The following is a 144179-nucleotide window of genomic DNA, read 5'->3' on the forward strand; positions in this document are numbered from 1 at the left end:
TCTTCCCTGTTATATCTTAATTATGGAATCTCTCTATGGAGGTAAAGGTAGATCCATTTTCTTAGGAAGAGATTGTCTAATACCTTTTCATAAACACTTCTAGCAGGGGGTTCTATAACATGAATCTCTTGCGTCCCAACAATGCTTGGAGGGTATACTTAAAAAGCACTGCTCAACTGCAAGTACTCCTACACAACAAATGCTTTTCTTGTCTCTACCCATGCAACAAAGCACATCTAAAGAACTTAATTATTTGGTAGTTGTGAGAAAAATTGCACAGAAGGAAGCTTTTTGCTCTGGATGCTCATAAAATAGGATCAAAGGTAAATCATTTAATAGATTTTTAAAAGAGTTAGATTCTTTGAACTCATCTCAATATCCCCTTTGGTGAATGATATTAATTACAGTGCAAAAGCAGCCAAATATTGATTAGAAAAAGCTGTGAACTAAGTACCTGGAAATTCCCTTTCTGCTTATGGGTTCACAACATTTTTCTACTTGAAATTTTTTACAGAGAAACAGGAAATCATCTCTATTCCCCATCCTATTTTGGCGAACGGACAATGTTTTATTTTTAAGCAATTTATCAAAACAAAGTTCCACTATCAACAGTGCTTAAATGGGGGACACCTTGAAGATGGCGGAAGAGCAAAACGTGGAGATCACCTTCCTCCCCACAAATACATCTACATGTGGAACAGCTCCTACAGAACACCTACTGAAGGCTGGCAGAAGACCTCAGACCTCCCAAAAGTCAAGAAACTCCCCACGTACCTGGGTAGGGCAAAAGAAAAAAGGAAAAAACAGAGACAAAAGAATAGGGACGGGACCTGCACCACTGGGAGGGAGCCGTGAAGGAGGAAAGGTTTCCCACACACTAGGAAGCCCCTTCACGGGTGGAGACTGCGGGTGGCGGAGGGAGGAAGCTTCAGAGCCGGGGAGGAGAGCGCAGCAACAGGGGTGTGGAGGGCAAAGCGGAGAGATTCCCGCACAGAGGATCGGTGCCGACCAGCACTCACCAGCCTGAGAGGCTTGTCTGCTCACCCGCCAGGGCGGGCGGGGCTGGGAGCTGAGGCTCAGGCTTCGGTTGCATCCCAGGGAGAGGACTGGCGGCGTGAACACAGCCTGAAGGGGGCTAGTGCGCCACGGCTAGCCGGGAGGGAGTCCGGGAAAAAGTCTGGACCTGCCGAAGAGGCAAGAGACCACTGTTTTGGGGTGCGAGAGGAGAGCGGATTCACAGCACAGCCTAAACGAGCTCCACAGACGGGCGCGAGCCGCGGCTAACAGCACGGACCCCAGAGACGGGCATGAGACACTAAGGCTGCTGCTGCCGCCACCAAGAAGCCTATGTGCGAGCACAGGTCACTCTCCACACCTCCCCTCCCGGGAGCCTGTACAGCCCGCCACTGCCAGGGTCCCGGGATCCAGGGACAACTTCCCGGATAAACGCGCGGACGCGCCTCAGGCTGGCGCAACGTCACGCCGGCCTCTGCCGCCGCAGACTCGCCCCGCGCTCTGCGCCCCTCCCACCCCAGGCCTGAGTGAGCCAGAGCCCCCGAATCAGCTGCTCCTTTAACCCTGTCCTGTCTGAGCGAAGAACAGACGCCCTCCGGCGACCTACACGCAGAGGCGGGTCCAAATCCAAAGTTGAGCCCCGGGAGCTGTGCGAACAAAGAAGAGACAGGGAAATATCTCCCAGCAGCCTCAGGAGCAGCGGATTAAATCTCCTCAATCAACTTGATATACCCTGCATCTGTGGAATACCTAAATAGACAATGAATCATCCCAAATTGAGGCGGTGGACTTTGGGAGCAACAATATATATATATATATATATATTTTTTTTTTACCTTTTTCTCTTTTTGTGAGTGTGTATGTGTATGCTTCTGTGTGTGATTTTGTCTGTATAGCTTTGCTTTCACCTCTTGTCCTAGGGTTCTGTCCATCTCTTTTTATTTTTTACTTAAAAATTTTTTTTCTTAATAATTATTTTTTATTTTAATAACTTTATTTTATTTTATTTTGTCCTCTTTCTTTCTTTCATTTTTTCTTTCTTTCATTCATTTTTTCTTTCTTTCTTTCTATTTTTCTCCCTTTTATTCTGAGCCGTGTGGATGAAAGGCTCTTGGTGCTCCAGCCAGGAGTCAGTGCTGTGCCTCTGAGGTGGGAGAGCCAACTTCAGGACACTGGTCCAAAAGAGACCTCTCAGCTCCACATAGTATCAAACGGTCAAAATCTCCCAGAGATCTCCATCTCAATGCCAAGACCCAGCTTCACTAAACGACCAGCAAGCTACAGTGCTGGATACCCTATGCCAAACAACTAGCAAGACAGGAACACAGCCCCATCCATTAGCAAAGAGGCTGCCTAAAATCACAATAAGGCCACAGACACCCCAAAACACACCACCAGACGTGGACCTGCCCACCAGAAAGACAAGATCCAGCCTCATCCACCAGAACACAGGCACTAGTCCCCTCCATCAGGAAGCCTACACAACCCACTGAACCAACCTTAGCCACTGGGGACAGACACCAAAAACAACGGAAACTACAAACTTGCAGCCTGCGAAAAGGAGACCCCAAACACAGTAAGTTAAGCAAAATGAGAAGACAGAGAAACGCACAGCAGATGAAGGAGAGAGGTAAAAATCCACCAGACTAAACAAATGAAGAGGAAATAGGCAGTCTACCTGAAAAAGAATTCAGAGTAATGATAGTAAAGATGATCCAAAATCTTGGAAATAGAATGGAGAAAATACAAGAAACATTTAACAAGGACCTAGTAGAACTAAAGAGCAAACAAACAATGATGAACAACACAATAGATGAAATTAAAAAATTTTTAGAAGGAATCAATAGCAGAATAACTGTGGCAGAAGAACGGATAAGTGACCTGGAAGATAAAATAGTGGAAATAACTACTGCAAAGCAGAATAAAGAAAAAAGAATGTAAAGAACTGAGGACAGTCTCAGAGACCTCTGGGACAACATTAAATGTACCAACATTTGAATTATAGGGGTCCCAGAAGAGGAAGAGAAAAAGAAAGGGACTGAGAAAATATTTTAAGAGATTATGGTTGAAAACTTCCCAAATACGGGAGAGGAAATAGTTAATCAAGTCCAGGAACACAGAGAGTCCCATACAAGATAAATCCAAGGAGAAACATGCCACAACACATATTAATCAAACTATCAAAAATTAAATACAAAGAAAAAATATTAAAAGCAGCAAGGGAAAAACAACAAATAACATACAAGGGAATCCCCATAAGGTTAAGAACTGATCTTTCAGCAAAAACTCTGCAAGCCAGAAGGGAGTGGCAGGATATATTTAAAGTGACGAAAGGGAAAAACCTACAGCCAAGATTACTCTACCCAGCAAGGATCTCATTGAGATTCAATGGAGAAATTAAAACTTTACAGACAAGCAAAAGTTAAGAGAATTCACCACCACCAAACCAGCTTTGCAACAAATGCTAAAGGAACTTATCTAGGCAGGAAACACAAGAGAAGGAAAAGACCTACAATAACAAACCCAAAACAATTAAGAAAATGGTAATAGGAATATACATATCAATAATTACCTTAAATGTAAATGGATTAAATGCTCCAACCAAAAGACATAGACTCGCTGAACGGATACAAAAACAAGACCCGTATGTATGCTGTCTACAAGAGACCCACTTCACACCTAGGGACACATACAGACTGAAAGTGAGGGGATGGAAAAAGATATTCCATACAAATGGAAATCAAAAAAGCTAGAGTAGTAATTCTCATATTGGACAAAATAGACTTTAAAATAAAGACTTTTACAAGAGACAAAGAAGGACACTATATAATGATCAAGGGATCAATCCAAGAAGAAGATATAACAATTGTAAATATTTATGAAACCAACATAGAAGCATCTCAATACACAAGGCAAATGCTAACAGCCATAAAAGGGGAAATCGACAGTAGCACAATCATAGTAGGGGACTTTAACAGCTCATTTACAACAATGGACAGATCATCCAAAATGAAAACAAATAAGGAAACACAAGCTTTAAATGAAACATTAAACAAGATGGACTTAATTGATATTTATAGGACAGTCCATCCAAAAACAACTGAACACAATTTCTTCTCAAGTGCTCATGGAACACTCCCCAGGATAGATCATATCTTGGGTCACAAATCAAGTGTTGGTAAATTTAAGAAAATTGAAATCGTATCAAGTATCTTTTCCAACCACAATGCTATGAGACTAGATATCAATTACAGGAAAAATATGTAAAAAATACAAACACATGGAGGCTAAACAATACACTACTTAATAACCAAGAGATCACTGAGGAAATCAAAAAATACCTAGAAACAAATGACAATGAAAACACAATGACACAAAACCTATGGGATGCAGCAAAAGCAGTTCTAAGAAGGAAGTTTATAGCAATACAATCCTACCTCAAGAAACAAGAAACATCTCAAATAAACAACCTAACCTTACACCTAAAGCAATTAGAGAAAAAAGAACAAAAATAACCCCAAAGTTAGCAGAAGGAGAGAAATTATAAAGATCAGATCAGAAATAAATGAAAAAGAAATGAAGGAAGCAATAGCAAAGATCAGTAAAAGTAAAAGCTGGTTCTTTGAGAAGATAAACAAAATTGATAAACCATTAGGCAGACTCATCAAAAAAAAAAGGGAGAAGACTCAAATCAATAGAATTATAAATGAAAAAGGAGCAGTAACAACTGACACTGCAGAAACACAAAGGATCATGAGAGATTACTACAAGCAACTATATGCCAATAAAATGGACAACCTGGAAGAAATGGACAAACTCTTAGAAAAGCACAACCTTCTGAGACTGAACCTGGAAGAAATAGAAAATATAAACAGACCTATCACAAGCACTGAAATTGAGACTGTGATTAAAAATTTTCCAACAAGGCTTCCCTGGTGGCGCAGTGGTTGAGAGTCCGCCTGCTGATGCAGGGGACACAGGTTGGTGCCCCGGCCCGGGAGGATCCCACATGCCGTGGAGCGGCTGGGCCCGGGTGCCATGGCCGCTGAGCCTGTGCGTCCGGAGCCTGTGCTTCACAACGGGAGAGGCCACAACAGTGAGAGGCCCACGTAAATTAAAAAAAAATTTTTTTTTCCAACAAACAAAAGCCCAGGACCAGATGGCCTCACAGGCGAATTCTATCAAACATTTAAAGAAGAGCTAACACCTATCCTTCTCAAACCTTCCAAAACATAGCAGAGGGAGGAATACTCTGAAACTCATTCTATGAGGCCACCATCACCCTGATACCCAAACCAGACAAAAACATCACAAAGAAAGAAAACTACAGGCCAATATCACTGATGAACATAGATGCAAAAATCCTCAAAAAAAATACTAGCAAACAGAGTCCAACAGCACATTAAAAGAATCATACACCATGATCAAGTGGGGTTTATTCCAGGAATGCAAGGATTCTTCAATATATGCAAATCAATCAATGTGATACATCATATTAACAAATTGAAGGAGAAAAACCATATGATCATCTCAATAGATGCAGAAAAAGTTTTTGACAAAATTCAACACCCATTTATGATAACAACCCTCCAGAAAGTAGGTATAGAGGGAACTTACCTCAACATAATAAAGGCCATATATGACAAATCCACAGCCAACATCATTCTCAATGGTGAAAAACTGAAACCATTTCCACTAAGATCAGGAACAAGACAAGGTTGCCCACTCTCACTGCTATTATTCAACATAGTTCTGGAAGTTTTAGCCACAGCAATTAGAAAACAAAAATAAAAGGAATCCAAGTCGGAAAAGAAGAAGTAAAGGTGCCACTGTTTGCAGATGCCATGATACTATACATAGAGAATCCTAAAGACACTATCAGAAAACTACTAGAGCTAATCAATGAGTTTGGTAAAGTAGCAGGATACAAAATTAATGCACAGAAATCTCTTTCATTCCTATGCACTAATGATGAAAAGTATGAAAGGGAAATTAAGGATACATTCCCATTTACCACTGCAACAAAAAGAATAAAATACCTAGGAATAAACCTACCTAAGGAGATAAAAGACCTGTATGCAGAAAACTATAAGACACTGATGAAAGAAATTAAAAATGATACAAACAGATGGAGAGATATACCATGTTCTTGGAGTGAAAGAATCAACATTGTGAAAATGACTCTACTACCCAAAGCAATCTACAGATTCAATGCAATCCCTATCAAACTACCAATGGCATTTTTCACAGAACTAGAACAAAAAATTTCACAATTTGTATGGAAACACAAAAGACCCCGAATAGCCAAAGCAATCTTGAGAAAGAAAAATGGAGCTGGAGGAATCAGGCTCCTGGACTTCAGACTATACTACAAAGCTACAGTAATCAAGACAGTATGGTACTGGCACAAAAACAGAAATACAGATCAATGGAACAGGATAGAAAGCCCAGAGATAAACCCAGGCACATATGGTCACCTTATTTTTGATAAAGGAAGCCAGAATATACAATGGAGAAAAGACAGCCTCTTCAATAAGTGATGCTGGGGAAACTAGACAGCTACATGTAAAAGAATGAAATTAGAACATTCCCTAGCACCATACACAAAAATAAACTCAAAATGGATTTGAGACTTAAATATAAGGCCAGACACTATAAAACTCTTAGAGGAAAATGTAGGCAGAACACTCTATGACATAAATCACAGAAAGATCCTTTTTGACCCACCTCCTAGAGAAATGGGAATAAAAACAAAAATAAACAAATGGGACCTAATGAAATTTAAAAGCTTTTGCACAGCAAAGGAAACCATAAACAAGACGAAAAGACAACCCTCAGAATGGGAGAAAATATTTGCAAATGAAGCAACTGACAAAGGATTAACCTCCACAATATTCAAGCAGCTCATGCAGCTCAATATCAAAAAAACAAACAACCCAATCCACAAATGGGCAGAAGACCTAAATAGACATTTCCCCAAAGAAGATATACAGATTGCCGAAAAACACACAAAAGAATGCTCAACATCACTAATCATTAGAGAAATGAAAATCAAAACTACAATGAGGTATCACCTCACACCAGTCAGAATGGACATCATCAAAAATCTACAAACAATAAATGCTGGAGAGGATGTGGAGAAAAGGGAACCCTCTTGCACTCTTGGTGGGAATGTAAGTTGATACAGCCACTATGGACAACGGTATGGAGGTTCCTTAAAAAACTAAAAGTAGAGCTACCATAGACCCAGCGATCCCACTACTGGGCACATACCCAGCAAAAACCATAATTCAAAAAGAGTCATGTACCACAATGTTGTTTGCAGCTTATTTACAATAGTCAGGACATGGAAGCAACCTAAGTGTCCATCGACAGATGAGTGGATAAAGAAGATGTGGCACATAGATACAGTGGAATATTACTCAGCCATAAAAAGAAACAAAATTGAGTTATGTGTAGTGAGGTGGATGGACCTAGAGTCTGTCCTACAGAGTGAAGTAAGTCAGCAAGAGAAAAACAAATACCGTATGCTAACACATATATATGGAATCTAAAAAAAAAAAAAAAGAAGCTTATGAAGAACTTAGGGGCAGGACAGGAATAAAGATGCAGATGTAGAGAATGGACTTTAGGACACGGGGAGGGGAAGGGTAAGCTGGGATGAAGTGAGAGAGTGACATGGACTTATATCTACTACGAAATGTAAAATAGATAGCTACTGGGAAGCGCCCACATAGCACAGGGAGATCAGCTCAGTGCTTTGTGACCACCTAGAGGGGTGGGATAGGGAGGGTGGGAGGGAGACGTAAGACGGAGGAGATATGTGTATATGTGTATATGTGTATATGTATATCTGATTCACTTTGTTATAAAGCAGAAACTAACAAAACATTGTAAGGCAATTACACTCCAATAAAGATGTTTAAAAAAAAAGTGCTTAATGAATACATCATAGTGAGATTTCTTTTTCTTACACGATTCTTTATTCAGAGTGAAAAATTCAATAGAAAAAAGGTACTTTAAAAATTGTCTATTTTATTCCAGCTATCTAAATAACAGACTAATACTAGATGAAAAGTTTATTATTCAGTAGTAGTTGTTGCTTTTTTTATCATAATTAGATCAATGTGAGCAAAAAGGATCTCTTTCAATGCATGTTTTACTGACAGAAATGTCATCAGAGACAGAATTCACACAGGCTGTATTCCTGAGAAACCGCTGGTTTGCATGGGATGGGTAGGGGTGGAGGAGCAGTAGGGAGGAGAGAGGAAGAGGAGGTAGGAATCTTCCTGCCTCCCTTGAGAACTGGTTGTATGAGCCCTGGGCATGTAGGCCTCCCCTCCCTGGGGACCCAGGTTGGCCTACCTGTGCCCCCAACAAGCTAGTGTCTGAGCACCAGTAACGAATACTGGTATCTGATATAGAAATTACCCAATAAGTGTTTGTGGACTTAATGAATGGAGTGCTATGGGAGCCCAGACAAGGGGAACCTAAATCAAGGAGAAAGAAGTGAAGGAAAACTTCCTGGAGGAGGGGACAAAATCTGAGATTGAAAGGAGAAGTTGGCCAGGGTGTAAAGAACACATACGAAGGCACTTGGGCAGTTGTGTACAGAAAAGGGGGGCCTAAATGAAGATCTATGTGACTAACACACACACACACATACACGCACACACACACGTGTGAGCTCCTGTCATGCTCTCTTTGAAATAGTAATAACCATGCTATTCTCTTTCAAGGACATTGCAGTAATTAATGGGAGAGAGATGGGCTTTGTTAAACTTGATAATGTCAGGATTCTGCAGGGGAAAACTGACAATACTGTGATCTATTGTGATATTCTTCACACTCTATAATTTGAGCTTGTAACTGCTTAACCAATTAAAGATTAAGCAGGCGGGCCTTAAATGCTACTGCACAACTGAAAGAATGATTTATTACTCACAAGGTTATTGGAAGAGAGGGAAGCCAGATTGCATTCAGAGGAACACCACTGGAGGTGGCTGTTAATTGGGGTTCCAGATCTAGGCTTCCCTGTTCAACCTGGAGAGAAGCTGCACCTTCAGTCCGCCTTTTGGAGAGTTTCAATGCACAATAATAAACTGAAAGGTTTGGGAATTCACCATAGTTAAAAAAAAAAAGGTTTATTAATGGTTAACACTCTTCTCAGGAAAATTCTTTTTTTTCCTTCCCAATTATCCCTGAGTACCAGTTTTTGAATCATTGCACTAAGAGAAGATTGAGACACTGGAAGAAATTTCATCCCACTTTTGGGGTTATATTATAGCCAGATTTTTAAAAATCCAGTCTAATATAAATTCCTTTAAAGCACAATTTGTGCTAATGATGCTATGCTGATTTTAGGAATGCCTATTTGCTGTTTTTCAAGTGCCTACAACTCAAAGTAATCAACATCCCAAAGCAGCATATTTGGGGATGGCATGTCCTGAACTCCTACAGTTATATACTGCAGTGGCATATGCTGCTACCCTTCAGTATCTATTACACCAGTTCACAGGAATGATGAGAAGAAAGGGAGACAAGACTGAGGCAATGGGATTGAGGAAGATACACAAAGAAGTAACTGATAGCATTTGGAAACTGATTGGGTGTTGAGGGTGAAGAAAAGCAAGAGCCCAGGGTGACAGCTAGGCTTCTGGTAGAAGTAACACTGTGCATCCAACTAAGACAGAGAATGTAGGAGGAGGGGGAAAGGTGAGGAGTTCAATTCAGACATGTTCAGATTAAATTTACTAGGACATCCAAATATTGATGTACAGGTGTCTGGTAGGAAGCTGACTCTATGGTTAGAATCCAGGAGTGATATCAGGGCTCCAGGTAGAAATTTGGGTGTCATTAACATATAGGTGGGTGGTTGTAGAAACCATGGATATACTTAGTGGATTTTTTTGCCCAAACAGATTTATATAATTTTGGATAAGAGAACTGCAAAGTCAGTTTCAGTTTGAATTTCAAATTGAACCCTATTTTAATTACTAGAGGGTACAACAGTTGCAATAAATGTTATGTACTGACTGGATGAATATATGGATGAATGGATAATTGAATGAATGAAGGGTAGGTAGAGCTTCATGAAAATCAATAGATGTTTTCCTCTTCTACTTTATCTCATGATTTGTTTCAGTTTTAGCTCTGGAAAGAAGAAAAATATGACTATCTCAAAAGAAGCAAGAAGGCCACAGTGGATGGGTTGTTTGGATGCAATACATGGAAGACTGTATTCCTGCTCTTAAAAGCCAATGAGCCTTTCATTTTTATGCCAACTAATTTCAGACCATTGATGTATATTACTCCCATTAGGTATTGAAGCCCTAGCAGTGACTGATCGACTGCTGCCTTTGCAGCAAATCCAGATGGAGATGACCAGTCAAGCGACAGACTTGCTACTGTTCAGTAAGCAAACATGTTATTTTGCACATGACTTTCTTTGAGTAAATGTGAGTCTTCACTCTATATTCCTTGCCAGAGATCAACTGGTTTTAAAAGAAAGATATGTAGGATACCAGGCATTGGATTGTGATACCCATATCTTATATAAATGGCCATACTATGGTCCCAGGGGGCTGTAGAATAGTCCAAGACTCCTTAATAATCAATCACACTGCCGTCAAGACAATAGACAGGGCAGGTTGGAAACAAGTCTTCCATTACCACTGGTGGATGACTTTTACCTTTCCATGGAAAGGTAGTTCTTACTCTTCATGAATCATCGAGAAAATACTTAAAATGCATGGTTCTGGCCCCAAATGGTCAAAATGTTTTCACCCCTCACTACAGGCACCAAATGGTTTGGGCAATGCCAAGAAAATCCATTTTATAGTTCAGGAAGGTCATTAGGACTCAAATTCATTATCTGCTGAGACTTTTCTTTGTTTTCCATTCATTACTCTCCTTTGAGTGAAATGGAGCTATAGGAACAGAGCACAGACCTCAGTTCACTCATCCCTGACACATTATTCATGTCTACAATTTCGCCATAAATTTGGAGAGGGAGAGACAGAAATTGCAAATGCAGGGATTTAAATCCCCTTGTGCTACATTTGTCAAGATGAACAGATTGTAAACTGCCTCTTGCAAATATGATATGCATTTGGGCATCAAACTAATAATTGTGAACCACAGACTCATTCATTTGTGTGGTGTTTCCCTCCAGAAGTTTCTGAAATTGCTTTTTTTTTTTTTTTTTTGCGGTACGTGGGCCTCTCACTGTTGTGGCCTCTCCCGTTGCGGAGCACAGGCTCCGGACGCGCAGGCTCAGCGGACATGGCTCACGGGCCCAGCCGCTCCGCGGCATGTGGGATCCTCCCGCACCGGGGCACGAACCCGTGTCCCCTGCATCGGCAGGCGGACTCTCAACCACTGCGCCACCAGGGAAGCCCTGAAATTGCTTTTGTAGTCATTACATAGACGTAGAATTGTTCAGGTTTAGTAGGAAGATTAGAGAGACTATCCAGCTAAAGAAGTTGGCCTTTTCCAATGATGTAGAAATGACAAATTTTTCTGTTTACATCATCACAGTCTTTACAAACTATGCATTTGGAATACTTGGTTTTGGGCTTTTTTGAGGAAAGGAAGGAGAGATTTGTATAGTCCTCAAAATTGTCTTAGAACTTTATAGAAACATTGATGACAAAGAAATCCAAATCATTTAGATGCTCTCACTCACACTCCTGGCCCTTCTGTTGAAAAATAACCTGTGTATTTTACACTTTAAGTCTCTGGCAGGACCCTATCCTCTCGTCTCCCTCATCAGAAGCTATGCTCTTTTGCTTCTTGTTTTGATTTTAAAATTTTCATTATATAAGTCATCCATTAATATATTTTCATTATAAAAATATTTAAATATTATGAACAACACTGGAGTTTCCTTTGATTACTATGTCAAATTCTGATGTTCTCCCCACCCTATTGCAACCTTTTCCACCCCTGATCACAAGCATTGTTGATAGTTTTGTGTGTATCTTTCCAGATCTTCTTCTAGGAATGTGTGTGTGTGTGTGTGTATGTGTGTAGTATATTTTTGTGTGTGCACATGTTATTTGAGATAAAATATACTAGAAGTACCATACTGTAGCTTTCTTTTTTCACTCAGTGATACATTTTGGAGCTCCATTAGTACAGAGATCTCTTCCACCTTGTTATGGACTGAATGTCTGTATCCTCCCCAAATTCATGTGTTGAAGCCTAATCCCCAGTGTGATGGTATTTGGAGGCAGGGCCTTGAGGAAGTAATTAGGTCATAAGTGTGGAGCCCTCATGAATGAGATTAGTGCGCTTATAAGAAGAGACATAAGAGAGCTTGCTTCCTCTCTCTCTTCGCTCTCTGCTGTGTAAGAATGCAATGAGAAGACAGCCATCTGCAAACCAAGAAGTAGGCTCTCACCAGACACTGGATCTGCCAGCACCTAGATCTTAGACTTCCCAGCCTTCAGAACTGGAGAAATAAATGTTCATTGTTTAAGCCACCTAGTCTATGGTATATTTATTACAGCAGCCCAAACAGATCAGGACACATTCTTTCTATTCTTTTTAACTGTTGCATAATATTTCACAGTATTGGTATACCATAGTTACTTATTAAGGTGGTTCTAATTTCTCACTATAGTCTACCCTGGCCTGATAAAGAGTCTTGAAAAATCCCTTACAGAGTGAATTCTTCTAAGTAAAGAATGTAAATTCTTCACTTTAATGGAAAAAATGTTTATGTACTTCTAAGCCCCCAAATCATGCCCATTTACGTTACAACACCAAATACCATTAAAATGGACACAAGGACTTCTATAGTTAACATTAACTCGATCAGATATTCTCCATCATTAATTACTCCATAATATGGCTGTTTCCATTCTCTTATTCAGTGTTTACAGATTGCACCTTTAAGACTTTGATGTATTTGTTCATTCAACAAATCATTACTGAGCCCCTACTATGAGCCAAACACTGGTTTGCATGCAAGGAATATGTTAACAGACAAAAAAATCCCTGTCTTATGGAAATTACATCCCAATGCAAGAGATAAATAATAGACAAGAAATATGTAAAGATGGTAGATAGTGATATATCCTAAGGAGAGAAAAACAAAGCAGGGAAAGGGAATATTGGGAGGGTTGCAATTTGACCTGGAGGTACCTCACCAAGAAGGTGTGCTTTTGAATAAAGACCTAGAAGAAGTGAGGGAGGGATGTGTGAAGCTGTCTGGAAGAAAATTATCCTATGTATCCCTGACTAAGATGCCCTCTAGGACCAAATAATTCTTTCTGACAGAAATGACCAGTCTTTTTGCCCTGCAGTGCATCATTAGTTTCTCGTCCTTTATCACATTTCCTAGCAGCAGATTTTTTCGCAAAGATAGTAGACTAGAGCTTTCTTGCAGAAGTGTTAAGAGGCAATCACAGTTTTCAGTGAGAAATGGACCACTCAGCATGAGATTTATAACATGAGGGAGAATGGGACACACAGGCTACCCACTTTCTCTTGGGATCAGAAACATCAGCAGGAAAAATGTGGTTAGCCTTCTGACAGGGAGATTTGTGGAGCAATTTGTCTCTGCCTGAGGCCACAGGGTAGAGAGAGGAGAGCCTAGGTATTAGCCGGAAGAAAAGAACTCAACCTAAGGGAAAATGAGCAACTTTTCCTTTTCTTGACCAGGCATCTCCTTGTCTGTGGGCTCTGACTAGCATTTTATACACTGCCTGTATATAAATCCTATCTCTTCCGAGTATCAGTTGGATAACCTCAGGCAGATTATTTAATCTCTCTGTGCTTCGCTTTTCATCTGTAAAATGAGTATGATAATAGTCACTATATCATAAGGTTGACATTGGGAATTAAATTGAGATCATAGAGATAAAGTGTCTGGGACATAGTAAGTACTTAGTGAATAAGTTCATCATCACCATCACCACCACCATCATCTCTATCACTACCACCACCATAATTTCTTGGGCTTACCAGGGAACAGCACCAAGTTCAGGGACAAGCAGGCATTACTGAGTACATCCTTAAAACACTTGTCTGTATCTCACAGTACCTGGTACTGAAGATTCAGCAGAGAGGCTGCCTAAAGTCAGTAATCTTCAAGGCAAGGGAAGCATAAAACAACCCCAAGGTTCAGGCAAATAGTAGAGGGTTAAGGATTTTCAGAAAGGGTGGTGATATGAAAATGGGCTTCCTTGGCACCAGTGAAGGGGGAGGGAAAGGGGGAAATGGAGCCGTTTTAGGACAAAGGCACCTGGGAGACAGGCTGCTGTGCTGAAGTTGACCAGGGAGCTGCTTGATGTACATGTCTGTGAAGCGGTGAAGAGGCCTGCGGTGAGAACCATCCAGGGGCTCAATAACCTTGCATGGCTTCATTCTGTGTCTCTTTGGCCCCAGTGTGTCCTCAGTTGTGTGGAAACAACCAAAGCTGACGACCAAATCTTTCAGCTACAAATCCACCTCACGGCATAAAGAGAACTAAACACATAAGTGTTCAGGTGTCTCTAAAATAACATGTTACTTTTCTCTTTTGTTGGGAAGTTCTACACAATAGTTTACAATGCTAGCTGGTCAGGACAAACTGACATGGATTTGAATCCTGGCTCTGTTTTACTAGTTGTGTAAGACTGGATGAGTTACATAATTCCTTGGGTCTAAATGTTCTCATTTAGACAGTGGAAATTGTAATAATATCTACCCAATAGGGTACTTATGGAGATTAAATGGGATAATGCATATAAAACACTCAGCAGGGAGGGAGATGCATGAGGGAAGGGATGTGGGAACAGATGTATATGTATGACTGATTCACTTTGTTATAAAGCAGAAACTAATAATAAAAAAAAACACTCAGCACAGTGCCCAGCAAACAGTAAATACATATAATGATCATTATAGAAATCTTTTGGCTGGATTGTTTTCTGGTGAGGTAAATGGGGAAAGGAGAGTATAAATGCAGAGAAAGAGAAAGGATAGAAGAGGAGACATGAAAAAGAGAGGCAGGATGTGAAAAGCTGATCCTGGAAGACAGGCACTGTCAAAAGAGTCCTGAGAGAGAAAAAGCATAAAGATGGCAGGGACTCGAGGCAGAGAATTAGCTTTGCTTTTTTGCCAAGGTTTCATCCATCTGGTCTTGGCTTCAGTGCTTGCTTTTTCCTCCAAATGCAGCTCTAGAAAGCTAGTGGTGAGACCCAGGGCAAGGAGACAGACCATTTCTGAATTACCCTAAACTTCTGTTCTCAGGGAAGGCATATATGAAATGTACATATTAGTCTTTTGCAGTATGGAATTTCTTTGAGACTAATAGAAGAGACAGGCCTGTCAAGTGAGTCAGCAGTGACCAAAGGCAGACATAATCCTTTTGCTTTTTGGCTGACAGCTCATTCAGAGAAAAATATTCTCTGATTCAGACAAAAGTAAATGTAGCTTCAATTCCAATACAAAATTCTTACCCTCCATAATCAGCTTCTATTCCCAGTCTATGATGACAAGAGACACTAGAAATAACAGAAACACCATTGATTTCTTACTGTTGGGTTGTAATAAGTTAATCATTGCTAAAGGTAAAATGCCCAAACGATAGAATAACTCAGATTATTTTTAGGATCTAAGTGTGTACACACACACAAAGAATTTAGATTTGTTTAATAGCAGATATTGTAGTGGAGCATCTATTTATAGGTAAGTATACAGGAAATGAACACAAACCTGAATAAGTTATGAGATATCTAGAAAAATACAACAAATGGTTAACCCCATGATTTTTTTCTTTAATGTGAAGAATGGCTGGTCTGAATCCACTCCTAGATTAGATTTTTGAATTCTAATCAACTACAAAATCAAGGCAGAATTGCAGTTCTGAACTGAATTTTCATTATGATCTCTTCTGATGTGCCTTTACAAACACAATAATTTAAGAAACCAAGATGAAGCCTGGATCTGAATATCAGAATGTAGGGCACACTTAAGAGGAAGACCAAAGGGTAATTTTTACATTACAAAATTTACCTTGACCTTGAAGAGTAACTGCTTTTATAAAATTAAATACGGATTGAAGTCATGTGTTATGATCCACCCCATCTGTTCAGCATACATACATACATTTTTTTTTTTAGGAAAAAAGAGAAATATGCTTATTTCACATTTTTGCTGAATTACTTCATAAGACGTTATATCCTGGACCTCTGAGATGGCTGTGACTGGAATCTGCCTGCTTTTGTTTCTAGCTTAAGTGCAGCCTGGCTGGCCTGTGCAGAAGGTAATTTCCCAGATATGCAAACACCTCAGGGCAGCTGACTTCTACAAAGCACTGGAGACACTCTCATTTCTCCGTTGGGACTTCTACCATGTAATTAGCACTTTCCTTTGCCTTCCCAAGGCTGGTGCTTCTTCGCCTTTGAGTTCTGCAGCTGAGGTCCATGGTTCCTTAGTGGGTGCAGCTGAAGCAGCTCATTCCTGGCACTGCCCCAGTGAGCCACACTGCTCATTTAAACATGGGCTTGATGTACAGCCCAGTGTGAGACCCACAGAAAAGAGAGGCTTCTGTCCTCGGTGGGATAGAATATTTAAGCTTAGGCCTTTGCTTTAAGATTTGGGATTTTGCCCTTCAGAGCTGTATGTATCAATACCCCAAAGCAATTTTTTCTTGGATGCATTTTGCTTTGCATTTGAAATATGCTTTTGATGCTTTTTATTTAATAAGGCACAGGCACAGGACTACATTCATTATTTAGACTAGAACATCTTTTGCACTTGATGTAAGGAAAAAATAAAAAACTGGCATGCATGTTCAGGGTAATTGCATAGAGTGAAATGAACCCAATTTATGTAAAGGATTATTGAAGGAATACAAAACTTCCAAAGTAAGCCTGCTAAATCATTCATTCAGTAACGGACTGACATGTGCCCAGATCTGGATCCTGTGCTTTGCTAGCTTTTAAAGCAAAGCAAAGAAGCAGTTATTTAAAAGTGATGGTGGGGGGCTTCCCTGGTGGCGCAGTGGTTGAGAGTCCGCCTGCTGATGCAGGGGACACGGGTTCGTGCCCTGGTTCGAGAAGATCCCACATACCGTGGAGCAGCTGGGCCGGTGAGCCATGGCCGCTGGGCCTGCGCGTCCGGAGCCTGTGCTCCGCAACGGGAGAGGCCACAACAGTGAGAGGCCCGCGTACCGCAAAAAAAAAAAAAAAAAAGTGATGGTGGGGGCTTCCCTGGTGGCGTAGTGGTTAAGACTCCACCTGCCAATGCAGGGGACACAGGTTCGAGCCCTGGCCTGGGAGGATCCCACATGCCGCAGAGAAGCTAGGCCTGTGCACCACAACTACTGAGCCTGTGCTCTAGAGCTCGTGGGCCACAGCTACTGAGCCCGTGTGCCACAACTACTGAAGCCCTCGCGCCTGGAGCCCGTGCTCCGCAGCAGAAGAGGCCGTTGCAATGAGAAGCCCGCGCACCGCAACGAAGAGTGGCCCCCGCTCACCGCAACCAGAGAAAGCCCATGCACAGCAACGAAGACCCAACGCAGCCAAAAATAAAAAATAAAATAAAATAAAAGTGACGGTGAAAAACAGTATTGAAAGAGAGAAATCCTGGAGAGTGGATATATTTTAAGTGATGATTCTCTCTTAAATAATGTAATTCACAGACCATGGAGCTACTAGGCCCCAGGAATCATCCCTCGGCCTACGTTTCCATTTGGCAACCCTCGACATTCTATCATTAAAAGATATATAAATGCAATGTAAATAATGTCACCCACTTTTAAACGAATAATTATCTCTCTTGTTCTTTCGCAGATTTCTATTTCATTTTATGATTAAAAATTTTGCTATGCACTAAATGGGTGCAGTTAGGCTTAAAGTCTAATTTTGGGAATCTAGCCCCTTTGAAACTATTGGTTTCTTTTACATTTCCAGTTAACGTCTATAAATCCATCTGATGCTAAAACATCTGATGTGAAGAAATTGTAAATCTAAACCCTTTCTTCTGCTCTATACACAAAAAGTCTAAAATTTATGATGAAGCAAATGGAACACTTTCATGAGTTAATTGTTCTCTAGACTGAATAGCAGAAACATTTCAGGCGATCAAAAAGCAAGTAGGAAGGGGCTTCCTTGGTGGCGCAGTGGTTGCGAGTCCGCCTGCTGATGCAGGGGACGCGGGTTCGTGCCCCGGTCTGGGAAGATCCCACATGCCACGGAGCGGCTGGGCCCGTGAGCCATGGCCGCTGAGCCTGCTCATCCGGAGCCTGTGCTCCGCAACGGGAGAGGCCACAGCAGTGAGAAGCCCGCGTACCACAAAAAAAAAAAAAAAAAAAAAAGCAAGTAGGGGGACTTCCCTGGTGGCTCAGTGGTTAAGAATCTGCCTGCCAATGCAGGGGACACGGATTCGATCCCTGGTCTGGGAAGATCCCACATGCCGCAGAGCAACGAAGCCCGTGTGCCACAACTACCGAAGCCCGCATACTCTAGGGCCCGCGAGCCACAACTACCGAGCCCGTGTGCCACAACTACTGAAGCCTGAGTGCCTAGAGCCCATGCTCCGCAACAAGAGAAGCCACCACAATGAGAAGCCCGCGAACCACAATGAAGAGTAGCCCCCGCTCGCCACAGCTAGAGAAAGCCCGCACACAGCAACAAAGACCCAAAGCAGCCAAAAACAAAAAAAACAAAAAAAACAAAACCAAGTAGGAAAACCCAGCTTTAATTGATTCCTCAGAGAATTTTTTTTCCAGATTATAAATTCTTATATTTTCCATTTCGTTGTTTCAGGAGATACACAAATGAAATGCAGAATATTGGAAACTAAAATGCTGAGAAGTAGGATGATGTGAAAATATCCCTACTTTGCCTGTATGGAACTCTATCAGGGGAATAAAACCAAAAGTGAATGAGGGATTTTTTCACCCTGGCAAAAGTATAGGCTTCATTTGGCCTGGAGAGAGCCACTGTGCAAGACACCTTGTGACAGTACCTGGAGGGACGTCAGTGGGGCTCCCAGATAGGAACATTGTACAGGACCCCTCCCCAGAATGACCATCTGGGGCTCGGGGCGAGAAATGCCCATTGACAAGGCCTCTCCTGGCCGCGGGGTCTTCTGTGCAGCCTCCTGGATTGTGACCATTTAGTCATCCACACACATCAGCATTTTCTGTCTTTAGAAGCAATCATTACATTTGCCATTGGCGAGTGTGATCTGTGTATTCATGGAACAGCTTGACTCAACTGTAGTAGATTTAAAAATACAGTCCTGGGGGTCTACTCTGTTGTAATTCCCTTAATTTTCTATCTGAATACTTACAAGCTTTATGATTGTGCTATTATGTACTTATGGTCACAAGGATTCAATTTTAAACAAAATATTCTTTAGTATCCCGTTTCATATGTATTTTCATCCCATATGTAAAGTTTGGGATAAAAAAGTACAATCAGTTGAAGGGTAGAACATTTAAAAAAACACTAATTTACCTTGTTCTTCAAATTTTTTAGGGTTTAGAAAAGTTATTAGTATTTTAAAGCATTTAATGAATTATTATAAATCCTCTCTCAGAATATCTGTCTCTACTGGGGTGAGATCATGTTCCTCTATTGTGAGCACACAGTAGGAGCTCAATAAATGCTTGTTCTGAGAATACATGACTATAAACAGATACTTACGTTCCTCTTTCACCGTAATAGGTAATATCTATGAGTAGTGTTATCTCTGAAGGTGGCATTAATATAACAAAACTAAGTTTAGGATAAGAATTGATTTTAAGTCATACTATAAAAATGGGAAATTTAAAAGTGGAAATTTAAAGTCTTGGGTCTGCCCATGAATTTCCAAATACAACATGCTTGACCAGGAAACTAGAAGTGAATATTTTGAGTGAACTCCAGATAAAGGAAATTATTAATACAAAGCCATGTAAATTTAAATTAACATAAAGGAAACATAATTACTTGTAAAAACAACCATATACATTAAGAGAAATGATATTGTCTTTGAACTTGCATTCTCAATCTGTCTGTGCAAAATTGCTTGTAGTGTCTCCAAACAGGCATCTGTGGTCAGATGTGTCGAAAACATTCCATGAAATGGTATATATCAGAGCAACAGGGCCTGCTGTTTCCTTTAACTAGATGGAGTCTGGCCAGGTCATGGCTGTGCTTTGGAACGACTGGTCTGGATGTGTGAAACCTGCAGGACAGGCAGCAGCAGCTGGAAGGCATCCTGTATGTATGTGGTGCTATTGCAGCCCTATGAAGGGAGAAAATTGTGGTTGGAGGGTTATTGTCAGAGTTCCAGCTTGACAATTCCTCCCATTTGATAATGTTCCTTCTCCTCATATCCCACACTATTTTAGAATATTTTTCTTTTAATGTTGGTGCTTAAAAAAGATGTAAACACATTTCTTTGGATGTTTCTATTCTGCCTCTGACTGCCTGGGTTTCCTCTTAGCTGTGTCCTCCAGAGCCTGCCTCTATGGTTCCTTGTCTCTTCTTGTCAACTCTATCCCCCTCTGTGACTGTGTCTTAAACAATAACATTTGTTGTCACCACATTGTTATTCTTGTACCTTGGTAGTTTCCCTTAATGATAAGACCCAATTCCTAAACGCATTGCTATAAATACATAGGTAGCCCTCCCTGACTTTTTTAATTTCCAAATTTTGCATTTGACGGGTACTTCAGACAGCAAGAAACTACTGTATATGCATTGCCCATGTTCAAACTCAACTTGTCAACACCTCGTGGCTTCAGTGGGGTGCCCTGGGGCTACAGATGTGCCAGTTCCTTAGAGTTGGTCCCTAATAGGTTTTCCCCCACTAATCACAGGTGGAACACAGTGCCTCTGAGTCAAGAATGAGGCCTCCTGGGCTTCTTTTCTTCGATTTTACATCATTACTTCTGGCAAAGCCACAGCTGTATGGGGCAGCTGCACGTCCATGTTACAATGTACTGATGGGTGGGCAGGCCACGGAGTGAGTGGTCACAGAGGATCTTGCCTCTGGTCACTGAACGGGCAGATGCTAAACATTCTACTTGTCATTTTTGCCAGTCTGGAGCTTAGACCCAGCTAAACTCAAGGTTAATGTAAATGGAGGGAAGTGCCCATTTTTATGAAAATCACCACTGAGCAAGAACCCCTCATTGCAGCCAATTATCACAGTGTTGAATCTGGTGTCAAACTTGGCAGCAGAAATGTGCTTCTGTCGGGGGAAACAGCGACAGAAATAACATGCGAGCTTAGCATTTCTCTTTATAATCAGAATTCTTGAAAATGAGGTACTGCTGCTTCACCCGAGGGTTTACAGATGGTTTAACTACACAAATGTACTCAAAAAAGACTGTAGACGATAAAATTTAGAATTGCAATAACACTTGCTGCCTGGGAGAAAAAAAAAATGTAGCTCTAACATTTGCTTTGATTCAGAAGCACTTTCTCTCCAGGAGGCCACTTACCTCTAACAATACACTATTGATCATGGGGTTAAGGACCTCAGCCTTCTTGTTGCTCTGTGGAATCAAAAGGATGAAATTGACAGATTAGGTGCTCGTACTCCAAGGCTTGTCCCAGAAAATGTAGACGCTGGCTTTGTTGAGGAATCTCTTAGAGAAGAAGGGGAGAAGTGGAATGCTTACTACAGACAAGGCTTCATATTTGGTGCTTCCCCTACACGATCATTTAATTTTGACAGAAATCTTAGGAGGTAGGTAGGTACCATGATAACCCCGATTTAAAGATGAGAAAATAGGGGACGTCCCTGGCAGTCCAGTGGTTAAGACTTCGCCTGCCAGTGCAGGGGGTGCGTGTTCAATCCCTGGTTGGGGAGCTAAGATCCCACATGCCTTGCTGCCAAGGAACCAAAACATAAAACAGAAGCAATATTGTAACAAATTCAATAAAGACTTTAAAAATGGTCCACGTCAAAAAAAAATCTTAATAAAAAAATTAAAAAAAATAAAGATGAGAAAATAGGAATCAGGAAGGTTGAGTAACTTGCTTAAGGTCATGTAGCTAGAAATTTACACTCAGACCTTTTAAACTATTTAAAGCTCGTAGCAGGTCTGGGATTAGGGGGAGGTGAGTGAGGTTGAGTTGTACAGGGTCGGATTCAGTCTTTATTTAAAATTTTGATATTTTGTTCATCATGATTTTTTGGTGTTAATTTTGATTTTTAAAATACTGCATTAAAATATCTATCTAGATGACTGGGGTTGTTTCTTTGTCTCTTTTTGTGGGGGGGAGTCCCCTTAAATTTGGTAGACATGTTAAGTACCTTTACTTGCCTACCCTAGCTCCAGCCCTGGTCTGTAGTCTTTTTTCTTTTAAATGCAAACACGGGTACTTGGTTATAGGGTGTGTTTTCAAGGTTGGCAGTAAAGTTAAAACACTCTTAAATATAACTTGCAAACAGGTCAGCATATCCCAGTTTGCAAAACATGGAAAGCAGAACCTGATATTAAGTAGGTGTTCAAAAATTGGGAGTTAGTGTTCATGTCGCCGTTATTATTATGTCCAGTCTTCTCTACCTAAAATGTTCAATCCACTCTTAGACAATAAATAATTACAGGGACTAGAAAGAAGAGGGCAGTCTTAATAGGCTGCTTTCTCTCACTGTACTTGAAAGACTTTATGGCAAACAAAAGTGTATAAATGAACTATTTCTTCCCAGAGCACCCCACTTTCACTGACATTACTCTACCGAGGGCTAAGTAATGTCCTACTGGGGAAACCAGAATGGAGTCTTGGGAAAAAACTCTTTAAAAACCCAGTCATTTTAGTAAGTAACCAGAAAATCCATTATGGTTTGCTTTCATGTTTATTTGATTATCAATAAACCTCTAAAATATAATCAAAATGAGGGCAATAAAATGGCATTGGTTTTCAGAATCAATGAGATGTGCAAGCAATCTAAATAGAGTCTGGAGAGCAATATACACTCATTAACTTCAAGTTATGAATAACGGCTCTTTTAGAGAATACAAACAATGACGATGTGAATGATTCATCATAGCACAAGATGAGAGGTACTGTTGTAGTGAGATGGTATTTCAGTAAACTCCATTTAGATTTGGATTTTTCTTTCTTCAAACAATAATCTGTGTGTTCCTGATTTTGTTCATACAAACATTTGGACATAAGTGTGTGTGTGTGTGTATTTTTTTCTTTTTTCTTTTTTTTTTTTTTTTTTTTTTTTTGCGGTGCGCGGGCCTCTCACTGTTGTGGCCTCTCCTGTTGCGGAGCACAGGCTCCGGACGCGCAGCCTCAGTGGCCATGGCTCACGGGCCCAGCCGCTCCGTGGCATGTGGGATCTTCCCGGACCGGGGCACGAACCCATGTCCCCTGCATCGGCAGGCAGACTCTCAACCACTGCGCCACCAGGGAAGCCCTGTGTGTGTGTATTTTATGTGTGTGTATTCATTCAAGTACACACTTATCTGCTAGAGCTTTGCTCCTCAAAATGTAGGATATGAATTAGGAGCACTGTTACCACTTGGGAGTTTGTTAGAAATGCAGAATCTCAGTCCTCATCCTAGACCCACTGAATCAAAATCTGCATTTAATAAACTCTCTAGGTTATTTGCTTGCACATTAAGGTTTGAGAAGCACTGTGCTGGAATACAATACATTAAAGGGAATGGAAAGCAATACCATGAATATTACCCACTAACATAAATTAATTAATGTTTAACATGAATCATATAAAACATATAACACACATAGACACAGACATATACATCCTCATCACTAGGCAACCGTAGAGAACCAAACAGTTAGCTATCTGTCTGCTTTGTCTGATGGGCAGCCAACTGGGAGTTGAGTCAACTGGGTGAATCGTTCACCCTTCTGAGACTCAGTTTCTCAGGTAGTAAACTGGAAAGAGTGAGAGAGGGTACAGTAGAGCCTTAGGAAGCTGAGTCGCCAAGGTCATTCCATCCTGATTAAGAGCTCACACCTCTCTGTAAATCTAGCAGTAACACCAAAGTCCATGGGCATCAGTTAACTTAGATGATGCCAATCACATAAATGTATTTTATCAAGCCTATTCTATCAACGAGCTTCTACCCTCCCCCTTCACTCTGCCTGTTTACAGTGAAGCTCTATTGCTGAAGGCCTGAAATTAGACAAATATAAAAGCTGGTCTTTTACAAAATAGGAGAAGCAAACCATATTCTTTGACAGCAGAATGAATAGTTGGTATGTAGCTCATCCTTTATCAACTAAGCCACTTATAGAAGTCTCAGAGGCACACAACTCGGACAGCCCAGTCCACAATCATTTTTGTGTTTTCTGAGAACTGCTCTTTGCCTGGGGTGGGGGTGGGAAGAGGTGTACCCCAGCAGCAAAGTAGGTCTACATGATATAGCCCTGTCCTCATCACTACTGGAGACACCAAGATGCATATCTGAGCCTTTCAAACCTTCTCACCCAGGATCCTGGAATTTGAATGGAGAGAACTAGGAACTGCTATAGTTGAGTCACATTAATAACAACACTTTAGAGAGAAGGTACATGAGCTCCGGTGATGGGTCCCCCACGGCTGCTCATATACCTCCACTACCTTTAATAAGCTCCCCTTTCTGTCTAAATTATTTAGTGCTTGTTTCTGTTACTTTGTGTTACAAAGAGAAATGTTGAAGTCCTAACCTCCAGTATATCAGATTGTGACCTTATATGGAGATAGGGTGTTGCAGTTTCAATTAGATAAGATGAGGTTGTACTGGTCATACCTTAATCCAATATGACCGCTGTCCTTATAAGAAGAGGGAAATGTAGACACAGACACACACAGAGGGAGGATGATGTGAAGATAGAGAAAGAAATTGGGGTTACACTGCTGCAAGCTAAAGAATGCCTGGGAAGCTGGAAGAGGCAGAGAAGAGTCCTTCCCTAGAGGCTTCAGAAGAAGCATGGCTCTGCCAATACCCTATTTTCAGACTTCTAGCCTCCAGAATGGTGAGACAATACATTTCTGTTGTTGAAGTCACCCAGTGTGTGGTACTTGTCAAGGTAGCCCTAGGAAACTAATACATTTGTAACCCAAACACCCTAGCTAAAACAGGAAGTGAAACTTGCTATTTCTCATGTAAAGAATCATGTGCCTTTGCATCCAGGGCCTTAAAAGGAAAAGTAGAAAGGTTGAAAAGGAATAATTGCCACTGTCTTCTCCAATCCCATTAGGTTGAGTTACAGAACATGACTGATTTCTAAAGAAAATAACCAGAAGCCATAGCTCCAAATGAATGCTTGAACCTTTCAAAATTGTTGCCTCGAGAATAGAAACACTTCTACAGATTGGTAAAATTTTTTTCTTTTGGTCAAAGTTGAAGTGTAACAATAAAGCACAGACATTTTTGTCTTGTGTGGCTTATAAAATAGGGTTTCAGGGCAACAGTGAATATGAATATTAAAAATGAATTATTTTACTAGAGATTGTGGAATTATGTATCACAGATGTTAAATAATAGAAGGAACCTTAGTGAACAAATAAAGGGAATGAGGCCCAGAGAGGTTTGAAAATCCACCCAATACCTTGTATGTCTGATATGGTGGTATCAGGGCTAGAACTCAGTCAGATGAGAGCCTTAAGCTGCCTATAGCTAGAGAAGATATTCAGGCCTCATTTTAGCAAATGTCCTGGCAGAGCTTCTGCTTTGTGGAGCTATCAAAGAAGGTACTATGTCCTCCACTTCATATCACAGCCCCTTGTAGGCCTTCCCCTCAAAAAGGTGAAAAAAGAATCAGTATCATAATCTTACCCCAACAGTGGTTAAAGAATTTGTAAACTTCTCTGATAAGGAGGCCACTTCCTTGCACATTGCAGTAGTTAATCTGAAAGAAGAAAAAAAGAGATTTGGGTATTTTTAATAAAGAAAAAGAATTGTATTGTTAATACAATTATTGATATTAATACAGTATTCCCTTTAAAAGAAGGGCACTCAAGTTTGAAGATGTTCTGTAGAAATGTTTTCCTCAGTATTCTTCCATGATTCACAATCACAGTTTAATCTAATTCTCACCCTATCTCTTTTTCGAAGCAAAAGCATATGCAGGAAAATACCAGGCTTGAGCTCCACAAGGGGTATAAAACTCTTGCCAAGGGACTTTTCTCCAGCATTGTTCATTTGAAAATAATAATGAACATTCACTGAGGTACTATGTTAAATACTTTTATATGCATAATCACATTTAATCTGTATAATGACCTTATTAGGGTCCATTATTATTCCCATTTTATAGATGAAGAAACTCAAACTCAGATGTCTCTTCATATCTTGATTTTTTTTTTTTTTTTTTGCGGTACGCGGACCTCTCACTGTTGTGGCCTCTCTCGTTGCGGAGCACAGGCTCCAGATGCGCAGGATCAGCGGCCATGGCTCACGGGACTAGCCGCTCCGCGGCATGTGGGATCTTCCCGGACCGGGGCACGAACCCATGTCCCCTGCATCGGCAGGCGGACTCTCAACCACTGTGCCACCAGGGAAGCCCTTGATTATGTTTTTATGAGATGCCTCAAAATAAAGATCCTGTAGAATATGTTTTTTAAGACTTACATCAAATACATCAAAACTTTACCCCAATGTTTATTCCAGCCATTCCACGCCTAGGACTTTACCCCAAGAAAATAATGCAAGTAGATACAAATATTTGACAAAGCAATGTTTGTCCTAACATTATAGATGATGACAAAAACTGAAAACAATCTACCTAACAATGGTGCATTTTGCCTGATTTTTTTTAACAATAAGTATGTATGACTTTTATGAAGTGATTAAAATGCTATTAGCAAAACAATAACTTCAAGTTAAGAATCTTACATGTTAAAAAGATCTAGTGATGTCAGTAGAGGCAAGTTTCGTTCTGATAAATAGGGGTTCTGTCTAAGCTATGTATTCAGGTTTGTTGAGCTATATCCATCTATCCCTCCTTCCACTCATCTATCCATCCAACTACTCATCCATCCACCCAACCATCCAAAACTTATCTGCAGAAAGGGTCAGGAGTAAGGCCAAGGGATAGCAAAGAGTAGTTCTGCCTATGTTCTTGGGCAGGTGGGTGGAAAGGCACTTATTGTGTAGATATATATGAGGCCTTATTACATTTTGCTTGGAGCAGCTTGGTAAGGTTGGGACAATCAGGGGCTGAGAATCAGACAGGAGCTAAGGGTAAGGTTCTGCTTTCCATACTCAGAAACTTCTGACTTCAGCCCTCCTCTTTCAAATCAGCATGCAAATATAAAACAGTACTCAGATGTTTTCCTCTATACTTGAAACTTTTCCTATTTTGCCCTTTCCTCTTCCTTCTTTACGTCGAGACAAGTACATATTCTTTGTAGGCATTTTAAGGGCAGGATTGTGCAGTGCTTATAATATCTTCGATTTTCACGTTTAGATATGAAAATCTACACTAGATCACAAATCTGTACAAGTGAGGAAAAATGCCATCAGAGACACTAATAATGAATTTTTGGAAGGTTCTTCCACCAAAAATTTGCTCCCCAACCTACAATGACAAATGTAGTAATAAGTGAAGACTAGTTAGCTAGCAAGTGAGTGAATGTGTTGAGATGGGTGTGTGTGTGTGTGTGTGTCTGTGTACCCATATATTTTTAGTAGGCGCTTATTTTGGCTCCTGTGTCTATATAATAATGAGAGGGCATTTGGACCTGTGCTGATTTTCTATACCACAGCTTACAGTCATATGCGTAAAAGTTAATGACTTATTCTTCAGCTCCATAATCAACTATTTTAATGAACGCTCCATACCAGCTATTTTCATGTGTATAACATTATATATATATATACACATTTTTATTTCACTAACTAATAATAGTAGCTTATTGAAGAATAAACATATGATAGCAAATACGCACGCAAAAGCAATCCACAGTGAACTGGCTTATGTTAGTGACCATCATTGCCAGAATTCAGAATATGCAGAGCTGGTGTAAGTCCCTCGGAACAGTGGGGGTGTGTTTGCATGTTTCTGTGAAACTAGTTGAGAAGGTCCATTAAGGTGTCTTTTATCTGTGTGGCATGTTGAAAATGTAATTATATTCAAAGGTCTGTACTTTCAAGATTCTGATCTATTAAAACAAACACTTAGCTCTGAATGATTTAGGGTGTCTTCCCTTAAATCTCTTCATAAATAATTCCTGGAATGTCTAGCTAATTATTACTGTTCTCGCTAACTTGGTTCATTTCTTAAGAGAGTCCTTATTTCTTAAGATGACCACAGAACAATGGAATTAGTTGACATGAAATCTGAATCTTTAGTAGGTGAGGGTGTATGCGTGTGTGTGCGTGTGTGTGTGCATTTGAATGGCACATATACATAAAATTGGAAAAATAAGAATTAAAAGTAACATTTACTTTATCAGAACTTTTGCTTGGTCCTGAGCTGGTTTTTCCTCTTCTTGTCCATGAAGAATTAATTCTGCTACTTTATGAAGCTGCTCAATACAGCGAGCTGTTACTTCTGCCAGGCTTTCGATGGACTGCATGTATGCTTCCTGAAAGCAAAAAGTACAAGTCAGAAAATTATTCATTGGGCAGATGCTTTCTAAAAAACTCCTGTGACATTAAAACAATTATATAATTCCTGGAAAAAAATTCCCCAAAACAAATATGACCAGAAAAAATTTACCCAAAGATTAATGGGTGTACCTAAGACTTTTCTAAGTGGAAATGCTACCATAAAACAGAAGTGTCACCAGGTCCCAGGGACATAACAAGCCTTCTTCACAGCTGGGTCCCCAGTTCTCAGAGTAGTGCTGGGCACACAACAGACAGGTACTCATGAAAGCGTGTGGAAGGGTGGCTGAATTGAACAGACCTCAGTGGACATTTTTCTTTAGAGCAATCTAATTTGAAACTTTCTCTAAAATTAAAATTCAACGTAAAATGAAGTTATTACAAACTCATTTTTGAACATAGGCAGATTATAAATTATGAATATATAAATTTATTAAACTACAGAATAAAAACTGTGGCAATGAAATGCTTTTTTGGAAAAAGCTTCAATTACCTCATTAGTTATGGGGCATAAGGACATGTTATGGTTACAAATTTGATATGATGGAATTTTACCCTAAAGATAAATCAACTATGTTCTTAAATATCTTTTTTCCTTTAAATTATAACTGTAACGCTATGGAGGAAAGCTACAATATCTATTCTAAATCACGAAATGTCCTGGTATAGAGAAATTTTAGTGTTTATTACATTAATACTCATATTTCTATAGTGTGGAATAGGGTATAAATGAAAATGAAATGGCTTTGCCTCACTTAAAATTAGGCTATTGATAAAATGAACATAATATTACTGCTCTTTAGGCGGACGATCTGTAATGCATTTACCTCGACTGTCTTAGTTTTCCTTTCTTCCTTCTTGTCTTCTTCGGGGTTTTCAGGTTTCTCTTCCTTTTCTTCCTTCTCTGTTTTGTCCTCTGACTCTTCGGCCACGTCTACTGGCACCACAGTTTGATCCTCTTCCACCCAGTCATGAGCTTTTTTCATGGCCTGCAAAGGCCCCCAACCAAAGCAATATGTTTATTGTACAAATATGGAGACACAAAAGCCAATCCCATGACTTGGATCAAACCCTAAACCGCCAAGGGTGGTTCTCTGTACGTTTAAAGAGTGATGGGGCAATTCCTCAACTTCCTTAGAAACACCTTGTTGTTGCTTTCTGGTAAAAAATACAGTAAGAAAAAGGGACAGAATAGAAAGAATGTATGGAGAGATAACTGCAGGGCCAGAGGAATTTTTGGAAAGCATTCTAAAATGATACTCAGGGCTTCCCTGGTGGCGCAGTGGTTAAGAATCTGCCTGCCAATGCAGGGAACACGGGTTCGAGCCCTGGTCCAGGAAGATCCCACATGCCGCAGAGCAACTAAGCCCGTGCGACACAACTACTGAGCCTGCGCTCTAGAGCCCGCGAGCCACAACTACTGAGCCTGTGTGCCACAACTACTGAAGCCTGCGTGCCTAGAGCCTGTGCTCCGCAACAAGAGAAACCACCGCAATGAGAAGCCCTCACGCCGCAACAAAGAGTAGCCCCCACTCACCGCAACTAGAGAAACCCTGTGCACAGCAACAGAAGACCCAATGCAGCCAAAAAATAAATAAATAAAATCTTTAAAAAAATGATACTCAGATAGAAATAAAAATGACCATCACTTTGGAAAAGCCATAGTATATTTTTCACTTTTTGTGACCAACTGTAAAATTTCATATATATATATATATGAAATTTAGCCAGGGTCATTGCTAAAGCAAATTTCCTCATCTGCTATGTCTCATGAAGCCCTTAATATTTCATGAACCTAATAATGTACCACACCGGAAGATGAAGATGGCTCTGTTCCTCTCCAGCCATGCCAGAAGCTCTCAGGGCGGGGTCGGGGGGTGGGAACAAGAGAAAAACTGTGATGAGTTTCACTTCACATGAGTGCAGTTTGAGCAACTTGTGGCCTTAAAAGTTTTTGAACAAGCAGAAACCACCTTCCCTATCTGTTACTCCCTGAATTTTGAAAGGGCAGACTCACCAGCTTTCATATTATAGTTTAAGCTGTTTGCTTAAGTTGCATCTGAGCTTATGCAAAACTTACTTCTCATTTGAAAGCTTGCATGTCAAAGTTTAACGTGTCATGGTGTTGATGGCAAGTTAATGGGGAGAAGATTAGGGGAGACAAAACCTAACAAACCATGCTTGGTGTGTCCTCTTTTAGGGACAAAGGTTTACCTATGTAAATAAGCCAGTGAGACCTCGGAGGCACCACATACACTCTCTGAGCTGCGGCAGGTGCTGTGTGGAGATGAATGAGGCAATTTCCCTGCTGTGTTCAAGTCACTGACCTGCCAGAATCAGTGACCTCTATCAGAGATAAAGAAATTGCTCATCTCTCCACTTCACTGCCTCAGTCTGCCCTTTCCTCACCCACCTTGATGAGTGAGGACCTGTGTCAACCACTGATCGCTAAAGAGAAGAAAGAGAGCGGGTGGTGGTGGGATGAACTGGGAGACTGGGATTGACATGTATACACTGATGTGTATAAAATGGAGGACTAATAAGAACCTGCTGTATAAAAAAATAAATAAAATAAAATTCCAAAATTCCAAAAAAAAAGAAAAGAGAAGAGAGAGAGAAAGAATGGGAAAAATGACACTTTTAAGTAATTAATGATCAGTGACCTCATTAAGATATGCCATAGCAAGACCTTGTAGGAACTTGCAAAACATCCAGTGTTACTCTCAGAGGAACCCAGACAGTGAAAGCTCAGATGGTCTTAGACACGACAAAGCACCAGCTTTCCAGTGGGAGGGGTTGTGTGAGTGGCCTGGCTCTGGCAGATGTGCTTTCTCTGCCTAATGCTGGCATATGTCACTTTCGAGGGGAGGGGAGATGGAATTTGAAAAAGCCCTTTGGTGATTCCGCACCTTCTTTCCTCCTGTAGGCTGAGGATAACCACTGATCTGATCTAAGACCCTATTTTAAGGAGAAATGACTTGTTCAAGGTCACAAGGTAATTACCAGTGAAACTGCAACTAAAACGCAGGTCTCAGGACACAGCCTAGCAGGTTCTCTGCAGTCACATTTCATGGTGTTGCCTCCTCGAATCTTAATTACTGACCTGGGACTCCCCTCCCTCTATGTGCCACTGGGACTTGGGGTTTTTCTATTTCAGGTGGATTTCTGGAGTTTACAACCGAGACCTTTTAAAAATAAAACAAACCAACAAGCAAAAACTGAGATTCATACGGTGCTGACCTTATTGAGTTTGTCAGGCGTGGCCGCAACATGCAATTCAAAGAGAAGCTCTGTAAGCATGCTAGCAAATTCTTCTCCCTTTTCTTCTATCCCTGGAAATAGAAAATGACAGAAGTAAGAAGCATGATTTATTTTTCATCCTTCAGAATGTGGCAGCTCCCCCAACTTTACAGCCCGCAGTCAGAGTATAAGTGGGGGCAGCAGCAGCCCGCCCTCCAGCCGCCGGGCAAAGGCGAGCTGTGCCCGTGTATGAGCACAGAGGCGAGGCTGCAGCTGGGCGAGGGGCTGGTGGAGCCTTGCTGCTCGCAGCTCTACCTGGGGCACCCCTGGGCTGGCCCGAAGGGCACATGAGGGCAGGGAGGGACCTACTGGTCTTGTTCACAGCTATAGGTGGTCAGTAGCTGTTTGCTGAATGACTGAATGAACAAATGAATGACCCTTCTCAGGCTTGAGAGCCCTGGGACAACACTGTGTTTATGACTTCCAGTACTGTTATGCTTAGCATTGCAACCCTTAATGATACTCAGGGTACACTTTTAGGTCCACAGAGCTACAGTACTGAGCAAGCAGAATTAGTCTCCATGGATCATCTACTTATATCTTAATACTTATAACAACATTATATCTCTGGAGAAATTTCCCACGGTTTCCTAGGACACCTGCCTGGTCTTACAATATTACATAGTGATATGTCTTCCCTTCAGATTGGAAGCTACCTAAGGATACAGATAATATTTGTTTTGCTCATTCCTGAATCCAGAGCATCTAACACAGTGCCTGGAACATAACAGGTGCTAAAATGAATATTTATTGAATAAATAATTTACTAATATATTATACCATAGATACTAATATATGGATTATCTATAATATAACATGTTATATATATATATATATATATATCATGAAATAAAAATAACAATATTATTGGTGGGCAATAAAGAGGAGAGATCTTTAAAAGTTACAGTATTATATCTCTTGTTTGTATCTACAAGTTGAGGCCATTTTCAAAGTTTCTTATAAGTGCTAAAGAATTGATATCACAATGGATTGTATCACCAGTTTGGGGCGGTAGTGGAAGGATAAAAGCATCATTCATCTGGCCTTATTACATGATCTCAGAAACCCTCTGAGAAGAAAATACCATGGCCTATGTTAGTGGGTGAAGGCAGTAGCTTCAGAGAGGATTAAGCTATGTGAGAAATACTGTATCTAACACTTGTCTGCTTGTGCTTATTTCTGTTTTAGAGACAAAATGGTTAATCAGCAGCTTGTGAAGATAGCCAGGATAACTTTTAGGTCTTTGTTCAAAGAATTTGGCCTAATCAGTTTATCATCACCTAGAATTTATATATTCTCATTGGGGAGCAGGTCAATAAACAAACTAGAGAAGTAAAACATATATGTCAGGTGAGAAGTTTTATGGAGAAGTATAAATCAAGGGAGAGGAATAGGGACAGCTGGGGGTTAGGAATTTCAAATGGAGAGGAGCTGAGAAAATGGCCTTTGAGTAATAACCCAGAGGAGGAGAGGGATGAGCCACACAGATCAGGGGAAGAGCCTTCCAGGCAGAGGCACTGCCAGGGTCAAGTCCAGGAGGGAGTGTGCCTGGCTTGCTCAGGGACAGCAAGGAGGACAGGGTGACCGCCACAGGGGGAGGGAGGCATGTGCCTTGCGGTAGAGGGAGAGATGGCTGTCTTTGTTCACAGTGAAGCTGATACAAGCAAATCATAAAACCCATAAAGCAAGTGTTCAGATGGAGCAGTCTTCTGCAACACTTGATCCAATTCTCAGGGGTATTAAGAAACCTTCTTTGGGGAGGTGATGCCTGAACAGAGCCTTTAAAAATGAGAAGGCTTTAGTCACATGTACAAAGGGAGAGCTGGAGGGCTACTGAGTCAGAGAGAGAATGAGAGAGAGAGAGAGAGAGAGAGAGAGGGAGAGGGCATCAAAAGCTGAGATTCTGTCTCTGTTGGGCAGAGATCTTGGTCTCATCCTCTCTAGGTAGGCAAAGTAAGAGGGGCAATTCCCAGGGGGTCTCATTTCCAAACTGCCTGGTCCTTTTCATCTCCGTGAGGCAGTGCTGCAGGGCAGAAAGAGACCTGGACTGAGGCTGAGGACGTGGAGGTTCTTCCCCAGCTCCTGCACTAGTGGCTCTGTGACCTGGGGCCAGTCACAGGGCTTCTTAGCCTCCATTTCCTCCTCTGTAAATATAGGATAATAAAACCCAGCCATCTACTCTTTAGTGTTATTGTAAGGAGCAAATAATACAACAAATGTGTAAGTATTTTGTAAACACTAGAGTTTTATATAAACTATACTGTTAAGTGTTACAAAGATATAAACACAGGGAGATTAAAAATATTTGGGAGTAATCAACACTGAATTAGGATACACATACTCTCTGTAGCTCCAGCTTTTAAATGTGCATTTGTTCTATAAGACAGAGACATACACCAATAACTTGTAACAAATGTTTTAGGAAAATCATCACAGAGAAAAATGGACATAAATAAAAAACAGATGTTAAAGAATGTTGCAACAAAGAATACCTATTACTACAATTCTTGGTCTGTATGTGTGGCTGAGAAGATCTTCACCAAGTCAATAAAAAGAGAAAATATCTTTTAAAAATCTTTTCACAGCAGTGGTAAACCAAATTAGAGACCCACGGCAGTGTGATAAAGTTACACTCTGCTGGTAGGACAAACATGCAAATCATTAGCTAATGTTATTAAATGCAGAGGAGTCCAATATTAAATTTATCTAAAAATGACAGTTTATTACATTTTCTAAGACTACCAAATAAATTATTTAGGTGTTGGGGGCTTTTAGGAATGCAAGTGCTTACAAGAAAAAATATGATGACAATGCTGTGGTTTCTCCCAGAATTTTGCTCCTGGATTGTCTGCTCTCCCTCACTAATGAGATTGCTCTCGACAGCTTTTAATTAATCCCTCACCTTTCTGGAGTCGTAACACTCCATCATATTGGATTGATTTAATGACAACCCTGCTATTCTTCTCTCCCATTCTTCTTTAGGTGTCTAAATGACATTTATTTATTAAATTAAGTTAATTAAAAGTAATTGTGTTTTGATAATCTGGAGCTGCCCTTTAGGAAAATGGACATATTATGGGAGGTAACAGGGTTCCATCACTTAAAGAGAGATTAATCTACCATTTCTTAAGCATGCTGTTCAGGACTTCACTTTTTTTTTTTTTTTGGTCATATTCAAAAATCTCCATTTACTGAAGCTCTATATTAAGACTGGAACATAACACATGTAGTAACATTTTCTATTTAACAGTATCGAATCAAGTTTTCTCTCCAAGAAATTGCACTAGTTGGGGATGCCATACTGCATTAACTTACACTGGAAACAATATTTCTTTGATGTTAGGGAGAATTTGGGATCCTGTTTTTATCCGTTCTGAATGACACACCCAATAAGGCAAAGGTCTACCTCAGGCATCATAAACTGAAGAAAAATAGCCTGCATCTTTTTGGTGATTGTTACTCTGGAAAAGAGGCATCTACATTAGTTCATCTTGGGTTCAGAATATTAGCTGCATGACCTTTGACAGCTAGTATCTTAGTTTCTTCATTATTAAAGCAAAGACAAGATTGTCATCCTTTGTGACCTTGCATAAACACACAAATGCTCAAAAACATTGTTCTCCAACTGTCTCTTTGATATTGACCTTTTCCTATGCTTCAGTATAATTAATTCTTCTATTTTGATGCAGTGAGCATAAATCTCATTAAACTGAAGGCACATAAGGTCAGCATGCGGGGCTAAAGTGGGAGATAGTATTTAAAGGACAGTTTGCAAATGCTCAGAATAATTTTGCCCTGAGCATCTAGGCTGAAGCATTTGAGCTCTTGTGTTTGAGCTTTGATTAAAGGTATGTAACACGTCTGGGCATAAAATGTTTCCAGAGAGTGATGTACATGATATACATGTACATTATCACAAGTACAATTGTAAATAAAAGTTATCACTTATTGCATCTTTACTACTTTCCTGGAATTGTGTTAGCACTTTTAATAATAATAACAGCTAACACTTTGAGCAGTTCTGTGTGCCAGGCTCTGTAATATGTTTTTGCATATATTATCTAATTTGATCCTTACAATAGCCCTCAGGAATAGGTATCACTGTCTCCATTTTACAGGTAAGATACTGAATTTCAGAAAGGTTATATAACTTGTTCAAGGACAAATAGCAAGTGAGTAGTGAAAATGTTGCAAATAAGATCCTTCAGATGATCCCAGGAGAAACCAGCCTTGTGTGTCCAAGGTTGCTTAAGTTTTCAGCGTAACCTACGTGAAACAACTGTCTAGTGCTTGGTGATGACATCAATCACTCTCCACATACACAGCAAATGCTTTACTATATTCTGCTCCCAAATGGACAACTTTAATCATTAAGCACATCCAACTTTGGGAACCTCTTTTCCTCTCTCAAGGAAGCCTTGTTTCTCACAAAATAGGTTCTAGTCTCCTTGGGGTCATGTCACTGTCTGGCTGGAAGACTGTACCTGGCTCACTTTAGTGATTGACTAAATCAAACCTGACAAATCACGCCTTGATGCACCGTGTGCCTTTGTTATTTTTTGGGTGAAGTGTAGGCCACTTACAAATACACCCTAACTCCTACCCACAGAAATTAAAAGGAAGAAGAAAAATATGAAAAGAAATCCATTGAAAGACCTGCTCACCATCAACATCAACCACATTCAACAACTTCCACATGCAGGTAAAAAATCAGACACTGGAGCATAAACTCTAGTCTTCAGGGCCCTGTTGAGTGCACTGTGCTCTTTGTTCACTTGACCAGATGCATTTGCTGTGTGCTTGTGACATGCCAGGGACACCAGAGAAATAAAGGTGCCTCACTCAAGAGTTCCCGCCCAAAGGACAGGAGGACCATAGGTCAATGTGTGACCAGCTCCTGTAACAAGAGCAGATGCACAGAGAGTTTGGAAGTGAGCAGGAGAAGCACCTCAATTAAGTAATTCTCCCCTGTTCAAAGGGCTATGCTTATTAACAGCAGTTTCGTAGGGATGGTACCAATCGTTTGTCTTGCTATTTAACTGGTTATTTTCCTTTACCTTGCACTTCTTGATTCTCTTCATTCTCTAATTCTTTGGCTGCAAAGATATCTTTAATGGAAATTAGGTCATTTTTTAAGACTTCCAGCTTCTCTCCATCAAGTGATGCTAAAAATGACTGAACCTGAAAAAAAGAAATAGGTCAGCATAACTGTCATCTTTTCTTCTCATTAATGATGTTTACGTACAGCTGTGCCCAGTTCTCCCAGGTGATTCATGGTGTGGGAGGTAACACTGGGTTGAATGTTGGATTTAACTGCCTAGAAACTGTGCAACTTTGGGTAAGTTACGTAAGCTCCTTGGGCCTCAGTTTTCTCATGTTTTTAATTGAATATACTTGACAGATAACATTGTGTAAATCTAACGTGTATAACATGTTATTGATACATGTGTATATTGTAATATGACTGCCACTGTAGCGATATTTAGCACCTCTATCACATTACATAATTATACTTTCTTTTTAGTGGTTGAGACAATTGAAATTGTCTCTTAGCAAGTTTGATGATTATAGTACAATACTGTTGTCCATATGCCTCATACTACACATTAGATCTCTATGGCTTATTTACTACTTTTGCAAGTTTGTACCCCTAAGTAACATCTATCTTATCCTCCCCCCAATCCCCTGCTAACCACCATTTTACTGATTTTTATGAGTCTGACTTTTTTGAGATTCCACATATAAGTGATATCATGCTTATCTCACTTAGCATAAGATGCTCAAGGTCCAACCATGTTGTTGCAAATGGCAGGATGTCCTCCTCTCTCATGGCTGAATAATATTCTACTGTGTATATACCTCACACCTTTTTTAATCCATTCATGTTGATGGGCATTTAGGATGTTTCCATATCTTGGCTATTGTGACTAACACAATAAACATGGGAGTGCATATATATCTCTTCAAAATCCTGTTTTTGGCTTCCTCAAAAAATTAAAAATAGATCTACCATGTGATCCAGCAATTCCACTTCTGGGTATACACCCAAAGGAAATTTTCTGTTTTAAACTGAGAGCCACACTTCATTGTGATCCTTTGTGGAATAAATGAAACAACATTGCACAAGTGCAAACAGCAGATGCTAAGTAAATGTTGGTGGCAGCTCTTCTGTCATAGTGGCTGAAAACATACCTTGGTGTCAACCCTAGATTCAAATATCAGCTCTTCACTTATTAATTATGTGACTTTGGGTAATTTACTTAACCTTTCTGTGACTCAGTTCTCTTATCTCTAAAATGAGAACTTACAGCATCTACCTTATAAGACTGTTTTGAAGGTTAAATGAAATGATGTACTCAGGAGTATTTATCATGGTCAATAAATTATATATATAATGTAAACAAACATATATGTAAGACAGAAAACAAACTTATAGTTACCAAAGGGGAGAGGGAGGGAGGAGTACGGGATTAACAGATACAAACTACTACATATAAAATAGATGAGCAACAAAGATTTACTATACAGCACAGGGAATTATACTTAATATCTTATAATAACTTATAATGGAATATAATCTGAAAAAAATAACTGAGTCACTTTGCTGTACACCTGAAACTAACAAACTAGCAAACAAACTTTAACAATATTGTAAAGCAACTATACTTCAATAAAAACGTGTATGTAAACAGATATATAAATAAATAGTTGTATGCATATTACAGACATACATACTAATACACTTGCTAGATGTTTTATGGTACTGGGGTTACAAAAGCGTACAAGATACATTTTTCTTCTCAGAGATCTTACAGTCTCAAGGAGGGAGGCCCATGTGAACAGATAACAGCCACACCAGGTGTGAGTGTAGTGACAGTAGGGGGTTTCCCAGCAAGGGGGCTGCAAGGTCCCTTGGGGAGGCGAGAGGGTGGGCAGGGATACTGCACAGAGGATGATGCTTAAACTGGTGCTCCCTGTTCACTGTCTTCAGAACCCCTCTTTTGAAACTGTCCTTCATAAGCACTTAAAAATTATTTGTACAGATGGTCAGTCAACCTCTGTGAATCTGAAGACCATTTGAATTTCCAAAATGGTCACAGTGCACGGAGAACCATATAAAAAGTGAAGTCTGACTATAAAGTAGTAAGGTTTAAAATTTTTCATTCTGCAGGTCAAACACTTGCTCTGGAGGGAGAGCCAGCAGAGAAGCTGCCACACTCTTTGGATTGTGTTTTCATATTGATGATGGTAGAAGACTTGCAGTCCAGACGAGTGAGAGAGTTAAAGAGGGCATCGTCGAGGCCAGACACCATGTCCCTAAAAGTTGCTAATGCACATCATCAGGACATAATGCAACTGGCACCAAGGCTCTGAGAGGAAGTTCAGGGGGAAGTCATCAACACAAAACCCATTAGGCACCAAGTTCAGCAGGTGGAAGTAATGCTCCCTGCATGCTGGCCGCCACCACTCCCTTCTGCCCTGACCTCTTCAGAGTCTTCATTTCAGCTCATACACTCATGTTTAGGGCTCACGGTCCTAGATATGCCCACATCATATCTTTATGCTTCAGATGTATTTTCTAAACAGCACTTTTCTCAGAGTAAAGAAAAATGGGTAATTGAATAAATGTTAAAGTACAATGCTTAGTGAAAAAGTATACACACATGTGGGGCCTCTTGGTTTCCCTGTGTCTTCTGAGGGTAGCCATCCTCCAGGAGTGAATGCATTGGGGTTTTATGCTTTTGGCATCTCCCAGGAAGGGTTCTTTTTAGTGAAGTACTCTCTGGTCAGCATCTTTCTATTACAGCATCTCTTTTGCTTCCTCCTAGTTCATTCCATTATGCTAGCACAATGTGCATTAAATCTTTACTTCAAACCGATAATAAATAATAAATAATCATGCACTCCTCAATATTCATGGAATGCTGATTATATGCTTGGCACTGTGCTTAAGTGTTGTCAGGGACACAAGGGTAAACAGTCTGCCTTGTAAACCTTTTCCCTGAAAGGGGGTGTGGGGTGTCATTTTGAGGATTCTTGTTTACTGTTTTGGTTAAGTATTGAGTATAATGGCAATAAAAATATTAGTTTTTCCTTAAGATTTATAGTACAGCACGTTGCCATGTCTGTTGCCATCCTAGAATCAATCTAGTAGGTAGTAATGATTCCTTATAATTCTGTACACCCTGTCTAAGTTTCAGCCAATGGAATGTTAGCAGACGAGATGTGTACCATTTCTGGGTTAGAGCTTTTAACAAATGGGAACGTCCCCTCTATATTCTCTCTCCTTATGCTGGTGGGATGAAGAAGACAACAAGGCCCTAGAGGAGAGTGAAATCCAATACATTAGACTTGGTCATAGGGGAGTCCAGAGGGCCAAAGGGATGTGCCCACCGAGAACCCACACTCCCACTTCTAGATCACTCTCCAGGTAACTGAAGTTTCCCTTTCATGATCTGTATGGACCTCTTCCCCAGGCTGTATTCCCTATGGTGGGACCATCCACTGGAGTGTGCACTCCTAGGCCCAAGGGATGGACAAAGGTGGCCGTTTGCAGGGGATGTGGATGGTGCTTGAACTGGGGCATCCTCACTCGTGCCAGTGAGGGTCCTTGAAGCAACAGACAGCTGGAGATAAAGGGAAGAGAGCAGGCAGGAGGGCGATATGAAAATTTGAGGAGTCTGAGAATTCTAAATGGGAACCTGGCCTTCCAGGCCATTATGAAAGTACATTTGTCAAGGAAGGATGACAGAATGTATTTTAACAGTTTGTTTCCAAAAGCTCTTTAACTTTTAAATATTTGGTATGTGCAGGGTTGCCAGATAAAATATAGGAGGTCTGACTGAATTTGAATTCCAGATAAACAATGAATGTTTTCTTGGTATAAGTGTATAACTCAAATATTGCATAGGACATATTTATACTAAGAAAGTATTCATTGTTTATCTAAAGTTAAAATTTTATTAGTCATCCTGTATTTTTATTTGCTAAATTTGACAATCCCAGTAGGGTCTCCATTTGTATTCTTGCCAGGAGCCTGTGAATATTAGGATGGGACTAGTGGAGCCATAAGATGGACAGAGCCCGGCTTCTGGATCCCTAAATGCTGGAAAGCTGCCTGCTGACCAGACACTCATATCTTGGACTGTCACAGGAGTGAGGAGAACTCTTACTGTTTTTGACCCATATATTTTCAGGACTATTTATTATAACACCCAGTAACTATTATTACTAAGCCAAGAAAAAGTTCTGCATTTCTCACTATGAAAACTACAAAAATCTCCAGGCTGGGGAAAGAAAGCAGAGCTTGTGGGAGCAGTATGCCAACAGAGGGAAATGCCCCCCTCCAGGGACCAAACTGCCTTCCTGGCAACATCAGTCTTTTGGGGCTCTTTTCTAGAGGCCTGGGGCTGTTTTACAGCTAGACCTGCATTGGAACCAGCCAGAGTGGAATGTCTCTCTACCACCATGATAAGATTCAAGGGGCCATGCTCCCCTGTAATGTTTTCAACACACACAATAATACACAACACACACAATAATGACATGTATATATAAGAATGCATATAAAAATAAAATGTCATCAACATTATATATGCATATACATGTGTATGTATAAAATGGCAGCTAACGTTTATTGACTGTTTATTATGTATTAGGCATGCTGCAACTAGCTTCACATGGATTATCTCATTTAATTCTTTTAATAATTTTACAAAGTTGATTATCATTCCCATTTCATAGATAAGGAGATTGAGGTCAGACAGGCCCAAAACCATACAGCTACTGAGTGGCATTTGATCACATAATGTCTGACCCCAAACCCTGCTTTTGTAGGGAAAAGTTTGTGCTTTAGTGGAAAACTACATTTTCCAGATCACACTTTACCAGATTATTGGATTCTGATTCCATGGGAGTAATTTTATAACTCCTTAAAATGTAGATAGCTGATAGCAGTGCAAAACAATAATGAATTTTGCCCAGTGGAGGGACAACCTCTCCTTCTATGGAAAAACCAGGTTTGTGTGCATTTGTACATTCATTTCAAAATTGCTTTATTTCATATGAATTTGTGCTTCTTCGGCTTTTCCTTCGAACCGGTTATAACATCTGTCTGGTTCTTTCATTTAATTAATGAGGTAAGTAAATTCTTTGATTTGTGTTCATTTGGTATCTGCATGAGTCATGATTTTGCTTTAAAAAAAATGACCCGTTAATAGTTTAACCACAAGACTGTCAGTGATGGCTGATGGATAACGAAAAAGGAAATAAACACAGAGTAACTTGTAATTCTGTAATCTTGTGTGTGTGTGTGTGTCCATCCTGTTTGGTTCTTGGTTACCTGTTATATGGCAGAGGTCATCTTTCCCTGACTAGGTGGGCTTCAAGAATGTCTCAACTCCCCCAAAGTCCAAATGTAGGAAGACAAGGCCAACAGAGAGTCAAAAATCACTGTTCGCTTCTAAGGCTTACTTCCAAGTTCAGCCTCCTGTCTGAGGACCTGCCTCTCCCCCAAGTAAATGTCACTGGGATGGCCCATGGCCCCTCCCAGGAGGTCCAGAGGGTACTGCCTTGTGGCCTTCACTGCAAAAACACCCCAGACTACAGTCAGCCTGACTCACAAAAAGAGCAGTATATACAATTAAATGAGTTAATAGTTTTAAAGTACTTAGATTAGTGATTATATAAATGCCATATAAGTGTTTGTTAAATAAAAACACACACATTTGGGGACACACACACACACACACACACACACACACAGATCCTTTTACAAAAAAGAAATCACCAACCCTGCTGACTTCCACTATTCATGTTTGTTTTCTTGGGATCAGAGAGTGTGAATGTGCAGGGCTGTTAGGTAATTTCCCAGAGCTCTGTTCAGGAGCATCACTAAATAGAACTTTAATGCCCAGTAAGATAATCCTGCCCTTTGTGGTCCAGGCATTCTAACAAATGGGTGAATAAATAACTATATCATCCATGAAACTAAATATATTAGAACCCTGCAGTCTGGGAGAAATACCAGCTGCTTTGTCTCCACTGGGTAGGAATGAAGATGTGGCCTGGCAGGGCACCTCTGATCTGGGTACTACATCATCAAAGGGAGGCACAGGCCAGGCGCTGACAGCCAGGGTTTGCACGGCCTTTTGGGCCGTGAGTTGGGGTTGGTGATGACTCCTATCATGCTGGCCCTCCTGGGGCTGGTGAGGGGGAACAGCTAGGCACAGGATAGAGAGAAAATAATATGGAACCTGAGGGGGTTCATCAGGCTGGACAGTATCTGTGACCTCAGCACAGTAATGAGGCTCTAGAAAGGAGGCTTTCTTTCATGTTTAAGAAGACATATTCACTCCAGATGCCTCTAATGTAGTAGACAGTCCTCAGACCCCAAATGTGGGAGATGAGTACAGGGAGCCTGTTTGTGTGTGTGCGTGTGTGTGTGTGTGTGTTTTTTTAATACTTTTTTTTAAACATTAAAAAAAAAAAGAAGACGTATTCATGAGCATGCTACTTCAAATGACGAGGACAGACATACCTTGCTTTCGCTTTCATTGGACAGAATTTCCAGGGCTTCCAGGTGTGACAAACCCTGATACTCATCAAACAGCATCCCGTAGTGTGCGGTCCTCTCGGCCGTGAGCTGCTGTGCCAGCCTCTGCTTCTCCTTCTCCTTGGCTTCCCGCAACATCTGCACAAATACACAGTGTTTGTACATTAGGTGTACGCTTAAAAACCGCATTTCCTGCAGAAGATGTTGGGGGAGATGAGCACTGACTTGGTACTTGTGAAGTGTAGGTTTTAGTCACTGTGGAATTTCTAAAAAAATGACTTTTTGCATTGATCTTACTCACAATTTTTTACATAATATTCCACTTTGAACTTTTCAAAGCAAAAATTCTACACCCAGGAAGAGGATTGAAAAGCAAACAAAAGCTGACCAGTGGTTTCTACTGAAGTGTTTTCCATGTGTGTGATTAATCTTATTTTTTTAAATGTCCAGATTTTCTACAATGAGCAAATTCTATGTACACTGGGAAAGTTGAATCTATTGTGACAGGATTAATTGCAACTTGTGCACCTAGGCAGACTTCAAAGCAAAAATAAGCTGGTCTGATTTTATTTGAGTTATTGAAAAATTTTGTGTGTGTGGTTATTAAACATCTTTGATGAAAATAATTAATAAAATATAAACTCATAGTGTATTCCTCACCAGATACTTAATATAAGTATTAATATAAATAAGAATGTTAGCTTATCAATTCTTTGATAGATTGGTTTCTAGAAATACTGTGAACCGAGTTCCTCTCCAGGTTGATCATTTTTCTCCAGTTATTTTTCTGTTGATTAAATAATAAGACAGTAAAATAAACACAAGTCCACCAGTTACTCTTAATTTCCTGCCTTTGCTTTCTTCGATTCTAAGCATCTTTTATGTGATTCCTCATCAAGGTGACTGTGGCATTTAGTTTATAGGGTTCTTTACTGTCTGTGAAGAGCACCATAAATGCACTGGACACCACAAGGTCACAAGGGGAAGATCATGAAAGAATACATTTTGGTTTTTATTATGTGTCAATAAACAATCAGCTTCATTCTCCTTTTTGGTTCTTGAGGTTGTTAACCCCAAACCCACCAGGCTGCAGACAGAACTCTCCCTCCTGCCTGTCTTTAAGACTAAATAAGTATAAGATCTGAAAGTTTTCAAAACAGCCCCATCAAATCATCCCTGGGAATTGTTAACATTTACAATAAAACCCAGCTACTCCCACGGATCTCACTGGCTTGGCTGTGGTGAAATAAAGTAACAAAGTGACACTGAAATTGCTTTCTTTCCTATACCAACTTCCATCTCTAAATTCTAATTCAGGTTAGAGGGAAAAAGGGATGCAATAAAAGGTAAAGGGAAATTGTCACTTTGGAATGATGTGGATTCACCCAAGAAATGGAGAGTGAAATTAAAGTGGCCTAAAGAAGAACTAACTGGCTTTCGGGGTGCTGCTGCTACATTCCTTCTGGAGAAGAAAAGGAGATTGGTTTAAATAGCAGTGAGCGATTCTGGCATGGAAGACTTTGGGACAGAAAGGCAGCTTTGGAAACTTACACCAGTGGGATCTGAGAATCATCCTGTCCCCATGTTATTCAAAGAGTAAGACAGAATGCATGAGAAACTTAGGGAGGGCAAGCATGAACATTTCTGATGTCTAGAGTTATTTAGTGTGGATTAGGAAAAACATAACAGATGTCCCTCTCTCAGTTGATGGCAGCTTCATCCTTGTAGCTGCTCAGGCAAAAACCCTGGAATCATCCGTGCCTCTTCCTTTTATCTCATACTCCATATTCAGTCCACCAGGAACTCTGGATCGACCTTCAAACCACACCAGAACCAGCCTTCATCACCACCTTCATGGCTTCACACTGCTCTGAGCCACCATTATCCTTTGTTTAGATACATGCAAACGCCTCCTGAGGAGGCTGTGAGAGGGGAGCATAAATGACCAAGAGCCCCGAGGGTGCGCTTTGAAACCCACTCTTCCTTTGCACTGAGGTCATGCCTCTTACCACCGCCCCCTGCCGATCACTGGTGCAGCAGGGATGTTAGGGCAGACCTTCTCCTGGGAGACGGAAACTCCTCTGTCAGTGGACTTTGGCTGAAGGACTCTCCCATGGCTTTGCCAAACCTTCCTTAGACTGCACAGCAGTCTAGGATGATTGCACCCAGTCTCCTTTCTTGTTCCCCTCCACTGGGATCAGATTTGCATTGTGGTCTGATGGCTCTCCCCCAACTCCCACAATTTTCTCTCACATTGTCATTTCTACCAATAAAATCCTTGCACGTTTAAACTTACCTTGGCATCTGCTTCTGGGAGGATGTAGGCTGATACACACTCTAACTGGTCTCCCTACCCTTCACCCTCCCCCCAACCTAGTCTATTTTCAACACCATAACTAGAGTGATACTTTTAAAATCAGATCTTGTCACTCCAAAACGTTGCAATGGTCTCCCCATTTCACTAATAGTAAAGTCAAAGGTTCTTACAAACGCCCTCCACGATCTTCCATCACCTGCTCCCCATGACCACTCTGGCCTGATCTTCAGCAACTCTCATCCTGGCTCACTCCTCTCCCACCACACAGCATCCTTGCTCTTCCTTGATCATACCAGACACTCCTGCCTCAGGGCCTTTGCACAAGCTGCTCTTTCTGCTTGAAATGTGCCTCACCCAGATTCTGCGTAGTCAAGCCCCTCATCTCCTTCAGGTATTTGCTCAAACGTCATTCATGTATCTTCATGAAGTTCTCCCTCATAATCTGACTTAATACTTAACCTGCCCCTCACTCCCATATTCCTGATTACCCTCTTTCTGCTCTACTTTTTCTATTTTTTTGACAGCACTCATCATCTTCTAAAATATGAGATAATGTTTATTGTTTGTTTGTCCCTCCTCACTAGAACAAATCACCATAATGACAGGGATATTTACTCATTTTGACCACTGATGTATCTCAAGTGCTTAGAACAGTGCCTAGCACATAGTGGACATTCAAAATGCATTGTGGAGTGAATGACCGAATGAAAAATTACTGTTTGGAAGGAAGTTGAAGTGGGTAATGGCCCCCCACATATTTTTCTCCCCTTTCTATGAGGCTGGAAGTAAAGGATTTTAAGATGGTAGAGCCACAAGACGTGGGCTGCCCACGAACGCTAACACTATAGGAATAAAAGATAAAACTTCTTCATTTTAAGCCACATTGATACTTGGGTTATTATTATTATTTTTGGTTTTGTTTTGTATTTGTATAACATCTCGTGTTAATGTCCTGATTAATACAAAATCTATTTTCTTCTTTAAGGATCAGGAGGGTGATGGTCTAGCTGATCCTGCCAAGTCCGTACCTGGGCTGTAATATCACAGTGGTTATATGTGGGTTACTCTGGAAGAGCCAAGAAGAAATAACCTAAAAATCAAACTTTTCAGGAGCTGCCACTAACCTGTTGCCAGTGATAGCTCCTTTGTGGCTTCCCAGCACTGAGCCATGCGAAGATGTGTTTGTCCTGCCTGTGAAATTGATATGATCCTGCATCTGCTGCTCCTGATTTTGATAAGACATAGAGAGACCTGGTGTATCAGACTCTTAAGGGGGAAGGGGAAAAGGGGCATGATTGACACTATGGGGTCTGAGCTGGTCATGTGTCAACAGAAGGAGCAAGTTCGGTATTAGAGTTTTGTATTTGGAAAATAAGATAAACATTATTTTTAATTTTACTGACTACTGTAAGTAAGCAAAACATAGATTAAATTCTTCATACCATATTTCTCAAGGAGGAACACTTTAGAGCTGGAAGTATGAGAGGAGAAGTCTAACCTTGCACATAGTAAGAGAAATATAAATTAAAATTCCAATGAGATACCATTTCTACCTATCATCTTGACACATAAAAAAGACAATGACAACAATTAACATTCTCAGGTGCTAACTGTTAGTCAGGTTCTATTCTAACTCATTTCATCCTCACAACAAAGCTATCAGTAAGGTATTGATGTTCCCAGTGTACATATGAGTAATCTGAGGCACAGAAGGGTTAAGTCATCTGCTCAAGGTCATGTAGCTAGAACGTGGTAGAGCTGGAATATAATGGTAATACAGACTGAATGTTTGGGTTTCCCCAAAATTCTTATGTTGAAACATAATCCCCAGTGTGATGATATTTGGAGGTGGGGCCTTTGGGAGGTGATTAGGTCATGAGGGTGGAACCCTTACGAACAGGACTCACGTCCTTATAAAAGAGACCCAGAGAGCTCCTTTGCCTTCTTCCACCATGAGATGAAACTGTGTGAAAACGTCTGTCTATGAATCAGAAAGCAGGCCCTTACCAGACACTGAATCTGCTGCTATTCTGATCTTGAACTTCCCAGACTCCAGAACTTTGAGAAATAACTGTTTGTTGTTTATAAGCCCCCCAGTCTGCAGTATTCTGTTACAGCAGCCCGAATGGTCTAAGACAAATGGCATCAATAGAATCATCCTCAAGAAATTAAGTATAATTTATACTTAATAAAGCAAGGTACAAAGGAGCATGGTTAGTATGCTAACATTTGGTTGAAAAAGTTTGTATGTATATATGTGCACAGGTATATATATGTATATGTTTAGCTATATCTATCTATATAGTCATATCTATATCCATATCTATATCTATATCTAAATCTGTCCATATAATGTCTCTGATAGAATCTGTAAGAAGTTGTTAACAATGGTTGTCTCCCATGATGTGTGGCTGGGGAAAGGGGTGCATTAGAAACTCAATTTTCACTCCCTGATATTTTGTGTCATTTGAATTTGACACGTGCTTTAAAATATCTATTAAAAAAGGTAAATAAAAATCTATTCACTTTATTGACCGAAAGAACAAATCACAAAAGTACATAATCCCACCTGAGATAAGGAAACGGTTCTCTCCATGAGTGTCTTGGTCCGCTTAAAACCTGGGTCACTTTCTGCAAGGACATTCATAGTTTTCTTGCCAATGAATTCCAGAGCATCAAGACCACCTGTTAAGACACTTTTACCCTGCCAATGAGATAATTGCACGAGATTAGGTTTTCATGTTTTGCTGTTCCGAGGCAGTCAGCACCTCCTAGACTGCACTATCCTCAAATATTAAAAGCAATATAAAGTCACCGTTTTTTCTCATCAGGAGATTTATCATCCATTTAATCCTATTTTCTTTTCCGTGGAAGAGCGTATGTCATATAATTTGTAGGACATGAAATGTTATTAAATAAGGATGTTTAAAAAAACCAAAGCACATTAGGGATTAATTTTATTGGCTGTGTGTATGAATCGATATGTTCCTAAGACAAAAAATTAATAGGTGACCCAATTGCTGTTTTTGTTTGAAAAAATTTTAACCCAAGTAACAGAATTATTTGGAGCAATCTATAAAAATGTCAAATACTCTTGCCAGTTTAGGGAATTCTTTAATAGAGGGCCCTAGAGTGTAGGACCCTCAGGCTGTTTCAGTGGCTCTTGCATACTTTCAGAAAGTAGCAATAACCGCCTATAATTAGTATTTTCATGAATTAAGACAGGTTGATTTCATGTGCTTCTGGCTTTAGAAATTGTTCTATTATGTAGTTAACCACTGCAAATTCCTTTGCCAGTCACTGTTTCTCTTTTTTTAAAAAAAAGAGTAAAACAACCAAGATTTACTCACATAAACTGTACATACAAACAAAACTGCTTACATTTCTTTGCAACATCTTCTTTGCCTATACCCCAACTATACAACTACAATTACAATATGCATATATCTGTGTTTTTTCTCACCTTACTTGAGTTTGCATAGGTTATATTTTATTATTACATTATTCTTTATAGGCGTTATCCATTTTCATAATTATCACTTCAGCAGCAATATTTGATTTCACTGATTAATATGCTTTATTAGTCATCTCCATCTTGGACATTTAGACTGTTTTCCGATTTGGGAGCCAATCAATAATCACACTACAAAACAGATTTTTTTTTTTTTTTTTTTTTTTTGGCGGTACGCAGGCCTCTCACTCTTGTGGCCTCTCCTGTTGCGGAGCACAGGCTCCGGACACACAGGCTCAGTGGCCATGGCTCACGGGCCCAGCCGCTCCGCGGCATGTGGGATCTTCCCGGACTGGGGCACGAACCCGTATCCCCTGCATCGGCAGGCGGACTCTCAACCACTGTGCCACCAGGGAAGCCCCAAAACAGATTTTTAAATGCACATATTTTGGGAGGACTAGGGGATATCAGCAATGCACACTTTTGCATAATTTGATTTACTTTCTCCTAACATCCTGTGAGGGATTACTTCAGTAGAGAATAAGATGGGAGAAGGAAGGATGAAGGGACTTTCAGTAAGAGCAGACTTGGTTGGGGGGTGTCTGGAGCTTGGGAAAAGGGAGAACCGGAAGGTTGGAGAGCACACAGAAAGGAATGTGAGGATGCTGAGGACAAACTCAGAGGGCCCTGCCTCGTAGCTCAGGGAGACCATGGATTTACTTCTTTTTTTTCTTTTCTTTTTTTTTTCTGGCCATGCCTTTGTAGCATGCGTCATGTGGGATCTTAGTTCCCTGACCAGGGATCGAACCCGCTTCCCTTGCGTTGGGAGCGTGAAGTCTTAGCCACTAGACCACCAGGGAAGTCCCCATGAATTCACTTCTTACGCCAGAGGTAATGAAAGCGCTCTGTCTTATCCCCAGCCCTACAACCCTCCCCGCACACCTGCTGTGGGCATACTGGACTTGTACTGCTATCTGACTCCTAAAACATACTTGCTGAACCCGTTCTCCCTGCTTAGTCTAGAGGACCTCGAGTAGCAAGGAAAGGAACAGTCATTTCCTATTTCTGGCATACCCTGACCTGAAGTCTGGCTAAGACACCCCCATATGTGTGTCCACAGCCCCCTCTTCTTCCCATACAGCACTGCATTTGACACCTGTTAAGTTGCCTCCACCTTCCAGGATGTTATGCCCTCTTGTCTTTCAGCTTATGCCCAGCATCTAGCATAGCTCTTGGGATATTATGCAAGCTAATTACCTTTTCTTTTAAATGAATGAATGAATGAATAAATTGGACGTGAGCCATATTTCTTAAAAAACTAGTTATTTGGTTTCACATAGCAGAAAGTAAACCTTTTCTTTCTGATCCTGAAGACCAGCTAACTGCCTTATCTCAGTTGGGGTGCATCCCCCTTTTTTCATTATTCATCAGTGTTTTGTTGTCAATAACAAGCTTCTTAAGCTTCTTTAAAAGGAAGGGGCCTGGGAAGGAGGGATGTGTATTAGGGCTATTCAAGGAAAGAGGAGAGTGGGAACTGGGAGGTAGGGATGGAGGAAGAATGTTGGTCTTAGTTATCTGGAAACACTTTAGAAACATGTTGGGGAATGTTCCTGATTCTTTACTGGTGTGTGTATATATATATATATATATATATATATATATATATATATATATAATATATATATGTGTGTGTGTGTGTGTGTGTGTGTGTGTGTGTGTGTGTGTGTGTGTGTGTGTGTGTGTGTGTACATATATATGTGTGTATATATATATATATATATACACACATATACATATATACATACATATACCTGAATCACTTTATAACTTTTCAAATTGAAGGTTAAGAAACATAGAGCATCTCAGAAAAACAGCTCTAGGAAAGAGCGCTCTCTCCCCGCAAACAGAGGCTGTCCTTGCAGCCATTGGAAAGGACACTGTTATATCAGACTGAAAAATGCTCCTTCTAAGCAGTTCCCTTCTTTTAAACATAAAATATATTTCATTTTGTTCTTATCATTTTGGTTCCAAGGTTATGCCTACTCTGTGGGAGAAAGCATAACAAAATCATAATCCAAAGTTATGAGCAAGACCATCTTTTCTCTGATGTATCTAGGTCACTGGTAAATAGAAATATCAAAAAAAGGCACTGGCAGACCTCAGGGAAAACAGAGGAAGCAGCTAACGACTCACTGTGTTCTGAACCGCATTGGTGATGGCTGACAGCATGCCCCGAGACCCCGATGAAGGAGAAGTGGGGGGGCTTTCTGCAGGCCTCTGATCTGCGGCTGCAACTGCTACTAAAGAGAAAAACACCCTTTTAGAGTTCATTTTGCTGATATGAACTTGGAAATCTATTTGTGCACATGGTGTAGTGCAGCCCAAGTCCAAGAAATCCCCAAATAAATGCACCACTCACCTTGAGGGATTTCATTTGCAGTATCAGGTTGGGCCCCTTCGGAAGAGCCAGAATTCACGCTATGAATCCGGAGGGTGGCCCCTGCTTTTTCCTTGACCGCTGTCAACCCATGACCTGTCAGGAAATAAAATATGGCTCATAGATACAATAGAAGCCCACGGTCTGCAGGTTCCATAGCTCACCTCCCAGAGCTCTTGTAAGCTGTAGGTGTATATCCCGACTGTGAGAGAACGTGGTGATTAACAGCACAGACTTTGCGAGCCCTCAGATGTGGGTTCCAGTCTGAGCTCAGTTTCACCATCACCCAGCTGGGTGACTTTTGAGAAGTTACCACCTCTCTGTGACTCAATTTCTCCACCGTGTTGTCAGGAGGAGCAAATAAGTGCATGTACAGGGCTCCCAGATGCTTTATTAGTCCCTCTTACTTCTCACACTATCTAACTAGCAACCTGGGGTTTCCAACCCAAGATATTATCTGTGAAGGGTATCCCTGTCTTACCCTCTTTCCTCTTTTCTAAGCTTCTCAAGGCAGGTATGTGTCATTCATTTTTTGATTCCTTGCAGGCCTATCCTATTGTAGGTACTCAATTACTACTTGTTGAATAGAAATCAGCTGAGGCTTAACAAAGTGTCAGTCATTCCTTTAGTACGGTCTGTATGTGTGAGAGCAGGGTCTGGAGATGACATGTCAAGATCCAAAGGCAAGCCAGTGGGAAAACCAGAAAGGGCACTCAACAGCTCTGATAGTTATCTTAAGCAGTAACAGTCCAAACACAAGATGTAAGAATAGTCGGCCAGGATGAGGGGCACTAATTTTACTCTATCTGAGCCGGGACAATCCCTATAATTCCCTGGAGCCCAGCACAGTGTGTATTCAATATCAATAACTATTTAGTGAATACAGAGCTGACCTTCTCATCCACTACCCCCGCCCCGCCCTGGACACATACACACAAACAAACTTTGGCTTGACAGAGAAATAGCTTTGTCTACATTTTATTTTGGAGCCATTTTTTTCTCCTTAGAAAACTAATAGTCTAGTGATGTCCTAAGTGGCTGTTAGAATTCTTGGAGAAGCAGCCTGGGCTGTCATCATCACAGCACTCACCTCCCCCTTAGTGCTCGGGGAGAAAATGAAAGATTCACTTAGGACCCTAGGCAACCTCAGGTTGTTGAAACCCAAGGCAGCAGCAATATTAATATCTGGGGGAAAAAGGGCCAAGTCACAGCAGGATTTGAGAGCCAAAGAGAACCATCTAGTTGTAGAGGGCACCATTCAAATGACTGACCATCCATCTCCTGAATAAGAGAAAGACATGGATGAACTCCAAACCCAAAGAGTCATACTTCATCAATCGTAAGCTTGCTTATCAGAGGGATCTTAACTTAATCACGGCACAGAAATTTGCCAAACTGATAGAGGACTAATTATATCCAGTGGGAATCACCTGTTATTATACACTGTCTAGAAAACACTGAAACTTAGGAAACATTATTTACAATGTTTACAACATTAATTACATACAGAAACATATGACTATATTCATGTGTAGATCATTAGACATAGTCCAAATTAATTATTGAGTTACTTTTTAAAAAGATGCACTATAACTGCTAAAAGTAAGACTTGATTCTCTCTAGCTTCTAATTAATTCAAAGCATTTCAGTGGAAACTCACTGGAGTTTCAGTAACACATGTAAATTATGGGATATAATTATCTAAATTTATTATATACTGAGCTCATATTCCTTGACATCCTTTAAAAGCACAAATATTTTCAAAAAGGAAATAATGTACATCCAAATCTCCATCCATGATTCTCATTTAGATTTCTGAGAGCTAAAATCAAGGGATAAATGAGTTTCAGAAGGCTGGTAGGCATCTGCTATATCTTCTTTGTGTAAACTGTACAAGAGAGATGATTCCATATCCTTCCCTGAGACTATTCAGGGTTTAATGAACTTCACTGTCATTACCTCCTCTTTCACCTTCTGCATCCCTTTGCAGGCTAGAGCCATGTCTGAATCTTTTCCTGGGGAAGAAAAGCTTCTCACCATCTCAGCTTCTCACAAACGACTATGGATATGTATGCATTACCTGTCTCTAGAAAAATCGCTTTGTTTCTGGAAGGAAATACCATTTTATGTGTATAATAAGTAGAATGTGTCTTTTTAACAGACATGACAATAGGCTGCTACTCCACCTACGCACACACACACACACACACACACATATACACACACACAAACATACACACACTATTGAGGTATAATGGATGTACAAGGATTTGCACATATTTAAGATTCCTCCAATTATATTTTCTAATTAACAGTTTTTTTCTGAGTTCTTTTGTTAGTGAAAGTACATCTTTAACTACACTCTACTAGAAATATAAAGCTATGGTTTTTCATAGCTAAGGTTTAGACTCTATGCCACACCCTACTTTGAAGAATAACTTCTAAAATTTTACTTAGTGTGACATCTAGTGCCCAGACAAGGAAGTAATAATATGGAGCCACTGCTGCCTTTTGACTGAGAGTGATTCATTTTCAGAGATACTGATTTTGTTCTACCAACAACAGAGAAAAACAACCAATATGAATAGTACTACAGGTATAGTTGATGGATTCATTTCTTCACATGTCATCATGAACCCTAAGTATCCCCAAGAAATGAACCCATCCAAATTCTATCGTTCTAAAGACGGAATATCCTCTACTCTTTGACTTACTGCAGTAAAAAGGTGAGTACTGCAAAGAAAGTAAGATAATACATGCCATGATACTGTATCATTTAAAAACAAATGTTAAATGATTGGCTGGTGTTTAATTTATCATCCATACTCTAGTGGAAAACACCCTAAACTTAGGAGTCAGGAGTCTTGTGGAGGAATTTTGGTTCCATCAGTTATTAGCCATGTGGTCTTGGTGACCTTTCTGAGTCTCTGTTGCTGTGTCTCCTCTGAAAGGAGGTTTATAACATCTACCTCCCAGGGTTTTATAAGGTCACTGAGAAGAAATATGTGAAACCCTTGGTACTGGTCAACATTATTGAGCACTTACTATGTCCCAGGCACTGGACTAAATATTTTCAGTGTAGTAAATTATCTTATTTAATCTTTTCATTATGAAGTAAGAGATACTATTATGCCCATTTCAAGATTGAGAAAACTGAGACCTGGTGATGTGAAATTACTTGCTGAAGGTCCCCAAACCAATAAGTGGCAGAGGCAGGATTTGAACCCCATATTTCTGACTCTAAAACTCACTTGCTCAATCACTATGTTATGTTAAGAAAGTCTTACACGCCATTTGTAGTTGATTAAACGTCATTTTAGTCCCATTTCTATAACTCCTGGGAAATCAGATACTTAATCAGGAGCTTCCTCATCTTTAAAATATTGGTTTATGTTAAAATTAGCTTGAGTTACCTTACCTTGACCAAACAGCCAGGTGAAGGTCACCCCTGCAGTGAAACCTTCCTCTAACCCTGGCCCTCCCAGCTGTGCCTTGGGTTGGTACAGCTTAATGTTTTTAGGATCATCCCTGTGCTGTGCAGGCACGGATCCCAAGACACTGTATGGTGCTGTCTTCTACCTCCAGTTTAATTTTTTCTCAAAAATTTTTTACCAACCTCACTTCTTGTTGAGAAGATCAAAACCCCATTGAAGGGAGGTCTCCCCTCTTTCTGGAGGATGAAAATAATTTGTTGTTGGTAGGAGGGTCTCTCTGACCAAGTGGTAACTTAGGGGAGCAACAGTAGTTCTACACAGCACCCTGGATGACTGGGTAGCCTTATGGGTACTTTCTGCTGGTCCCTTATGATAAAGGACCCCCCAGGAGGGCAGCAGCTAACTTGTTCAGAGGGTTCTCCCCTTTTAGATTGCTTTAATTTTTAATATAACATTTCCTTCTTTTTCATTTCATTTCTTTCTTTTTCTTTTTAAAAGGTGGATATATAGAAAAGAAACTTTAAAAAAAATCTCATAATCCCATTTCTCTGATATATCTGGTTGATTTCTAAAAATAAACATTTATTAGGTTAATCTATGTCAAGGTACTGTGAGAGTTCATTATAACATTTTTGCAACTCTTCTGTAGGTCTGAATATTTTTCAAAATAAAACTTTTAATTAGTGATAAAAAATGTAAAATTAAATAAATAAGTAAAAATAAACATTTATAATGTTAGCAAAATCAGAGTATAGAAACATAGACAACAGAAGGTGGGCCAGCCTCTTTCTCCCTAAACAGCGCCTATTGACCTAACAGCCAATACAGCCTATGAGCTTACAGGGGCCTATGGAATGATTTAAGACCTGAAAAGAAGTATTGGTTCTAAAAGACAAAAAAGAAAATGTGCAAATTAGAAATTAAATAATATTTACTTAAATGTATTCAAAAATGTAATACTTGGTCAACTGGTCAACTATAGTTCAAGTAAATTCAACTCTTCCACAGTTATATATAAATTATATATTTAATGAGGGATGTGGGTGCATTTTATTATATTTGTTGTGATATGACAGGGACTTCTAAAAGGAGGGGGCTCTTAAAAGACTTAAAGAGGCCCTGCCTTCCTTCCAGCCCCACCCCCTACCCCCCATTTCCTTCTAAGGATAACAAGTCTGATTTGTTTCTTATTGATTCCTTTCACAGAAAAGTTCTGAAAAGCACATCCCTATATTTAAGTGTCTTGGACCCAGCTTCACCATATACAGTGGAGGTCTCAGCATGTGTAGATGGTGGTGGAGGCTGTGTGTGCTGCCTGGGATCCCAGTGCTCCTTCACCCCTGCTGACAGCTAGCTCTCAGCTAAACGCCTCCCTTTGAAATGCCCTTCACCAAAGGGAATTGGCTCCTTCAAGACTGTACTGTAATGACTGGTCAGTGGGGAAGTTGGTGATACAAAAGCCTGGTCCTGTGCCTTATGCCCTGGGACAGCTCTGAAGAGTCATCCCAACCCCCAAGCTCCCTATGGGATGGGCTGTGGCCTCTGATGCAACTGCATTGCAGCCCAGTTCCGCTTTCCTAGTCCTTCGCTCTCTTGCAAGACTTGTTCCTGAGGGTCCTTCTGAATAAAACTCCAGGACACTCATCCCTGCCTCAGTTTCTCCCTGGGCATCTGATCTAGGACACTGATCTACCTCATTCTTTTTAATGGTTGCATAGAATCAGAATTCCACTGAATGGCTCTGTCATGTTTAACATCCTCTGTGGATGGATACTTGGGTTATTTCCAGTTTCTCATACATGCCTGGTGAACTCCCTCAGCTCTTTCAGGTCTCTGCTCAAATACCATTTCATTAAGATCTACCCCACACCACCCTTTTTAAAAGCTTAACCTGTACTCCTGACACTACCTTATATTTTTCATAGACTTAACACTTTATAACCCTCTCTATAATTTTCCTACTCATTATGTGTATTGTTTATTTTTTAATTTTTAAAAATTTTAATTTTTTTGGAGTATAGTTGATTTACAATGTTGTGTTAGTTTCAGGTGTACAGCAAAGTGATTCACTTATAAATATGTATATAATCATTATTTTTTAGATTCTTTTCTCATATAGGTTATCCCAGAATATTGAATAGAGTTCCCTGTGCTATACAGTAGGTCCTTGTTGGTTATCTATCTTATATATAGTAGCGTGTGTACGTTCATCCCAAGCTCCTGATTTATCCCTCCCCCAATATTTCCTCTTTGGTAACCATAAGTTTGTGTTTGATATCTGTAAGTCCGTTTCTGTTTTGCAGACAAGTTCATTTGTTTCAGCCTTTTTAAAAATTAGATTCCACATATGAGTGCTATCATAAGATATTTGTCTTTGTCTGACTTACTTCACTTAGTATGATAATCTCTAGGTCCAACCATGTTGCTGCAAATGACATTATTCCATTCTCTTTTATGGCTGAGTAATATTCCATTATATAAATATATACCACATCTTCTTTATCCATTCCTCTGTCAATAGACATTTAGGTTCCTTCCATGTCTTGGCTATTGTAAATAGTGCTGCAATGAACATTGGGGTGCAGGTATCCTTTCGAATTTTGGTTTTTTTTTTGGGTATATGCCCAGGAGTAGGATTGCTGGATGTGTATTGTTTATTGTCTGCATCCTTCCACGAGTCTGTAAGCTCTACTCCAAGGTCTTCATCTTGTTTACTCACTGCTTTACCTCAAGTGCCTAGAATAGGGCCTGGTAAGATATGTATTTGCTGAGTGAATTGCATATTGAACATCTTTGGACATATACATTAATGAACTTTTGCAAAGAATAAACAGTGGAACTGCTGGACAGAGGACACATGCATTTAAAATTTTATAGATAGTGTTAATTGCTCTTCTGAAGGTTGTGCCAATTTTTACTCTTCTTTGGGTGAATTTTTGAGAAATAGAACAATTTAAAAATATTGGCTGTAAAACCGATAGCTAGTGGGAAGCAGCCGCATAGCACAGGGAGATCAGCTCGGTGCTTTGTGACCACCTACAGGGGTGGGATAGGGAGGGTGGGAGTGAGGGAGACACAAGAAGGAGGAGATATGGGGATATATGTATATGTATAGCTGATTCACTTTGTTATACAGCAGAAACTAACACACCATTGTAAAGCAATTATACTCCAATAAAGATGTTAAAAAATAAATAAATAAAAATAAAAATATTGGCTGTATTTCAGACTCTACTATCAATGAATTCAAGATATTATAGTTGTGAGAAGTAGTTATTTAGAAAAACACATAGATGGTGTTGCTGTGCTCTACTAAAGCCAACTTCAGGGCAGTAGAAACTGCAGCCAATCAACCTTCCTTTTGGAAAAGTCTTCTCTCTCCATAATGATGGTTGATGCCCACTCTGTAATTAGATACGCACTTCTCTTTAGGCTCAAAATTGACAAGAAGAGTTTCTGAACTCATAGTGTTTGCCTTGCCATCACATAGGAATTCATTAACTTATTCATAGATTGTAAAGGATTGTGAACAAACTCCAAGCATTAATTCTATTATCTTTTGTATCAATGATCCTTGAGAATTTTCACATCATCAGCAATGCCACCTTCAAAAATGAATCCATGGGATATTGATACTGAAATACCTAGTTAAGAGTTCTTACTGTAGTATCATTCTGACAAGTTTGCCGTTCTCTGTGATAAAAAGACACGGTTATTATTTCTGACAGTGCTGGTAGAAGACTTTCATTAAAATGTGCTGAAGGAAAAAATCGTGTAACTCAGGAGAGGATGAGGAAGGAGAACAATGATAACTGTGAAGAGGTAAGTATGCAGATCAGATCTCTCTCCCCCTCCTCAGGTACTCTTATACAAGGTGCTGAGACTCATAAAACTGTCAAAACTAGAATTTTAAATAAACATGTAGGTCATTTGTAGTATCTGGAAATAAGTTGATCTATTCTACTATAGAATTTTTACCTTGGTATATTTGTATATATCTCAGCATTGTTGACTTTCATTTTGATTACTGGTCCATCACTTAGCTTAGCAATATATTCTATGATTAAGTCAGGTCTCTAAGGTGCTTGTGGGAAATCACATCTGGTTCTCACAACAGTACTTTGAATTATCATCAAAATTGCTTTTTCTTTTTTTTTACATTTTCCTTTCCCACTCTGGTTTCTTCCTGGATCTTAAATAACAACCATTTTCATTGTATCTTATGAACTTGTCCAAAGGCATGAATGGCAGCTGATCAAGTCTTCTTAGAATGTGATAATAGCATGGCTGTCAACGAAACTAATGCAGGAGATATGGCCTCTCCAAAAACAATTGTTGGCTGAGAAATGTTTGATTTTATATAAGCATTGGAAAGGTTGCTTTTTCTCACCCTTAACCTTGGGGGTCAAAGTAGTGAGGCAAAAGACAAAATATAAAAATACAGTGTAGCAAAAAGTCAATCAATTTTCTATATTTTTCTACTTAGCACAGTGGTTACAAATATCTTTCTCCTGCTATATACGGCAACAAACTATGGAATCATCATATTCTGGAAGATGGAGGGAATCTTAGAATTTCTCAAGTTCTTCTACCCATACTTTTCCAAGTAAGGAGCTGAGTCTGGAGAGGTTCAGTGCATAGTGTAGCTAGGTAGTGACAATTCTTTGAGATCACAAGTTAGTAGCAGTTGGGACCGGGTCTCAGGTCTTATGACTTCTGATACAGTGCTCTTTCCAGGACAGAACCACCTTCTAAATCTTTCTATTCTCCAATTACTCTCCTGCCAACTCTAAACAGTTCTAATGATTGTGACTGCAGTTTTTCGACAACTGTAAGAAGTACCAGTTTCTGTTTCTAGTGCTCAATTGACAGCTCTGAGTTTTGTTATAGATGCTGTCTTGCATAGAATTCCATCTGCAACTGGAATTACCCCGGGGGTAACATGAGGTTTCTGAGTGGGAATTAATTGCAATAGAATATGTGGTTATTTTCCTTCTTTACTTTCCACAGGCAATTTATAAACCTTCAAGAGCTTGTCTGCTGCTGTGAGTGCTCTGTTTTCCAATAAGTTGTTTTGCCCTGTGATAATAAACTGTTAATGCTGCAAAGCCCTGGATGGATATTATTTGCCTGTACAGAATGGAAGGTCTGCCTTGCTTGCCTCTCTCAATCCAAAGATAGTAGCTCAAGATAGACCACAGCCCAGGACGGTGCCCATAACTTTTTCAAGCTCCTGTAAACAGGTGGTTGAACCCTATTCTAACCCTCTGTTTCAGGCTGTGAGCCTGGCTGTGACACCTCTCCATTTGTGGGACACTTGTGATCCCTGTTATCTTTTGGGAGTCAAATTCCCAATCACCACCACTGCCTGTTTCCAGCCTTGGAAGCTAAGCCTCCCGTTATGCTTCAAGTTTTAATTCTCTATCAGGTCCACCAAAATACTTACCTCGTTTTCAAGTATATAGTGGTATTAGTTTAGCTACTATTATTTTGTAAAGTTAAAGCCCATCCTGACCAAAAATCTCCAAAATATACCTGGAGAACAACTTAGGGATGGCATTCAGCTATCTTGTTATTGCATTTATTGGGGTTGTGATGACCAGTGGTGATGAACAAATTTATTCTCTACATCTCTAAAGATAGCTCCAATTTTTCCAAAGGGATTCTTAGAATGAGTATCAATATTTCAAATTTTCTTTGCTCTCCCTCATGTGCCCTTTGGTCATTGTGGGTGCAAATAAGAGAAAAATGCGAAGATTAAAATGCTTTTCAAACTTCCAACATATATCAGGGAGACAGTGCTTTGGGAAGGATCCCTGGTATTCTCCTTACTTACTGCAAGTAATAATAAATCCTTCCTTCTCCTGAAAAAAAAATTCCAACATAATTCCAACATAATTCCAACATAATCAAGGGCTTCCCTGGTGGCGTAGTGGTTGAGAGTCCGCCTGCCGATGCAGGGGACATGGGTTCGTGCCGTGGTCTGGGAAGATCCCACGTGACGCGGAGCGGCTGGGCCCGTGAGCCATGGTCGCTGAGCCTCTGCTTCCGGAGCCTGTGCTCCGCAACAGGAGAGGCCGAAACAGTGAGAGGCCCACGTACCGCAAAAAAAAAAAAAAACAAAACACAAAACTAAGTTTCTGGCATCGTTGGTATAACTGATGAGGTTTTCAAACGGAAAAGGGAGGTTTGTTAGGGAGAATTGAAAGATCACCCCAAGATTCTCAACCCTGGCACATGCAACATGTAATCCCCCCACTTTGAGTATGGACAGGATTGTGAATATGATGGGATTCATTCCCATGATTAGGTTACATTATACAGTAAAGGTGAAGGGACTTTTCAGAAGTAATTAAGGTCCTTAATCAGTTGAATTTGAGTTAGTCAAAAGAGAGATCCTGGATGAGCCTGAACTAATCAGGTGGGCTTTAAAAGGGACTTGGGCCCTTCCTAAAGGGAGAGATTGGAAGCATGGGAGAAATTATCCTGCTAGCTTTGAAAAAGGACTGGAGGGCAGCCTCTAGGAGTTGAGTGACCCTGGCCAATCACCAGCAAGAAAAGAGGGGTGTCAGCCCTACAACCACCAGGAACTAATTCTGCCAACAACGTGAATAACCTTGAAACTGACCCTGAATGTCAGATGACAATGCAGCTAGCTGACACCTTGATTTCAGCCTGGCAAGTCACTAAGCAGAGAACCCAGCTATCTTGGACCTGAATTCCTGATCCATAGAAACTGTGAGATAATCACTGTATGTTGTTTTAAGCCTCCACATGTGTGGTAATTTGTTACACAGCAACAGAAGTGAATACAAGAGGGTCTACTTGAACTTCATTCTGATATTTGATGGGGCAAGGCGTGACTGTCAGATCAGCTCAGAGGAACCCTGTCTCCACCAACCAGAAGAGGGAAATGGCAGTAGCGATGGCACAACGATTCTACTGGTCCACAGGCAGTTATCTCCCCGGGTTCTTCTGGATCAGTTGCTGCACAGAGCCAGGTGAGAAGAACCACAACTTTTAGGTGGTTGCAACATTAACAAGACACAACATTTATTCGGGGTGCCTTAGGGAAACCTCAAGAGTAACCCCAAACCCAAGCACAGGCTAAAGATTAAGACACTGACTTGAGGTCAAATTAAAAGATGAGTGCCTACCAGTATGGGCTGGGACCTGCCCTCGGAGTCACAGCCTGATTTTTAAGCAGTAAAGCCAGCATCATCTACTGGTTATACCTGAATCAGGTAACAAAACCTAGAGGTCTTGGAGCACAGTCCACCGGATGAAGGCTGCACTAGGCTGTATATGTTCAAAGGTCAGATTACAACAGGACACTGAAAAAGACAATGGACAGTAAATTCAACAGGCAAGCCGCCAGTTGATGGATGGAAAACTTTATAAAGGTCCAGCAAAGCCCAAAGTCAAATGGTGAGGTGTAGTCGCTGACTGATAAGAAACAATAGCAAAGAGTCAGACCTACCAGGAGCAAAGCAGTCACAGGTGAGTGCACCTGTAAGTGTACCAAAAACACCTGCACATGACACCCACAGGGCAGCTGATAGCTGTCTTTACCGTGGAAGGAGCTTATATTTAAATTTTTAATGAGAAAGTAAATCCTTTGTCTATAATAGAACCTTCTGAAGCAACAAGTTCATTATAAGCCAGGGCAGTTCTGGACACCATTATAACTGGAAGCACCCAAAACACTGTACTGTTTTATGACGTAAACCATGAGGAGAGCTGTATAATTTGGTGACCATATAATTTACCGTTCCATGACTTATCACAACTTCAAAAACTTTTAGACTGCACCTTTTTAATTTTGGTTCAGAACGCTGGCAATCCTGAGTGTTGCCAGTGGCAAGATCCATTTGAGAGCCACTAAAAGCTCAACATTTTCCCTAGGAAGTAGGATGCCTTCGGGTTCCTGTCTTCACTCTTATGAAAAGACTCTGTCCTGTTCAAAGAACAAAACAGGCTCTTCTACTTTAATCTGATTAAATTTTCCATCTGCATCTGTAATATCCATGGCATACCTGGCCTTTCAATTAGCAATAGAAAAAAATTTGCTTTCCAGGCTCTCATGCAGAGGGCAATGTTTATTTGACCACCATCTACTTCTTGCCAGAGCTCTCCTGATACTTGACAGACATAGAATTAGGAGAATGCAATCTATCCATTCTTCCAGGGAGTCTAAATTCTATCAGATTAGGTATCTGGCCCTTCAACTGTTTGTGACCATGGTCCATTAGAGTGGGGTCAAAGACCTCAGCCCTGCTGGTTTTAGGAGTAACAGTGAATTGGACCAATTCATGGCCCATCACAAGATCCTCATGCCACAGAGATACCTTGAGAACACCTGAGTTAGATGATCTGCAAGCTGTGTTACCTGTGACTTCCCCTGTCTTACTCTTCACTCTCTACCCTCAAGATGAAATGCTACAGCTACATTATCATAGACATGTTTATGTTGTACCTTCAGTTTTCATGAAGAGTGGATACAAGAAATGGTCACATGAAGAATATTTTGACAAACCTTCACTGATGAAGACATTGTCCATTATATTTTCTCTTTGTATACGAGCCAATACGAGACATTTCTTCAAAAGTTTAATACAAGGAAAATAAATTTATCTAAATAAACTGTCTTGTTTCATCACTCAATGAGATAGATAATCTACTGGTAGCCAAGAGTCTCAGAGTTAAGGTCAATGTTCAATTATACTAGCCTTGATATATATCTCCTCCCAACCTGCATATTTCTTTTTGTATTTGTATTTTAATACCCTGTGATGAATGCCTTTTATTGAGATACCTCAAATCCTTTTAGGGAGTAGGCTCTTTATATATTTTAAAATGTTCAAGTGGGATGATAATCACAAAGCATTAAGGATATATTATAAAAGCCTAAATTTTATATTCCAAGATGCAGTATAATATAATGGTTAAAAGCCATACTGTGTGGTTCAAAGCCCAATTCAGCCACTCCTGACTTTGGATAATGTTTAACCTCTCTGTGATTCAGCTTCCTTACCTCTAAAATGGAGAAAATAAGAGTACCTCCTCATAGGGTTATTTTGAAGAATAAATATATTAATATACAGGAAGCACTTAGAACAGCAAACACAAAAAACAATTTGCTCTTATTATGTCATGAGCTAATGTTAAACTCTATCAGTACGTGGTATGATCAAAATGTCATATCCTATTTGGCTCCTGAACTTTATCCATTCAAACGCAATGTGTAATGCTTACCTACTGTGGCAGATGCTGATGAGAGCAGAGATTTGCCCCAGGAGCCCCAGCCTGCCCAGCCCCCTCCATGTGGAGAGGAATCCACGGCCTGCAAAAAACCAGATTACCCACAAGGTCAGCAATTTTATTTATCCCTGAATGGAAAAACACCCATTCATTTGAAACAAAGAGAAGGTTAAAAAAAAATCACCAACAACCATATCTCATTGGCTTATAGTTTATAAGGGCCATAAACCAGTCTACATTGCAATGTGTACTTTGGAACCAAATTGGTTTGTAGTGGTGTTGGCTTCTGAGGGCTTAGCTTGAAGTGAGAAGGGAATGTGATGTCAACTAAGACCCAAATCTCCCATTATCTGGAAGACAGGGATAGGGCTGTGGAGGGGAGGGGGAGATTTAATATTTTAGGGTACAGAGTGATTTCTCAAAACTCCAAAACAACCTTGACTCATGCAATTTTTACAGAACTAAAATAATGTGCTCTTCAAGGTAAAGTTAACTTTCAAATCTCTGGGGTGGTAGGAGGGAGCTTTGGCATGGATGGTAGTAGGCAAAGTGTCTAGAAAAGCATCAATAAGCTTGGAGATGGCGAATAGCAACAGGAAGCCTTTTGAGGTAGACAACTTTCAAGGTGTCCACTCCACTCACAATGACCCCTGTAACTATATCTCTCACTGTCCCTAGGCTCACTTGATTCAAATTCTTTTTCCTAGGTATTTCGATTGGGACTGAGATATTCTGGTTCAGATTGAATAGAAGATAAAAATTCAGACAATGTGGGGTGACCATATTCTACCCACCATACAGACTAAGAATTAAGAGAAAGCACAGTGAGCAGAATCTTCTCTGAGATACGCTCAGAGAAGCTGTTTGGATTCCAGACAGCTTCTCAGCCTCTGCTTCCTGTCCCTCTTCAAGGCCCTGCTGCATTCCTACTTTTGGGTTTTATGAGATTCTAGCACAGTGTTTCTCTCTCTTTTAATGTTTTGTTCACTGTTATGTCCACAGAGCATAGAATTCATGGCGTATAATGAGTGCTTAATAAATTTAGTTGTTAAATAAATGACTGAAATTCATCCATTTTCTTAGGTGTGCTTAGTTTCTGTTACTTGCAACCAATGCATCCTGACTCGGTGGAACCACAGCTTTCCCTTAATATCCAGGAATGCATTATAGAAAATGAGGCAAGAACACATTAGGAGATGGAGAATAACAGCTCTTTCACTCCAAGAAAAGAAAGGAAGAAGTTAAGAAGGAAATGAAAAATTCCTACAGAGTTTGTAGATTCTATAACTTTTGACTCAAGGCTGGTCCATCATCATCCCCAACTTCCTTCTGCATGCAGTCTTCCACTCTTATCTTCCACTTTTGCAGATAAGGGTGGCCATGTGAAACAGTTTTGACAAATGAGATATAAATGGGAAAGGTTTTGCTTTCATGATAAATTACACAGTTTTGTCTGGTGCCGACTCTCCCCTCTCCTTTTATCCTGCCCTGAATGTGGACCTGATGCTTGAAATGGAAGCAGCCATTTTTGCTGCCATGAGGGAAAGGCCAGGGAATCACAGAGTCACTGGTCCTGGTACTGCTAAGCTACTAAACAAATGTGAGTTGTTGCATATCTCCATTCTTTCTGTTAAGTGAGAAAAAATTAATTGTTATTTTGTAAGCTAATATATGTTGGGTTTTAGTTACGTGCAGCCAAATGCATTCCTAAGTGATTCACCTCGTAAGTATCAAACATCATCCATCAGCATAGACTACTGGTCAAGAGTAAAGGTTATGGACTTAAATTGCTTGGGTTTGACTCCAGGCTCTGCCACTTGGACATGTTAGTTACTCAAGTCTTTTAGCTATCACTGACTCATTACAAAAATGCAACCATAAGTATAAGAACCAATAACCTCACAGGGTTATTGTGAAAATTAAAAGAAATAATTCACATAAATCTGTAAGCATAGTGCCTAGCACATAATAAATACTCCAGAAATGTTAACTAGTAATAATAATAAGAAGAAGTAACTACATTTTTAACACTAAGAAGCAAAAAGCTTTGAAAGTTGGCTGACATTATTTTTTTGTTTGGAAACAATGAGAAGCTTGTTAACATGAATGGAAATACTCAAGATTCATGACAGTCTGCTTTCATTTTTGGTGTCTACATTGATTTACTTCACTTCAGCAATGAAGCCAGTGGCAATTTTATACCATCATGAAGACAGATGTAAGTTGGTGATTAATACAGTTCTTTCATTGGACAAATTTCTACCTATGTGATTAGGGAAAGTTAATACACTTAGGGGTGACAGTTTCTGACTCAAATTTACAATACTTAATATGCCCTGACAGCTGGTAATTGACTAGCAAATGGAAATTAATGTTAAATGAGTCTAGAACTTTTTGCATTGTGACTACTTCAATTGCCTTATTAATAAAGCTCCTTTGACATTAAGCTGTGACTTCCTGATCAGCTAAAAAGAATATTTGTTATCAATGGCAAATACTCAAATAACTAAATGTGCACATTTAATATAAAACCACAAAAACTGAATGTTTGACATAAATTATAAATATATCTCATCTTGAGTATTGTCTCCACTTTAAATAGCTTTAATGTCACATGCTTATGAGACTATAAATTAGGCAGCATGGATCTACTCAGATCTCCCATTTTCATATATGGATATTTTAAAGCTTTTTTCTCACCCTCACCCATGTAACCCCCACCTCCTTTACCAGAGAACTTCACATCCTAATTTACAGAGAAAACAGAAGCCATCAGATGAGAACTCTCTCAACTTCCTGTCCCTTCCTCATAAACTCACAGAAGAGTGACCACATATTCTAACAGCAAATCAGACTTGGTTTGATCAAGATGGATCTCCAAAACTCAACTGGAGATCATTTAAACATCTATAACTGTTGTGTGGTCCTAAGAACATGAAAGAGTGCAAGATTCTATCAAGTTCGAAGTTCTTTAAATTTAAAAGACATTTATTTATTTTTAGGCTATCAAGTTCAAAGGTATCATTAGATAGAAAAATATGTACAAATCTTAGAATTCCATCAAATTCAAAGGCCTTTAGCATTTAGATAGAAAATATATGTACCTCTCTTAAAGGATAAAGACCAAACTGGTTGTCCTATTTCCTTGAGTAGATCAAGAATCAGATATTGTGTATAACTTTGGTCTTGGGATGTGGACAGTAGGAGTTATGAGACCAAAGCCTTTTTAAGTTTTGTAACTTGTGACACAGCTGTTCTAAAAAGGGCTCAGTGTGACATTTGGGAGGATGTAAATTACTCTGGATGCCTGCAGCTCTGTCGAAATATTTGCTTGAAAATGGCCTCAGTTATTCCCAGGTAATCTTGTTCTTTGGTGAGTATGCATCATTCAACTCTAGGAAGATTTAACATCAAATGTGGAAAGGTTTAAAGCATGAAATATGCTATTAATCATTTTCTGCATATTTGGTCTTTTCTATACTACTGATGTTTAAGGAATATGACTGATTAGAGTGACAATTTTTTGAAAATCATTTTAAAATGAATAATTGAATTATTAGACTTCTGATTTTTAAGTTGAAATCTTCCTAAGTTTATGCATAATGTTATGCCACCTAAGGGGTTGTTTAGTCTACTCTATAAATTTAAGATTTACAACAATTTTTAAGTACTCAGCAAGATTTTGTTTAAGTAGATAAATGAGGTACTTAAAAAGTATATTAAGTTTATAGATGTAGTTTAAAAATATTTGACAGTGTTTAAGTTGGCAAAAAGGACGAAGCATTAATCAAAAGCCCCTTGAAAGTGACTGTTCAATTATGTTAGGCTTCTAAATAGAGTAAGATTTGTGAGATGAATGTAAATACTAGGGAGAATTGACATTGTGAATCTGTAACCTTAATATATTGAACACTAATTGTTTAAACCAAATTAAAAGTCTGAGTAGCTTTTTTTTTATGGACAAAACACACACTGGCCTACACCAAAAACCTATCTCAATACAAATCTAACTTTACTGCACCCCTGGTCACAATTACTTCCTCCCCTTCTATCATAACGGAGATGATATCTTCCTCTTAGTTATAATTATCACCTCGATCTGAACTCCTCTGGGCTTGGGAAGGTTGGTTCTCCCTTTTTGCCTGGTTTTTCAACCTTTCTCTCTGGCTGCTTCCCACATTTAATGATGTGCACGATTCCTCCATCTTAAAACCAGCAAATGAAAATCACAATGACAAAATGTTTCTTTCGAACTTCTCTGGCTTCTGCTCCATGTCCTTCTTTCTTCTTCAACTCTAAAAAAAAGGTGCCTGCCTTCTGTATCCACCCCCTCCACTCCTCTACCCACCATGGTGACTCTCCCATGGTCACTATTTCATGAAACCATTCTCACCAAGATCACAATGGCTTCCTCATTGTCAAAGCCATGGACTCATTTTAGTCATTTTATTTCTTGACCTCTCAGTAGCATCAGAAGCTTAAGCACTTTTCAGTTCTTAAAAGACTCTATTCTCATGGCTTTCATGACCTATCTTTTGACTCTTGCTTTTTTTGTCCATCCCTTATTATGATGATTTCAGTTTACTTTAGAAAGTTTCCACATGCATATTGTGATATTATGGAAGCTCCCTAGATTAAGTTACAACCCAACTGCTTCCAGCATTCCAATAAAATACACACAGTCCAGGTGGTCAGCTGGCATCCTAATCAGGAAAGCCATACCCCAAAGGCAGCTATAATGAACACTTCTATTATTTGCATCTGTATTAACGTATGATGCTTTGCTAATTAGCATACTGAATTACAGAAATGGGCTTTAACTGGTAAACATGGTGAACTGCTGACTAGCATTTTAAATATCTGAAAGGGGTTCTAGATGGTGAAATTAAAGGTATTAAACACTTGTAGATGGTTAAATATATTTTAGAGCCTCTTCCTACCTTTACATGAATAGGGTGTAAGAAAGGGTTTTTCCCTGTACTAAATGATCTTCTATCCATCTCTGAACTCTGGAGAATTCTGGTTTCTTGATGCCAGGTATAAGAGAAGAAACCCCTGCCCCTAGAATTCTAGACATTTGCATTGAATGCACCTTTCACGCAGGGTAGTGGTCAAAGCACCTAAAAGTCCAAAACAATGGCACATTCTCAAGCCTACATGAGTTCTCACAAGCTATCTTTAACTTTCTTGTTAATTAATGTTTAATTTTAAAATGTCAGTGTAGTATAATGTGATTTGAGATTTGATTTCATTTATAGAATGAACTTTGCTGGCAACCACAACTTATCAAAGAGCTGTCCATGACCAAAGTGGCTTAGAGACAAGAGACTTCAGGGCCAGGTCCTTGGCCTCTGTTCTTTCTTTATTTATATATAACACCTGGGCAATCTTACCCACTCCCATTACTTAAATAACATCCAGTTGCTGATGGCCTCCAAATCTCTCTCTATCCCCTGGGCTCCAGACCACTATAACCAACTGCCCACAAAATATCTTCACTTGGATGTCTCATCTCATGTTCAATATGGAACTCACCATCTTCTCAATTTTACACGATTCCCATATTAGTGGTTCCCAAACACGGGTCCACAGACTGACTGCAAGAGTATTATCTGGGGGAACTTATTAAAAATACAAAGTCTTGGTTTCTACTGTGATCTTCTGAATAAGAATCTCTCAGCAGGCTTCCCTGGTGGCACAGTGGTTAAGAATCCGCCTGCCAATGCAGGGGACACGGGTTCCAGCCCTGGTCCGGGAAGATCCCACATGCCGTGGAGCAACTAAGCCCGTGCACCAGAGCTACTAAGCCTGCGCTCTAGAGCCCGCGCTCTGCAACAAGAGAAGCCACTGCAATGAGAAGCCCACACACCGCAATGAAGAGTAGCCCCTGCTCACCGCAACTAGAGAAAGCCTGTGCACAGCAACGAAGACACAACGCAGCCAAAAATAAATAAGTAAATAAATTTTTAAACAAGAATCTCTCCGGGTTTCTACCCTGAGAATCTGAATTTCTAACAAGCTTCCCAGGTAATTCTAATATACCACCAGATTTAGGAAGCACTGCCCAATATAGCCATAAGGCAACACCATCCACCTGGTTGCCCAAGTCAAAAATCAGGTGCCATGATGGAGAAAAAAAGTCAGGTGCTTAAAAGGAGAAATACTCCAACAGAATTGGAGCAAACTCTACTCACTCATTTAAGAGGCAAAAATCTATCATCAACATGTCTTGGCCTATGTTCTCTCATTTTTGTCTCTGTTGATAGCAATTTTATTGCTCTTAAACACCCTGCTTTTCCTTTTCCAGGGACATAACTACTGAGTGGTGGTCTATGTTTTCCTTTGAGAGTACTTTTAGTTGTAGCATTGCGTTCTTTACCTTCTTCATAATTGCCTTATGCACTGGTGTAGGACAGTAGGGATGAATTTTTTTTTATTCTGGGAAATATTTCTTGGTGCTAAAAATTTAGAGAAATTTTATCTAGATTAGATCTTTTAGGGGCTGATAGACTGGTATATAATAAGGTCCCACAAGATCTCTGGGAATAAATGTCGCTCCAGGCTAGCACTCAAGACAAACATCTCTGAATGGAGGCTGAGGACTTCACTGACTCCTTAAGATTGATTTGAGTGCTCCATCTAAGGCTACCTTATGCCTGTCCTATCTAGTACTATAAGACATGCTATAGTTGCTTTTATGCAACACTGCCTTACCCAACTAGATGGTAGGCGTCCTGAAGATAGTTGTACTACTCAGATTCTGGGGCATAACTCATGTATCCTGAGGCTGGTTGAGGCCTTAAAGGATCTAGTACAACCTCCAAAGTTCAAGGGAGGCTGGGGACCATCTCTTATGGATGTTGTAGAGTGGATTCCTGAAGGAAGCCTTAACTCAATGGCTTCTGAGTCTGTACATCAGAATGGATGAGAAAGGGGCCCTAAAGACAGAAATACCTTCTCTGAGTGCATCAATTGTGAACAGTGTGATCCTTCAAAGTAGAGGTGCCAGCTGAGCAGCTGGCAGAACCACTGGCCCCAGGCCCCCTCCTTGTCACACCACCCTACCTGCCAAGTTATGGCCCCCATGCTGGCTCAGGCAAAGGTGAAGCTAATAATGTGGATTTTAAGGGAACTCAGACCACTTATAGAAAAATATATACATTATATATATATCACAAAATCTAGTATCCTAGATTATATAAGTTTACTTCTTCAAAGACTATTCTGCCAGGTTTTTTTTTAAGCAGGCATTTTCCCTTAGAAACTTTTTTTAAAGGTGATGAGATTCTTTTAGGCTCAGATACACCTGGAATCAGATAGGTTTTGGAGCTTGACTACTCCTATAGGACTTGACATTCCTCAGGGGAACTGTGTTCAAGATCCAAACAGCCAACCTGTAAATGAGCTTTTCATTGAAGATTTTTTGTAGAATTCATTATCTGCTGAATCAACAGAAAAATGGTTGTTTTCATCACTGCAAAAGGACTTCTTATAAGTGTCCAACAAACAGCAAATAAAACAGCAAATGAACAATGCTTGAAGACAAAGCACAAAACTGAATTCTTCTATATTAACCTAAGATACAAGGATAGGCTGCCACGAGAGATAGCAGAACCCCCTTTTCTGGTAATTATTTAAAAGAGACTATATTTGTACCTATTTAGAAGGGTTTAAATGGAACCTGGGTGAAAGAGATATATCCCTTCCCTTCAAGGCCCTTCCAGCCACCCATATCAGCTTTCTGCCTTCTTAGAACCAATATACTCACAAGAATTCCTCCTACACCCCATTTCTATCTGAGCTCCTGATGCAATGCCACACACATACATGCAGAGCCATGGCCCCAACTCTGTGGCCAATATTTGTATTTCCAACCAGATACTTTTGTGATGCTTCATTAGGAGGAAATGCTCACCCTTTCAAAGTCCTTGAAAGCTATCAGTGGTGCTAGGAGAGGAGGGGAGTATCTGTCTGCCAGCTGGCTCTGTCCCTGTAGCACTAAGGAGGTTTATAAAGTGCTTGCAAGAGTAGGATTCATTCGATTTGCTCAAAACTTAGGAAGATGGATGTGTAGGAGCATACTGACTTTTTTTGGTGCTATCTTTATTAGCAATTTTGTTATAACTTTTAATTGTTTTTATTTTTTAATTTTTTTAATATTATTATTTTTGCAGTACGCGGGCCTCTCACTGTTGTGGCCTCTCCCGTTGCAGAGCACAGGCTCCAGACGCGCAGGCTCAGCGGCCATGGCTCACATGCCTAGCCACTCCGTGGCATGTGGGATCTTCCCGGACTGGGGCACGAACCCGTGTCCCCTGCATCGGCGGGCAGACTCTCAACCACTGCACCACCGGGGAAGCCCTGTTATAATTTTTAGAAGTCTGAAATTGGAATGTATAATCTAGCCTTCATGAACTCACATATTTTGAATCAGTGGAGCTTTTGTAGTTTCTTTAAGTCGTCTTCGGTCAGAATGGTGTGGCTAAGACATAGTTTCTTAATGTACAAAGATATGTATCAATAGTAGCACTTACAATAACAATTGGGAACCAATGGTCCCCCAATAGAAAGACAGCATGGAGGGAACCCAGGTTCCAGAGTCAGGCATATAGGTAAATACAAGAATAGGGTATATCCTATTGGTTCTTTTTCTCTGGAGAATTCAGGCCAATATACATCCTGGCATCATTATTTCTTAAAGCTCTCTCAGTGGTTGAAATGTTCAGCTAGGGTTGAGACCCTCTGGTCTAGGAATTCCTTCAGGGGGGTCCATGGATGGCTTTAAAGGGTCTGTGATATCATGGAACTTGTAAACAAAATTTTACATGTATGTTTACATATCTGATCCAAACTCCCATCTGGTCCTCAAATGCCTTCCATGACGTTCCTGCAGAATGATTGTTTGCTTTTGTTTAAACATCTCCAGTGATGGGAACCCCGCCTCTTCCCTGAGGAAGCTCATCTTATCTTAGAACAATTCTAAGAGTCGCTTTGAGGAAACTGTGGCTAAGAAGCTTGATTCTGAATAAAAGAATCACAGAACATTAGTTGGAAGGATACCTCGTGGTCTTCGTGTGCAAAGTCCTCATTTTACAGAGGAAAAACTGAAGCACAGAGAAATTAGGTGTCTTGCTCAAACTAACAAAGTTAATGATAGATGGAGGATGAAAACCCAGGCCCCCCGACCCCCTGCTTCGTTCCCGTCCCTCACTGCTTGCAGCAGAGTCACCTCAAGGCGGTGATCTGTGGCACTCCAGGAGAGCAGGGCTGGGCCTGGCAGAGGGAAGACTCTCATTTCCCCTATACCATAGCATCCTTCTAGAAGGCAGGATTGGAGGACAGTGCCTCCCCACCCTTTCCAGTCCCCACATGGATGGAGGGGAAGGTGTCAGGAAAACCCAGCTTGATGGTCATATTGATGTGGAACCAGGTACCACCTGGGAGACATTGGCCTGTCTTATCTCCCAGAGAGACAGGTGCAGGCACTGAAGGGAAGCATGAATGTGTTTTGCCTCTGGTCCCCTGGATGGCGGTATGTGATAATAAATGAGTGATCTGAATGTTTAAGATCTTCACAGTAGATTTGTAAATATGTATTAAAATTTGAGTGATGTTAAAGAAACATTGACTTGTTTAGGGTGGAATCAGGTTCATTAATAATTTGGACTCATTACGTTCAATATTACAACATCTTCCATTTACGACTGAGTAGCTTAATCTTACTGGGTTGCTTAATATCTCTGAGCCTGGTTGCCTCGTCTATAACTTGAGGTCAATAATATCCAGCTTAGAACCTCAAAGAACTGTTGTATAGAGTGAATTACATAACATATAGAGTAGCTAGCAGAGTGCCTCGCACACAGGATGTGCCCAATAATTGGTGATTGTTATTATTAATAATAAAACAATTATCAAAATGAAAATATTATAATGACCAATTACTCTCATATATGCCTTTTCTCACCACACAACACATCTCTGACGACAGAGGTAATGTCACAATGTATACTGAACTCCTAATCCCTACCCGCAGAGCCTGGCACAAATCTATGGCCGTGGTAGTATCAGTAAGAACTTAGGTTGAACTGAGTCAAGTGAACCACTCCTACCAGATTACTCTGTTCTTTCAGGGGTATTTCGGATCCAGGTTCTCCCTCGAGGCTGACGGAGTCAATGCATTCAGCAAGGGCATCCTCAGTCACTTCTCCATTGGGGGGGTGCTCCACGGGACCGGGGTCTTTGGGGTGCTCAGTGAGTCCAGTGTCAGCAGTCTCTGCACCCTGAACAGCCGCATTTTCATGCACATCTCCTCTGGGGTCAGCTGGCGTTAGCTCATTTGAAATCGTAGCTGAATCACAGTGAGCTTCTGCATCTTTGGGTAAGGTATCACTATTGGGCATGTTGGTGATTTCTGCTTTGTCTCCAGTGGCTAAGGTGTCATCGCCATCATCAGACATTTTAATATCTGTCAACATGATTACAAACAAACACCTTATGCTTTAATTCAAATTGTTAAACTTTAATTCAAAGCCCTGAATAATTAAGTTAAATCTGGTGGGAGTAACCTTTCTTCTACCAAGAAGAAAGTTTATGTAACCTTGGGGTAGGCTGAATAATGGCCCCCCAAAATATCCATGTCATAATCCTTGGAAGTTGTGAATGTTACCTTATATGGCCAAAAGGACTTTGAAGATATGATTAAATTAAGAATCTTGGATTATCTGGGTGAGCCCTAAATGAAATCACAAGTGTCCTTATCAGAGAGAGGCAGAGGGAGATTTGACTACAAAGAGGAAAAGGTGATGTGATGATAGAAGCAGAGATTGGAGTGATGCATTCTGAAGATGAAGGAAGGGGCCACAAGCCAAGGTACACTGGTGGCCACTAGAAGCTGAAAAAGTCAAAGGAAACCATTCTCCCCTCAGAGACTCCAGAACTATAAGAGAATACATGTGTATTATTATAAACCACTATGTTGGTTGTACTTTGTTACAACAGCTACAAAAAACTAATACAAGCCAACCGTGCTCTCTTTAAGCTTTCATGGATCTCTTACTTGGCATGAAGAAATAAATATTCATATGGGAACTAAGAGTATTATCTGTATCTGTGAAAGTGTTTATTTAATATGACTTTATTAATTATATTTGTAGCCATAATGAGAATAAGCATGGAAAATACCTGAGAGCTTATAAAACATATTTGACATTTGGCTTTGCAGTGTGGTCTGAAATTCAAATTGAGAGAGATATACATACACATAAGTGTGCCCTGTTGGGTACCAGCCCGTGAAGGCCTGGGCTATATTTGGACAATAGTTTAGATGGAAAAACACAAGGAAGAAACAGAAAAAAAGTAGCCAATATTAAGCCAAACAAGGAATGTAGCCATTACAAAATAACCTACAAAGCAGAAAACTCTTTATGAAGCTTGCAAGTTATTGCTATCATATCGAACAGTGCAGTTCAATAGAACTTTCAGTGATAATGGAAATGTTCTGTATCTGCACTGGCCAATATGGTAGCTAACAGTCACCTGTGGCTATTGAGCACTTAACATGTGGCTAGTGCAACTGAGGAACTAATTTTTAATTTTAATTTTAGGGAATTCCCTGGCCGTCCAGTGGTTAGGACTTAGTGCTTTCAGGGCTGTGGGCCTGGGTTTGATCCCTGGTTGGGGAACTAAGATCCCACAAGCTATGCGGTGCAGCCAAAAAAAAAATTAATTTTAAATAATGTAAACTTAAATTTACACAGGTATGTGTGGCTAGTGGCTATCTTACTGGATAACACATATCTAGGAGGCTTATTCAAGATGATAATTTTCTTAGTCTAAAATAAAGACACAGTGTTCTCACTACACAGGAAGCCAAGTCTCAGGAAAATCAGTGGGTATTTTTGTTGACCTCAGTGTTTACCAGTTGGTCAAATCTCTGGTCACTGTTAAAACCACAGTATATGGGAAGCCATTTTACATATTGGTCACATGATGGCACAGACTTAGAACTCACGTGCCCATGCCAACCCTCTTGTCCCCTCAAATAGACATTCCCTAAAGTTGTCTAGCTATTTTCTTTCCTCTTGCTACATTCTCTCCCTTGGTGAATCACGTTCCTTTCCCACAGTTTTACACACTTCTATGTTGTGACTCTCAAATATCTACCTCCATTCTATAGAGACAGAAAGTAAATTAGTGGCTTCTAGGGGCTGAAGGGAGAGGAAATGAGTAATGGCTGCTAATGGGTATAGATTTCTTTTGTGGGTGATGAAAATGTCCTAAAACTAGATAGTGGTAATGGCTGTACAATTCTGTGAACATGTTAAAAACCACTGAACTGCACATTTAAAAAGAGTGAATTTTTAGTATGTGAACTTTGTTATGTATGAATTATATCTCAATACACTGCCATAGAAAAAATTCTACCATTGGATAAGCAGTTCTAATCGTCAGCTGAACATCTCTTTCTGTCCCAAAGGAAACCTGTTGTCTTGCCATTAATTCTAGATCTTCACTTTGACCTTTGTGTTTCTTTTAATGGCACCTAGATTTCTCCAATAACCCAGGCTTAAAATCTCAGAGCTGTCATTGACCAAACCTTTACTCTCTCAAGAATATATAATATCAATAGCTATCACATTTACTGAGTGCCTATTAAATCCAAGCTCTTTAAATGTGCTATCTCCTGTGAGTTAGATACGATGAGCTTCATTTTACAGATGAGGCAACTGATGCTCAGAGGTCACACTTTAAGGAACAGTGGCAGATTTGAGATCTGAACCCGCGTCTGACTTTGAGATTGAGCCACGTCGGAGCCCTATCTGCAATGCCACTTGCCTCTTCTCTTACATTCAACCAGTGCTCAAATCCTAGAGGCTCTTTATTCAGAATCCAAATCCTTTCTTTTACTTCTATTTTCCCTGCCATCACCTTCAATCAGGTCCTCAATTTGATTCATGTTGATGATTTCAATATTGGGTTCACTCTCCACTGTTCTCCCTTTCACTTCCCCATCCTTCCCCACCCTTTACCTCACTGCTTTAATTACATCACTTCCTGCTCAGACAGCCTCAGGGGCTTTCCACTTCCTATTGAGATGAAGCTACATCCTTCAGCTGCCATCCAAGGACCTCTGTGCTCTGATCCCACTAGGTTTACCTCCCACGATGCCCTTCCAAAACCTTAAGTGAGACAACATAAGTATGTGAAAAATGCCTGACATTCACAAAAGAACCTCAGGTGGCTGTTGATTCAGTATGTTGTTTTAACATATTTAAGGCCCATTTAAAACAACCGCCTCCTCTATTTTTGTTCTTCCCAACTGGATATAATTTTTCTTCCTCTGAACTTCCCACAGTGCCTTGCATCTGTCTCACTTTGGAGGGTTACAATCGTCTTTGATCAGAGTCGTTTGAGTGTTTTCCTACTATACTGTAAATTCTATGAAGACAAGGATCTTCCTTGTTTTGCCTCCATATTTTACATAGCACTTAACATGGTTTCTTGAACATAGTGGGAAGCTCAACAAATATGTGTGTTGAGTTATATTAATATTTTTGTGGAGATTTAAAATTAAAGAGTAATTTGGAATGAAAGCAAGCAGAAAATGTCTTTACCCCATTCACTACTCAGGAGTTATCTTACAGCAAATATTCCAAATATTGTCTTTCCTTTGTTCCTTCACCTCCCAGGTAACTGAGTTAGAATGTCTCTTTTTAAACAAAAATACTTGAATTCTCTGATAACACACCTGTAAACAAGTCTACAGATGGGAAAGGCAAATAATGCATATTTCCTTTTAGGTGGGATATTAAATTTCAGATATTCAAGGTTGGATATGGTCTGTCAATGAGTATGGTCAATGCCTAGATGAAATAGTAAAGAGTGAAAAAGGCCACTGTACAGAAAAGGAGTAGTTACTGTGGTTCATGGGAGGGGGATGAGGTTGAGGGAAAAGCTATCATCACATGGAAACTTACAAAATCTTTATGAAAACCTTGAGTCAGGACTGGCCTAGGAGAGGGGCTGCCAAACTACAGCCTGCTGGCTAAATTTGCCTTCCCTCTGTTTAGGTAAATAAAATTTTATTGGAACACAGACATGCTCATTTGTTTATGTACTGTCTATGGCTTCCCTAGTACGCCAGTGGAGTTGAATATCTGCAACAGAGACCATATGGCCCACAAAATTGCAAAGCCTAAAATATTTATTAGCTGGCCCTTTATAGAAAATGTTTGCTAACCCATGGTCTAGGACATTGCTTGACGGCCATGGCCTAGAGTTCTCTGTCCTAATTTGCCCTATCCCCGCCTGGGTCCTAGGGGCACAACCATAAGGAGAATGGGTCCATATTGGACATCACTTATATTCCCATTTTTTGTTCATCAACAGCTGGTCATAGGCACTGTCTGATATCTTAATTTTTTTGTAAGATAATTTGAAAATCCTTATTAATCTGGATTATTAAGAAGTTCCAAACTATTTCACTTCTCCGTAAGCAGGAACATGAGAATAAACTTGGTTATGATAAACATTCATGGGTGAATAAAAAGCATTATAAACGCTTTGTTGTATCTGCTTCACCCTCAATTGTTGTGATACTGTTCCCAGTGCTAAAATATTTCAGCACATACCATGTGACATCTATGCGAGTGAGCTGTATTTTATGCCCTGAGGGTGGCTGGTTAACATTTGAAGTGCCCTATTCAGGAATATACTCTCCAGGGTCTTTACTTACTTAGCATTTCAGATTCTGTAATGGAGTGTTCACCTTTTGAGAGGGTTCAATCATCCCTCTCTCTCTGATCGCTATTTATCAGGGGGTACTACTTATCCTAAGGGGTATTACAAGCATTTTTCACTGATAAAATGGAAATAGTGCTTAAAGTGGATTGGCAAGAAATTATGCACAGGTGCTTTCAGCTCTTCCATTTCCAGAGCAAAAGATTATATTCCGTCCAGCGGCTATTGAACTTTGCAGTAGAGTTTTTCTAGTTCTTCTGCTAATTGCAGGAGAACATCAAAGCCTGATTAGAAGGTTAGCTGAGTCCTGCCACCAGAGCAGTCCTAAAAGCAAAGAGAGCTAGGACTTCATCAACCTACAAGAACAAGCTACATAACTGAGCCTGGTCACTAATATACATGTGAGTGTGAGGCAGAACTCCATCTGAGAGGTGGATTCATGGTACAGTCAGTCTTGGTAGTGATGCTGCACAAAGGAGCCCTACAGTCCTCATCCATCTCTGATGGCCAAACTGCCCTAAGTCAGCTCACCTCAATTGTGGAAAAATTATCGAACAAAACCTCTCTTCCCTGCAGCTGCTCTGTATTCAAGCATCAACACGAAGCCATTCCTTCAGAAACACGCCCGAAGTTCATCTATCAGGTGCTGAACCAATACTGTTAGGAAATATTTATGGACAACTTATAAATTTCAGAAAGACTATATTTTTACATCTGTTCAAATAATGAAAATGGTCATCATAATATTCAGCCCTACTTTAACTTCTAATTGTACATGAACTTCTGCCTGTTACAGGTCCACATTTTCCCTAAACCAAAAGCAAAAAAGAATGCCCCCCAAAACTTTTTTGTCCTGGTAGACCTTTGTCTACTCTGGATGTTATTATGACAGGAGACATGTAATCATTTTTAAGATGGTGCCCTTTTGTCTGAAGCCATTAGAAAGTCTGTGTTCTAAAGACACAGCTGTTTCTATGCAGTGACTGTTGGTGTCCAGAAGGACTACAACTGTGATACATGCTATTTCCTGGGACAGCCCCCATCTCTGCCTGGATGCCCCAGAAGCAGTCAGACTTAAAATCTCCCCTGATTTATGGTTTGGAATGTTGATCACTGCAGCCATGTCCTGTGGCTTTGATGCTAGGGAGCCTCAACCCACAGAAACAAGGAGGCTTCTTCAGTAAATTCCAAGGAGAGGAAGAGTGGCATATAAAGAAGCCTTTATGGGCTGGGAATAAGTTAGTTTTTCATGAGTAAATTCATTCATCACCTAAAATGCTCCCAGAACTATGCTAGGTATTAGAGCAGCAACATCATAGCTCCAAAAATAAGTTTAAAACGGAAGACATGGTTACTATCCTTCAGAAAACAAATAATCTGTTTTCATTTTATTCCTGGTCAGTGAAGGCCCAGGAAACTATTGCATCTAACATGAAATGGTTAAGTGATAATGCAAAACAGCACATCAAAGCAGGGAAAGATGTGCCTGAAATAGACTGATCTCATACATGGGAGAACCTTGATAGCGGCTTTGATAGTTATTCAGGCATGATGGGATAAGAGTATGTGCAAATGCCCAAGAATGAATCTAGATATTCAGAAGAGATGCTGTGTGGCTGGACCAAGAGCGATATGGAGGAATAGCGAGGGATGGGAGGGATGGATGCTGAGGCGCAAAGAGCCATGCTCTGGTCCCACCATCCCTCTATGGGCATACAACTCATTCTTGTTGGGCTTCCTCACTCCCTCCTATGTAGGGTAAGGCTGGACAAAATGACCTGGATACTCTGTTCCCCAACACCAGACTGCAGGACTGGAACCAGTCCATGATGACAGAGAAAAATGAGGACAAGATAGCGAGTTTTGCATCGATCTAAATTTATTAAATGTAAAGTACTGCCTTCATCTTTCAAGTTTAGCCTTCGTGCTTTTCCTGGTATTAAAATGTCTTTCATTTTACGAAATAGTGGTGTAGTGCATTGATTTATTTTTTAATGGTCTCACTTGGCAAAATAAGAATTTGGTAATACCATACCCTGTGTGAAATCACTGCTCTCAATTTCAAAAAGTGCCAGTGAAAGACCAGGAACAAAAACTGTGGATAACAGGCTCTTAACCAGGTTGCAAGAGTTTCTATGGTGCTTGACAAGTACACGTGCCCAGAGCCCAGTCTCTTTTTCCTCCCGTCCGGCCTCCACATGTCTGCCAGGTAATTTTATGAAACACGGAGAGGACCTACCTGCTCCCCTGTTTAAAAACCATTAGGTTTAAACACCTTTGTATGGCATCCGTGGCCCTGCACAATCCAGCTGCAATCTCTCTATCCGCTTCTGTAACTCTCAACACACCCGACACTCTTCCCTCACCAGATACTCCATCACTGCCGGCACAGCTCATAAACGTCCCCACCTCTGCTTATGCTGGTTTCTCTGCCCAGGATGCCCTGTCTCCAACTGCCTGGCAAGCTCCTATTTGTTTCTCAATGTGTAATGTCACTGTTTACTTTGACATTTTCCTGAATTTGTCCCACTCCTTCCAAAGAATGAATTACCCTCTTCCATGTTTTTCGTGATACCTTGCATGGACTTCTATGGCATTTAAAAGGAATATTTATTTCTGTGTCATTCTCTCCTCCAGAACTGTGACCAACAAGCACATAGCTTGGCTTTGGATCCTCTAATATTTACTGAACTGAAATATATTGTTTGATATTGATTAAAAAGAAACAACGTTCCATATAAGCCTGGTCTTATAAATAAATGGCTGCTTATATGGTCTGAATCCCTGAGATTCAGCAAGGTCCCTTCCTACCCTCAAATTCCTTCTGCACTGGCTCCGTGGAGCCTCAAATTCCACCCTGAAAGTTTCCTTCTTTTGCTTAAAGCTTATGATGTAAGGAGTTGATCAGTCTTTCCTGAGCTCAGGTTTTGATGGAGAAAGGAAGGAAAGAGCAGGGAATGGATATCGGTGAGGTAGGAAAGGAGCACTAGGCGGAAAAGAGGGCAGAGAGAGGCCTCTGAGGAGTAAGCCTGCCTCATTCTCAGTTTCCTCAGGTTGGTTGAGGTCTTCTGGAGTTCAAGAGATTGATTTTAAAAAGCCACCTGCCTGACTCTCTCCGTGTTTAGGATGGGAACTGATGGGATCGGTAGGACAGAGATCACTCTTAAGATGATACAGAGAGGTCTCCTACTCTAGGAAAGGGCAGTGAAGTTTAGGCGCCTGATCTGAGATAGCTGGAAATACTCACCAGATTCCAGGGAAGAAGATGAGCCACCTGGGTGGGCAGGTGGGGGGCTGGGGAGCTGGCGTAGGGAGTAGGACTCAACCTGGGGGCTGTGAATGGAGGTGCTGCTGGCTTAGGGTGCTGGCTGGGGTGGAAGAGCCAGCACGGCCGGCGTCTGCAGGGGGAGAGATGATGAGCTTGGGTGGGAGGTCAAGGCCTGAGCTCAGTTTTCCGAGGCCAAGGGCAGCGAACCCCGGTATGGAACTTGCTTCCTCTGTGCCCCCAGCTGCGGAGACCCCGCAGCCTACCTCTCAGTCGGACCTGGGACCTTGGGGAAACTTTTTCCGACTTGCATGGTGCTGGACCGGATACTTCGGGAGCACAAGACAGGCTCCGCAGAGGTTCTCGCCGGCCGAGGGGGCAGAGCCGGAGTGCGGGCGTGTGGGTGTGTGCATGAGCGTGGACCCGGAGCGACACACACTCACACACACACACTCACACGCCCGCACCCACGCAGGGCCCTCGGCCGCACCGCTCGCGCCGCCCGGGACCCTCACCCCCCAAGGCCGGTCCTCCGGGTCCTGCGCCCCGTGCCAAGCCCCTGCCGACTCCGGGAACAGGACGAGCAGCGACGGCAGGGTCTCCCCACCACCCCGCGGCGGCTGTCCCCGCATCCCTCCCCTTCTGCCCGCCCGGGGAAGGGGATGACGGCGAGAGGTGCCCAGGGTTCTTACCGCTCAGGCGGCCGAGTGCGCGCGGGAGCGCCCGCCGGGTCCCGCCCCGCCACGTCGGCAGGGCTGGCGGGGACGCGGCCTGAGGGCGGGCCGGGAGAGGGACGGGTGCTGACGGGCCGAGCTGCCCCGCCCCGCGGCCCCGACAGGGCCCCGCCCCCCCCGTGACCCCGCCCCAGCCCAGAGCGCGGCGGAAGCCTCGGGCACCTCCTTCCCCAGGCTGTGGGGGTCGCGGCCGCGCTTCAGACCAACCTTGAGGAAGTTGGCTTTTCCGGCTTTGTGCCTCCGGGTGAGCTGGAGGGGCGCCCACCCCTACCCAGGGCGGGACTCGGGGTTCTCCGGATCCCTTTCCTTCCTTTAAAAGCGCCCAGGAAACCCCGCAGACAGTTTCACCGAGAAGGGGCCGCTCAAGACCAGTAAGAGTTTTCGATCCCCTGGTGGTGCTTTAAACAGCTTTGTCTTACCCTGTTTGTGGGAGTGTAATATGATTTAAAACCAATCAACCGAATAAAAATACTTTCTAGAAGGCCAGTTTAGCAATGCGGATCAAAATTCAAATGTATTAGTTTTGGCCCAGGAATTCCACATCTGCGAATTGTACTAAGTAAACAGTCAAATGTGCAAATATGTATGTCCAAGGATGTTTATTGTGGTTGTTTATGCCGGGGAAAATAACGCGGAAATAATCTGTCCCCCAGTAAAAAGATTGGTGAAGTAAACTATAGTAACTTCAAACAATCTGATATGCTGTAGTCATTAATTATAACTGTATGTCCAATTTGTTGATATGGAAGGAAGGCGGGCCATAGCCGAATATTAAGTTGAGAGCAAGGGAAGCTTACAAAAGTGTATATACAGTATAAACCTATTCTTGTGAATATGTATATGTATTGTAATTTTTTGTATAAAGTTTAGGGAAAATTTAATTTTAAAAACAGTGATTCTTTCTGAGTTCTGCCATTGTGAGTGTTAGCAAATTGTATTCCAGGTGTGACAGGTGTGTTTTAGTGTACCACAGACACAAACACCATTGCCTGTGACTTCTGTGCCTGCCTAGGGCATAGCAAATACCTTTGCCACACCTGCCCCTCCTTGCCTGCTGAAAAGCAACAGCCCAATCAGGCATTCCTCCCCTTGTTTTTAAATTTAAATTTTATATTGGAGTACAGTTGATTAACAATGTTGTTTTAGTTTCAGTTGTACATATACATGTATCTATTCTTTTTCAAATTCTTTTCCCATTTAGGTTATTACAGAATATTGAGCAGAGTTCCCTGTGCTATATACAGTAGGTCCTTGCTGGTTATCTATTTTAAATATAGCAGTGTGTACATGTCAGTCCCAAACTCCTAATCTGTCTCCCACCACTCTTCCCCCCTGGTAACCAGAAGTTCGTTCTCTAAGTCTGTGAGTCTGTTTCTGTTTTGTAAATAACTTCACTTGTATCTTTTTTTTTTTTTTTACGATTCCATATATAAGCGATATCATATTTGTCTTTCTCTTACTTCACTTAGTATGATAATCTCCAGGTCCATCTATGCTGCTGCAAATGGCATTATTTCATTCTTTTTAATGGCTGAGTAATATTCCATTGTATATATGTACCACATCTTCTTTATCCATTCACCTGTTGATGGACATTTGGGTTGTTTCCATGTCTTGGCTCTTGTAAATAATGTTGCTATGAACATTGGGGTGCATGTATTTTTTTGAATTAGAGTTTTCTATGAATATATGCAAAGGAATGGGATTGCTGGATCATATGGTAACTCTATTTTTAGTTTTTTAAGGAACCTCCATACTGTTTTCCATAGTGGCTGCACCAATTTACATTCCCACTAACAGTGTAGAAGCGTTCCCTTTTATCTACACCCTCTCCAGCATTTATTATCTTTAGATTTTTAACACCGTTTTGACTGGTGTGAGGTGATATCTCATTGGAGTTTTAATTTGCATTTCTCTAATAATTAGTGATGTTGAGCATCTTTTCATGTGCCTCTTGGTCATCTGTATGTCTTCTTTGTAGAAATGGCTATTTAGGTCTTCTGCTAATTTTTTGACTGGGTTGTTTGTTTTTTTGATATTGAGGCACATGAGCTGTTTGTAAATTTTGGAGATTAGTCCCTTGTTTGTTGTATCATTTGTACATATTTTCTCCCATTCTATGGGTTGTCTTTTCGTTTTGTTTATGGTTTCCTTTGCTGTGCAAAAGCTTTTGAGTTTAACTAGTTCCCATTTGTTTATTTTTGTTTTTATTTCCATTACTCTAGGAGATGGCTTGAAAAAGATATTGCTGTGATTTATGTCAAAGTGTTCTGCCTATGTTTTCCTCTAAGAGTTTTATAGTATCTGGCCTTACATTTAGGTCTTTAATCCATTTTGAGTTTATTTTTGTGTATGGTGTTAAAGAATGTTCTAATTTCTTTTTTTATTTTACATGTAGCTGTTCAGTTTTCCCAGCACCATTTATTGAAGAGACTATCTTTCCTCCATTGTATAGTCTTACCTCCTTTGTTGTAGATTAATTGGCCATAGGTGAGTGGGTTTATTTCTGGGCTTTCTATCCTGTTCCATTGATGTATATTTCTGGTTTGTGCCAGTACATACTGTTTGGATGACTGTAGCTTTGTAGTATAGTCTGAAGTCAGGGAGCCTGATTCCTCCAGCTCCGTTTTTCGTTCTCAAGATTGCTTTGGCTATTCGGGGTCTTTTGTGTTTCCATACAAATTGTGAAATTTTTTGTTCTAGTTCTGTGAAAAATGCCAGTGGTAGTTTGATAGGGATTGCATTGAATCTGAAGATTGCTTTGGGTAGTAGAGTCATTTTGACAATATTGATTCTTCCAATCAATGGTATATACAACATGGTATATCTTTCTATCTGTTTGTGTCATCTTCAATTTCTTTCATCAGTTTTATAGTTTTAGGAGTACAGGTCTTTTGTCTCCTTAGGTAGGTTTATCCAGTTTTCTTTCTCCTTTGACCCAAACTGTACCTTTACAATAAGAGACTATCAATCAAGCAACAGGTTTTGTTGCCAACTGCTAATTATGCCCTTTTACTCAAATGCTGCTGCTTCAAGCCTACCCGGTTTATTTCAAAACTTTAATTTTTGGCAATGTAAGCAGTTTTTATTTAAAAAACTCAGGGGTAGTTAAAATATATAGAAAACTAGAGAATAATATTGAGACAGGCTGGGACCTGGGACCCTTTACTGCACTGCTTGCACCTGGACATGTCTCCTCAAGTAACAGAATATAAAGAAACTATGAGGGACTAAAGATAGCTCCATGCATGTGCAGTTGGGGCAAAATATGAACAATAAGATACAAAAAAGCCAAAACCCAACTGCCACTTCTGAAGTGCCATGAGCAAAAGCAGGGTGCTGAGCATGATCCCTGCATGCAGCACCACCAATGGGGTGGGCAAATGACCAAAGCCACCCTCCAGCCCAACCCACCAATCTGCCCTCACCCTCACCCCATTTAAGGGACCAGTTCACCCACCTTGGGGATTGAGCAAGGGCACCTGTTACTTGTTTTCAATCCCTCGTGCTGCAGCACGAGTCCCCATAAAGCCTTGCCTGAATTCCTCGTCTGGCCTCTTAGCAATTTCTATTGATTAAAGAGTACAAGAACCCAGGTTGGGAACAATTTGACAAATACTTATGTTTGTGAAGAGAAGTAGAAAATGGTATGACAATATGTAGAGTTAACGAATTTTATTTTTTGCCACATTTATTTTAGAACCTTCTTTTAAAAAGAAAAAAGTTACAGATGTGTTTGAAACCCTGTTCCTCCTAGTCTCCACCTTCTCTGGAGGTAACGGTAAGGAGTGTCCTGAGGTTGTTGTGCATCCTTCCCACCCATAGTTCTATTACATTTGACTGCACATATCCTCATTCATCAACACTATATAAAATTGTTTTTCAGTGTTTTAAAATGTTATAAGTAACATCCTGTACAGTTGTTTACTCAACATTTTTGAGAATCATTCATATTCATACATGTAGCTCCAGTACATGCATTTTTCAGTCTTCATGGGATTCCATTATATGAATGTGCCACAATTTATCCATTCCCCACACAATGGACATTTAGTGTGTTTCATGTTTCACTATTACATGTTGTTACATGTGCTGAATGCCAATATAGTGCTATCTACTATATTGCATATAGAGCTGCAACGGTCAACTTTGTATATGTTTTCTTGTATCCCAGGCTAGAAATGGAATAGCCAGTTTACCATCACTAGATATTATGAAATCGTTCTACACTGTGGTCCCAGCCATTCATTAAACAAAAATTTTTTGAGAGTGTGCTACATACCTAAAACTGATCTAGGTACTAGGGATGAAATAAGGAGCAGAGTGAATTCCTGCCCTCCAAGAGCTTATATTCTGTCGCAAGGCAGATAGACCCTAACTAGATAATGTGCCAGGTGGTGGAATAAAACAGAATATAGTCTACAGGGTCTAGGGAATGATGGGCGGGAGCAACTGTGGTCAGGGAAGGCCCTGCAGATAAAGCGGCACTTCATTGTAGACTTTAAGGAAGTGAGGGAATGAACAACGGTGATATGTGGGGACAGTTTCAAGCAGGGGGAACGGCAGGAGCAGTGTGGGAGCATGCTTGGTGTGCTCACAGAGTGGTAAGATGGCCAGTGTGGCTGGAGCAGAGGGAGGATGGGGCAGAGTGGAAGGAGATGAGGCCACAGAGGCACTGAAGACTGAGAGATGGGGCAGACCAGGCAGTGCCTTGCAAACCATGGTAGGGATTTGGCTTATGCTTTGAGCGGCAAGGGAATCCTTACAGCTTTTGAGTAGGAGTGTGCCATGATTTTAATTGGGTTGGGATGGGGTTGGGGGGCGGTGGAGGGAAAGGAGGAGCCAGACAGACCAATTAGGAGTCCACTGCAGTTACCCACGTGAGGGAGTTGATGGTTTGGCCACGTGGGAGTGGTGGAGGGCATGAGAGTGGTTTTGCTTGTAGATATATTTTAAAGAAACACTCAACAAAATTTGCTCATGAATTGGGTGTGGAGTTTGAGCGAAAAGAAAGAAGCCTCAAATTACTCCAAGGAATTTAGCCTGCAAGAATAGAAGTATCATTTACTGAGATGAGGAAGGATGCAAAGTGGACAGGTTTGGGGTTTGAGGTAGGTGGTGGATGGACCTAGAGATTATCATACTAAGTGAAGTAAGTTAGAAAGAGAAAAACAGATACCATATGATATCACTTATATGTGGCATCTAAAATATGATACAAATGAACTTATTTATGACACAGAAACAGATGCACAGACATAGAAAACAAATTTATGTTACCAAAGGGGAAAGGGGGTGGGGGAGGGATAAATTAGGAGTTATATAAAATAGGTAAACAACAAGTCCTACTGTATAGCACAGGGAACTGTATTCATTATCCTGTAATAAACCATAATGGAAAAGAATATGAAAAAGAATATATATGTGTGTATATATATATATATATATATATAGAGAGAGAGAGAGAGAGAGAGAGAGAGAGGGTTTGAGAAGATGGGAGGAGAATAATTGGAGATAGTGAGTAAAACAACTTTTTCAAGGATTTCTGGTGTAAAGAGGAGCAGATAGGAAGAGGTTGTGGGTTCAGAGGAGAGTTTTGTTTTTTACTATGAGAGAAATTGTAGCATTATATGCTAATTGGATTCATACATTAGAGCAAAAAATGATGATGCAACGTAGAGAGGATAATTGTGAAGGGATTTCCTTGAGTAGATAAGCAGGAGTGAGGTTCAGTGCTTAATGGGGAGGAATTGGCTCGACACAGAGAGTTCATTCAGGAGAGCAGAGGAAAGCACAGATAGAACAGGGACAAGTAGGCGCTAGTAGAATTTTGGAGGGAAAATGTGGAAATGCTCTTCTGGCTGCATTTATTTTCTTCCTGAAAAATGAAGCATCAGCAGCTGAAAGTGAGGAAGGAAAGGAGGTGTTGGAAGCATAAGAGGAGGATGTGTCAAGACAGTGAGAGTGAATGGGCTAGGGAAGGGGAGCAAAAAGGATAGTAGGATGGCTTCTCCCTCTTGAGGTTGGGACCCAGTCATGAATTTCAAGTGAGACAGTCAGCATGGGTGTGTATTTTCTCCAACTATGTTCAGCTGGTCAGGCTCAACGTAGTCCAGTGGCGAGTTGGATTTAACCTGGGTTGAGGAGAGAGGAGTAAGGTAGCTGAGGGTGAATTCAGAGAGATGATTAAAAGGGTGGACCATGATCTTTCAGTCCAGTGCAGTGGGACTGGGGAATTGTTGGCATCTGAGAGAAAGAGTTAGAGGCGCTAGTTGAAAAGCGGGATGCTGGCAAGAGAGGTTATGGAGAGAGCACAGCCGTTGGTAATAATAATATGTAGGGTACAATAAGGGAATGCATGGCTGAGGTAAGTTTCAGGACAAGCTCATTAGAAGAGAGAATATCAAAGAACTAAGAAGCCAGGGGAGTGAAAGAATCTCTACATAGCTACTGAAATCACTAGAATTATGACAGTGGTGGTGTTGGACTCAGACAGTGAATGGTGCAAAAATAATGAATGAGGGAGTGATGGGCCTGTGGATGGCTGCAACCAGGAGGGGTAGGTTTCAAGGGTTGGAGGGAAGAACGGTGATCTGGAAGTAGCAGTGAGAGTCAGGGAAACCTACATCACCTCCAGGCCCTGAGGTGTGAAGAAAAGAGGGACCACTGGAGACCACTAGGGACCACTAGAGGGCGCGGTGTTCAGGATGGCGTTTATGACCAACACTTGGTATCATTAGATGTTTTAATTTTTGTCCATCCCAGGGGTGTACAGTGGTGTCTCCTGGTTGTTTTAATGTTATCCTGTTATCCATTTGATTATATATATCCTTTGCTAATTCCTACCCCTGCCGCCATTGGGTTTGTTAGACATTTTATTAGTGATTTATAGGAATTCTTTATATATTTCAGATATTAATCCTTTTGTGGTTATATGTGTTAGAAGTATCTTCTGGAATGTGTTTTGTTTTTTCTTTTTAATTCAGCAGAAGATTTTGGTTTTAATATTAATATTTAATATCTAAGTTATCAATTTCATTTCTAGTGCTTTGTATATTTTATGATGCTGATCATTTTTATATAACTTGTTTCAAAGCTGTTGGTAGGCAATTGATATTTTTAAATTGATTTTCCAGGGAAAGAGAAGGTTTTTTTGTTTGGTTTTTTTTTGTTTTTTTTGCAGTACGCGGGCCTCTCACTGTTGTGGCCTCTCCCACTGCGGAGCACAGGCTCCGGACGCGCAGGCTCAGCGGCCATGGCTCACAGGCCCAGCTGCTCCGCGGCATGCGGGATCCTCCCGGACTGGGGCACGAGCCCATGTTCCCTGCATCGGCAGGCAGACTCTCAACCACTGCGCCACCAGGGAAGCCCCAAGAGAAGGTTTTTTAAAGAACAAAAATCATTAAAGTAATGTCTTGCTTCTGTTTATATGGGGACAGTATATTTGCTGGCTTTAGACTATTTTACTTATCCCACTATAATGCTATTTTATTTTTTAAAAATAAAAGTAATGCATGTACATAGTAAAAAAAAAAAATCAAACAGGACAAAAGAGCATAAAATGATGAGTAAAAATATCTCCCTCCCTTTGTTCTTTGGCTCAAAGGTAACAGTTTCTTAAGTATCCCCTCAGAAAAAAAGATTTTTATGCAGATGTCAGCATAAGTATATAGACCCTTGTGTTACATGCCTGGGCTGCCATAACAAATTCCCACAAATCAGGTGGCTTAGAACAAGAGAAATTTATTCTCTTACACTTTTGGAGGCCGGAAGTCCAAAATCAAGGTGCTGGCAGGGCTGCCAGCTACTGGTGATTCCAGGCATTCCTTGGCTTGTGGCTGCAGAATTCCAATCTCTGCCTCTGTTTTCACCTGGCCTGTTCCTTTCTCTGTGTGTGTGTGTCTCTCCTCTGTGTGTGCCTTACTCCTGGCAAGAAGATAACCTGTGCAGATGTCTGAGGGACCGGATTTTATGCAAATACTGAAACACTCTCCATACTCTTCTGCCCTTTGCTTTTCTTCATTTAATAGTCTTTCCATCTCAGCATAAAAAATGTGAGGCTTGCATAGAATTCTAAAACTCCTTACTATAATGACTTGTCTTCCATGGAAATCACTATTCCAGACACTTTTTATTTATTATCTTCCCCAAAAAGTCACAAGCACTCCCATTTTGTGGATGAATAAATGGAGTCTTTGAGGTTAAGCCACTTTCCCAAGGCCATACAGCTAGGACATGGCATTTGGAGGACTTCTGCCCAGCACTGTCTGTTTGTTTGTTCCACTGCCATGCCATCTTGCACATTACCTGATTTTTGTGGGTTTTCTCATCTCCTTAAAGACATTTCTCAGAATTCTAACAGCCTCAACAAGAATAGCCTCTTTGTTCCTGAAAACCAGCATTATTATGCAATACCCTAATGAGTGTTTGTGACCAAATGCTCATAAACATTTTGTCACTGTGTGATGTGACCAAATCTGCAGCGATGTATGTGTGCTTATTTCTTAAAGACTTTGGCTCAGTGTTGTCTGAAATTCCCTCAAACCCATAGTTGGTTCCTTTCTCTTCTGCCTGTTTCACAAAGCTGGCTTCCCAGGGTCACAGGCACCCACTCCACTCTAGCCGTCTCCTCTGCTCATTCAGCAGACATCCAGCCACTGCTTGTTGATCCTCCCCAGGCCTGTGAAGGCTTCCCGTTATGTTTGATGAGTAAGAATGAATAGTAAGAAGTTGGCCTTTCCTTCCTCCTGAAAGCAGAAGTGATTCTAACCCTGATGTCCAACTTTGTCGTGGGTCAGACTGTACAGTCTTAACTTGTTTTTTTAACGATGAAATAATGCCAAACAGTGGGATTAATTATAGAATGATTATTTAACTCATATGTTCAGTTCTTTACAGAACCTCAGTTAAGGGAAAGTCTTGGGAACAGGGTATCCTGGCTGCGTGAAGTATCTGGTTAATCAGACATCCTCTTTTTGTATCATCAAGCTTTGTTGATATTGTTCTAAAATTATTCTAAAGGGCCTTTAGAAATTTGATTTTTAATTAGTCTTGCAGGATCTCGGTGGTATTTATTATTTTAGAATTAAAAATGAAAACATCTAACAATACCAAATGTTGGTCAGAACATGGAGAAACAGGATGTAATTTCCCCCCGGGTGTGGTAACTACTAAACTTTCCTTAAAAGTTGATTTTTTAAAAACCAGTTCTTGAACCTAAGTTCATTTTATTTTAAAGTATCCCATCCAGCTAAAATAATGCTTCAAAACTGATTGATCATGGTAGTTGCAATTATATTGGAAATATTAAAAATGGTGATAAAACAGGCAAAGTTCAATAACTTTCCATTGTGGTGACAATTTAACATTCAGGCTGCAAACTTTTACAGATAAATATCACCTTAGAAAAACATTTTTCTTCATACTGAAATTGTCATAAGCTGCGTGATCACATGAATTAAAAATTTTGATTACTGTTTTAATCTGTAGCCCAGAAAAACCTACTGACCACATGCTTTGCTCAGGACCTTTGAAGGGGAAATTCGTGTGCAGGGGTAATTCCAGTAATGTCCGACAGGTGGCGCAAACCGTTTTTATGGTATTGCTTTACTTGAACTAAGGACTTGCATTTTGTCAAGCACTTATTTTTCCGTGCATTTAGAAGTTATTTTCTCTTCTTCTGAGAAAGAAATCCTGGTAAGTAAGAAGCCTTTTGTGGCTTTTTCAAATTATGGAATAATTACTTCAAATAAGCAAGAAAATGCTAACAATTGTATAGGAAATAGGTAAAGTTTCTTTTAAGTTTTTGCAAAATAATTTAAGGTTGTTTTTTTTTTTAATGTTGCAAGCGTTCTTTTTATTAGACAAGAAAGATAAACATATGGCTATCTTGAAAGATATAAAAATAACTAGCACTTGTCATAGTTAAGGAAAAAACTAACTGATGTTATTTCTTCCTTCTGTTTTTGTCTACTACATTTTTTCTTTTCGCCTTTCCCTAGTTCCTTGTTTTCAGTAAGGTTTACAGTAGTTTGTGCCGCTGATATGGCACCTATCACATGTTATGTATTTTTACCACAGGTGTGAGTGTTTGATCCTTCCTGTCATATGGTTCTATAATTGTTTATTTGTGTCTGTCACTAATTTATAAGCTTTTGAAAGCAGGGATTATGCCTGTGCTATTCGTATTTATACCCCCAGCACTGGACGTCTGGGGCAGTTCTGGCACATACACTCTGAATAAACATTTATTAAATGGAGGAAGTGGTGGGGACTGGCCCAGAACTTGCCTTATTCAACTTCCTCACCTAAGCTTTGACAAATAAAACAGTATTTCTCTTGCATATTTGTTGATTTGATTATGGAATTGCACGTTTTTCCGGTCTTTCCTTTTTCGTAGTTTTTATTTTCATAGATCCTATCCATCATTTTCTTTCTTGATATAGAGCTTCTTCCATCTGTCTCCCCCACCCACACCTTTCATTTGAGGCATTAAAGAAAAAAAACAAAACAAAAAACCTTTTACCTTTTATCTCTTACACTTCCTTTAAAAAAAAAAAGTTGTGACCTCTGTAATCTTCCGCTCTCTCGTCTCCCTTTTTCCCCCCTCCATATTTTTTTTTTTTCTTAAATAGAGAAGCTCCTGGCTTAAATGTAAACACTAGAAAACGTTTGAGGACATAAATGATCGGGGAGGAATATTTGTGTTTTGGAGGCAGGGTGATATACAGGAAGCTGATCAACTTTCCCACGTAGTGGCTAAGTTTCAGTCCCCTGAACACAGACACCATCCAGAGACCTCTGAGTGGGTTCTCATTCACGGATGTCAATTGTCTATCACGTGGAAGAAGTTCTCCCTCTCTCTCTCTCTCCACACAAATGCAAGTGTATTATATTTCTTTAAATATAGAATACTTTTATATTAGCTATATTTCCAGACAAGCCTTTCAACTTATAGAAGATGTTCAAAATTAGAAATTTTGGAAATATAAATTCATCTATGAGTTAGAGATCTAGAGATAACCACTGTTAGCATTTTGTATATTTCTTTCCATTCGTTTTTTTCCCCTAGGCTTTTTGTACATGTCAGGTTTTAATCATATTTAACAAAACTAGAGTCCTACTGCACACACGATTTTGAATTCTTTTGTTCACTTAACATTATATCGTAGAAATTTTTTTTCCGAAGTGCAGTATTTGAGGCTGCATGCTATTCCATGGTATGGGTGTACCATAACTGATTAAACAATTTTCTCTACTAGTCATTATGATTTTTTTCAATTTTTCATCTTCATGAGCAACCTCATAGTAATATTTTTATGTGTATTTCTTTAGAAGAAAATTCTGAGAAGTGGAATTGCTAAAATAAGGGTAAGCATATTTTTAAGGAATTTATACATGGGACCAAATTGCCTTTCACAAATGTACTAATTTTTCATTCCTGCCAGCAGTAAGTGAGAGTTCTTATTTTAGTCCCACCTGCCAACACTGGGTACGATATTTTTGAATTTTCCCAATTTGGTAGGTGAAAATAATCGTGCCTTTTAAAAAATATTTAAGAAAAAAATTCCCATTTGATTCACTTTATCTTTTTATACTTAAATATCTTAAATTATAGGCGTGCTAATGATTCATCTCTAAATGCTTCATTCTGTATTTCTAAAAAGAGTACATTTTCCTAACATAGCCAAATAACATTATAAAACATTAACATTTATTTCTTAATAGAATCTAATACCTGGACCCTCTTTTTTTTTTTTTTTTTTTTGCGGTACGCGGGCCTCTCACTGTTGTGGCCTCTCCCATTGTGGAGCACAGGCTCCGGACGCGCAGGCTCAGCGGCCATGGCTCACGGGCCTAGCCGCTCCGTGGCATGTGGGATCTTCCCAGACCGGGGCACGAACCTGTGTCCCCTGCATCGGCAGGCGGACTGTCAACCACTGCGCCACCAGGGAAGCCCTCACGTGCAGGTTTTTGTGTGGACATAGATTTTCAGTTCATTTGGGTAAATATCAGGAGTGTGATTGTTGGCTCATATGGTAAGACTATGTTTAGCTTTGTAAGAAACTGTCAGACCGTCTTCCAAAGTATCTGTACCATTTTGAATTTCAATAATGAATGAAAGTCCCAGTTACTCCATATCCTCACCAACATTTGATGTTATTTCAGGATTGTTTGGCCATTCTAACAGGTATGTAGTAGTTCCTCATTGTTTTAACTTGCAATTCCCTAATTACATGGTATTGAGTATCTTTTCATGTCCTTATTTGCCATTTGTATATCTTCTTTGGTGAAATATCTGTTCAGATCTTTTGCCCATTTTTAAATTGTGTTGTTTATTTTCCTGTTGAGCTTGAGTTCTTGATTTATTTTGGATACAAGTTCTTTAACAGATATGTGCTTTGCAAATATTTTCTCCCAGTCTGTGGCTTCTCTTTTCATTTTCTTAATTGCAAAGCAGAAAATTTTAATTTTAATGAAGTCCAACTTAACATTTTTTTCTTTCATGGATTGTACTTTTCATACTATGTCTAAAAGTCATTGCCAAATTCAAGGTTACCTAGATTTTCTCCTATACTAACCTCTATAAGTTTTATAGTTTTGTATTTTACATTTAGGTCTATGGTCCATTTTGAGCTAGACCTTTTGTTTTTTGTTTTTTTCTTTGCATGTGGGAAGTTCTAGTTCTTCCAGCACTATTTGTTAAAAAGACTATCCTGTCTTCACTGAATTGTCTTTGCTCCTTTGTAAAAGATCAGTTGACTGTATTTAGATGGGTTTATTTTTGAGCTCGCTATGCTGGACAGTTGATCTATCTGCCCATTCTTTCACCAATACCACACTGTCTTGATTGCTGCAGCTTTATGTAAGACTTGAAGTTGGGTAGTGTCAGTTCTCTAACTTTGTTCTTTTAATTTTTTTTCCTATGAATGAACAATACTTTTTTATTTCTCTGCATGCCTTATAGTTCTTTTGCTTCAGTCAGACATTTTGAATATTATAACGTGGTAACTCTGGAAATATTAGGATGTGGTAACTCAGATTCTCCTCTTTCCCAGGGTTTGTTGTTGCTGCTTGCTGTAGGGTGTGGTTGTTTATCTGTTTAGTGATGTTTCTAAACTATTTTTGTAAAGACTGTATTCCTTCTTGTGTGTGGCCATTGAATTCTCTGTTCCATTGGCTTAGTGGTCAGCTAGTGATTTGACAGAGATTTTCTTAAACATCTGGAGAAAAAAAACCAAACCAAAACAAAACAAAAAACACCTGATCTTTGCAGATTGACTCTGTGTTGAAGCACTTCTTCAGTGCTTATCCAGGCTGTTTACAACTCTGCCTTAGCTTTTACGTTCTGCTTGCACGGAGCCTAAAAGCCAACCAGAGGTGAATGTTTAGGATTTTCTCAGGTCTTCTCTGAGCATGCATCCAGCCCTGGGCATGTTTATGACCTCTAGATTACCTGGGATACATGGAGCTTTCCAGAGCCTTTTTTCTCCCATGTATCTCCTTTCTCAGCTTCCTCCTTCTCTGGCTTTTTGGTGTGTCTGCTGCCTGCCCCATATCTTATCCCTTGCTCCAGGTGGCTGTGGCTAGTGTTCATGCCTTTAAAGGTTTTTGAAACACTGTCCAGGAGGCTGCTGCAGCCCTGGGAAAGCTCTGAGTTGGATGGGATGAAACAAAGGCACGCTCCTGAGTGGATCCCTCAGAGAGCCACCAGACAGGTTATAACACACACCACAATTCTTTGCTAACAAGGTCTGTATTGCCTTTCCTGGCACAAGCAACTTGTATAACTGGAAAAAAATAACACATTAAATTATGGGGACAGAAATGATTCTGATAATGAATGAAGAACTCATTGAAATTTTGTGTTTAGTAAGCTGAGGTTTGAGAGCAATCATCCAATCTTTATACATCTTAATGTATATTTTATTTCTAGAATTTAGATTCATATCAAGATGTTCTGAAGAACAGCAACAACCCTCTAGGGGATAGCCACTTCAACATCATGACCAAAGACAAAGAATCTGCTGTCAGAAACCTTCATTTTGTTTACATCCTGACCTTAGTATTTGAAACCATAATACATTTCTCTGATGAAAGTGAATTTGTGGTGGACATGTCAAAATTAGGCCTTATTCGTGTTCGCAAAGACCTGTCACCAAAAACCAAAGTCTTAGATATGTCTCAAAACTACATATCTGAGCTTCACCTCTCTGACATCGGCTTTCTCTCAGGGCTGAAAGTTTTGAGACTTACCCATAATAGAATCCAGTGCCTTGATATTAGTATTTTCAAGTTCAACCAGGATTTGGAATATTTGGATTTATCTCACAATCGGTTGCAGAAGATATCCTGTCATCCGATCACTACAAGTCTCAAGCATTTAGACCTCTCATTCAATGACTTTGATGCCCTGCCCATCTGTAAGGAATTTGGCAACTTGACTCAACTGAATTTCTTAGGATTAAGTGCTACAAAGTTCCAGCAATTAGATCTACTACCAATTGCTCACTTGCACCTAAGTTGCATCCTTCTGGATTTGGAAGGTTATTTTGTGAAAGAAAATGAGAAAGAAAGTCTTCAAATTCTGAATACAAAGGAACTTCACCTTGTTTTTCACCCAAATAGCTTCTTCTTTGTCCAAGTGAACATATCAGTGAATAGTTTAGGGTGGTTACAACTGACTAATATTAAATTGAATGATGACAACTGTCAAGTTTTAATTAAATTTTTGTCAGAACTCACTAGAGGGCCAAGCTTACTGAATTTTACCCTAAACCATATGGAAACAACTTGGAAATGTTTGGTTGGAGTTTTTCAATTCCTTTGGCCCAAACCTGTAGAATATCTCAATATTTACAATTTAACAATAGTTGAAAGCATCAGTGAAGAAGTTTTTACTTATCATGAAACAACATTGAAAGCACTGAATATAGAACATGTTATAAACAGAGTTTTTATTTTTTCACAGACAGCATTATACACAGTGTTTTCTGAGATGACTGTTACGATGTTAACCATATCAGACACACCTTTTGTACACATGCTTTGTCCTCAGAAACCAAGCACATTTACGTTTTTGAACTTCACCCAGAATATTTTCACAGATAGTGTTTTTCAAAATTGCCACACTTTAACTAGATTAGAGACACTTATTCTACAAAAGAATGAATTAAAAGACCTTTTCAAAGTAGGTCTTATGACTAAGGATATGCTCTCTTTGGAAATACTGGATGTTAGCTGGAATTCTTTGGAATATGATAGACATGATGGAAATTGCACTTGGGTTGGGAGTATAGTGGCGTTAAATTTATCTTCAAATATACTTACTGACTCTGTTTTCAGATGTTTACCTCCCAGGGTCAAGGTTCTTGATCTCCACAGTAACAGAATAAGGAGCATCCCTAAAGATGTCACCAGTCTAGAAACTTTGCAAGAACTCAATGTTGCTTCCAATTCTTTAGCCCACCTTCCTGGATGTGGTACCTTTAGCAGCCTTTCCATACTGATCATTGACTATAATTCAGTCTCCAACCCATCAGCTGATTTCTTCCAGAGCTGCCAGAAGATTAGGTCCCTAAAAGCAGGGAACAATCCATTCCAATGTACCTGTGAGTTAAGAGACTTTATCCAAAGTGTAGAACAAGTATCAAGTGAAGTGGTAGAGGGTTGGCCTGATTCTTATAAGTGTGATTATCCAGAAAGCTATAAGGGAACCCCACTAAAGGACTTCCATGTATCTCAATTATCCTGCAACACAGCTCTGCTGATTGTCACCATTGGGGTCCCTGGGCTAGTGTTGGCTGCTACCGTGACTGTCCTCTGTATCTACTTGGATCTGCCCTGGTATCTCAGGATGGTGTGTCAGTGGACCCAGACCCGGCGCAGGGCTAGGGATGTACCCTTAGGAGAACTCCAAAGAGCTCTCCAGTTCCATGCTTTTATTTCATACAGTGAACATGATTCTGCCTGGGTGAAGAATGAACTTGTACCTTGTCTAGAAAAAGAAGATATAAGAATTTGTCTCCATGAGAGAAACTTTGTTCCTGGCAAGAGCATCGTGGAAAATATCATAAACTGCATCGAGAAAAGTTACAAGTCCATCTTTGTTTTGTCTCCCAACTTTGTCCAGAGTGAGTGGTGCCATTATGAACTCTACTTTGCCCATCACAATCTCTTCAATGAAGGATCTAATAACTTAATCCTGATCTTGCTAGAACCCATTCCACAGAACAGCATTCCTGGCAGGTATCACAAGCTGAGGGCTCTCATGGCACAGAGAACGTATTTGGAATGGCCCAAGGAGAAGAGCAAACATGGACTTTTTTGGGCTAATATTAGAGCTGCTTTTAATATTAAATTAATACTAGTCACTGAAAATGATGATGTGAAAGCTTAAAAAAATAAAAAGATCAGAAGTCCAACTTAAGAAACCATTATTAACTTGGATTCTGATAGACACTGTGCTTTCAAGTTATTGTGGATGCTGCCTCCATTAACTCCATGCATTCAGGAAGCACTCAATGAAAGCTGTGTTTCAGTTGAACTGGGGACCAGACTGGGGGCTGTGGTGGTGCTCAAACGTGCTGGTGACAGGTAGCTCAGTCTTCTGGTTGAACCATTCTGTTTCAAATTGAAACAAGCTCTTTTGAGTAAATGCTCAGTCGTTCAAGGACATTTCCCCTCTCTTCTCCTTTCCCCAGAGGATTTTGTGTGAGCAGGAGTTTATGAAACTTCATGTCAGGAAAGAGTCCACCTCAGAACTGTATGCAGTGGTACTTGGAGTGTCCTGTGGATCCTCATCGGCCTCTGGTCGGCTCTGTTATCCTGCTCTGCTTTGGGGCTGGGGGAAAAATTAGACCAGATATGGAAAATAAAGATACTTTTTTTTTCTTCACATCTGAGTAATAGTTTATAAAATGTTTGACTTTGCTACACAAATATGCAATTAATCAGTAACGACTCATGGCATTGGTAGTCTATGTATATAAAGGGAAATAGAGTCTTAGTCATAGGCTGTTGAGGCCAAAGACATGATTTACTGGCTTGCCAAGGAAACTCAGAGCCAAATGTATTTGTAACCGATTGAATAGGAGTTATCTGGTTGTGTTAGAATTTTGGCGAATGCCTCAAAGCCGACAAAAGGCAGTAAATATCACCACATTTTAAACAGATATTAGACACAGCCAGGCTGGAATTACTAAAAAATGGCAGAAAGAGGTCAGTAACTATCAACTCATATTACCCATTTTCAGAAGACTGGCTTCAAAAGGATGATTAGAGAGTCATTATGCAGAGGTTCTAGACTTATGGGGAAATTGCTTTGGATTTATTCCAAAGGCAAACGAGATGGGCTCTAAGCTTAGGAGAAGAGTAACCTCACATCTTACTCCGAGCCTGAAAGCTTGCAGAGTAACGGGAATGCACAGGTCCAGGGCGGCAGACAGAGTATGGAGTGAGAGCTCTTGGAAGAGCTGGATGTGTGTCACCTATTGGCAAACAATGCTTTGCAAATATAGGTGCTTGATAAATATTTGTTGAATGAATGGATGAGTGCTTCTCACCTGGAGAATTCAGGAGGTAAGAGGGTGGCTTGGGCAGCCCGAAATGGCAGGATGAGGAAAGAAAGGAAGCAGTGATTGCAACTTACCCTCCCATTATTTGGCAGGGCAGAAGTGTTGTGGATTTCCTGTGGGCCATAATGACCATGGGAAGGGTATCTGGGCTTGAGTTGTCATGATACGACCTTAGCTAATAGGGCAGCCTGTTGTGCAAAGGGACAATACTGCTAAGAGGCAAGGGGTTATGGAGAAGAGGCGTATGACTTGGGGGGTCAGGGGGATGCTGCAAGAGGTCAGCCAGAGAATGTGCCACTTGCATCAAAGTGCTGTGCAATGTGGGATCCCCCCAAGGCCTCTGAATGACCCACAGATGCATCCTGTGAAAGAGCCAACATTTGAACTCCGCCATAATCAGAGGCAGAGGCATGATACCCTGCCTGCCTTATCCAGTAGTTAGTTGCAGGGAGACTTGCTCCTTTTTCTCTAATACTCTCTTCACTTACAGTGGCCTGGGAACATCCAGAATATAGAGAAGGCAGAGAAGATGGAGGAAGAGTGATGATATTGACCACACTCCTTCCCCGCTTCACTGCAAGAAAGGCCTGAGCCAGGGCCAAGCAGAATTTTGAATTAGGTGTGAGACTGATGTTAAACTGGACTGGCCTGGACATTTCAATGCCTGAAATAGAGGTGCAGTTACTAAAATGAGACTTGTCACTAAAATCTATGGGATGCAGGATTCAGGATAGATCCTGAATAGATCCTTATAGAGGGAGAGATTCAACAAAACTTGCTTGTAAAGCTATGGTTAGAAAAATAAAGCCCTTTCCTTCTGGACTTAGCTCATTCAATAAACTGGTTTCATAATTAATAGTTATAAAGAAATTAGCCTTAATGAAATTGTATTAGAGTCATCTTCTGTCTGCATTAAGCCTTCCTTCTCTTCAGGAGAGCACTTACTTTCTTCCACAGGCCCTCTCCCAAATGGTTAGCCTCTGTTGGACTTGTTCCCTAAACTAAAAAATCCCCAAGCCAACAAACAAAACCAAAACAGCAAACAACTGGGACTTCCCCGGTGGCACGGTGGTTAAGAATCCGCCTGCAAATGCAGGGAACACAGGTTTGATTGATGGTCCGGGAAAATCTCACATTCTGCGGAGCAACTAAGCCCGTGCACCATAACTACTGAGCCTGCGCTCTAGAGCCCGCGAGCCACAGCTACTGAGCCTGCATGCCACAGCTACTGAAGCCTGCACATCTAGAGCCCCTGCTCTGCAACAGGAGAAGCCACCTCAGTGAGAAGCCTGCGCACCACAAGGAAGAGTAGGCCCCGCTCGCCACAATTAGAGAAAGCCCGTGCGCAGCAACAAAGACCCAACACAGCCAAAAATAAAATAAATAAAAAATAAATAAATTCATAAAAACAAACAACAACAAACTATGTCACACATTCTAAGTGATCAAATATTTTTAAATGGTTCCAATATGTTTCCCACAAAATACTGCTGACAGTGAAAATATAGAATTTTGGCATTTTCAAATAGAATTAAACAAAACCTGTATTTTTGTCACATATGAAACCATACACATTTCAGACATATGAAAGCTCTATCATAAGAGATCAGTTTGTTTTTTAGAGAAAGATGTTCTATCTCCAGGAATCCTCTGATTCCTCTTTTGAATTCTTCCAGTTGCAAGTAGCAGATACCAACTTGGGAAAGGGCGTGTTTATTTCAAGGATACAGAAGTGTCTCATGGACCCACGCAGCTTTTGTCCTATTCTTCCCTCCCTTTTTTTCTATTGCCACCCCCAGCTGAGTCTGCAGGCCATCAGGGACAGAGTGTGCATGTTCCACTCTGTAACCTGGAGCGGAGCATCCGCTGTCCCGACTAAGCCACCAATATCTCTCACCTGTGTGACTGCAGTAAACTCACCGGCCTCCCTGCTTTTACTCTTGCCTCATACATTCTCCAAACAGCAATCAGAGTAATTATTTTTAAAGTGTAAATTATTTTAAGCCACTCCCCTGCTTAAAACGTTCTAATGACCTCCCCTTGCAGTTAGAACAAAAGTCAAGCTCTTTGTCATGACCTGCTGTCATGGTGGTGGGTGAGGATGGGGATTGAGGAGTGGGGAGCAGGGTTACCTGCCTCGTGACCATTATCGAGAAGGGTGGTATAGGGGTCTGCTAAGGCTGCCCTGACAAAATACCACAGGCTGGGTGCCTTAAACCACAGAAATGTATTTCTCACAGTTCTGAAGTCCAAAAAAAGGAGAGATTGGCCGAGAAGATGGGATGGAGGGGTGTGAGAGCATGACTAAGAGACAGTGACTGGATGACTGGGATGTAAATGGAGGAGAGAGTGATTCTTAATGAGAACACAGAACACAACACTGGGAAAGGAGGAAGTCACTTTCTGTCTAGATTTCTGGAGGTTGGTTTGATCAGAAGAGAATGAGAATAAATTACAGGCAGGTAAAGAGACTTAAAGGGATTTCTAAAGCCACAGGGACTTTCTGTTTTTTGCTTGTTTGTTTGGCCTCATGGCATGTGGGATCTTAGTTCCCAGACCAGGGATCAAACCCACGCCTCCTGCATTTTAAGCACAGAGTAAGGAATCTCAACAGAGTCAAGTCTAAATATGAAGTAATTTTTGTGAGCAAATTTCAGACATCTTCAGCCCTTTTGAGGTATTAACAGTGCACTCTAGCTTAACATTTTCAATCTCCAATTCCATCTAAAGGTCTTCTCCTTTCTCCATATCATAGGGTGTAGCCTTACATCATAAACACTGGTATCTCAATGTTGCTGACTCTCTCACTGCTGCCCCTTTATGTATAGGTACCTGGGAAATGTGAGGATGGGGTGATGGTGGGGATTGCACTGTCTGGTTCAACTGCTTTAGGAAGTGCTTGGCCCGAATTGTTGAGAGCTCTCCTTAGACTATGGGGTAAGTAACACTTCCTAGTCCTTGGTTTTGGACCCAAGTCATAGGAAAAGTTCCAGTCAATACCCTATACCATAATCCGTAGAACCAACAGACAAGAAGGGAAACCAAAATTGTCAGTAGGCTATTGAATTATATGGCAGATGAACAACCTAAAAATCTATTCTAAATTTGGATTAAATAATCATTTTAAAAAGACATATCAAAAAAAATAAAAATAAAAAAGACATTCATAGCAGTAGACAGAGAAAAATGGTATGGATTTATGTCAGTTGGTTCAGAGAGTTCACTTCATGGAATGTATCCTAAGGAAATAATTGCTCATACACATCCTAAGAAAATGGATGAACATGCTGCTTATTGCAGAGTTGTTTATGATAATAATGTGAAGTTTGGAGACAACTTAAAAAGATTGCTTGAATACATTGTTAATTAAAATATTTTTAAAATACATTGTAAATAAAATGGAATATTATTCAGCCAATAATAACAAAGCTGTAGGTGGATATTTACTGATATAAACAGACATTTATGATGCATTATGGATTAAGAAAAGCAGATTAAGGCTTCCCTGGTGGCTCAGTGGTTGAGAATCTGCCTGCCAATGCAGGGGACACAGGTTCGAGCCCTGGTTTGGGGAGATCCCACATGCCACAGAACAACTAGGCCCGTGAGCCACAACTACTGAGCCTGCGTGTCTGGAGCCTGTGCTCCGCAACAAGAGAGGCCACGACAGTGAGAGGCCCGCGCACCGCGGTGAAGAGCGGCCCCCGCTCGCCGCAACTAGAGAAAGCCCTCGCACAGAAACGAAGACCCAATACAGCCAAAAATAATTAATTAATTAATTAATTAATTTTTAAAAAAGAAAGCAGATTACAAAACAATACTTGTTCCAGTGCCATCTGAGGGGGCAGGTGTGTGTGTGTGTGTGTGTGTGTATGTATGTAAACTGTACAATCTTACTGAATAGCAATTTGGCAACAGGCATCAAGAGCCTAAAGCATGTTTATATATATATTAAAAAGTCTGCATGGTTGCTCCAAAAATGATATTGGTTTATCTCTGTATGGTAAGTTATTATTGATTTGAAATTTTGTTTTTATTTATTCATATTTCCTGTTTTCTTCAGTAAACGTTTATTACTTGGATAATAAAAAGATCAAATTAACTGAAAAATTATGTTTGAGGAGAACATATACACATATATTTATCTGACCTTGTTATGAAGAAGAACTCTCTAAACCTAAAAGCAACATATAGCAGTAGTCTGCTGGAGCTGGTTTGTACACACTTGTGAGAACCAGTGGTTAAATATTCAGAAATTTTGCAGGCAGGTCAGTTGGTAGCTAGAAATCAGCTATACTGGAAATACTTACACCATAGATACTGGCAAGTGCTAAAAGATCAGGCTTTTTATTTTTGTTTTGTAACCTGGTTCACCAGCACACAACTAACTGACAGTAGTAGCAAAGAGAAAGTCAACTTACCTGTTTATATAAAAAGTTACGTATTTATTGGTTCAAAAGATCATGAGATAAAAAGATAAACAATGAGGGAAGATGTTTGCCAAAAGTTTGATGGAGGGTTAGTGTCAGTAACATAAAAGAGAATGTATAATTAAATAGTAAAATCATAACCCTGATATAGGCAATGACATGAACAAGTAATTCACAAAAGTGATAGAAATTATCAATAAACATGAAAAACCACCCAAGACATTTATTTACTCCTTCCAGGAATTTATCCTAAGCCAACAGTAAAAAACTTGGACCAAGATTGTGTACAAAGTTGCTGGTTAACATTTCGTGAAGCTAAAAGAGGAACCCTCCCCTCAGGTCAGTAGCTGGAGACAGGTTGGCCTTAGCCTAAGATTTACTCAGGTGGCAACTTAAAAAAAAATTGCTGGAAAATTTTAAGTAGTTAAGGGGGAATTAACTAAATGCTAAATGTCCTAGTGATGTCATTTTTCATTCCCAGCCAGCTTCATGGGGCACAGTTTGAACTCTAGGGTCAGGTTGGAGAGAGGAATTGTGCTTTCTGTCAGGAAAATAGGGAGGGAAGGAAGGAATGGAACACAGCTGTGAGTACAGCTGACCCTTGAATAAGATGAGTTTGAACTGCACTGGTCCACTTACACACAGATATTTTTTCAATAAATATGTACTACAGCACTACACTATTTGTGGTTGGTTGAATCCAAGGATGCAGAACCACAGCTACAAAGGGCCAACTGTAAAGTTATAGTCATATTAGGCACCCTTAACACCTGCTTTGTCCAAGGGTCAACTGAACTAACTCCGCTGGGAGAGGCATCTCCCAAACTAGGACACTGGGGTCAGAGCATTTGTTTTCTTCCTTGTTGATTAAGAAACAATACTTCTGCCTCTTCCGGAAAAAAAAAACACTCACAAACTAGAAACGGATGGGAACTTCCACAACCTGATAAAAAGCATAGATGGAAAACTCACAGCTAACATCATACTTAATGGTTCTCAAAGCTCTTCCCTAACATTTGGAGCCAGATGAGGATGTCTGCTCACACCACTTCCGTTCCACATTGTACTGGGAGTGCTAGCCAGGGCAGTTAGGCAAGAACATGTTAAAAGGTATCCATCTTGGAAAGGAAGAAGATGACATTTTGCAGATGACATGATTTTAATTGCAGAAAATACTTAGGAATCCACTAAAAAACCATTAGAACTAATACACAAGTTCAGCAAATTTGCAAAGAAGATATGTAAACGGCTAATCTACACATGAAAAGATGCTCAATATCATTAGGTACCAAGGAAATGCAAATTAAAACCATAATGAGATACTGCTTCATTCCCAGTAAGAAGGCTATAATAAAAGTCAGATGATAACAGGTGTTAGCAAGGATGTGGAGAAATTGGAGCCTTTATACACTGTTGGTGGAAAGGTAAAATGGTGCAGCTAGCCTGGAACTCCTCAAAAGGCTAAACACAGTTACCATACGATGTAGCAAGTCCATGCCTAAGTATCTAAGTATATACCCAAGAGAGAGTATGTCTACCAAAAACTTGTACATGAATGTTTATATATTCATAAGAGCCATAAGTGTAAACAACCCAAATATCCATCCGCTGATGAATGGATAAATAAAATGTGGTATATCCGTACAATGGAAAGTTATTTAGCAACAAAAAAATGAAATCCTGACACATGGTTCAACATGGATGGATCTTGAAAACACTAGTCTAAGTGAAAGAAAAAAAACCACACAAAGAACCACTTATAATATGATTCCATTTATATGAAATATCTAGAATAGGCAAATCTATAGAGATTAGTACAATCTATAGTGGTTGTCTAGGTCTGAGGCAAATGGGGCATTGGAGGGTGACAGCTAAGGGGTGTGGTTCTTTTCAGGGTGATGAAAATGTTCTAAATTGCTTGTGGTAATGGTTGCACAGTTCTGTGAATTTATCTGAAGTCACTGAATTGTACACTTTAAATGGGTGAAATTTTTTATGGTATATGAATTATATCTCAATAAAACTTTTGTTTAAAAAAATAAACAAGTACAGGTCACATGTAATTGGCAGAATATTTACATTGCCCTGGATCCAAAAAGAAACACCTGGGTATGGAATCAAGAGTGGGCAGAAACTGCTATTGAGAGAAGTAAAGAGGTGCCTAGAGTCTAAGATATGGAACCTCTGTTTTGAGTTAGCTCTTTGAGCTGCTATTGACTGGACTTAGGCTTGTACTTATTTTCATGGCTGTGATAACTCCATCTAGGCTCAGGCCATCCAATATGGTAGAGCCACTAGCCATGTGTGCCCATTTGAACACCTGAAATGTGGGGAGCCCAGATGAGATGGGCTGTGAATGTAGAACACACACTGGATTTTGAAGGCTTAGAATGAAGAATATTATATATGATATCTTATTAATAATGTTTTATATTGATGGCATGTTAAAATGATATTTTGGATATATTGGGTTAAATATTTTAAAAAGTTAAAAGAAAGCATGTTCTTTGAGAATTAAAGTTTCTCCTTAGGAGAGGTGGATATATCAGTGCCTGGGTGTACATAATTACAAGTATGTTTGTCCCCTGGTTATCTATTACAGGGGTCCCCAACTTCCGGGCTGTGGACCACTACGGGTCTGCAGCCTCTTAGGGACCAGGCCACACGGCAGGAGGTGAGTGGCGGGCAAGCGAGTGAAGCTTCACTTGCTGCTCCCCACCGCTCCCCATCGCTCACATTACTGCCTGAACCATCCCCCACCCACCCACTTCTGTGGAAAAATTGTCTTCCACGAAACCAGTCCCTGGTGCCAAAAAGGTTGGGGACTGCTGACCTATTGGATAATAGGGAGAAAAAAAAAGAGGCGGGTGGGCAACTCAGAGTGGGGATGAGCTTGAAGGGAAACACAGGACTTCTTGAGTGTTAAAGTGCTTTCTTTCTGCCCTGCTGACTTCTCTGTCCTGGGCATTAGTTTCTAGATTTGGTTCACAAAGTCAAATGCCTTTTGGGAGCCAGGAACTGAATTGTTAATCAAAGAGCTCCCTTATCTCCAGTTATGGACCTGGGGGAAGTAATGGTAAGTGAGAGTGGAGGGGGGGAGGACGTACATTCTTTCAGTCACAGAAATATATTTATAGACATGCCTCCCCCTTAAACAAATTGTGAGGGGATAGGAGGAAACAGAGATAGACAGAATAGTACAAGTCAAAAAGAATCTCAGGGTTCTTAGGGAAGTTGACTTTGCTTGCTGTGAGAGAAAAGCTGATTCCAGCAAGAATTGCATCCAGCTTGTATAGGACATCATGCAGCACCAGGCTGAGCACAAATTCAGAGGAAGACAGCTAGCTAGCATTTCTTAGCTTTATTTGCTCATTTGTTATTTTGTTACTGTTGTTTTAAAAGACCAGAGTGGAGTTATCAGGTTGGATTCCTTGAGCATGCCGACAACATCAACGAACCCACAGGAAACGTCTTAGACCTTATCGGAGAAAAGAGAATGTTAGCTAGCGTGTTTTTCACATGGAGATTTCAAAAATCACTTTTTGAAGAAAGTTTGAAATATCCATGGAAAAAAATTTGAGCACCAGAGTTTCTCTGAAAACCAGTTTGTCGGAAAAGACATGATTAGCATCCATTTGGTTAAAGCCCATGAGTGATCTTCTCTATGAATGAGTTTTAGCGAAACTTTGATCTTGACCTCTCCCTCTTCCCTGTTTCAGCCACCTTTAATAGTGGCCTGATCAAAAGCCAATTAGATGGACTTCCCCGGTGGCGCAGTGGTTAAGAATCCGCCTGCCAGTGCAGGGGACATGGCTTCGAGCCCTGGTCCGGGAAGATCCCACATGCCACGGAGCAACTAAGCCCGTGCACCACAACTACTGAGCCTGTGCTCTAGAGCCCGCGAGCCACAACTACAGAGCCCACGTGCCACAACTACTGAAGCCCGCGCGCCTAGAGCCCGTGCTCCGCAACGAGAGAAGACACTGCAATGAGAAGCCTGCGCACCGCAACGAAGAGTAGCCCCCGCTCACCGCAACCAGAGAAAACCTGCGCACGGCCACAAAGACCCAGCGCAGCCAAAAATAAATAAACAAATAAATAAATAAGTATATATATATATATATATATATATATATATATATGGCAATAAGATAAGCAAAGCACCTGGAATACTTCAGGCCAGGACCCCTACCTCCACCAGCAATTTCGAATTCAGCCAATAAATCATCTGTGGATTATTAGCACCACCTCCTTCACTTCCTTAGTGTAGACAGTAGTGAACTAACTGTAGTGAAGGAGAGCCACGGAGAGGCAATTCTATCTTAATGCTGGGTCTAGCAATTAACCCGCAGACCGTTCTCTACATTGAATAGGAGAAAGTACGTTTACACTGACTGTGTAATGTAATTTCAGTGGGTTTCAGTAGGTGGCGTGAAAGAGCTTCCCCACCCCAGCCCCAAACATTAAACGTGGTTACCAGTGAAATAAACGTTTCAGGAAGTACTTGATTTTCCTACAGACTACCAACAGGACAGAGGAACAGGGCATCTTGGTAAGCGACATCTTTTTAAATTCTATAAAATAAAATAATGGTAAAATGAGTCGTTAGACACAAAAGTCTCGGACATCTCTATGATTAAATCCTGGGTGTTTTTGTAAGTGGTTTATTTCTGATATGTACTTATTTATCAGCTCCTTGTCCTAAGTCAGAGAAAGGGTTTGTGTGTGTGTGTGTGTGTGTGTGTGTGTGTGTGTTATTTTTTTCCTGAATGAACCTCATCTCAGGCGTGATTTGCTTTCAGGAGATATGTTTCAGTTGGGAGATGAATATTTGGGTCACAAACGTCTCCTCATGGGTTTCTTCTAGAGCTGCGAGGTGTTGATTTCAGGTAACACTGCTCTTCATCCTGTCCTCTTGGTTTATCCCTTCGCAGTGATTATGCTGAGGACAATGGGTTATAGGTAAATTACTCCTGGAGGCCGTGCTGCCGAATGACTCGTCTGTTTTTTATGGGCAGGTTCATTTGAGTTTTTTCTCTGGGTTGTTTCCACAAGCTATTTATTTATTTAGTTCTGTTTTCTCAGACCACTGAAACTATCCTGGGGTGCTACTAGTCAGGGGGAATTGCAGGTTTTGAAAATGTTTCCCAGGCTATCCGCAATTGGACCCAAAGAGTTGTGAGTGCATCTTTACAACAGAAAGCAAAAGTTCACAAAACCACATAGGAAACAAAGCAGAAAAGCTCTTGAACTGGTTCTGATCCTTTCAGGCTGTGGTTAATAGCTAGTTGCCCTGGTGCAAAGAAAACTCTCAATAAATATTTGTGGGACTGAACTTAATGGGCCAGATTGTATGAGTATTAGCTATTAAGACAAGTCAAAGTCCTGACTGGATGCCCCCGAAGTCTTCAAACAAAGGCGATTCGCATGTATCGATGCATTGGATCATAAAGGGTGAGGCTAAACCTATCATAATCATGAAAATAGACATAAACACACCTGGAGATATTTTTATACTTTCTAATTAAAGCACCCTATTACTAATCAACTTTGCAAATAATAATTTTATTTGGCAATAAAATAGTTTTGAGTTTCTACTACAGATGAGATTCAGTGCTGGTCATTAGGACTTTGACAAAAAATATTGATTTTTCACTGATCTAGCAAATTTAATATATACAATTTATAGCTCCTGTAAGTGCCTAAAACTCAGTTCCTCTTGTATGCAACACTTTGGCTTCTTAATTATAGAATTCTCTTTTTTCTTTTAGGTAAGAAGTGGATTTATTTAGAGAGAAACACACTCCACAGACAAGAGTGTGGGCCATCTCAGAAGGTGAGAAAGACACCAGGGTATGGGGTTGTCAGTTTTTATAGGGGTGGGTAATTTCATAGGCTAATGAGTGGAAGGAGTATTCTAGCTATTTTGGGAAGGGAAGGGGATTTCCAGGAATTGGACCACCACCCAGTTTTTGATCCTTGTGGTCCATCTTGGAACTGTCATGGTGCCTGTGGGTGTGTCATTTAGCTTGCTGATGTGTTACAGTGAGCATATACCGAGGCTCAAGGTCTAGCGGAAGTTGAGTTGTCCGCCATCTTGGGCCCATTTTGTTCTAATCAGTTTATGTCATGTCCTTGGGCTATGTCATTCTTTCAAAGGTTGTGACCTGCCCCCTTCCCTCCTGTTTCATTCCCCCCTCAGAGATTTTACTCCCATATTCTTATGGGAAGCAGAAGGGCAATGTTCCGTCTTCTGTAAGAGCTTCAAGGCTGAGTAGGGGCGTTGACCTTGCCTGTCAGAGTAAAAATCTCTGGATGCCTGATCTAGGGGCCCCAGGGGCAGGACAGCTCCTTGTTTTAAGTCAGTATGGGCTGGAATCCTCGCAGAGCCATCATCTTGGTGTGGAACCGTTGTAACTGCTTCCGTAGCCTTTCTGTGAATCTCCTTGATGATGAAACACTTTTTGTAACAGCATCAGAGTACAAAAATATCTATAAATGACAAAAGACTTAAAAGGTATGGTTAAACATCTGATTACAGTGTAATCGATAAAGAAACTTGATTACAATAACCAGAATTATGAATGATTACATTTAACTTAACATACCAAATAATCCTAGTTAAATATTTCTCTTTAAGATACCTCAGGGTCCCTCTAAAGTTAGCTGGAAATCAAAAGAAACTTAATTAAAATTTGACATTTGGGAAGTTTGTCAAAAAGTTTTAAAACACTTGGCACATAAGATCATAGGTCACTGTGAGACAATACTTATTCCTTAACTAAAGTTACAAAAGATCTCAAAAACAAATACAGATCACTTAAAGGCAAAGACACTCATACTATCTCTTATTAAAAGCAGGATTTCAAGAAAACTGTGGAGGGAGAAACCAAATCCAGACTTGTCCCAGCCCACTCCCAACAAAATCCATTTACCCAACTAAATGTAATCCAATCTTAGAAAATCCTGATCATGTATACGTCTTTTCAGTATTTTTCATTCTTCACACCTTTTTTTTACTAAAAACACTTTTCTTAAAAGTTTTTTCACTTTGAGTTACTTTTCTTGTTGACAAATTTGTAACAGATAGAATAAGGTCTTATATGACCTCTAATAAACCTAGGTACAGGACTTCCCTGGTGCAGTGATTAAGAAGCCGCCAGCCAATGCAGGGGATGTGGGTTCGAGCCCAGGTCCGGGAAGACTCCACATGCCACAGAGCAACTAAGCACGTGCACCACAACTACTGAGCCTGAGCTCTAGAGCCCACAAGCCACAACTACTGAGCCCGCATACCACAACTACTGAAGCCCGTGCACCTAGAGCCCATGCTCCGCAACAAGAGAAGCCACTGCAATGAGAAGCCCACACACCACAAGGAAGAGTAGCCTCCGCTCGCCGCAACTAGAAAAAGTCCGTGTGCAGCAATGAAGACCCAATGCAGCCATAAGTAAGTAAGTAAGTAAGTAAATAAATAAGTAAATAAATAAATAAATGTATGGGGGAAAAAGCTTAAAAAAAAAACCTAGTTACAACAGAAGTATTATACTTAACATTGATGACTCTTATATGTCTATATTAATCAAACCAACAAGCTTAAGCCACCTTCAATACCAGATAGCAGTTTAGTAGTGAATATTATCCAGATAACATGAACCTGAAATTCATTCTGGCCAGATTATTTTCTGTTTCTGAGTATTTATATAAGCACTTAATTTTTTTAAGCCTATTAAGTAGAGCTCTTTTACAAATTCATTTTTCGCAATATCATACACCTACAACACACATATAGATACATATGAACACACAAACAAACACAGAAGCCTTATAGTACCCATTTCAAAATTTCAGCCCTCAGTCAGGTATAGCATAAAAGCCATCAGTTACAAGGGGCTGGATTCAAACTGGGCTTCTAGCAGATGGAACAAACCCTTTTTACTAGTGTTTACAGAAAAGGCATTTAAGATTTCTATTTACCTTGACCAGTCAAGTTCTAAATTACTTTACCCTCTTTTTTAAAATTTCCATTTAAAAAGATGTCAGAGATTAGGGTTCCTGAGAAGACCAGATAGGACATTTGCATCTCAAAGGTACAGGCAAGTTCCTCCTAGGATGACTTTGTTTCGCCTTTGTTTAATACTTTCAAGCCTCTTAAGATAAATAGGGAAGGCTTTGGGAGTGGCAAAAGGATTGGTGGGTTTTGGATTATTTTTGGAACCACACCTCTGGTCCTGTAAAGACTACATTTGTAAAACAAGGACAGTTTTGTTTTCCTTTTCAAAGAATTGGGTGGTTACCTCAATGATATTGAAGGACTGACATAACCATTCACCTATGTTGGAAAGTTTTACTTTTCCTTATTTAGCTTAGGGGAGAAGGCCTCTTCCAAAATTCCTATCAGGGTCTGAATATCAGCTATGGTCAGTTTAGTCAGACCAGTGGCCTCCTATTTTGTTAATCTACTTACAAACTTTTTCTTTCTTTCTTTTTTTTTTTTTGCCGTACGCGGGCCTCTCACTGTTGTGGCCTCTCCCGTTGCGGAGCGGACCCAGCCGCTCTGCGACATGTGGGATCTTCCCGGACCGGGGCACGAACCCGTGTCCCCTGCATCAGCAGGCGGACTCTCAACCACTGCGCCACCAGGGAAGCCCTACTTACAAACATTTTTGAAGATCTTCCTTAGGTTTAAGAAATTTGTACTTTATATTTAGACACTGTATAACCCTTTTTACTTAATAATCACTGGCTGGATATCTTTGGCCAAGCCCAGAACCTCGATATTGCACATTCCAGGGTCTACTAAGGCTTCTATTTTAGCTTCAGATTTTATCTGCTCCTTTTTGCTTTTTGTGAGAACCATTTGGTGATGAGCGTGGTTCCCTTGCCCCTCGGGAAAGAGTGGCCCCTAACTTAGTTAACAAATCTCTTCCCATTAAAGGGATGGGACAGTCAGGCATAAACAGAAAGGAATGTAAAAAGAGCTGGCCATTGATCTCCTCAGGTGTAATAAGATGGTTTCATAAACAGAGTGCTTCAAATAATGACTATAAATGAAAGGGCAAAATGGAGGTTGAGCAAACAGAAGATATTTGAGTCAACTAATTAAGCTAGATAGAAAACTGAAGCCATGCTTTCATTAAATGCTTGAAGACAGGCAGTTTTGATACTGACCGGGGTTCTTGGCCTTCCCCAATAAATAGAAATTGACTAGAGGCCAGACAGGAAATTCAGGCAAGGCTTTATTGGGGCCCCTGCCGCAGCAGAAGGGAGCAAGAACAAGTAACAGTTTCCCTTGCTTGCTGGCCCGAGGTTGGGGGCGGCGAGCTGGTTCCTTATATGGGGTGAGGCTAGGGGTGTGTCCAGGGGGTCGCTGGAGGCGTGGCTTGGTGGTTTGCCCTCCCCTTAGTGGTGCTGTGTGCAGGGGGCATGCGCAGTACCCTGCTTTTGCTCCCGACACCGTTTTTGCTCCAGGCTCTGTAGAAGCAGCAGCTGGGCTCTTTTGGTCTTTTTGTGTCTTTTGTCCAGAATTTGCCCCAACTGCACATGCTCGCAGTTATTTTTAGTCCCTTATAGTTGTTTTGGTGTTTTTTGTTGCTTGAGGAGTCATTTGTCCAGATGCAAGCACTGCAGCACTGCCACAAAGGGTCCCAGCTCCCAGGCTGTCTCAGTTTTATAAATTTAAATTTGTTGTGATGGTTGCTGTTGTTAAGGAAGCAAAGACAGCTTTCATCTTGCTTGTGATGGGTTCACTGTGTGCTAAGCACTCACGTCTGTGTGTGGGATCCTGTCTCTGCCCCTTGTCTCTCCGGTCACATGCTGTGCACCATACCTGACGGTGCTGATCACTGCTTCCTTGAACTCTGGAGTTTGGCCAGAAAGTTAAAAGATCCCCAGATTTGGATTCAGGTTTAGGAATAAGTAGGGAAACCTACTGGAGCCATAAGCCCAAACCACTTTTACTTCAATATAGCTTATACAGGATGGTTCTGTTCTGAGATATTAGGCACTGGCCCAGGCAGTAACTGAGTCTTATTTTTATTCTCATTGAAATATTTCTCCTTGTATGAGTAGCTCTTTCAGGAAGCTAGAGAGGAAGACTTGGGACATGTCTGGGTCTTTCAGCCAAATACAAACAATGACATAAAAATACCACCCTTACTTTTTTTTTTAATTAATTTAATTTTATTTATTTTTGGCTGCGTTGGGTCTTTGTTGCTGCGTGTGGGCTTTCTCTAGTTGCAGCAAGTGGGGGCTACTCTTTGTTGCGGTGTGTGAGCTTCTCATTGCGGTGGCTTCTCTTGTTGCGGAGCACGGGCCCTAGGCGCGTGGGCTTCAGTAGTTGTGGCACGAGGGCTCAGTAGTTGTGGTGCATGGGCTTAGTTGCTCCTTGGCATGTGGGATCTTCCCGGACAAGGGCTCGTACCTGTGTCCCCTACATTGGCAGGAGGATTCTTTTATTTATGGAATTTTTGAATTTTATTTTATTTATTTTTTATACAGCAGGTTCTTATTAGTTATCTATTTTATACATATTAGTGTATATATGTCAATCCCAATCTCCCAATTCATCCCACCACCACCACCCCTCCCCCCGCCACTTTTGGTTGCAGTGGTGAATGGGATTGTTTCCTTATTTCTCTTTTTGATCTTTCATTGTTAGTATATAGGAATGCAAGAGATTTCTGTGCATTAATTTTGTGTCCTGCAACTTTTATCAGATTCCTTGATTAGCTCTAGTAGTTTTCTGGTGGCATCTTTAGGATTCTCTATGTATAGTATCATGTCATCTGCAAACAGTGACAGTTTTACTTCTTCTTTTCCAGTTTGTATTCCTTTTATTTCTTTTTCTTCTCTGATTGCCGTGGCTAGGACTTCCAAAACTATGTTGAATAAGAGTGGTGAGAGTGGACATCCTTGTCTTTTGAATAAGACCAAATTTAGGCACCAAACTGTGTGTAGATAACAAAAGGTAATACAAAAAGAATCCTAATTCAACCACACAGGGACGGAACTCTCAAAAAAGCCATGGTGGGGGTACGTATCAAATGTAGAAAGTACACCGGCTGTGAATCCTAGTGTGAGCTCTAAAGGATCTTGGGGAGGTTGGGGTCAGAGGACTCACCTTGAATGTGTAAACCCAACTGTATTAGTTTTCTGTGGCTGTTGTAATCAGTTACCATAAACTTGGTGGCTTAAAACAACGGAAGCTTGTTCACTCATAGATGTGGAGGCCAGAAGTCTAAATTCAGGGCATCAGCAGGGCTGCACTCTCTCCAGAGCCTCTCCGGCTTCTGGTGGCTCTCTGGCTATTGGCATTCCTTGCCTTGTGGGTGTATAATTCCACTCTCTGCCTTCATATGGCTATCTTCATATCTTCATATGGCCTTCTTCTCCATGTCTTTGTTGTCTCTGTCAAATATTCCTCTGCCTTTCTCTTTTTTATAATTTTTTATGCTTAAAAAATTCTAATTATTATTTTTAACTGAAATGTAGTTGATGTAATGCATAATGATTTGACATTTGAAAACATTATGGAATGATCACCACGATATGTCTAGTAACCATCTGTCCCCATACAGAATTATTGCAATATTATTGACCATATCCCTTATGCTGTATATTACATCCCCGTAACTTATTATATAACTGGTGGTTTGTACCTCTTAATCCCCTTCACCTATTGCTCCCACCCTCCATCCCCCTCACCACTGGCACACATTTATTCTCTGTATCTATGAATCTGTTTTCATTTTGTTCGTTTTGTTTTTTAGATTCCACATATAAGTGAGATCATGTGGTTTTTGTCTTTCTCTGTCTGACTTATTCCACTTAGCATAATACCTTCTAGATCTAACCATGTTGTTGCATATGGCAAGATTTCATTGTTTTTTTTTAGTGGCTGGGTAATATTCCATTGTATACGTATACCACATCTTTATCTTTTGTCTATTGATGAACACTTAGGTTGCTTCTGTATCTTGGCTATTGTAAATAATGCTCCCTCTTTCTCTTATCAGGATAATTGTCATTGGATTTAGAGACCACCTAGATAATCCAGGATGATCGTCTCAAGATTCTTAACTTAATTATCTCTACAAATACCCTTTTTCTAAATTAGATAATATTCAGTTAGGAGATTAGGACATGGTTAGGAGGCAGACATATCTCTTTTGGGGGGAGGGTCACCATTCAACCCATTACACATCCATATTAAAAGTAATTCGATTAGAGATAGTATAATTGCTTATAAATATGTACATTTTCCTGGTTTCAGGTTGTGTGACTCCAAATAATGTAGCCTTCATTTAATGAGTCTCTAGTAAAAAATGTTTAATGTCAGCCATGCCTAATTTAATACAGTCAATTAATGTTGAGTTTTTTCCCCCTAGGATCTGTATGTGTATCAAGATGCTCTGAAGAATAGCAACTACCCTTAGGATTGTCTACTGTTACAAAATGACTAAAACGAATTCCAGCATCTTCCATTTTGCCATCATCTTCATATTAATACTTGAGATCAGAACCCAGTTATCTGATGAAAGTGAATTTTTAGTTGACAGATCAAAAACAGGTCTTACCCATGTTCCCAAAGACCTATCCCTGAACACAACAATCTTAGATATATCACAAAACTACATTTCTGAACTTCGGACTTCTGACATCATATCACTATCAAAGCTGAAGATTTTGATAATTTCTCATAATAGAATCCAGTATCTTGACATGAGTGTTTTCAAATTTAACCAGGAACTGGAATACTTGGATTTGTCCCACAACAAGCTGGAGAAGATTTCCTGCCACCCTACTCTGAACCTCAAACACTTAGACCTCTCATTTAATGCATTTGATGCTCTGCCCATATGCCAAGAGCTTGGCAACATGTCTCAACTAGAATTTCTGGGGTTGAGTGCTACACAGTTACAAAAATCCAGCATGCTGCCGATTGCTTATTTGCACATCAGTAAGGTTTTACTGGTCTTAGGAGACACATATGGGGAAAAAGAAGACCCTGAGAGCCTCCGAGACCTTAACACCCAGAGTCTGCACATAGTTTTCCCCACAAGAAATGAATTCCATTTTATTTTGGATGTGTCAGTTAGTACCGCCGTAAGTCTGGAACTGTCTAATATCAAATGTGTGCTAGATAATAATGGGTGTTCTTCTTTCCAAAATGTTCTGTCAAAACTTCAAAAGAATTCAAGGTTATCAAATCTTACTTTAAACAACATTGAAACAACTTGGAATTCCTTCATTATGATCCTCCAGTTGGTTTGGCATACAAACATCAAGTATTTCTCAATTTCAAATGTGAAACTACAAGGTCACGTTGACTTCAGAGATTTTGATTATTCTGGTACTTCACTGAAGGCCTTGTCTATACACCAAGTTGTCAATGATGTGTTCAGTCTTCCACAAGGTTATATCTATAAAATCCTTTCAAATATGAACATCCAGCGTCTCACAGTGTCTGCTGCACACATGGTCCACATGGTCTGCCCATCCCAAATTAGCCCACTTCTGTATTTGAATTTTTCCAACAATCTCTTAACAGACATGGTTTTTAAAAACTGTGCAAGCCTGGCTAATTTGAAGATACTCAGTTTACAAATGAATCAGTTAAAAGAACTCGCAAATATAGTTCATATGACCAAGGAGATGAAGTCTCTACAACAATTGGATGTTAGCCAGAATTCCCTAAAGTATGATGAAAGTGAAGGAAATTGCCCTTGGACCAGAAGTTTATTAAATTTAAATATGTCTTCAAATATACTTACTGACTCTGTTTTCAGATGTTTACCTCCCAGGGTCAAGGTTCTTGATCTCCACAGTAACAGAATAAGGAGCATCCCTAAAGATGTCACCAGTCTAGAAACTTTGCAAGAACTCAATGTTGCTTCCAATTCTTTAGCCCACCTTCCTGGATGTGGTACCTTTAGCAGCCTTTCCATACTGATCATTGACTATAATTCAGTCTCCAACCCATCAGCTGATTTCTTCCAGAGCTGCCAGAAGATTAGGTCCCTAAAAGCAGGGAACAATCCATTCCAATGTACCTGTGAGTTAAGAGACTTTATCCAAAGTGTAGAACAAGTATCAAGTGAAGTGGTAGAGGGTTGGCCCGATTCTTATAAGTGTGATTATCCAGAAAGCTATAAGGGAACCCCACTAAAGGACTTCCATGTATCTCAATTATCCTGCAACACAGCTCTGCTGATTGTCACCATTGGGATCCCTGGGCTAGTGTTGGCTGCTACCGTGACTGTCCTCTGTATCTACTTGGATCTGCCCTGGTATCTCAGGATGGTGTGTCAGTGGACCCAGACCCGGCGCAGGGCTAGGAATGTACCCTTAGAAGAACTCCAAAGAACTGTCCAGTTCCATGCTTTTATTTCATATAGTGGGCATGATTCTGCCTGGGTGAAGAATGAGTTAATACCAAACCTAGAAAAAGAAGATATAAGAATTTGTCTCCATGAGAGAAACTTTGTTCCTGGCAAGAGCATCGTGGAAAATATCATAAACTGCATTGAGAAAAGTTACAAGTCCATCTTTGTTTTGTCTCCCAACTTTGTCCAGAGTGAGTGGTGCCATTATGAACTCTACTTTGCCCATCACAATCTCTTCAATGAAGGATCTAATAACTTAATCCTGATCTTGCTGGATCCCATTCCACAGTATTCTGTTCCTAGCAGCTATCACAAGCTCAAAGCTCTCATGGCACAAAGAACGTATTTGGAATGGCCCAAGGAGAAGAGCAAACATGGACTTTTTTGGGCTAATCTAAGAGCATCCATTAATATTAAACTGATGGACAAAGCAAAAGAAATAAGTCACACACAAATCTAAAAATATTCCTCTGCTGCATTCGGAAAAAATGTTGGTGCTTTTGGAAGCTCCAGCAATGACTTTATTTTGCATCAATATGGATATAAACATGATTCTGAATTTAGGATGTAAATAAAAATGTGTATGTCCTTTCAGGCCCCAGTTCCCCATATATATGTGGTAATAAATTTGGTGAAATGTTAAAATTTCATCAGTTTAAACAGTTAATTTCTACCACATGAGTGATTTACCTATTTCATTTTTTTTGTATTTTTGAATTTTATTTTATTTATTTTTCTATACAGCAGTTCTTATTAGTTACCTATTTTTTTAACATCTTTATTGGAGTATAATTGCTTTACAATGGTGTGTTAGTTTCTGCTGTATAACAAAGCGAATCAGCTATACATATATATATATATATATATATATATATATATATATATATATCCCCATAACTCCTCCCTCTTACGTCTCCCTCCCACCCACTCTATCCCACTGCTCTAGGTGGTCACAAAGCACCGAGCTGATCTCCCTGTGCTATGTGGCTGCTTCCCACTAGCTATCTATTTTACATTTGGTAGTGTATATATGTCCATGCCACTCTCTCACTTCATGCCAGCTTACCTTTCCCTCTCCCTGTGTCCTCAAGTCCGTTCTCTAGTCTGCGTCTTTATTCCTGTCCTGCCCCTAGGTTCTTCAGAACCTTTTTTTTTTTTTTTTAGATTCCATATATATGTGTTAGCATACGGTATTCGTTTTTCTCTTTCTGACTTACTTCACTCTATGACAGACTCTAGGTCCATCCACCTCACTACAAATAACTCACTTTCATTTCTTTTTATGGCTGAGTAATATTCCATTGTATATATGTGCCACATCTTCTTTATCCATTCATCCAATGATGGACACTTAGGTTGCTTCCATCTCCTGGCTATTGTAAATAGAACTGCAGTGAACATTGTGGTACATGACTCCTTTTTTTTTTTTTTGCTGTATGCGGGCCCCTCACTGTTGTGGCCTCTCCCGTTGCGGAGCACAGGCTCCGGACGCGCAGGCTCAGCGGCCATAGCTCACGGGCCCAGCCGCTCTGCGGCATATGGGATCCTCCCAGACCGGGGCACGAACCCGTATCCCCTGCATCGGCAGGCGGACTCTCAACCACTGCGCCACCAGGGAGGCCCCATGACTCCTTTTGAATTATGGTTTTCTCAGGGTATATGTCCAGTAGTGGGATTACTGGGTCATATAGTAATTCTATTTTCAGTTTTTTAAGTAACCTCCATACTGTTCTCCATAGTGGCTGTATCAATTTACATTCCCACCAAGAATGCAAGAGGGTTCCCTTTTCTCTACACCCTCTCCAGCATTTGTTGTTTGTAGATTTTCTGATGATGCCCATTCTAACTGGTGTGAGGTGATCCCTCATGGTAGTTTTGATTTGCATTTCTCTAATGATTAGTGATGTTGAGCAGCTTTACATGTGCTTCTTGGCCATCTGTATGTCTTCTTTGGAGAAATGTCTATTTAGGTCTTCTGCCCATTTTTGGATTGGGTTGTTTATTTTTTTAATAGTGAGCTGCTTAAGCTGTTTATATATTTCGGAGATTAATCCTTTGTCCTTTGATTCGTTTGCAAATATTTTCTCCCATTCTGAGGGTTGTCTTTTTGTCTTGTTTGTAGTTTTCTTTGCTTTGCAAAAGCTTTTAAGTTTCATTAGGTCCCATTTGTTTATTTTTGTTTTTATTTCCATTACTCTAGGAGGTGGATCAAAAAAGATCTTGCTGTGATTTATGTTAAAGAGTGTTCTTCCTATGTTTTGCTCTAAAAGTTTTATAGTGTCCAGTCTTACATTTAGGTCTCTAATCCATTTTGAGTTTATTTTTGTGTATGGTGTTAGGGAGTGTTCTAATTTCATTCTTTTACATGTAGCTGTCCAGTTTTCCCAGCACCACTTATTGAAGAGACTGTCTTTTCTCCATTGTATATCCTTGCCTCCTTTGTCATAGATTAGTTGACCATAGGTTTGTGGGTTTATCTCTGGGCTTTCTATCCTGTTCCACTGATCTATATTTCTGTTTTTTGTGCCAGTACCATATTGTCTTGATTACTGTAGCTTTGTAATATAGTCTGAAGTCAGGGAGTCTGATTCCTCCAGCTCCATTTTTTTCCCTCAAGACTGCTTTGGCTATTCAGGGTCTTTTGTGTCTCCATACAAATTTTAAGATTTTTTTGTTCTAGTTCTATAAAAAATGCCATTGGTAATTTGATAGGGATTGCACTGCATCTGTAGATTGCTTTGGGTAATATAGTCATTTTCACAATGTTGATTCTTCCAGTCAAGAACATGGTATTTCCATCTGTTTGTATCGTCTTTAATTTCTTTCATCAGTGTCTTATAGTTTTCTAAGTACAGGTGTTTTACCTCCCTAGGTAAGTTTATTCCTAGGTATTTTATTCTTTTTGTTGCAGTGGTAAATGGGAGTCTTTCCTTAATTTCTGTTTCAGATTTTTCATCATCAGTTTATAGGAATATAAGAGATTTCTGTGCATTACTTTTGTATCCTGCAACTTTACCAAATTCATTGATTAGCTCTAGTAGTTTTCTAGTGGCATCTTTAGGATTCTCTATAAATAGTATCATGTCATCTGCAAACAGTGACAGTTTTACTTCTTCTTTTCCAATTTTTATTCCTTTTGTTTCTTTATCTTCTCTGATTGCCTTCCAAAACTATGTTGAATAAGAGTGGTGAGAGTGGACATCCTTGTCTTGTTCTTCTGATCTTGGAGGAAATGCTTTCAGTTTTTCACCATTGAGAATGATGTTTGCTGTGGGCTTGTCGTATATGGCCTTTATTATGTTGAGGTAAGCCCCCTCTATGCCCATTTTCTGGAGAGTTTTTTTTTTTTTTTTTTTTTTTTTTGCCGTACGCGGGCCTCTCACTGTTGTGGCCTCTCCTGTTGCGGAGCACAGGCTCCGGATGCGCAGGCTCAGCGGCCATGGCTCACGGGCCCAGCTGCTCCGCGGCATATGGGACCCTCCTGGACCGGGGCACGAACCCGTATCCCCTGCATCGGCAGGCGGACTCTCAACCACTGCGCGACCAGGGAGGCCCCTGGAGAGTTTTTATCATAAATGGGTGTTGAATTTTGTCAGAAGCTTTTTCTTCATCTATTGAGTTGATCATATGGTTTTTATTCTTCAATTTGTTAATATGGTTTTCACATTGATTGATTTGTGTATAATGAAGAATCCTTGCATCCCTGTGTTAAATCCCATGTGATCGTGGTGTATCATCCTTTTAATATGTTGTTGGATTCTGTTTGCTAGTATTTTGTTGTGAATTTTTGCATCTATATTCATCAGGATTCACCTATTTCTTTGGTAGGACTGAATTCATTGAATTTATCATGTAATCAAGAGAAGCACCTATTCAAACAACTTCAGTTGATAAATGTCCCTTTGTGCCAGGGTCATTGTTAGAAAACTCCATGCATTTTATACTTGTAGCTGGGTTTCTAAAGCAGGTTTCTAAAGCTATTGGTGTCCTCCTCATTTCCACTCAACATTTGCCTCTGCATGTTGAAGGCTGTTTATTGCTAATACTGGAGACTCTTTGCCTGAGGGATTTTCTTCTTGGCCATGAGAAGCCACTTAGTCCACACAAAGGGCAATTCAGAAGTGCTGGAAGTTGTCCTTGGAAGCAGCCATCAACCAATGCCAGAAAGGAATTGGCAGATAAATACCACAACTTTCTCACCCATTTTGGGAGAGACAAACCCGGGGTATACTTTACATTCTCCCTGAATCCCCCAGTAGGATGGAATTCTGATTCTCTATGGTAGAAATGACTTTATTGGCTTCCTTTCTATTTTTATTTCATATCCTCATTCCTCCAAGGGTGTTTCCTGGGAACACCTCTGAAATAAACTACTTGCAGTAGAATACTTGTCTCAGGGTCGCAAACCAAGAGTGTGTTGCACTTCAGGCCAAATGGAAATTGAGTCTGGTTTTCTGTGGCTGGATATCTTCCTAAGATTCTAGTTGTCTGAACTAGCATGCAGGAGAGCCTTTGCTCTTTTGATCAGAGGGAGGAATATAGTCGTTGTGTACTGCTTCTATACACAGCATCCCTGTCTTTGGGAAAACTATTAAAATAGGGCATGAGCAGATTGGAGCAGTGCAAGGAATGGGCTTTATCAGACTTTCTTCCCCAGCTTTATGATATCAGCTATTTTCCATACTCATCAGTCAGTCTCTAGAGACTTACTCTGGCAGCCAGTGCTAGGCAGGTGTAGCCCGGCAGCACCTTGTCATAGCTGCACCATCTACTTCTCACTTTATCCCCCATGATGTCACTAATACCACTCTACAGGACGTTTGTAGAAGCCTGTTCAGCTATTCTGGTCTATGCACAAACCTGGAAGTACAAGAGATACCCTGGGAAGAGATCCTTGACTTCTAAAGGGATGGGAGTCATTAGATAAATTTTCCTTTCTCTTTTATTCTTGGGTAAAAAAAAATGAGGCATAGTCTAGACCATTCCTCAGACTCCCCCATGGGATTGAAACTTACTTGCCCACAGGAGTATCCAGCTCAATAACTCACTCTTGGCTTGGCTTTCCGTTCTTCCTTGTTTCATTCTTCTCAGTCTCCTCATTCTTGAGCCCTGAGATAACGCCTTCAGAACAAATGACCCACACACAAAGCTCTTGTCTGAGTCTTCACTTTTGGGAGGAGAAACCCACGTAACACTTAACCTGTGCTAGTTGTTTCTTGCCCTAAAAAACTTACAGTCAGTCAGAGGACATTACATGTGTGCAGATAATTAAAATAAAAATAATGAAACAAAAACATAAATGGAAGCTCAGAGACCATTTAGATTGAGTGAAAAAAATCTTCATAGGAGTGACGGTTTTTCCACTGGGCCTTGAAAGAAGACTTGGATTTTTCAGTGTGTAATTATGAAGAATGAAAAGGCCATTCTAAGTAGAAAGATGTGGAGAAGACACGGGAATACCCAGGCCTATTCTGGGACTGGTATCTTAATTTGACTGGACCATGAAGTTTATGAAAAACAACAGTGAGATATAAGCATGGCAAGTTAGATTAAGATCATATTGTCAAGGGTCTCAAAAGTCAAGCTATGGAGTTAAAATTTAGGGCTACAGGAAAGTCATCATTTATATTTCATTTATAATAGAAAGCAACTTAAAACCATGAAATATATGCTAAAAATGTATGAAACCTCTCGTTGTGTAATGGAAGTTGCAACAGTTGTTAGAACTGGATTTTCCTGTTTTCTCTAGGATGAATGCCCTTCCTGTATTGAACTTCAATATTTCATAACCGAGTTTCAATTGTTCAGTACTAGTTGTGTATCAGTTTGCTAGGGCTCCAAATCCGGGTAGCCTAAACAATAGAATTTTATTGTCTCACGGTTCTGGAGGCTAGAAGTCCAATATCAAGTTGTTGGCAGGGTTGGTTCCTTTTGAGGGACGGAGGGATCTGTTCCAGGCCTCTTCCCCTTGGCTTATAGATGACTGTCTCTCTCTGTGTTTCTTTGCATGGGCTTCCCTCTATGCCTGTTTGTGTCCAAACTTCCGTTTTTTATAAGGACACCAATCATATTGGCTTAGGGCCCATCCTAATGACCCCATCTTAACTAATATAATATACATGATTCTGTTTCCAAATAAGGTCACATTCTGAGGTACGGGGGTTTAGGACTTCAACAAATGAATTTTGGGGAACACAATTCAACTCATTCCATATTGCAAGTCTAAAAAAAATCCTCAAAGGGAGTTATAAAGTCAATTAAAGTTTATTTAACAAACTCAAGATTTTGAGAAGTTAGATCAATCCTATATGTAAATATCTGATCTCATAAGTGGTCTTAGGGAGGCCCCTTGGAGCTTGAAATTGTATTTGTGGAATCTCCTGCTCAAGAATTCAAAGTTGGGAGATGAAGAATCAGTTCAAAATGTGAACAAATATATAGTAAGGAAAGTAAGAAAGATGTCACAGGTAAAGGAGAATAAACATTGCAGGGACTTCCCTGGTGGCACAGTGGTTAAGAATCTGCCTGCTAGTTCAGGGGACATGGGTTTGATCCCTGGTCCAGGAAGATCCCACATGCCATGGAGCAACTAAGTCCGTGCACCACAACTACAGAGACTGTCCTCTAGAGCCCACAAACCACAACTACTGAGCCCACATGCCACAACTACTGAAGCCCGTGTGCCTAGAGCCTGTGCTCCATAACAAGAGAAGCCACCACAATGAGAAGCCCATGCACCACAACAAAGAGTAACCCCCACTCGCCACAACTAGAGAAATCCTGTGCGCAGCAATGAAGACCCAACACAGCCAAAAATAAATAAATAAATTAATTAATTAATTAATTAATTAAAAAAGAAAAAAAACATTTCAGATTGGGTACATAAGCACGCTCTGATTCACAGCGTCTGGGTTTTAATGCTAACTCCATTACTTATATGAATGACATTGGATAATTTACTTTAACTTTCTAAGCCTAAATTCATTATTTGTAAAATGTACCCTTAGAGTAGCTAGCCAAGACCTTTAGATTTCCAGGTATGAATTAAAGACTGTTTACAATACGTCCCCCAGAGGGCAAAGTTCACATGGCCAACTTTCCAAGTGGTTCTTTTGAAGCCCCTTTTCCTAGGATTGAGGTAAGAGGGAATTCATAATATACCAAAAACCCTCTCCAAAATCCTCTTCTAATCCTTAATTTCTCTCAGACTTTCCAATCTTTTTTATTGGCTAGAAGTCAGCAAAGGGTTGCAATTATCTAGTCTCACACTTCACTGCAGGGTTCTCGACCACATTGAAATTAAAATAGTTCCATTTTTATCAGCTTGTTATATTAACAAGACTGCAAGGGAATGGGCCTTTAATTTGGAATATATATATATGTATACATATATATGTGTGTGTGTGTGTGTATATATGTGTGTGTGTGTGTGTGTGTATATATATATATATATATATATATATATATTCATGATCTTTGACCTGTAATTCCACTTCTAGAAATCCATCCTAAGGAAATAAGTTGAAATGTGGACAAATATTTCTTTACAAATAGGTTAACTGCAGAGTCATTGTTAACAGTGAAAAATTTGAAGCACTCCAAATTTACAACAATGGAAGGATGTGCTGGGCTCATTTAGTGATGTATTTTACAATTATTAAAAGTAGTATATACAGCTAAAATGGTAAATTTTGTGTTATGTGTTTTTTACCACAAACTAAAAAAAGGTATAGGAAGTCTTTCTTTATTAACATAAGAGAATGCTTATATTAAAATATAAATGAAAAACATAGGATGCAAAATTGTATGCACAGGATGGTTTCAATATGTTAAAAATAGACAGAGAAAAAAGTCTAGATGAAAATATACAAAAACATTATCACCACTTGCCTGTGCTTGATGCTTGCTTTTGCTTTTACATTTTTCTGTACTTAAAATTTTTACAACCAACAAAGAAAGGAAATGGGGTTTAGGAGAACAAAACTAGGTCTCCATTAGACGTGAAAGCAGCAGAGAATAAAGGTTATGGAGCTGGGTTCTGCAGATAAGCATTCTGGAATTAAATCCTGGCTCAATTTCTCTATAACTCTGTGTCTTTGGATGAATTCCTTAACATCTTCCAGGCTCCTTTTCCTCATCTGTAAAATGACATAGTAACCATACCTCTCTTATAGGATTGTTAAGAAACCAGAGGTATAATGTGTGGAAAGTCAGGGTCTGGCTACGTACTCTAGGGCTGGAGGTGCACAGTCGGTAGGAGGAACACTCCTGAGACAGGCTACCCCAGCCTGGATTCTGCCTCTTCCATCTCCTTCTAGTGACCCTGAGTGGTTATGGAATTCCTCTCTGCTTTGTTACCCTGGATGTAAAATAGGAATAGTAATACCTGTCTCATACTGTTGTTAGGAGCATTAGATGAGTTAATATATGTACTGTCAAAGAACAGTGGCTGGCACAAAGCAAAAGTTCAATAAATGCTATGTCTTATAATGATGTCATTATTATTGCAATTATTGTTATCTTCATTATCTTATGCCACCAAATGTAGAACTGGAGCTGAGCTGCTGATCATGTTCAGTCTAAATTGTCCTGGGCTTTCTAAGATTAAAGAAAATCATAAAAGGGACAGAATTTGACTACAAAAAAACCCTGCTTGAAACAGCTCTATGTTAACAAACAAGCAAATGAACAAGCAAACAAAAACCACTAAAAATGACAAATGGAGAAATAATAAATTGGGAAGTAAACCGGTAGCTAACATCACAGATAAAATTCTCTTTTCCTTTGTTATAGAAACAACTAATAAGATAAAACAGAAAATCACTAAGATCCCAACTGATATATTGACAATGAGCTGGACAGCTCCAAACAGGATCCAGTTAGAAAAGAAACACATGAAAAACTTCAACCTCATTAGTGCAACATGATTGTCGCCAAAGTTTCTAGTTGTGGGATTACCACTTCCTTTTATTTTCAAGTAAAACAATTTGGGCCCCCAACCTCTGTGGTGACAGGAAATCTGTCCCTCCTGAGGGTTTCAGAGGTGTGCTGAACTTCCTTGTTACCTCGCCTGCTCTCTTTCTGGACTGTTTCTTCCTGTGTCTCCATGACACTTTGGACCAGCTCATCGCTGCCTTTCTTGGCTGTTCCTGAGCTCTCTGATGGACTTCATCCTCATACTAGGACACAGTCGCTTCTTGAATTCCCCAGGTTAACACCTACACACAAGTGGATGACTACCCTTAATAAAAATCCATTATTGGGGCTTCCCTGGTGGTGCAGTGGTTAAGAATCTGCCTCCCAATGCAGGGGACGCGGGTTCGTGCCCCAGTCTGGGAAGATCCCACATGCTGCAGAGTGGCTGGGCCCATGAGCCATGGCCGCTGGGCCTGTGCGTCCGGAGCCTGTGCTCCCCAACGGGAGAGGGCACAACAGTGAGAGGCCCGCATACCGCAAAAAAAAAAAAAATCCATTATCAAAGTTAATCAACAAGGTCCCAGGCACTGTGCCTTTGAGAGTCAGGGGACAGGAGTGCTGCATGTTGATGATGTTGTCACATCCGGCCCATGAGGATGTTCACCTCTCTTTCAAGACAACTTGAAGATACAGGGACTTCTTAGAACTTAAATATGATAGTCCCCTCCCCCAAATAAATTCAAACATTGGAAAATACACTAAGGGAATTTCTAAGGAATTAGAACAAAAAGATAAATTGCTAATGCAAGAGAGAAAAATAAGAAATAAGAGCTAAATCTGGGGGCTTCCCTGGTGGCGCAGTGGTTAAGAATCCACCTGCCAATGCAGGGGACACGGGTTCGAGCCCTGGTCCGGGAAGATCCCACATGCCGCAGAGCAACTAATCCTGTGTGCCACAACTACTGAGCCTGTGCTTTAGAGCCCACGAGCCACAACTACTGAGCCCGCATGCCACAACTACTGAACTCACATGCCTAGAGCCCGTGCTCCACAACAAGAGAAGCCACCGCAATGAGAAGCCCACGCACCACAACGAAGAGTAGCCCTCGCTCACCACAACTAAAGAAAGCCCGCATGTAGCAGTGAAGACCCAACGCAGCCAAAATTAAAATAAAATAAATTAAAAAAAAAAAAAGCTAAATCAGGGAGGTCGACATCCATCTAATGGGTGTTCCAGAAAGAGAAAATGGAGGGGAAGACATTATCCAAGAAATAAAATAGAGAAATTCCATGGGAGGACCTGCATCTCCAAAGCGTGCCCAGCAAAATGAAAGGAATAAGGCACTTTCCCTTGAAATTTTTGAACACCAAGGACAAGATTCTAAAAGCTTCCATAGAAAGAAAGAATGAGAGGGCAGGTAGAACTGGGGGTGAGGAAGGGAGAGGTGGAGAGGAGGGGAGGGAGGGAGTGGGGGAAGAGAGAGAAAGGGAGGAAGCATGTACAAAGAAACAGAAATCAAAATGGCATTGCACTTTTCAATACAATACTATAAGCTAGAAAATAGAAAAATCTCCAAAATTATGTGAGAAAATTATTTGCAACTTAGAAATTTAGATCCAGCCGAACAATCAACCAAATATGAGGCAGGACATTTATGTTCTTGCTCCAAATTAACCGTCAAAGCACTCTTTCTTAGGAAACTATGGGAAGATGTGTTCCACTACAACAGGTGAAAATCAAGAAAGAAGATGCCACGCATTCCAGAAAACAGACAATCTAATAAATCTAAGAGAGGAGAGAGGGGCAAGGACGTTACAGAATGGCATCAACTACAAGTCAGACTTAAGTGTAATCGTGGAGTGGTAATCATAGTATACAATATAGTTTTCAGCTGTGCCCCAATATTTACATACCACAAGAATGTAAACACTGAACATGATTTAACCAAAAGTAAGAGATAGCTTTTTTAAAGAGTTAACCATTGAGTTAGAGAAATGATTTCCTTTCTTTCCTTTTTTTTGCTAGATATAGATGATACCAGAGGCAGTGGTGTGCTGGTAAATGTTTAACAACAGATTCTCCAAAAATAATTCCAGAAAATTAACAAACAAAGTCCTGATTTATAGTTTTTGCCAATTTCATGGTGTAAATACTCTGTGTGGTCATTTTCAAGGTACCAATATGATGTCACTAAAGGTGGGGTTGGAAGGAGATGTACCAGCAATATACCACTGTGTATATTTCCACCATACAGATACTACAGATGTAAATAACTTCAAGAGCATCATAATATTAAATATATAGTAAAATAATTAGGGAGTGATGGGTTTTGAGTACTTATTACTTTTGTTTTTAATATAGTTTACTTAATTGCAAGTATATACAATTTAATTTTTTAAAAATTTGTTTATTATATTTTTAATTTATTTTTGGCTGCATTGGGTCTTCGTTGCTGCACGCAGGCTTTCTCTAGTTGTGGCGAGTGGGGGCTACTCTTTATTGCAGTGCGCGGGCTCCTCATTGCGATGGCTTCTCTTGTTGCAGAGCATGGGCTCTAGGCACGCGGGCTTCAGTAGTTGTGGCTCGCGGGCTCCAGAGTGCAGGCCCAGTAGTTGTGGCGCATGGGCTTAATTGCTCCACAGCATGTGGGATCTTCCTGAACCAGGGCTCGAACCCGTGTCCCTTGCGTTGGCAGGCAGATTCTTAACCACTGTGCCACTAGGGAAGCCCTACAATTTAATTTTTAATAATGGTTGTTTTTAACAACTGGCTCACCAAATTCTTTCTTTTTTTTAATTTGGGGGGGGGGCTTGATTATTTAATTAATTAATTTTATCTTTGGCCATGTTGGGTGTTCGTTGCTGCATGTGGGCTTTCTCTAGTTGTAGCGAGTGGGGGTTAATCTTTGTTCTGGTGCACAGGCTTCTCATTGTGGTGGTTTCTCTTGTTGCAGAGCACGGGCTCTAGGCATGTGGGCTTCAGTAGTTGTGGCATGCAGGCTCAGTAGTTGTGGCTAGCAGGCTCTAGAGCACAGGCTCAGTAGATGTGGCACACAGGTTTAGTTGCTCTGCGGCGTGTGGGATCTTCCCAGACCAGGGCTCGAACCTGTGTCCGCTGCATTGGCAGGAGGATTCTTAACTATTGCACTACCAGGAAAGTCCACCAAATTCTTGAAAATTAAAAATTGGCTCTCATGAGCTGGAGTAAGCCGGCTCTAGCAGACCACTGGATGTTTTGGAACATATCTTAGTAAGCATGATTCAGTGTGTAATTTTTTCATATTCACCCAAAACACTGCCATGTGGTTTGGAGGCAAACACGGAAATCCAGGGAGACTCCTACGCTGATGTGTCTTATAGGATGTTTATTATTGGGTTGGCCAAAAAGTTAGCTCGGGTTTAACATGGAAAACCCGAACGAACTTTTTGGCCAACCAATACATCATTGAATTTCTCTATAACTTTGTCTAAGATAAACGCCAAGCAACTCACTAATAAAGTTATAATAATAATTAGCACCTGAATGAGAAATCTAGACTTTCCTCTTTACTGCTCTACTGTGGTCCTTTGCCACTCCCTTCTTTAACCTATATATTTTATTTTCTCCCTTCTTTTGGTCTCTCCTCTTTCCTGTCCCTTGCCTTCCATCCTAATTTTCTCCATTTTGTTGTCCTCCATTCTTTCTCCCAGCTCTTTGAGTTTTCCTTTTCTAATCTGCTGTCCTTCTGGCTTTTCCAAACCTTCCATTTTTCTCTCTTTTCCTCTTTAATATTTCTTTAGTCTTTGCTTATCTTCTCTCTTCTCTCCCCATTCCAAAATATCTATCTATCTATATATCTATACAGACTTTTTTCCCTTTCTTGCCCCTAAAGCCTTTGGGATAATTTCTGAGGACACAGGTCCTGATAGATGTTTCTAGAATGGGATCATTTGCAGAGTGAACAGGGTCAGATGAGAAAGGGAGAAGGAGCTGGAATCAGGGAGGTGAGGAAATAAGCAATAGCAATATTTGGCATTACCGGGAAATATTTTGTGGTGACTTAGAGTTCCAGTTTTTTGGTTAATTGTAGGATGGCCATTTATTAACTTAAGACTCTAGCCCTATCTGTTCAACATGGTAGCCACTAGCCATGTGTGACTACTGAGTTCTTAAAATGTGGCAAATCTGAATTGAAATGTGCTGTAATTGTAAAATACACATCATATTTCTTTTTTTTTAAATTAGTTTCTGCTTTATAACAAAGTGAACCAGTCATACATATACATCTGTTCCCACATCCCTTCCCTCATGCATCTCCCTCCCTCCCACCCTCCCCATCCCACCCCTCCAGGTGGTCACAAAGCACCGAGCTGATCTCCCTGTGCTCTGCGGCTGCTTCCCACTATCTATCTACCTTACGTTTGGTAGTTTATATATGTCCATGCTTCTCTTTCGCTTTGTCACAGCTTACCCTTCCCCCTCCCCATATCCTCAAGTCCATTCTCAAGTAGGTCTGTGTCTTTATTCCCGTTTTACCCCTAGGTTCTTCATGACATTTTTTTTTTAAATTCCGTATATATGTGTTAGCATACGGTATTTGTCTTTCTCTTTCTGACTTACTTCACTCTGTATGACAGACTCTAGGTCTATCCACCTCATTACAAATAGCTCAGTTTCGTTTCTTTTTATGGCTGAGTAATATTCCATTGTATATATGTGCCACATCTTCTTTATCCATTCATCCGATGATGGACACTTAGGTTGTTTCCAGCTCCGGGCTATTGTGAATAGAGCTGCAATGAACATTTTGGTACATGTCTCTTTTTGAATTATGGTTTTCTCAGGGTATATGCCTAGTAGTGGGATTGCTGGGTCATATGGTAGTTCTATTTTTAGTTTTTTAAGGAACCTCCATACCGTTCTCCATAGTGGCTGTACCAATTCACATTCCCACCAGCAGTGCAAGAGTGTTCCCTTTTCTCCACACCCTCTCCAGCATTTATTGTTTCTAGATTTCTTGATGATGGCCATTCTGACTGGTGTGAGATGATATCTCATTGTAGTTTTGATTTGCATTTCTCTAATGATTAATGATGTTGCGCATTCTTTCATGTGTTTGTTGGCAGTCTGTATATCTTCTTTGGAGAAATGCCTATTTAAGTCTTCTGCCCATTTTTGGATTGGGTTGTTTGTTTTTTTGCTATTGAGCTGCATGAGCTGTTTATGAATTTTGGAGATTAATCCTTTGTCAGTTGCTTCATTTGCAAATATTTTCTCCCATTCTGAGGGTTGTCTTTTGGTCTTGTTTATGGTTTCCTTTGCTGTGCAAAAGCTTTGAAGTTTCATTAGGTCCCATTTGTTTATCTTTGTTTTTATTTCCATTTCTCTAGGAGGTGGGTCCAAAAGGATCTTGCTGTGACTTATGTCATAGAGTGTTCTACCTATGTTTTCCTCTAAGAGTTTGATAGTTTCTGGCCTTACATTTAAGTCTTTAATCCATTTTGAGCTTATTTTTGTGTATGGTGTTAGGGAATGATCTAATCTCAAACTTTTACATGTCCCTGTCCAGTTTTCCCAGCACCACTTTTTGAAGAGGCTGTCCTTTCTCCACTGTACATTCCTGCCTCCTTTATCAAAGATAAGTTGGCCATATGTGCGTGGGTTTATCTCTGGGCTTTCTATCCTGATCCACTGATCTATCTTTCTGTTTTTATGCCAGTACCACACTGTCTTGATTACTGTAGCTTTGTAGTATAGTCTGAAGTCAGGGAGCCTGATTCCTCCAGCTCTGTTTTTCGTTCTCAAGATTGCTTTGGCTATTCGGGGTCTTTTGTTTTTCCAAACAAATTTTGAAATTTTTTGTTCTAGTTCTGTGAAAAATGCCAGTGGTAGTTTGATAGGGATTGCATTGAATCTGTAGATTGCTTTGGGTAGTAGAGTCATTTTCACAATATTGATTCTTCCAATCCAGGAGCATGGTATATCTCTCCATCTATTTGTATCATCTTTAATTTCTTTCATCAGTGTCTTATAATTTTCTGCATACAGGTCTTTTGTCTCCTTAGGTAGGTTTATTCCTAGATATTTTATTCTTTTTGTTGCAATGGTAAATGGGAGTGTTTTCTTGATTTCATTTTCAGATTTTTCATCATTAGTGTACAGGAATGCCAGAGATTTCTGTACATTAATTTTGTATCCTGCTACTTTACCAAATTCATTGATTAGCTCTAGTAGTTTTTCGGTAGCATCTTTAGGATTCTCTATATATAGTATCATGTCATCTGCAAACAGTGACAGCTTTACTTCTTCTTTTCCAATTTGGATTCCTTTTATTTCCTTTTCTTCTCTGATTGCTGTGGCTAAAACTTCCAAAACTAGGTTGAATAAGAGTGGTGAGAGTGGGCAGCCTTGTCTTGTTCCTGATCTTAGTGGAAATGGTTTCAGTTTTTCACCATTGAGGACAATGTTGGCTGTGGGTTTGTCATATATGGCCTTTATTATGTTGAGGAAAGTTCCCTCTATGCCTACTTTCTGCAGGGTTTTTATCATAAATGGGTGTTGAATTTTGTCGAAAGCTTTCTCTGCATCTATTGAGATGATCATATGGTTTTTCTCCTTCAACTTGTTAATATGGTGTATCACATTGATTGATTTGCGTATATTGAAGAATCCTTGCATTCCTGGAATAAACCCCACTTGATCATGGTGTATGATCCTTTTAATGTGCTGTTGGATTCTGTTTGCTAGTATTTTGTTGAGGATTTTTGCATCTATGTTCATCAGTGATATTGGCCTGTAGTTTTCTTTCTTTGTGACATCCTTGCCTGGTTTTGGTATCAAGGTGATGGTGGCCTCGTAGAATGAGTTTGGGAGTGTTCCTTCCTCTGATATTGTTTGGAAGAGTTTGAGAAGGATGGGTGTTAGCTCTTCTCTAAATGTTTGATAGAATTCGCCTGTGAAGCCATCTGGTCCTGGGCTTTTGTTTGATGGAAGATTTTTAATCACAGTTTCAATTTCAGTGCTTGTGATTGGTCTATTCATATTTTCTATTTCTTCCTGAGTCAGTCTTGGAAGGTTGTGTTTTTCTAAGAATTTGTCCATTTCTTCCAGGTTGTCCATTTTATTGGCAAAGAGTTGCTTATAGTAATCTCTCATGATCTTTTGTATTTCTGCAGTGTCAGTTGTTACTTCTCCTTTTTCATTTCTAATTCTATTGATTTGAGTCTTCTCCCTTCTTTTCTTGATGAGTCTGGCCAATGGTTTGTCAATTTTGTTTATCTTCTCAAAGAACCAGCTTTTAGTTTGGTTGATCTTTGCTATCGTTTCCTTCATTTCTTTTTCATTTATTTCTGATCTGATCTTTATTTCTTTCCTTCTGCTAACTTTGGGGGTTTTTTGTTCTTCTTTCTCTAATTGCTTTAGGTGCAGGGTCAGGTTGTTTACTCGAAATGTTTCCTGTTTCTTAAGGTGGGATTGTATTGCTATAAACTTCCCCCTTAGAACTGCTTTTGCTGCGTCCCAAAGGTTTTGGGTCGTCGTGTCTCCATTGTCATTTGTTTCTAGGTATTTTTTAATTTCCTCTTTGATTTCTTCAGTGATCACTTCGTTATTGAGTAGTGTATTGTTTAGCCTCCATGTGTTTGTATTTTTTACAGATCTTTTCCTGTAATTGATGTCTAGTCTCATAGCATTGTGGTCGGAAAAGATACTTGATACAATTTCAATTTTCTTAAATTTACCAAGGCTTGATTTGTGACCCAAGATATGATCTATCCTGGAGAATGTTCCATGAGCACTTGAGAAAAATGTGTATTCTGTTGTTTTTGGATGGAATGTCCTATAAATATCAACTAAGTCCATCTTGTTTAATGTATCATTTAAAGCTTGTGTTTCCTTATTTATTTTCATTTTGGATGATCTGTCCATTGGTGAAAGTGGGGTGTTAAAGTCCCCTACTATGATTGTGTTACTGTCGATTTCCCCTTTTATGGCTGTTAGTATTTGCCTTATGTATTGAGGTGCTCCTATGTTGGGTGCATAAATATTTACAATTGTTATATCTTCTTCTTGGATCGATCCCTTTATCGTTATGTAGTGTCCTTCCTTGTCTCTTCTAGTAGTCTTTATTTTAAAGTCTATTTTGTCTGATATAAGAATTGCTACTCCAGCTTTCTTTTGATTTCCATTTGCATGGAATATCTTTTTCCATCCCCTTAATTTCAATCTGTATGTGTCTCTAGGTCTGAAGTGGGTCTCTTGTAGACAGCATATATATGGGTCTTGTTTTTGTATCCATTCAGCCACTCTGTGTCTTTTGGTGGGAGCATTTAGTCCATTTACATTTAAGGTAATTATCGATATGTATGTTCCTATTCCCATTTCCTTAATTGCTTTGGGTTCGTTATTGTAGGTATATTCCTTCTGTTGTGTTTCTTGCCTAGAGAAGTTCCTTTAGCATTTGTTGTAAAGCTGGTTTGGTGGTGCTGAACTCTCTCAGCTTTTGCTTGTCTGTAAAGCTTTTAATTTCTCCATCAAATCTGAATGAGAGCCTTGCTGGGTAGAGTAATCTTGGTTGCAGGTTTCTCTCCTTCATCACTTTAATTATGTCCTGCCACTCCCTTCTGGCTTGTAGAGTTTCTGCTGAGAGATCAGCTGTTAACCTGATGGGGATTCCCTTGTTATTTGTTGTTTTTCCCTTGCTGCTTTTAATATGATTTCTTTGTGTTTAATTTTTGACAGTTTGATTAATATGTGTCTTGGCGTATTTCTCCTTGGATTTATTCTGTATGGGACTCTCTGTGCCTCCTGGACTTGATAAACTATTTCCTTTCCCATATTAGGGAAGTTTTCAACTATAATCTCTTCAAATATTTTCTCTTCTTAATTTGAATGTTGGTGCCTTTAATGTTGTCCCAGAGGTCTCTGAGACTGTCCTCTGTTCTTTTCATTCTTTTTTCTTTATTTTGCTCTGCAGCAGTTATTTCCACTATTTTATCTTCCACCTCACTTATCCGTTCTTCTGCCTCAGTTATTCTGCTATTGATCCCATCTAGAGTATTTTTCATTTCATTTATTGTGTTTTTAATCGATGCTTGATTCATCTTTAGTTCTTCTAGGTCCTTGTTAACTGTTTCTTGCATTTTGTCTATTCTATTTCCAAGATTATGGATCTTGGAAATAGAATCTTGGATCAGCTTTACTATCATTATTCTGAATTCTTTTTCAGGTAGACTGCCTATTACCTCTTCATTTGTTAGGTCTGGTAGGTTTTTATCTTGCTCCTTCACCTGCTGTGTGTTTTTCTGTCTTCTCATTTTGCTTATGTTACTGTGTTTGGGGTCTCCTTTTTGCAGGCTGCAGATTCGTAGTTCCCGTTGTTTTTGGTGTCTGTCCCCAGTGGCTAAGGTTGTTTCAGTAGGTTGTGTAGGCTTCCTGGTGGGGGGGACTAATGCCTGTGTTCTGGTGGTTGAGGCTCGATCTTGTCTTTCTGGTGGACAGGTCCACGTCTGGTGGTGTGTTTTGGGGTGCCTATGGCCTTATTATGTTTTTAGGTAGCCTCTCTGCTAATGGGTGGGGTTGTGTTCTTGCCTTGCTAGTTGCTTGGCATAGGGTGACCAGCACTGTAGCTTGCTGGTCGTTGACTGAAGCTGGGTGCTGGTGTTGAGATGGAGATCTCTGGGAGATTTTCGCTGCTTGATATTATGTGGAGCTGGGAGGTCTCTTGTGGACCCGTGTCCTGAAGTTGGCTCTCCCACTTCAGAGGCACAGCACTGACTTCTGGCTGCAGCACCAAGAGCCTTTCATCCAGCCGGCTCAGAATAACAGGGAGAAAAAGTAGAAAGAAAGAATTAGTAGAAGAAAGAAAGAGAGAGGGAAAGAAAGGAAGAAGGGAAGAAAGGAAAGAAGGAAGAAAGAAAGAAAGGAGGGAGGGAGGGAGGAAGGATGGAAAGAAAGAAGGAAAGAAAGGAGGGAGGGAGGGAGGAATGAAAGCAAAAGGAAGAGTGAATGGAAGAAGGGAGGGAGGGAGGGAGGAAGGAAAGAAAGAAAGAAAGACAGGAGGGAGGGAGGGAGGAAGGAAAGAAAAAGAAAGTGGAAAGAAGGGTGGGAGGGAGGGAGGGAGGAAAGAAAAAGAAAGAAGGAAAGGAGGAGCGGAGGGAGGGAGGGAGGAAGGGAAGGTAGGAAAAAAAGAAAGAGCAGGTAAAGTAAAATAGAATAAAGTATGAAATATAGTAGCGTTATTAAAATTAAAAAGTAATTATTGAAAAAAAAAACGGACCGATAGAACCCTGGGACATATGGTGGAAGCAAAGCTATACAGAGAGAATCTTACACAGAAGATTACACATACACATTCACAAAAAGAGAGCAGGGGGAAAAATCAAAAATCTTGCTCTCCAAGTCCACCTCCTCAATTTGGGATAATTCGTTGTAAAAAGAGGAAAAGGGCGAGAAGTCTGAAATCTTGCTCTCTAAGTCCACCTCCTTAATTTGGGATAATTCGTTGTAAAAAGAGGAAAAGGGGGGAAAGTCTTAAATCTTGTCCTCAAAGTCCACTTCCTCAATTTGGGATGATTCGCTGTCCATTCATGCACTCCACAGACGCAGGGCACATCAAATGGACCGTGCAGCTTTAATCCGCTGCCTCCGAGGCTGCACAGAGAGATTTCCCTGTCTCTTCTCTGCTCTCACAGCTCCCGGGTCTCAGCCTTGGACCTGGCCCCGCCTCTGCGCGTAGGTTGCCGGAGGGCGTCCGTTCTTCGCTCAGACAGGACGGGTTTAAAGGAGCCGCTGATTCGGGGGCTCTGGCTCACTCAGGCAGAGGGGAGGGAGGGGTGCGCAGTGTGGGGCGGGCCTGCGGCGACAGAGGCCGCCGTGACGTTGCAGCAGCCCGTGGCGCTCCGTTCACTTTTCCGGAAGCCGTCCCCGGGTCCCGGGACCCCGGCAGTGGCGGGGTGCACAGGCCCCCCGGAAGGCGGGGCGGACAGTGACCCGCGCTCGCACACAGGCCCCGCGGCGGCGGCGGCAGCCCTAGCGTCCCACGCCCGTCTCCGAGGTCCGCGCCTTACCCGCGGCTCGCGCCTGTCTCCGGCGCTTCCCCAAGCAGCCCTCTTAATGCCCTCTCCTCGCGCACCAGGAAACAAAAGGGAAAAAAGTCTCTTGCCTCTTCGGCAGCTCCAGACCCTTTCCCCGGACTGCCTCCGGGCTAGCCGTGGTGCACTAACCCCTTCAGGCTCTCTTCCTGCCGCCAGCCCCAGTCCTCTCCCTGCGCTCCGACTGAAAGCCGATACCCGAGCCTCAGCTCCCAGCCCCGCCCGCCCCGGCGGCCGAGCAGACAAGCCTCTCGGGCTGGTGTGTGCCTGAGGGCACCGATCCTCTGTGCCAGAATCTCTCCGCTTTGCCCTCCGCACCCCTGTTGCTGTGCTCTCCTCCGCTACTCCGAAGCTTTCCCCCTCCGCCACCTGCAGTCTCCGCCCGCGAAGGGGCTTGTAGTGTGTAGAAACCTTCCCTCCTTCACGGCTCCCTCCCACTGGTGCAGGTCCCGTCCCTATCCTATTGTCTCTGTTTATTCTTTTTTTCTTTTGCCCTACCCAGGTATGTGGGGAGTTTCTTGCCTTTTGGGGGGTCTGAGGTCTTCTGTCAGCGTTCAGTAGGTGTTCTGTAGGAGTTGTTCCACGTGTAGATGAATTTCTGATGTATCTGTGGGGAGGAAGATGATCTCCGCGTCTTACTCTTCCGCCATCTTCCTCCGGGCCGCCCAATACACATCATATTTCTAAGACATTCTACGAAAAAAGAACGTAAACTATTTTGTTAGTAGTTTTTTCCTTTTACATGCGAACATTTTGATATAATGGAATAAATAAAATATATAATCAAAATTAATGTCACCAATTTCTTTTTGTCATTTTAAACATGTTTACTAGATAATTTAAAGTTACTTATGTGACTTGCATTCTTTCTATATTCTATTGGACAATGCTGCTATAGTCCTTGGTAATAAAGTACCAAATCTCTGCAAAATTATTAGGTTTCCACTGCTTATTTGTTTGAATTAAAATTTTCTCCCCTCCTTATACTCACTGAGTGTAGTAAATGAATGATAAATGATTTGAATTTCCTAACCATGTGAGAATTTTATTCGCTTATATTTGTTTTTTAGAAATTCAGAAAAAACTTCTGTCACTATTTTCTCTTACTGATACTTATAACTAAACTAGAGGAACTCTACCCAAATAACATATGTTTCATACTAGACCATGTGCTAGACTGCAAGAGCTTTATCTTTAAAATAAACCTCCATCCACTTGAGGTAACCCAAAGCTCTCTGTTGGTTGCAAATTTTATATGAAGGCAGAAATACAGCAGGTAGAAGTCTAAAATCAGGGGAAGGCATAAGGGAAGAAATGTATGTGAGTGACTGAATGACTGAGTATGTGTGGGGGGGTGGGGCGGCAGGTGGAGGGATATCAGGGCAGATATCTCTGAAGCCCAGAGTAAGAGGAGAAGGGGAAAAAAGGAAGGAAAACGGACAAAGATATTTGAAGGGAATAAAAAAAATTCCTAGCCAAAGATATCAGCACATATGGTTCTGAGCATACTATTCTTACTGCTAATTGCAAATAAGGATTTAAAGATTTTAGAAATTCCAGGTGAAGGCAGAGGAAATAGTATACAAACTCTTAGGTACCTGAAGTAGTGAATATTGTGGGCTTTGGAGCCAGATATACTCAGTTTTATTTATTTTTAAAAAATATTTATTTATTTGGCTGCATTGGGTCTTAGTTGTGGCATGTGGGATCTTTAGTTGCAGCATGCAGGATATCTTAGTTGTGGCATGCAAACTCTTAGTTGCATCATGTGCGATCTAGTTCCCTGACCAGGGATCGAACCCAGGCTCCCTGCATTGGGAGCATGGAGTCTTAGCCACTGGGCCACGAGGGAAGTCCCTAGACTCAGTTTTAGATCTTGACTCCATCTCTTACCAGAGGATGGCCTTGGGCAAGTTTCTTATTCTGACTGAACCAGATTCATCATCTGTCAAATGGGAATCATATATATGTTCTATGTCCTTTGTAGTGAGGATTAGCCAATATCTTATTTGCAGTACTTTCTGCACTTAGGAAGAATGCAAGCTATAGTGATCACAACGATGATGATGATGACGACACAGAATACTACTCTCTAACTTGACTTGTTTCTGGAAATTAAAATAAGTAAAGAGAATTCCCCATTCACTGAGAGCGTAGAATGTTTAAAAATGTTGGGCTATGAGAAAAGGAAGAATATGTCTTTGGACATGAAAAACCCCAAGTGATTATTTTTTCTTGAGAGGGTTGTATAGACTATGTGTACCAATCAGAGTCGTTTGAGAATTTCTGAGATGAAAGAAATTTTAGAGCTTATCCAACAAGCTAACAACACTCTCTCCAATATTTCCGACGGGCATGCATCCAGCACCTGACTTCATGTATATGTGAACGTAGACATGTTTGTATATGTTTAGGTGGGCAGTAGAGCAGACTGTTTTTTTTTGTTTTTCTTTATAGTTATTCATTGTATGATTTTATCCCTACAATATATGTAGAAATACATACATTTTTACTAAAGAACCTCAACATAATTGTGAAAAAAATTTTGTGTTAAGGACCCCCCAATTTTACATTTACATAAACCTATTACAATTATCCATTTAAAAATTGACCATCACCCCCTGTGGACAAATCCATTTAGAAATTTTCATCTTCCTTAGTGATCTCCAGCAGTGTCATCTGAACCTAAAGTCAAGTATAAATAAAACCTCAAAAAGTGTTGCTTTGAAAAAATTGATCTGTTCTCTGCAGTCTACATTAAAAAATGTCATGCTTGTTTTACCACTTCGTTTCAAGACAAGGCCTCTAATAAACCCCTTCCCACTCTCTTCCAGTCAGATTGCTGAAATGTTGGAGCCACCATTCCTAGTTCTTCTTATTATCACTTGGCCTTCCCACCCAATTTGATGGGTGACTGATTTGACGGCATGACTGATTCGAACCTTGAAGTAAAGCACCATCAAAGTGCTCTAAGATGCTGTGGGAAACAGTATGACAGTTCTGCAAAAATTTAAATGTAGAATTGCCATATGATCCAGCAATTCCACTTCTAGGTATCTACCCAAAAGAACTGAAAGCAGGGACTTGAACAGATATTTGTACACGTCCATGTCCATAGAAACATTATTCACAATAGTCAAAAGGTGAAAACAACCCAAATATCCACTGATGGATGAATGGATAAACAAAATGTGGTATATATGTACAACAGAATATTATTCAGCCTTAAGAAGGGAAGGGAGGAAACTCTGATACATACTACAACATGGAAGAATCTTGAACACATTATGCTAAATGAAATAAGCCAGTCACAAAAGGACAAATATTGTATGATTCCACTTATTTGAGGTACCTAGAGTAGGCAAATTTATAGAGACAGAAAGTAGAATAGTGGTTACCAGGGACTGAAGAGAGGGAGAAATGGGAGTTACTGCTTAATGGATATAGAGTTTCAGTGAGGGACGATGAAAAGGTTCTGGAGATGGGTGATGCTGATGGGTGAACAACTATGTGAATGTACTTAATGCCACTGAACTGTACACTTAAAATGGTTAAAATGGTAAATTTTACATTATGTATATTTTACTGCAATTCTTTAAAAAGTGATCTAAGATTGTATGAACTCATGCAACATGTAATGCCACCAGTATGCAGTAGAGGGCAAAGGAGCGTAAGCTTCACAGAAAAGCTTGATTCAATCACTCCTCCAGCCAATTCTAGTCCTGTCTATGAATCATCCACACCTGCAGCTCTGACAGAGACCCTGCAAGCCTGAGGGTAAGAACTCCTTAGTTTTGTTTGCTGTAACACTCATGAAAATGAAATAAGGGCTGCATGGGTCTTTTCTAAAGAAAATGGGAGGAAAGTAGATTTGTTCAGATTTTCAGATTTTTCAGACTTATTCAATAAATGGGAGGAAAGTAACCTTATTCAGATTTTCAGTATTTATTATTTTGCCTATACTAATCTAAATGTTAATGATTAGTGAGTGACCTTGGGCTTATTATTGATCACTATTGATCTGAGGAATTGTCTTGCAGGTGCTTGAGAGTTTGGGTTTCCTTTTGCTGGTTTCTGGAAATTTATGACACCTAGCAGAGTATAAATAGCTTTGGAGAGAGGCACATAAGGTGGGAAGAGAGGAAGAGGCCACAGTGGTAATTAGTTCTGGCAACGGAATTAGCCTCGGTAATCACACCCTAAGCTCTTTCTCTTTTTTCTTTTTTTTTTTTTAAGCTATTTCATTTCAGAGTTTGAAATGCCTTCCATTTGGGTTCCGAAGGAACCAGATAGGTCTGGGTTCAAATTCATGCTCTACCGCTTATTCACTGGCTCACCTTGGGCAAGTTACTTAACCTCTGAGTTTTAGCTCCTCCATTTGTAAAATGGGGATAAAAGTATCCATCATTTTGTTGGGTTGTTGAGAGGACTGAACAAGATAATGAATGTATGGAAAGCATTTAGCTCCATGCCAGGTGAACAGGAAACGCTCACAAAATGTCAGTCTTTCTTACTCTTATGTTGTAAAGATTATTCAACATTCGATGGGTTTTTAACCCCCTCTCCATTTTCTTTTGCATCATTGGGAAAAGAGAAATTAGATGTTTAAGTATTCTTTGGCAAGCCACCAATAATCATTTCATGGTGTCTTTTGACTTGGACTTTTAAATCATAAACTATTAAAGAAAGTCATTTTGTTTTTCACCTGCTTTCAGCACCCAGTAACAGTAGCATGACTATGATAGTAACATATTTATTGACTGCATCTTTCATCAAAAGTTTG

The 144179-nt window shown here is 40.3% G+C and overlaps 3 protein-coding genes across 11 annotated transcripts; 2 read left to right on the plus strand and 1 right to left on the minus strand.

The window, feature by feature from the left end:
- Positions 1-18686: 18686 nt before the first annotated feature.
- FAM114A1 (family with sequence similarity 114 member A1) lies at positions 18687-83053 on the minus strand. Its single transcript, XM_081225804.1, is given in 15 exon segments — positions 18687-20166; positions 20169-20244; positions 21449-21502; positions 25751-25823; positions 28364-28503; positions 29353-29514; positions 31766-31857; positions 36883-37006; positions 43365-43517; positions 48266-48400; positions 51341-51447; positions 51567-51680; positions 64274-64361; positions 82266-82416; positions 82976-83053. Coding segments are annotated over 11 exon segments (1089 nt in total). The 5' UTR covers positions 51377-51447; positions 51567-51680; positions 64274-64361; positions 82266-82416; positions 82976-83053; the 3' UTR covers positions 18687-20122.
- A 125-nt stretch (positions 83054-83178) lies between these two features.
- Positions 83179-99914, plus strand: TLR6 (toll like receptor 6). 4 transcript variants are annotated; one of them, XM_081227384.1, is made up of 3 exons: positions 86738-86798; positions 94352-94387; positions 96954-99914. In XM_081227384.1, exon 3 carries the CDS (start codon positions 97023-97025, stop codon positions 99414-99416), a length of 2394 nt encoding a protein of 797 aa, XP_081083510.1. In that variant the 5' UTR covers positions 86738-86798; positions 94352-94387; positions 96954-97022; the 3' UTR covers positions 99417-99914. The 4 variants fall into 4 exon arrangements, with proteins under 4 accessions (XP_081083512.1, XP_081083510.1, XP_081083509.1 ...); XM_081227386.1 differs by lacking the exons at positions 86738-86798; positions 94352-94387 and adding an exon at positions 83179-83261; XM_081227383.1 differs by lacking the exon at positions 94352-94387 and having other exon boundaries at positions 86745-86798.
- TLR1 (toll like receptor 1) lies at positions 83185-120169 on the plus strand. Of its 6 annotated transcripts, none has more exons than XM_081227430.1 (4): positions 83185-83261; positions 110795-110859; positions 112147-112477; positions 117413-120169. In XM_081227430.1, exon 4 carries the CDS (start codon positions 117480-117482, stop codon positions 119868-119870), a length of 2391 nt encoding a protein of 796 aa, XP_081083556.1. In that variant the 5' UTR covers positions 83185-83261; positions 110795-110859; positions 112147-112477; positions 117413-117479; the 3' UTR covers positions 119871-120169. The 6 variants fall into 6 exon arrangements, with proteins under 6 accessions (XP_081083556.1, XP_081083554.1, XP_081083555.1 ...); XM_081227428.1 differs by lacking the exon at positions 83185-83261 and adding an exon at positions 86720-86798; XM_081227429.1 differs by lacking the exon at positions 83185-83261 and adding an exon at positions 109518-109575 and having other exon boundaries at positions 112147-112481.
- The last annotated feature ends 24010 nt before the right edge of the window (positions 120170-144179 follow it).

The sequence above is a fragment of the Mesoplodon bidens genome, assembly GCF_964165515.1.
Source record: "Mesoplodon bidens genome assembly, chromosome: 1".
Taxonomy (NCBI): Eukaryota; Metazoa; Chordata; class Mammalia; order Artiodactyla; family Ziphiidae; genus Mesoplodon; species Mesoplodon bidens.

Excerpts from the sequence above, each read along its gene's own strand:
- TLR6 (XM_081227386.1), top strand. The coding sequence starts at position 97,023 with ATGACCAAAGACAAAGAATCTGCTGTCAGAAACCTTCATTTTGTTTAC.
- TLR1 (XM_081227430.1), top strand. The coding sequence starts at position 117,480 with ATGACTAAAACGAATTCCAGCATCTTCCATTTTGCCATCATCTTCATA.